Here is a 131,788-nt window from a genome sequence, read left to right as displayed (position 1 = left end):
GGACTGAAGGGTCCCAGGTTCAGTCCTGGTCAAGGGCACATGTCCAGGCTGTGGGCTCTATCCCCTGTGGGGGGCGTGCAGGAGGCAGCTGACCAGTGATTCTCTCTCATCATTGATGTTTCTACCCCTTTCTTCCTTCCTCTCTGAAATATTTTTTAAAAAGTAAAAGGCAGGAGACTTATCAGACTCCTTGGGAGTTCGAATATGGTTGTCTGGCACCTGCCTCTCATTTGCACTTGCACAAAGAGCTACTGGGCAGAATGCCAAGAAGGTCAAAAGGCCTATGGAGGCGTTCAAGTCCCCCATCCTCCTGGACGCCACACCCTGGAATGACGCACAAGAATCGTTTCTGGCAGCACTGTGTATCATGGCTCACCTGGATGAGTTTATTTGACAAGTCGTTGCCTGTGTAAGCAAGGTGAAGTCCTACTGGGTGAGGGTGGTCTATAAATCTAATGACCGTGTCCTTGAAAGGAGAGGGAGATTCAGAGACACGGACAAAGGCCACTGAAAGGGAGGCCTCTCTGAATGTGAGGTCAGAGGCTGTCAGACTGGAAGGAACCAGGGATGTAAAATTCTAGCTGTTTTGCAGGTGTGCTCAGTCCGTGCAGCGGAAACATGCTGGGCCCATAGCCCAGAGGTCGATGGGTCGAAACTGTCCCCTGCTGGGTTTTTCTCCCCAGGCTTTCCCAAGGCCCACGGAGACCCAGTCGAGGGAAGGAGACAGCGTGACCTCGTTCTGGGGGCTCCAACTGTGTTCAAAGTTCACAGAATAAAGGAAGATGCTCCCAGTCTCAAATGCCTGTTTGCTCACTGCTTGATGAATCAGAGAAACATGACCGGGATGACCATGGCCGTGGTCGGGCATATTCCTCCGCTGCTGGGCGGTCTGGTCCTTCAAACGGACAGAGTCCGGGTCCACTGTGAAGGGGGCGTCCGAGAAGAACCTGGAATAAAGGGCATCTCTGCGGGTGGAGGCAGACAGCGGGTTGATGTGACTTCACCTTGTCCTGGAGCAAGGACAACTGAGGAGAAAGTGTGCGACTGGGAGATGCTGGAAGAGGAGCAGAGAGAGGAGGGAGAGGATGGGAGGGGAGGAAGGAGACAGGGACGCGTCAGCAAATATTATCCAAAAAAAATCTTAGGGACGGAAAGAGTGAAGAAAAAGGCTGGTTTAATGCTTTAGAATAGACACATAAAATAGAGATTGTTTACAAAGATGAAATTTTATGAGGGAGAAAAATAAAATGTCTAAGCCCTTGGGTAAACTGATCAAGTTAATAATGGAAGAAGGCATGCAGCTGCTCTCAGCAACGGGGAGGAGAATGACGTGACTAGCAGACTTCAAACCTGGAAAAGAGGAGGCGGAATGGCAAGCTGCCGCAGCAGAGAGGCAGAATCCTCCCGGGAACTCCTAGGAAGACACCTACCAGGGTTAGTATTCCCTTAACACATTAGCCCACACTTGTGAATCATACAGTAGGGTTTGGGGACTGAATTTGTGCCCAGAATAAGTCAGAACCTCACCTCATTTTCGGTCCCTCTCCCGCACCGTCCTGGACCCCAGGAAGAGCCAGCCCAGCAGGACTGCATGGACTCTTTTTGGATGAGAAGCCAATAAAGGGCCTTCCCCGCCTTCGTGAATTGTGTGGTGGTTTCTTATGAACACCCAGTTTGGAGTCACACCTTGGGGACCTCAGCCCTGAGTCTTGGTTTTCACTGTAGATGGGCCACGATTTCCTGGACCTTCCTTTCTACGTGCTTGTGGAAGGGGCCGACTCCTTGGAGAGCAAACACGGCTTTCCTTAGGAGGGCTGCCAGCAGCACAGGGCTTTGGCTGCAGGAATCACGAAGGCATCACCAAAGCCCAGGCTCCCTTGGGGAAAGGAAACACCATTAGGCCTGTGGTCTAACTCCTTTTTAAAAGCAACGAGTCTTTCACTAACATCACGAAGAACCAGATTGGTGAGTTTTCCTTTCAGGGAGACACAGCTGGTTCTCATGTATGTAACACATTGAGATGCTTTCTCTTCCATCGTCAGCAGGATTCACACCTCTGCGGGGAGACCCCAATGGGTTCTAGTTCGTAGTTTTAACCACTCGGCCCAACGACACATAAGCTCTCCGGCTCATAAGCCTACGAAGCCACACCGAGCTTCATCTCTCTTCAAAAGAGGTCAGATATTCTACCAGAAAGTGCACCTGCTGTCAGTGTTCCTTACTCGGACGTCATGACGCGTTTCTTCCTTATAAGTACATTTTATTACCCCAGAGTGGAATCCTGCTCCTGCATCCTCACACATGCAGGAGTGCTGAGACTTCACGAAGTCACGGGCGGTGTCAGGATGGAAACCGAATTTGGTCATTTAGGTGGTGTTTTCCTTGGAGGAAAAAAAGAAAAATGACAGGTTCCACCGAGATTTGAACTCGGATCGCTGGATTCAGAGTCCAGAGTGCTAACCATTACACCATGGAACCTCACGTGCTCCGCCTTTTCCCATAATTGTCTATGATGAGTTAAGTAATTCTACTGACAGCATTATCTGTTGAAGTTCTTTGTCTACATCCACTCACGGCGCTCTTCAAAGAAAATTGACCTTTTATTTATCTTACGGTTTTGCTGAGTACCCGAACAATGAAGTCTACCCTCCCCCCATAAAGAACTGGGGACGTGGTGGTCCTAGTGCTTGCTTTCTTCAGTAAGAAAGAGTGAGTGCGCCTTTCTGAGCTCCAGCACCCCTGAGCGGTGAAGCGGGGGTGCTATGCTGATTATATGACTTAATGCTTGAGAACTTGGTGAAATTCGTATTTTAGTTCCTAACTAGACAAGTAAACTATGAACTTAGAGATTTCACATCTCTTATCTGCAACTCTGCTCGATTTCAGCCCTGAGCTGTTTTTCTCCACCTACTAGTAGATTACGTACCTGTCAGGCCCGTCTCCTGTGAGAAAACAGCATTCATGGGTCGATTTCTGGCAAACCCACGCAGGAAAACTTGCAGGAGTGTGTTTGAGAGAAAACGGGCGAACTGTGCTCGAAAAAGTCTGAGTTGTGGCACCTGCAGCGCTGGGGGAGGAGGTGACCGAGCCTTGGCACCTCAAGGGCATCCTGCTGACCTCATCGGAGGCCGGTGCCCCGGGCAAGCTCCCGCCGGCCCCGGAGCCGTCCTCACGGCTGTTGCGCAGAGACCTGCCCCTGGACCCAGTTACAGAACAAGTTTCCAGGGCAGGTTTTTCGGGGTCCAGGCGACCCAGCCCTGCAGAGTCCGCCCCCTTCGCCCAGGTCTCCGCTCCCGAGCGCACTCAGGACGCCCGGCGGCGCAGCTCTCAGCGCAAAGCCGCGCGTGGGAGTCTGTGCTGGTGGTTTCCCCGCGGGAGTGCAGGCATCTCTCCGGGCTGCGTAACGACTTTAACCCAGTGGGAGCGACCCTGCCCCTCAGCGAGGCGGCGCGGGGCCCCGGGCTGAACAAACACCCGTCCGCGCACTGCGCGGTGAGCCTCCGCCCTCGCCGCCCAGGCGCTCTGGGCGCTCGCCCGCTGAGGCCGCAGGACGGACTCTCCTGCTCGCCCCGAGGAGCAAACGCGCTAAAGAGACACGCCCCTCCTTCCGGGTGCCTCGCCGATTAAAAGGCGAACAGATAAACACAAGGACCTTGCAGAACGTCTACTCCATGCACAACCTCCCAATGCGCGCCTTCTAGGGACGGGGCCTTGCACCAGACTCTGGGTTGTGCTCACCCAACACAACTGCTTACGTCTGATCCCCGGCGCCCGGAGAAACGCCATCCTGCACCCCAGGAGCGCAGAGCGAGAACAGCCAAGGACCTCAGTTTAAAGGGAGGGTAGAAGCAGCTCTTGCAAAATTCAGAGATAAAACCTCCTCTTTAGTAAACAAGCTATCGTCTCAGGGGTGACAGCCGGCGTCCCTCTGGGAAGTCGCTTCTCGGTCTACAAAATGTTTATAAACCCGAAAAGCAGGAGGAAGGGATCGGGAAGAGGAGAAACCACCCGAAAAGCAGGAGGAAGGGATCGGGAAGAGGAGAAACCAGAACTGAAACAAGCCTAAGGACTCGCGGGGAGGAACACACTTCAAAGTCCCTATTGTGGGAAAAAGTAGTCAGAGAGCGCCTTCTGCGGACCGTTCGTTTAGCGAGTGGATAGAACCGCTGTGGAGGCTGAGGTGCTGGAGACGCGAAGGTAAAGGAGACACAGGCGCACTCCCTCTCCCTGAGCAGATTCGTGTCCACGGGGCAGGAAGTGCCTAAACACAGCCCTAAAACAAAACCCACCCGGGATGTTGGGGAAAACGCTTGCTTCGGGCCGTGTAGCCGCACGGATAAGATGGAAAGCTGAAACACGAATCGAAATGGACATTTCTGACCTGCACAAGAAGCGATGGTGCTACTCTGCAGAAAGAGCTGGTCCGTGACCTTCTAGACACAGAATGTACAATGTAGTGCAGCCTATGGGTCCGGGCTATAGAAAATGAAGTGGTTTGTTGGCGTGTGAACACAAAAAACCGCAAAGACCCTGCGGTGGGGCTGCCCTCAAAATGTGGGCGACCCCTGGCTGTGTGAGCTGCTGAGCCCCGCAGAGAAGCTGCTTGTACTAGTTGGAAAGAATGTGCCTGGGCCTCATGGCCTCGAATCGGCATTTTAGGCGTTTCTCAAAACAAGAAAACAAAGCTGGCAATTTCTTCCTTGTCCCTTTAATGGCCTGTGAAGGTATTGGGGTAGATTCCTAAGACCTGTGTGGGTGTGCCGCCCCCTGGCATATGGGATGGACTCTTTGCACCCTCTCATCCAAGACGAACCCAGATGTAGCAAACGATCCCGGGGAATCGAAGGCTCTGCCGCAGCCAAAGAATCCCCCACATTTGGGTTTCTTCCTTCTGTCATGTAGCCTGGTTGTAGTGATAATAAGAAACAATCACTCCGGTAAATCAGGGTAAAGCTGCCACAGGCACACGCTCTTTACATCCAGGCTGCTGAGTCATTAACCTTGATATTGTCTATTAGGAGGCAAAGTCGCACCCACGCCTGAAGCTGAGGTTCCAGTCAAACCAGTTGTCCTCGTCTCTCTCTTCTCCAAGTGGTTATATGATGTGGGCTCCTGACCATGCAGTTTGGAGAGACCCGAGTTAGACAGGTCTAGGCCAGGTCCAGTGGATTCAACCAGGTTCTATTTTAAGCCATTTTACATTCCCATCAATGTAAAATAAAGAATTAAAGCAACCACATGCAGTAAGAAAATTCAAGTAAATATGCCAGTATATGTTATGTTAAACATAAAGTTCCTAGAAATAACCTAGATTGGAGCACTCCGAACTGTGAAGATCTCAGCTCTACCCCACATTGGTCTATAGCAGTGGTTCTCAACCTTGGCTGCACATTAGAATCACCTGAGAATCTTTTTAAACTCCTGATTTCCGGGCCTCATCCTCTGGAAATTCTGTTTTTGTTACTAATGTTGTGGCCCCACCCGATAACAAAGAAACAGTGCATTTTTAGTAACAATACCATCAGGTGTCTTTTTTTGAAATTGATAAATTGACTAAAATATAATATTAAAGTGAAAAGGGCCAAAGTAGCCCAAATTATCTTTAAAAAGGAAAGCAAAATTAGAGGACCTACTTTACCAAACACTAAAGACATAAATGTAGTATAATTAAGACAATGGTCCATGGTCCACGGGCAGACAATGCCACTAAATAGAATGCAGACGGAGACCCCTACACTCTATGCCCTAACTTATGACCAAGGGAGCACTTCAGAAATAGTGAGAATGAATAGTCTTTGCATAAACTGTGAATATAATGGGCGGGGGAATGTTCAAATGAGTATAGCCAGGGGAGAAAATTAAATTGACCCCTTTGACATTATCCACAAAGCCACTTCCAGATAGTCTGTGGATCTGAATGTAGAAGTTAAACAAATAGAAAGATAGACAGATAAATAAATAAAACTTCTAGAAACAACACGGGAATATCTTCATGACCTCGAAGTAGGGAAATATTTTCTCGTATGTCTAAGGGTCTCCTTTCCATCTGGATCATCAAATCCTGCAGTCCTGAGAATTTTTCTTGCATTTTTAAAAATAAAATCCCCCTGTAGGTTTTCTCCTGTCTCCTTCTGGACCTGCCAGTCATCAGAAGACATTGAATCTCCTTTCTTTACGCTTCTTTTTTCCACCTTTGATGTGTCGAGGCTGTTGGGTAAGAGGGAGGAGAACTGTACTCTGTGGGGGCTGCTCTGAGCAGCAGCTTAGCATAAAGTAGGCTCCAGACGTAGTCGGCAGGATTCGAACCTGCGCGGGGAAACCCCAATGGATTTCTAGTCCATCGCCTTAACCACTCGGCCACGACTACAGGTGCACAGGCACAGGAGCCAGAAAGATGTTCTCAAATTGTGACGGGGATACGCTAGTGAGACGATAAGATTTCTGTGTTGACAAGTGTTAGCAAGTTGAGTAAATTCCTCAGGTGAATAAGGCGTGTGGGGGAGGTCACACGCTCCGACATTAGGGCCACTGGGCTGAGCGCACAGGTGCGCCCTGTACCGGTATCTTTGTTCCGAGCGAAGTTCAGGTCAGTTCATCACCAGCGCCTGACCCCTCGCGGGTGAACTGGGCTCTGCTGGGTGCTGGACTCTGCGAAGTGGAGCCGAATTCACTGAGCACCGAAGCGGAGTGAGGGTGGCCCTGGTTTCAGGCGGGGGCGGGGCCAACCCTTCTGCTAGGACTCGCAAGAGGCCAGGCCCTGGCTGAGCGGCACTGCGCTTTCTGGGCTCCAGGGAAGGACCTGCACCCTCGGATTCAAGTGCCCAAGGAGGAGGGAGGGAGAGATGACGCTGAAAACCGTGCCTGGATCCCCTACCCGCATCCCCAGGCACCTGGGCCCACACCGCGTGTATTCATCTGACTGCGTCTGGGAAAAAGCTTTCAAATGTCAACACGATTTCACTTTCCAGACGTGCTAAGAAGAAACTGGAAGGTATTGCCGGTCCGTGAGTTTCATTTCCTGTGAGACGCTAGCTGCTTTCTAAAAAAAAATAGATTGCCTGGTTTAATTCTGGGCTCATTTTCTCCAAATTTAACCACAGAGCACAATCCTCACTCCCCCTTTCACGTTTGTAACTCACTGGTTCTTTCCTCAGAATTCCCAGATGGTGAACAGAAATAATTCAGAACAATATGGTTAGATGTGGACGCCAGGTTCTAGGACGCAAAGATAGGCCCCATTTCATGACCAATAAACTGTTAATGGGTGAGAGGCCAGAGTTAGTGAACATGCTGCATCTTGAGAAAGCCGAGATAATTGCTTGTACTTAATACATTATATTTAACCAGAAGTAACAAAGTTTTGCAGGGGGAATCCTAATTAAAAATAAAACAATTTCCTTGTGTCTATATCCAGAAAAGATGAACTGTTCTCTGACTGATGAGGAGAAGAAATATTGTCATGGGAAGTCAGAGCCCATCACTCACCCTGTGATTCATAGATTCAGAGCATTTCTTATGTGCTTTTCCATTGGCAGTCTTGGGAAAATTCGAAACCATTTACTTTAAAAGATTTTCCAACCTATTTTAAATGTTTATTTTCTGCCTGTTCCTGTAAGAATATTTTTTTGGGCAGACCTCAATCATGAGAGCTCCAAAACATGTTTTTGTTTTTGTTTTTTAAAGTTGCAACTTTTTGTTATGAATATAAAAGACCATAAAATAGTTATTTACCAAAGTATGCATGCAAAGTAAATTTTAAGGTCAAATTAAGTGTCAGCAGATGAGGGGGTAGAGAAGCCTCATGGATTCTGCAAACCTCTAACTAGCATCAACTATCCAAGAACAAACCCAAGGCTCATGATTGTGAAAGGTGTTGGAAAAGACACCGAGTCAAGGAAAAGTTGTGGAGGAAAAGTTCAACATCAAAGTCCTTGAGTCTACATTTAGAGAATTAATTTCTCTTGTGCCAAGTAAAATAAATGTTTCTCTTTGATTAGAAAAACTTGGGTGATGACGACTCACACTGGGTGAAGGGCAAAGTGGAGAAAACAAACTGTTTTTGCAGACAGTCGGTTCAGAGCTCGTGTTTTGTCCTGCAAGTTTCACGATTATTTTCTTTTCTGGGTGCGACGTGGACTTGAGAGGCCGAGGCCGGAGACGTTCCGTTCAAGCACTGTCGTTCCACTCTGGGATGAGAGGTTTGCCGCCCTAGGGTGAGGGGTGTGGGGTGTGGGGTGAGGGGTGTGGGTGCCGGGTGAGGGGGGCTTCCTGTCCGCGTTATTACGCTCTGGGATGTGAGGGTTTCCGGCTGAGCCTAGGACTTTATAGTGAGACGGACTCTCGTTGACTTTTCCGGCCAGATAATTCTTGGTTGCAAAGGTTGACTGTCCTGTGCATTGTAGACCTTTTAGCAGCACCTCCTCGTCTTCCCACCGGATGCCAGCACTGGCCTAAGGTCAAATACGGGTGGTAATGGGAGGAGGGTAAGGTTTGCTGAGTATCTTACCAGGCCAAAACACCCTCCGGATTTGAATCAATCAGATAAATTGCGGTGAACAGAGCAAGAACAAAACATCTTGTCAGAGATGGGATTCGAACCGGGGGACTGGTTAATTGGATTCTTAAGGAAAATACCACGAGTGTTGCAAGGGGAATCTCGAAGAGCAAAATGTCCACGTGTCAGAAGTGGGATTCGAACCCACGCCTCCATGCGGAGACCAGAACCCCCAGGACCGGGAAGCAGAGCTTGAGTCTGGCGCCTTAGACCACTCGGCCATCCTGACACACCGGTGTGAAGGTCTCTAAATGCGAAATTATAGACTCGGACAGTCAACGGTCAACGCCCAGCTGCATCCTAGAAGAGGGTGGGGAATTATTTCTGGAATTTGTCCGACCTGGATGGACTCTGAACTCACCGAGAAACGGGAAGACAGGAGAGCAGCGTGTCGGTGAGGACCTGGATAATGTCAACAGTCCCAAGACGGGGTGTTGGGCCCAGAGGGGAGGGCTCCTCGCCTCCCCTCCCACAGCACCCCCAGCCCAGGCCCCTTGGCCCGACGCCACCTGTGACCCGGACTCCAGGGTCACTGTGGTCTTTGTAACCCAATCCTGGTCCGGCAGGTCCAGCTCGATGCTGCTCCAGGATCCGGGGAGACTCTCAGTGGATAACTGGGCGACCCCCTGATCTGGACGAGAGGGTCGTATCCCTTGTTCCCGACCCACCTAGACTGTGAGGTCCGACAGTCAAGGGTCCTTCAGAGGACCCTCCGACTTCAAACGGCCCCTGTACCTGGTGAACCGCGGCCGTTTTCTGGTGTCTTTGCCAGGGCTCCCGAGAGCAGAGCTGCTCTGTCTGGGCTCGACCAGGCGGGTGGAGAGGGAGGCGGGCCTGGTCCTCAGGCCGGACCCACCTCCCTCCTCCCTTCCCTCCCCCACCCCCAGCCCCGCTCCCGCCACTGCCCCGATCCTAGCCAAACCCTCACAACTGAGGGGGATGGCGAGACTCTCAGCGCAGGAATTTTTTGCCCACAGCCCAGAAAATCGGAAAGGGGCTGAGGGTAGAATGTCACATTTTCTACAAAGCACCAAAAACCTGAAGAATTGCACAAATGATCTACTTTAAGGAGTGAGAGGGGGCGGTAGCTGAGGCTTCATAGCTCAGGGGTTAGAGCACTGGTCTCGTAAACCAGGGGTCGTGAGTTCGAATCTCACTGGAGCCTGTGGGCCTTGGTTTTTGTGGGCAGTGTTTCCTTGAAATGAATTCTCTAACAAAAGTAGGACATTCTAAAGCTGACATTCTTCAAAACCTTGTCACAAAGCTGCTGTGTCATCTGAACCCAACGATACCTGACAACCCAGCACATTCACATTGTACAGCACCTTGTTTGAAATTTGACTGTAAATTGACACTGAAGATACTCACAGGCAACTCAGCTCCATCAAACTCAGCCAGAGCAGCGTCCTACTGCTGGCAATGTAGGGCTCTCGGTGTTTCCTGGAGTCTTCAGGGTTCTTTATGCTTCACGACCTCACCGACGCTGCTCCCTGCTCGAAATATACCCCCGTCCTTCTGGCGAAGTCAGCTCGTGTTTCACTTCACCCCCAGTCCAGGTAAGAACAGCATTTGTTCACCGATATGTTTTAGCCGATATTGCATGATATGCACCTTTTTCTTACTAAAATGACGCTTCATAGTAGGATCCAAACTTTTTTTATGACTGAATCACCACAAGCCAGTCGGAAGTCAAATATATGTGATGAGTATGTTTTTTTGAAAAATGAGTGAATGCTCCTGTCAGCACAGAACCGGCTCAGACTGGCCCTACCCTGTCTCTGACAAAACACTGAATATTTTTCAGAGACAGAACCAAACTGCAAGCCATGCAGCCAAAGGGTGTGCAGAGCAGAAAATAGTGCAAATTAAGCCCCTGTGCGACCAGAACCTGACCGCAGGAGGCGAAGGTGCGCTGTCCAGGAAGGCCTGGTGCTGAAACCCATTACACCTCGCGAGGAGCCCTGGATCGGAAAGGCAGGTATCAGCTTGTCTCCTTGACAGTCGATTTCAAAATAAAGCTGTCTTTCCAGAGCCAGGTGCCACAGACCGGCTGCTGTGCCCATCGGGCAGTGGACCTTGCTCGGTCACGCACATTTCCAGGCCTGCCTGCGCTCCACGGCAAGATGAGGCATCAGGAAGCTATTTAATCCGGGGTCATAAGAAAGCAACCTGGGAAACTAGAGCCGTCTCTGTAATGTTTACTGTGTTACTGTCTATAGTAGTTGCAGCGCATCCACTGACGTTCAGGAGTGTGATTTTAACTCCTATTGATAAAAAGCTGCCAATTCCAGGGTCTTGTGTTCAGTGATGTTAAAAAAATAAATAAATAAAAAGCAACACAGGATTTCCAGTTCCTCAGGTAAGGAGCTTGGAAATAGCCTGTCCATCCTGGACAATAGTCAAAAAGCTGAACAGACTGAAAACATAATCCACTGTTGAAGCCATAAGAGAGGGGAGTCGCAGGGAAGCCCCGGCCCCCAGCCTGGAGACAGGGGGGCACGGTAGTCCTGGGCTTGCCCAAGCCGAGACCCCAGGCTCAGTTAGTCCCTTCGCCATACGGGTCTGCTCGCGGACAGGAGTTGCTCCGTAAACCAGGAGGCGCATGTCTCACGTGTGTGTGGTTGGGTAGCGGCAGAGTCCCCAGGTCAGAAACAAACAAGAGAGCAAACCAACGCACACACGAAACTGACCTTCATGATGAGAGGCCCAGGGAGGAAGCGAGGACGTTGGGGAGGCATTTTGTCCAGAGGCAGACTCTCCGCCTGAGCCTCTAGAGGAGCCCAGACAGGTGGAGGGGGTGCGTGTGCGGGGTGGAGGGCACCGCCTTTCTCTGTGCGGTAAGGCGCGAGGGGTCACTGCTCTGGCCGTTTTCCCGCAGGAGATGCCGGTCCGCCTGGCTCTGACTTCGAAGGCGGTTTTCCCGGGGGCTCGGGAGGATTCGGGGCTCCGGAGGACTTGGGCGCTGGGAGCGCGGCAGGGCAGGGCGGCCCGGAGGCGAGGGCGGCGCGCTCCGTCTCTCGCTCCGGATCCCGGGGGAAGGTTGCCTCTGGCAGGTTTAGAGGAAGGATCTTCCGGGAGAGCCGACAGCGCCGCGGCCCAAACGTGTTGTATCCGCCGAGCCGGCCCGGCCCGCGGGGAGAAGGTGCAGGTGCAGGTGCCTGTGCGGGGCCGCGGGCGGTGAGCGTCCCGCTCCGGTCCCGGAGAACGAGGATCTGCGTGTCTCCGCGGCTCCGTAGAGCGCGCGCGGGTCGCGCGGGGAAAGCATGCTCCAGTGGCGCAATCGGTTAGCGCGCGGTACTTATACGGCGGTATATGTGCGGGTGATGCCGAGGTTGTGAGTTCGAGCCTCACCTGGAGCATGTTTTCTTCCCTCTGCGGTGTCAGGAACTCGTCTCGTTCTTATGCGTTTTTCCCCTTCTCTCCAAAGGAAAAAGCTAAAAAGCGGTTTTTCTATTTTCCAGGGTGAGACCGCCGACAGCCACCGGGTTAAGGAGCATTTCTCGTCGTTTTCAAACAGGAAGAAATCAAAACAGAGGCGGACAATGAAAAGGATGCCCGCGATCCAGCTTCTCCAGCGGCAGACCTCAAGCGGTTGGGCAGGCCAGCCTGCCTCCCGGGCTCCCCTTGTTTTCTTTAAACGATTCCTTGGCTCTTTGGGGCCTGAGCAAGGAAGCGGGGGGACTGGACCTTGCTCTCTGGGGTCGCGGGGTGCAGGGCCACGCGGAAGCTGCCCCCAGGTGTGCTGGCTTCGAGGCCTCCGGGCGGCAGGGAGGATGCTGGGCGCCACCTGGGAAGTGTGAGCCAGCTCTGGGCGCGCTCCGCAGCCAGCTTCCCATCAACCAGCCTGGGAAACACCGGGCATAGGCAGCAGGCGGGCGTTTCTCCCGAATCTCATCAGAAAAGAAAGAAATGGCCTTGTCTGAGAACTCTGTGTGTCTGAAGTAGTCAGTGTTGTTCTGTCCTCACCCAGCCCCTCCCGGGTCTAATCCTGTCTCGTGTATTTCCCCCCACTTTGTCCCCTGATTTCCTCTCCTCTAAGGAGATGTACATTCTTTGTATTATTTACTTTGATTACATCATCTCTCTGACGCTACCTTTACTGGGCTACACGTTATATTTCCCGGAACAAGGCCGAAAAAATCTGACTTTTTCTGATATGTGGCTTCCAAAAGGGAACCTAAGATTAAAAAGACTATTTAAAAGTAATTGACAAGAAAAGCAGGTGCAGGCCAAGCCGAAATAGCTCAGTTGGGAGAGCGTTAGACTGAAGATCTAAAGGTCCCTGGTTCGATCCCGGGTTTCGGCAGAGTTATTGCTCCTTTTCGAGAGAGCTGATGAACGTTCACAATTTAACTGTGTGAACGTGGAATACTGGCTTAAAAGTCATATTTCAATAGTATGGGGTTGAAGGTATAGAAGAAAATCCCTTTATTTTAGAGCGTAAACTTCTTTTTAGTGTTTTCATTTCATGGAAAGACAAGGGTGCCACCGTGTGGCCGGTTCGCTCAGTAGGTTAGAGCGCGGGGCAATAACGCCAAGGTCGCGGGGTTTGAGCCCCTTAAGGGCCAGGAGCCCATTTTATTCTCTTCCAGTTTGAGCCAACACCCAAAGATCACTACAGTTAAGAACTGGAAGTTCAGACCTTCTCCCTCTAATTCTGTTTCTTTGTTATGGGGTGGGTCCACAACATTAGTAACAAAGAAACAGAATTTCGGAGGATGAGGCCCAGAAATCAGGATTTTAAAAAGATTCCCAGGTGATTCTACTGTGCAGCCACGGTTGAGAACCACTGCTCTAATGAACATGAAGGCCGTTATTTTTTTAATAAAATTAAAAAGTAATAGAATAGCGTTAGGAAGGGTTTATTGAAGAAAACTGAACGAGTAGAATGGGAACGAGGCGAGTGAGAGAGAAGGGGAAATTAAGAGGTAGGAGAAGTTTCACTAGTCAACTGACCTTTGATAGAGGAGCGGAGGCAATTCAATATGGAAAGAATAGTTCTTTCAACAACTGATATGGGACAACTAGACATCCACAAGCTAAAAAATAAAAAACTATATAAAAAATAGTATACATACAGGCCTTACATATTGCAGTTTTTTACAAAGCTAAATGTAGTCTCACCATGTACTTCAATAATTTCATGCTTTGGTATTTGCCCAAATGAAATGAAAACTACGTCTACTCAAAACCCTGCACCTGGATGTTTACAGAAGCTTTATTCATCATTGTCAAAATTTGGAACCAATCAAGATGTCCTTCAACAGGTGAATGAATAAGTGAACTGTGGTACATCCAGACAATAAAAGATTATTTAGCACTAAAAAGAAATGCGTTATCAAGCCGTAAAAGAACATGGAAGAGCCTTCTATTCATATTCCTACGTGAAAGAAGCCCCTCTGAAAAGTCTACAACGATTTGACATTAAGAAACATGCAGAGACAGTGAAAAGGTCGCTGGTTGCCAGGGTTGGGGCGGTGCATAGATGAACAGATGGAGCACAGGGTTTTTAGGGCAGTGACACTACTGTGTGCACTGTAACGGCGGATACGTGACATGACGCATTTGTCTAAATCCATAACCCTGTGTGACACAGTGCACTCTACTGTGGACTTTCGGTAGTAATAATGCACCAATATTGGTTCATCCTTGTAAAAATGTATCACACTATGTGGAGAGCGGCTACAGTGTTTGGGCAGGTTCAGGCCTCGGACTAATGAGAGGGCACGGTCCTCTTGTGGCAAAGCCACGTGCAGGTCCCAGCTTGGAGGGCACAGCCCTCCCAGCACAGTTATAGCCAAAGGCTGTGGTTGTGAGCTTGCCCTGATGGTCTGAACCTGTGGTCCCAGGTGGCTGAGTGATATGGGCTGCAGGAGGTGCAGCAAGTGCTGCCAAAACAAAGGTTGATAGAGTTCAGGTGCATGTAATTGAGTAGATTGGAAACCAGCGAGAACGTTGTAAACATCTTGACCATGCCCTGACTTTGCCTCGTGGAATCTGGCTATAAAACAAATTTTATAATATAAAAAAAGCACCATCAGAGAGCAGCGTCCCACCGGGCCCCAGCTGTATTCTCTTGTCTGTCTTCTTTAATCCTTCACCGCCCCCTCTCAGGTGCACCCCTGATGGTGCTGAGCGGAGCACAACACCAATACAAGATGTTAATAATCGGAGAGATTCTGAAGTGGGGGAAAGGGAGTGTATGGGAACTCTGCACTTGTTTATGTAAATCTAAAAATACTCTAAAAGTAAAGCTTATTTCAAAAAGTAAACAGTGTTTCTAAGGTGGAACGGCTTTAATGTATTTTTATTGATTTCAGAGAAGAAGGGGGAGAGAGAAAATCATTGATTGGCTGCCTCCTGCATGCCCCCTACTGGGTATAGAGCCCGAAACCCGGGCATGTGCCCTGACTAGGAATCCAACTGTGACCTCCTAATTCATAGGTCAATGCTCAACCACTGAGCACACTGGCCAGGTGGAACAATTTTAAATCAAGGACATGATTAAAAGAGATTGTACCAGTGGTTAAATTATACCGTTTTTGTAGATAATGAACTGAATTGTCACCACAGTGCCAAAGCATTAATGGGGGTGGGGTGGGGGCTTTTGAAGGAGGTTCAGGGGTAGATTTAGAGCAGGGGTCCTCAAACTTTTTAAACAGGGGGCCAGTTCACTGTCCCCCAGACTGTTGGAGGGCCGGACTATAGTTTTAAAAAAAGCTATGAACAAATTCCTATGCACACCGCACATATCTTATTTTGAAGTAAAAAAACAAACCGGGAACAAATACAATATTTGTATTTGCATGTGGCCCGCGGGCCGTAGTTTGAGGACCCCTGATTTAGAGTTACTCATAATACCAAGGTTAAACAAAAGCTAGCAACAAAACAAAACTAAAAGAACACTCAAAGCAAGCATCAAAATCAAATGTTTACCATGCTGCCACAGACAGATGCCTGGGCAAATTTTATATTTTCAGGAAACAAGCAACAAATAATTTAATTTTTTCTGAAATGTGACATCCAAAAGGGTAATGAAGAAAATTTTTAAAAAGCACTTTTAAAGTTATTGACAAGAAGAGCATCATTAGGTTTAGCTGAAATAGCTCCGTTGGGAGCATGTTAGACTGGAGATCTAAAGGTCTCTGGTTCAATCCTTGGTTTTGGCAAGTGTTTAACTTTTAATATATTTTTTCAATTACATGTAGATTAAATATCATTTTGTACTAGTTTCAGGTGTCCAGCACAGTGGTTAGACCATCATATACTTTACAAAGTGACCCCCTGATATTTCCAGTACCTGCCTGGACCCATACATAGTTATTACAATATTATTGACTATATTCCATACTAGAGGCCCAGTGCACAAGAATTTGTGCACTTGTGGGGGGGGGGGTCCCTCAGCCTGGCCTGTGCTCTCTCGCAGTCTGGGACCCCTCAGGGGATGACCACCTGCTGGCTTAGGCCTGCTCCCCGGGGGATTGGGCCTAAGATGGCAATCAGACATCCCTCTGGCAGCCTGGCAGCCCTCGGGGGATGTCCACTTGCCAGTGGGGAGCAGACCTAAACTGCAGTCGGACATCCTTAGCGCTGCTGAGGAGGCAGGAGAGGCTCCCACCACCACCGCTGTACTGGCAGCTGTCAGCCTGGCTTGTGGCTGAGCAGAGCCCCTCCCATGTGAGAGTGCCCTGACCACCAGAGGGCAGCTTCTGCATTGAGCGTCTGCCCCCTGGTGGTCAGTGTGTGTCATAGTGATCACTCATTCCCAGTCCTGCTGTTAGGGTCAGTTTGCATATTACCCTTTTACTATATAGGATAGAGGCCTGGTGCACGGGTGGGGGCTGGCTGGTTGGCCCTGAAGGGTGTCCCGGATCAGGGTGGGGGTTCCGCTTGGGTACCTGGCCAGCCTGAATGAGGGGATGATGGCTGTTTGCAGCTGGTCACACCCCCTTCAGGGTGGGGGTCCCCACTGGGGTGCCTGGCCAGTCTGGGTGAGGGGCTGAGGGTTGTTTTCAGCTGGTGGGCAACTGAAGCTCCCAGCCTCTCCTTTTTTCTTTCTTTCTTTTTTTTTTTATTCTGGGATTTATTTACCTTCTATTGCTGTCACTGGTGCTGAGAGCCTGCTCCAGCTCTGAGGCCATTGCAGGCTGAAAGCAGGTATCTGGGGTTTGTTTAGGTTCTATAATTGCACCATTGTTGCATCCAGAGCTCAGAGCTGGGCTGCGGCAGGTGGGGAACCTTGGCTTCCTCCATCACTGGAGCAAGCAAGGCTCATGTTCACTTCAGCTGCCTGGCTGCCAGCTGCCACCTTGGCTGGCAGTTAATTTGCATATCTCGCTGATTAGCCAATGGGAAATGTTATGGTTAATTACCATGTTTCTCTATTATTAGATAGGATGTTGTACTTCACATCCCCATGACTATTTTGTAATTACCAATTTGTACTTCTTTTTTTTTTTAATATATTTTTTATTGATTTTTTTATTAGAGAGGAAGGGCGAGGGATAGTGAGTTAGAAACATCAATGATGAGAGAGAATCATCGATCAGCTGCCTCCTGCACATCTCCTACGGGGGATGTGCCTGCAACCCAGGTACATGCCCTTGACCAGAACCGAACCTGGGACCTTTCAGTCCGCAGGCTCATGCTCTACACAGGCCATGCTCTATCCACTGAGCCAAACCAGTTTCAGCACCAATTTGTACTTCTTAATCCCTTCACTTTTTTCACCCAGCCCCCTTCCTCCCTCCCCTGTGGCAAGCATCAGTCTGTTATCTGCATCTATGAGTCTGTTTCTATTTTGTTTGTTTATATTGTTCTTTAGATTTCACATATAAAGTAAAATCATATGGTCTTTGTCTTTCTCTGTCTGGCCTATTTCATTTAGCCTAATACCCTCTAGGTCCATCCATGCTGTCACAAATGTTGAGTTCATTCTTTATTATGATTGAGTAATATTCCATTGTATGTACCACAGCTTTTTAAAAAAATACATTTTATTGATTTTTTTACAGAAAGCCAGGAGAGGGATAGAGAGTTAGAAACATCAATGAGAGAGAAACATTGATCAGCTGCCTCCTGCACACCTCCCACTGGAAATGTGCCAGCAACCAAGGTACATGCCCTTGACCAGAACCGAACCTGGGACCTTTCAGTCCGCAGGCTCATGCTCTACACAGGCCATGCTCTATCCACTGAGCAAAACCAGTTAGGGCTGTACCACAACTTTTTTATCCACTGTCTATTGATGGGGACTTGATTGCTTCTATAGCTTGGCTCCTGTAAATAACACTGAAATAAGCATAGAGGTGCAGCCTAGCCAGTTTGGCTCAGTGGACAGAGCTGTGACCGAAGGGTCCCAGGTTCGATTCTGCCTTATTTCCACCATCTGGTGAGTGATCATTGGATTCTGCGAGGTTGAGGAGGGTGAGTTAACCTCCCAGGAAGTCAATAAAGCTTGTCTTCATTCATTCTTTCTTTCTCTTTCTCTCTCTCTCTTTCTCTCTCTCTCTTCTTTCTTTCTTTCTTTCTTTCTTTCTTTCTTTCTTTCTTTCTTTCTTTCTTTCTTTCTTTCTTTCTTTCTTTCTTTCTTTCTTTCTTTCTTCCCTTCTTTCTAGGCTAATAGTCTTCTTTATGTAGAAGCTACATCAGCACTGCATCCTGTTTGGTTTCTGGGCGTGAACAGCTCTTATCATGCTTATCCATGACCTCTTGCTATGGTCCAGTGACCTTTTTAAAAAATTATTTCTTCATTTCTTCCTGTACTTTAGTTTTACAATAGAAAACCCTGGCAATGGAATTGAGGAGCAATCTCTCTGCACTTAACATACCTCGAAGAAGGGATAGAATGCAGAATATGGGAAAGATATTTTTCCTTTTTCTGACAATAGAATGTAGAAGGCAATGTGAGGACCAGTTACATAGTTGGTGATGTTCCATGCAAAACAAAAGTGTGGAGTCTCTTGTTAAAAAATTATTGATGATTTTAAGGTAATGACAGCAGAGCATTAAACAAAGACGAGGCTCCCCTGAGAACAGGAGGACCCCGTGCAACTGCCCGAGTTGCATGCCCAGGGAGCCAGCTTAGGCAGCACTGTATAGGGTGGTCACCCGCGTTAGTCCCTGGGCCCTGCTTCACTCTTGGATAATTAGATTATCCTCACTGGAACCATCAGTGTAGGTGGGGGTGGGAAGGGGGGGGTGAAGGGGAGGCTTCTGCCTTCGAAAATCCAAGTATTTTGGAGCTGTGGGCATTTCAAAATCTCAACTAAGCCATAGGGATACCATTTCATCCGAAGAGGCAGAATGGAGTGTAAAACCAGCAGGAAGCGTGAACTCAGTGAAGAGAACTTTCCAGCATAACTGGGGGTTCCTCAGCCGCCCACACTTACTCCAACACTGTCATTGATTCTGGAAAGAACTGACGGCTTCCCTTTGTCCTGCTCGTTTTCTACAGCCCAAGATCCTGGGTGTGTCTCATGGCAGAGAAAAGTGAAGAGGGGAGAGCTGTGTGTAAAGAAGCCGCACGCAGCCTTTGGTTTGGCTCCTGGATTATGCAGGGCCCTTTTCATGATCCCCACAAACCTACCCTCACTGGCTGCCGATCCCTCGGGGTACTTCATTGTCACAAAGCTTCTTCCCCATCTGTGAGGCTTAACTGTGACTAAACTCCTTTCCCTTGGGATGAGTTGTGATGGCACATTTCCTCCAGTGTTAAGTGCAGCAAATGTTGCTGGTCGCAGTTTCTGTGCTTGGTGGAACTGGGAAGCAATCTCTATGCACTTAACATATCTGGGACCTGGTCATCTGTCCCCAGAGGGCAATAACCACTCAGTCTGGCTACACACAAAACCATTGCGGTGGGAGGGACAGCATGGGATCCTGCACAAGAGAGTGGGGGGGGGGGGGGCACAAATGCTCAACTCTAGTTTTTCTCAAGCCTGCTCATTACTTTTTAAGATGTCCTCCCAAGATAATGCTCCCCATACCCATCCCCACAAATGATAGGCAAAGCACAGCAGGTTTTTCTTGGCAGGTGAGTGGCTCTGAAAAGAGCCTTTAGGACAGGAGTCAGGCCGCGTGCTCGCGCGTCTACTTGGAGCTGGTGTACTTGGTGACGGCCTTGGTGCCCTCGGACACGGCGTGCTTGGCCAGCTCGCCGGGCAGCAGCAGGCGCACGGCCGTCTGGATCTCGCGGGACGTGATGGTCGAGCGCTTGTTGTAATGCGCCAGGCGCGACGCCTCGCCCGCGATGCGCTCGAAGATGTCGTTGACGAACGAGTTCATGATGCCCATGGCCTTGGACGAGATGCCGGTGTCGGGGTGCACCTGCTTGAGCACCTTGTACACGTACACCGAGTAGCTCTCCTTGCGGCTGCGCTTGCGCTTCTTGCCGTCCTTCTTCTGCGCCTTGGTCACCGCCTTCTTGGAGCCCTTCTTCGGGGCGGGCGCGGACTTGGCGGGCTCGGGCATGGTCGGGAGGAACCGCCGAAGAAGCCGGGCAACAACGGGAAGAGCGAGCGCGAGGCTGCGAGTGTCCTCCGGTTCAGGCTCCTTCCAGGCGGCGGGGAGGAAAGGCGTGTCGGACTGGTGGTGAGTCCCGGAAACGTCACCGGGATGCTGTCCACTGACAACGGGTGTGTTTCAGAACCAGGATCCCATTGGTTGAAGGGAAAGGGCTGTAACTTGCCGCCAATGGCACAGACTCACGTTCGCGCCGCGGCGCGACTATAAAGAGGGCAGCTGCGGGCGACTCGGCTCAGATCAAGCTCTGAGCGGAGGTTTCCTGTCCATCATGTCGGGACGCGGCAAGCAGGGCGGCAAGGCGCGCGCCAAGGCCAAGACGCGGTCCTCGCGGGCCGGGCTGCAGTTCCCCGTGGGCCGCGTGCACCGGCTGCTCCGCAAGGGCAACTACGCCGAGCGCGTCGGGGCGGGCGCGCCCGTGTACCTGGCGGCGGTGCTGGAGTACCTGACGGCCGAGATCCTGGAGCTGGCGGGCAACGCGGCGCGCGACAACAAGAAGACGCGCATCATCCCGCGCCACCTGCAGCTGGCCATCCGCAACGACGAGGAGCTCAACAAGCTGCTGGGCAAGGTGACCATCGCGCAGGGCGGCGTGCTGCCCAACATCCAGGCCGTGCTGCTGCCCAAGAAGACCGAGAGCCACCACAAGGCCAAGGGCAAGTGAGGACCCTGCGTTCCTTTGGCAACAACGCCAACAACTGAACCAAAGGCTCTTTTCAGAGCCACCCACGCTTTCACTAAAGAGCTTGCAGTTGCCATGGAGGAGCAGCTACTTGAGAATGCTCCCTCCCACCCACCAGGGGGCGTCACTGTAGACACCCTGTAGACGGGAAAGGAGCTGCAGTGAACACAAAGCTAGCGACAGTGCGGCCACTAAGGGATAGAGACTCTGCACCCGGTAATGAACGCATGAAAGCTGCAGGCCCTCGGGCTCAGACCAGGACAAAACACGACCGGAACACGCCGGGTGGAAGGTGACTAAATGCAAATAGAGTTAGCGGCCCGCAGGGCGATGAAACCACTCCTGTCTCTTGTTGGTGTGGTTTTGCATCTTAATGGGACACATCTTCGCTAACGCCCACCTCCTAGCCTAGGGGGACCTAGAGGGTTAATAGGAAAGCAACGCTGCCCGCCCCGGGGTCGCGTCCCTTCCGCGGAGCTTCCCTGCCGGGGCCCGGCGTGACTGGCACCGTCATCTTTCTCTCCACTTACTCGTTTGAGGATGTGTTCTCTTAACCCCTTTTACACAAGTCTCACTTCAAATGGTTAAACGTAGTGGGATGCTGCCTACGAACGTGGTAGGGAAAGGCCAATGTCAATCGAGCTATAATATCAAATGTGAAATGGAGTTCAACAGACATTTAGAAAAGGCCTACAGAACATTTTAAAATCTCTGAGTTTAAATAGAGAAATGAAGAAACTGACGGGAAATCCTCTTTCCTAAACCTGCATGAGACTGAAAAGTCCCTTGGCCAATCCCACGTAGCGCGCGCTTTTTTCAAAAAGATCAAAGGGAAGCCAGTTTCCGGCGTCAAAATTTAAAATTTTTATTCCGCGAACAAGATATTTACATGAAATTCTGCGGAGCAAAGACAGAGGACATTGTAAAGAAAATGCGTACAGACCGAGCGACGAGAAAGGGTAGGAAACAGCCTCTGCTGAAAGGGTGGCTGGGAGGAAGAAGTTAATTTCTGATCCAAACGCCCCGAGGCTCCGGGATCAAAAAGCGGACGCGGCTTCCAATCACGTCACTGCGGGCCTTGATGGGCAGGCGCCTCCTCCAATCACAGTGGCACTTGCCTTACATATACCGGTTGCGAGCCCGCGCTGCCGCCATTCCTGCAGCAGTTCTCTGCTTGTTTGTGTTGGAAATGGCTCGGACCAAGCAGACGGCGCGCAAGTCGACGGGCGGGAAGGCGCCCCGCAAGCAGCTGGCCACCAAGGCCGCCCGCAAGAGCGCGCCGGCCACGGGCGGCGTGAAGAAGCCGCACCGCTACCGGCCCGGCACCGTGGCCCTGCGCGAGATCCGCCGCTACCAGAAGTCCACGGAGCTGCTGATCCGCAAGCTGCCCTTCCAGCGCCTGGTGCGCGAGATCGCGCAGGACTTCAAGACCGACCTGCGCTTCCAGAGCTCGGCCGTCATGGCGCTGCAGGAGGCGTGCGAGGCCTACCTGGTGGGGCTGTTCGAGGACACCAACCTGTGCGCCATCCACGCCAAGCGCGTCACCATCATGCCCAAGGACATCCAGCTCGCGCGCCGCATCCGCGGCGAGAGGGCGTGAGCTCTTGGCGGGCGGCAACCTGGAACCCAAAGGCTCTTTTCAGAGCCACTTCCAGCATCACTGACAGTGGCTGTTGCACTCCTAGTTTATGCGTTAAAAACGCAAGCCCGGCGTACAGTTTATGGAAATAAGGTTCCCTCCAGAACTATGGGGGTCATTTTCCTCAGCCAATTGGGTGTCAAGGTTGGCATGGCCTCACGTTCAGTGTTTACAGTACAGTAGCTATTTAGGGAAACTAAATTGCTTAGCCAACTGTTGCTTCAAACACCTGCACTTTCAAAGGCACCTATGCGTCCGCGAAGATAAGTCGCCGCTTGGACCCTTGTTATCCGGGAGGAAAGAGCTAAAGTGACTATTTAAATACGAATAGAGTTAGCGGCCCGCAGGGCGATGAAACCACTCCTGTCTCTTGTTCGTGTGGTTTTGCATCTTAATGGCTCACATCTTCCCTAACGCCCACCTCCTAGCCTAGGGGGACGTAGTGGGTTGTTAATAGGAAAGCAACGCTGCCCGCCCCGGAGCTTCTCTGATTCTCTACAGAATCATAAGAATATTCATCAGAATGTTGTTTGTGATAGCAAAAAGGTATAGATAATTAAAGGCAATGAGTAAATAAATAGGAATTAAGCCTATCCTGTAACAAGGGGTTCAGCGCATAGATCTTTGCACCTCCCTTACCCACTTCTGATAGTCACAAATATGCTAATCAGGTCTGGGAGTCGAACCTGAAAATACCTCTCAGGGTCTGGACAGGCAATTTATGCCCCCTCTCTAGTTCTACTAGAAGTTTCTCTTCCAAAGGCCCTCAACTACTGGAGGATAAGGCCATGCAGGTTCCTTTCAACAAGTCTGGGAAGGAAAGGAGAAGATGGCATTCAGCCTCCAATGGCTGTAGGAAAACAAAGTTGAATTAGGGTTATTCTGGTTTTCACTTGCCAAAGTGGCCTAAAAGAGGGTTTGTAGGAATGACAGTTCTGTGTTAGAAACTTTGAGTGTAGTGGTTTATTATTCACTCTGAAGGAAAAGAATCTTATTTTAAAAATGGACACAGCTGAGTGGCTAGCAATTATAGGAATAACTTTTAAACATCACCTGTAATCAGATAATGCAAATTAAAACAACAATGCATAACACCCAGCAGATTATCAAAATCAGAAGTTAGGTTTGCCAAGCATGAGAGGTGCAGAAACTTACTTTTATGTGGTGGTTTACTGATGGTGGTCTATACAGACATTTAAAGAACCACCTAATTTAGTAAAACTGGGTGTACCCAGGCCTGTGCCCCAAGGAAATTCTCCTACAGAATCATAAGAATATTCATCAGAATGTTGTTTGTGATAGCAAAAAGGTATAGATAATTTAAGGCAATGAATAAATAAATAAAATACTCTAAATAAAATACTTGTTTCTAAGGTCAAGAAACAAGTACATAGGGTGGGGTGGGGAGGAGACATATGCAATACTTTCAACAATAAAGATTTATTTCTTTTAAAAAAAGGTGGGAAAATTCCTGGGCCAGTGGAATGGGGAAATAGATGAGATAAGCAAGGCCAAACAATTTAAACAGCTTACAGCTAGTGGATTGAAAGACTTATCTTCCCTAACTGCGGACACCTGAGAACAAATGCTTTCTATCTCTCCTCCCTAAGCGCAGAATGAAAAGCTTAAATTCCTCTGGTCAGGGAGATAGAGAACAGAGATCTTTTCTTCTTACTTTCCAGTAAGTTAAAAGCAGCCCCACCTTGGCTCACTTCTTTCTTATAAGGTGTTTATGGAACCAAAGCAGACTACCACCTCGGCTCTCCCCTGCTGCGTCTACAAAACTTTCCTTTGTTTCACTGTCCCCAGCTTTAATAAATGTACTTTAAAAGGAAAAAAAGAAAGAAAGAAAGAAAAAGAAAGGAAGAAAGAAAGAAAAGGAAAGAAGAAAAGAATGAAGTACATGGCAAAGAGAAGCCCTGAACTGTTATTCAGTTCATACCTGGACACCTGTGCTATGATCTCCAACCATTTACTTCCAAATTACCTGTAATAAACACCAAAGCCAAAGGTACTAAATCTGAGTACTTTTTACACACGGTTTGCAAAACACCAGCGGCTGAGTCCTTTCAGGCTGCTGTGGCAGAATTCCACAGACCCTGTGGCTTAAACAGCAGAAATTTAATCCTCACAGTTCTGGACGCTGACAAGTTCAAGAACAAGGCCCCGTCGGACTTACTGTCTGGCGAGAGCCGCTTCCTGGTCCAGGCGCAGCCGTCTTCTCCATTTGTCCCCTGAGATGGAAGAGGTGATGGGTGGCGGGGGTCCTCTGACAGGGGCTCAAACCCAGACAAGAGGGCTCTGAGTTCATGACCTAAGCAACTCCCCAAGGCCCCACCTACAAACATCAGCACATTAGAGATTAGGTTTCAACCTAGGAATTTTGATGAGACACCAACTTTGTCTATAGCAGAGAGTCTGATTTCAAAGGACAGAAGTGTAGGCACTATGTTCGCCACCCCTGTCCCTATTCTCGAGCCAGGGAGGTGGCACAGCAGGAGAGCCCTACACCCAGACTCTCTTCACCCTCATCCCTGTCCTGTCAACATCCAGCCCTGAAGATATTAGTAAGGGGAGGTACAGGAAAGAAAATCAGAGCTTCTGCGAGGTATTATTTGGTATATTTCAATCATGAAAACCAGTGAATTTTAACAGAAGCTTAAGAGGAACATGAAGACCATCAGCGGTCATATGTACGAAACATGGTAGGTTTTTATGTAAAACGAGGTATGAAAAGCTTTATAAATTGGAGGATACTTCTGGGTCCAGAGAGAGTTTCAGGAGAAAGGAGGGGGTACCTCTGGAAGTCAGTTTTAAAGCCATACGCAGACAAGAACATGGTACAGTGAGCCTCAGGAAAGGGTGTGTAAGATGCGGGGAGAATGAGGCCTGAGTTTGGGGGACAGTGGAATTTGGGTCTCCAAGTTTGTTTAATTGATATTTTAGCAATGGAGGCAGCAGAAGCTTAAGCAAGTGTAAGGATGAGAACAGAGATGGTGATGGCTCTCAGGTGTGAGCAAGAAGAAGGGACGCTCCAGGCGAGCATGCCTCATTGTTAAGATTCTGACCTGGACACTGTAGAACGGGAGGGAGATCTGAGGGCATAAGTTCGTGGAGTAGAAACCACCCCAAAGGGCTTCTGTGTGTGTGCTTACGTATGAATGAGTATGTGTTTTCAGGATAGAATAACTGAGGATTAAAATAGGACTCATCACTACTAAATCAAATAATGTTAAATGCAGAGCAAGAGAAAAGTAAAAGAGACACAGCACAACCTATCAGCCAATTCTAAAGCCTCAACCCAAACAAACAAAACAAAGTCAGGTGTCAAGGAAATAAACATGTGGCATAAGAAGTTGAGATATAACCACATTGAAAAGGATCGACTCCACTTGTACTAAACATTACAAAAGTGTCAGTTAGACCAGTGTGGGTCAATACGCAACCCTCAACATTGCAAAGGACAGTATAGCTCAGGTTTTCATCTGATTAAAGGGGAAATTAAAAGTCTGCCAAATTTCTCTCGGAAAAGAATGTTTCTTATTGTGTGAGGAAAAAAAGTTATTTATCAGAATTATTCAACAATAATTTATTGGGTAACTCATGTCAATCAGCATTATTATTTACTGAGAAAGACAAAAAGAAAGCATCCGAATCATACTTTTTTTAAATAAAATGAAATTCTTAAACTTTTTTTAAGGTAAGAAATCTGTGTCTCTTCCACAAAGGTGGAAGAAGAGAATGAACAAGTCTCTAGTTTAACAGAGAGAAGTACACCTTTGAGAAACATAGATGTGAATGTTAATATCATTTCCGGAGCAAAGCACTGCTACTGCGATTAAGTTACAGATCTTTCAGAGTGTGTCACCTTCACCAGACAGAGGAGCCCTGGCATATTTCCTCCTGTTTCCAGAAACAAACAGGAGTCCTCCCTCATCCTCGGGGAATGTGTTTCTAGACCCCTCAGGGCCTGCTAATCGACTCTCTCAAGAAAAAAAGCAGACCTTCCTCAAACAACTTTAGAAAATGAGTGTTTCTAACCAAGATGAAGTCACCCCACCCCACTCCCACCCCCACCTGATAGCCGCGCTGGACAGGATGTGTAGCAGGTGAGGCAAAGGACAGAGAAGCAAAGGTGATAAGTGAGGAGCCCACCGAGAAGTTCCCTGTAATCAGGGCCATTACTGTCACAGCCACTGACTCAGTCCAGATGACATAGAAAGCATTTGCACACCAGGCTTCCCCAGTGGCCAGAGGACAGCACTCACTGCTCTTGAGAAGGGTCACTCAGACCCAGCAGCCATAGGCATGAGGGCCGTGGATGCCGAGGTGACAAAATAAAGACAACAACAGGCAAACAAACCCACCCCCAAACAACAGCAAAGCCAGACCCAGACAAAAGCATGGTCGTTGGGAGGGGCAAGCACAGAACTGTTAGAAGAGCAGTTGGACTGAGGAGTTTTTTGTTTTAAATATTTTTATTGATTTCAGAGAGGAAGGAAGAGGGAGAGAGAGAAACATCCATGATGAGAGAGGATCATTGATCGGCTGCCTCCTGCGCGCCCCTCACTGGGGGTCAAGGCCACAGCCCAAGCGTGTGCCCTGACGGGAATTGAATCTGAGACCTTCAGTTCACAGGCTGACGCTCTATCCACTGAACACACTGGCCAGGGCAAGGAGTGATTAATGAGGTTTTAAAACATTTATCTTTGAAGAATTTGTCTTTCTCTATCTGACTTATTTCACTTAACATAATTTCCTCTAGGTCCATCCATTTGTCGCAAAAGACAAGCTTGCATTCCTTTTTATGGATCAGCGATAGTATATACATCACATCTTTATCCACTCGTCTACTGATGGACTTTTATGTTGGTTCAATAATTTGGCAATTGTAAACAGTGCTGCGACGAACATAAAAGGATGCATATATCTTTTTGATTATTGGTTTGCATTTCTTTGTATAAATACTCAGAAGTGGGATTGCTGGGTCATATGCTGGTTCTATTTTAAATTTTTTGAGGGACCTCCATACCTTTTCCCATAGTGGCTGCATCAATTTGCAATCCCACTAACTGTGCACAGGGCTCCCTTCCCCTCACATTTGCTCTTTGGTGATTTATTGATAATATCCACTCTGGCAGGTGCCAGGTGACCTCATTGTGGTTTTAATTTCTTTCTGATAGTGTTATTGGTGTATAAAAATGCAACTTATTTCTGAATTCTGAGTTCTGACGCGTTACTGAGTTCATTTATTAGTTCTAAAAGTATTTTTGGTGGAAACATTAGGGGTCTGTATATAGTATTATGTCATGTGCGAATAATGAATTTTACTTCTTACTTTCCAAGGTGGATGCCTTCTATTTCTTGTTTGATATACTATGTTGAATAAAAAAGGGTGAAATGGACATCCTTGTCTTGTTACTGGTATTGAAGACAAAGCTTTCAGCTTTCTATCCTTGCATATGATGTCAGCTGTGGTTTTTTCTAAACCAGGAGGTTTGATGAAGCGCCGCCCTTTTCATTTTCCGGAAAAAGAGCGCGGGGCGTGGCGGGGCGGAGCTTGCTCCCAAACAGGTCCGCTGCAGAAGTATATAAGCACAGCCCGCGAGGGAGCTGGGATTGCGTTCTTTCCAATTGCAGGCATGTCTGGTCGCGGCAAAGGCGGGAAGGGCCTGGGCAAGGGCGGCGCCAAGCGCCACCGCAAGGTGCTGCGCGACAACATCCAGGGCATCACCAAGCCCGCCATCCGGCGCCTGGCGCGGCGCGGCGGCGTCAAGCGCATCTCCGGGCTCATCTACGAGGAGACGCGCGGGGTGCTCAAGGTCTTCCTGGAGAACGTGATCCGCGACGCCGTCACCTACACGGAGCACGCCAAGCGCAAGACGGTCACGGCCATGGACGTGGTCTACGCGCTCAAGCGCCAGGGCCGCACCCTCTACGGCTTCGGCGGCTGAGGCCCCAAACCACTACCTTCGACAGCAAAACCAAAGGCCCTTTTCAGGGCCGCCCACCCCCTCTCGGAAGAGCTGCGCGCTGTCGTGCTTTGTGGCCGGAATGGGTCCGGCCGCTGGCACAGCTCCCAGAACAGGTCCTAAGGCTCTGGGTGTGCCTGGCTTCCTCGGACCCGTAACCCCTCCCCTCTCCCCTGTAAGATGCAGCACCGGCAGGAGGCAGTTTCCAGGGACGCGGTGCCCTGCAGGTGCCTCCAGGTTCCTTGTCCCGGGGGCAGGGCAGCGGCTAGAAGCTTCCACGTGTTCGTGCAAAGGAGCTCCCCAGGCTGCTGCCGCCGCCCACACGAAACCGGAGGGTTACACGGACACTGCTCGCAGGGGCGAGGGGAGAGGATTAACTAGAGGATTATGTGCATAACCCGTGGACGCAGACATTAGTGCGAAAGCAAAAGTCACAAAAAACACCTTAAAGCAAGAAAAGGGACATTGCCAAGAAAATGCTGGTGGTTAGTTTCTAGTCTTTCCTGCGCGAATTTCAGAAACGATCGGTAGAGGTGGTCTCCCCTGCCCGTCCTCCGCCCTGGCCCCAGGCGTCGGGCTGTGTCCTCACTCCTCCCCAAACGCGAGCCTCGGGTCCGGGCCCCTCCCTGAGCCGCCAGCGAGTCACATTCACTGGACGGAGTGTCGGCGCTGTGACGCGGCGCCCAACCCTCTCTGAGCCCCGAAGCCTCGCTCTGCACCTGAGAAGGAGGGGCTCCCTCCCGAGGCCACAGGCTCCGCTAGGGACGCGGTCTGCGCTTCGGGGGCACTCCGGTGCGGCGTTCTCCAAACCGCCGTTTCATGACGGAAAGGCCCTTCGGGACACCCCAAAATCTGCTTAACAGCTGTAGGTGTACCGGTTAACAATGCGGGTTTTTTCACTCCCTGGAGTCACATGTATGTTGATATATATATGCGATTTGATATGTATGCTATTTTGTTGACAACAAGCTTCAAAACTTCATGTGTCAAATTTTCTGAAGTTGTAAACATCATAGATATTTTTACCCTTAAAAATGTTGAATTTTGTGCCAAAAAAAAGCGATGGCACATGGACTTCCTGAGAAGCACTTCAACACATACAAAGAAGTGGACAATTGGGTCTCTGAATGGTTTGCCTCAAAACAAGAAAAGTCCTATTGGGACTGTCTCCACAAATTACCTAAAGGTGAGGGAAATGTGGAGCTAGCGATGGACATTACATTGAACAAAGCACTTTTGATGTTTCTCTTGAAATGATCATGTTCTCTTTGATTACAAAATCTGCATTATTAACCGGTAAATGTTCAATTTGCATTTTTAACTGGTAAAGGTGCAATCCGCATTATTAACCGCTGAGGGACTTGGATGGTGTAACTTGCCCCAAACAGTTTCAGTGCATTTGGGTACCCATGCCCAGCGTGCCCATCCCCGAGGCTGTGGCAGTCTCGGGTGACTCAAACCCACACCGCCGGTCCTGATACCTTCAGGAAAGCTAGTGTCCAGGACGGTAAATATCACCACCTTTACGGAGAAGCTGACCGGCGCTTGTGCTCTCAAGCTCTTGGAGCGACTACTAATCCCGCTCAGGGTGAAGACGGGCGACACAGTGACGAGAGGTTGAAACCACAGTTCCCCCGTTTAAATGATTTCCCTTTCATGCTCAGTTTTGACAAGAATCCCATTAGGACATCTTTTATTTAAACCAGTACAAGGAGCTTTCAGATTCTCAAGACCACATTTTCTTAAGAGTTTTTAATACATACTAGAGGCTTTTTAAAGGTCACTAAGATATTTTCTTTTACATCATCACAGACAGCGAACAGGCGGGAAAACGTTTCCTAAACTAAGAACTAAACCCGCGGGGAGGCAATGGGAGGAGCAGGTACCATCCAATCGGAGCGCGAGAGTCGCTATAAATATAGGGCGGCCGGCTCTCCCTCACTGGTAAGATCCTCAGCATGGCTCGCACCAAGCAGACGGCGCGCAAGTCGACGGGCGGGAAGGCGCCCCGCAAGCAGCTGGCCACCAAGGCCGCCCGCAAGAGCGCGCCGGCCACGGGCGGCGTGAAGAAGCCGCACCGCTACCGGCCCGGCACCGTGGCCCTGCGCGAGATCCGCCGCTACCAGAAGTCCACGGAGCTGCTGATCCGCAAGCTGCCCTTCCAGCGCCTGGTGCGCGAGATCGCGCAGGACTTCAAGACCGACCTGCGCTTCCAGAGCTCGGCCGTCATGGCGCTGCAGGAGGCGTGCGAGGCCTACCTGGTGGGGCTGTTCGAGGACACCAACCTGTGCGCCATCCACGCCAAGCGCGTCACCATCATGCCCAAGGACATCCAGCTCGCGCGCCGCATCCGCGGCGAGAGGGCGTGAGCTCCATCCCGCCCACTTGCCAAAACCCAAAGGCTCTTTTCAGAGCCCCTCAACTCTCATCAGTGAAGAGCTGTGGCGCCTAGAGGCTGCCTGGCAGCCTGTGGGAAAGTTCACTGGGTTTCTGAGCGCATTTCCCGTGTGACACGCGTCATGCACGCGATGGATGCCCTGCCGTCCAGCATCTGGCTGTGTCCCGTAAACTCAACCCCAGCCTCGTTTCCGTGTCTGGCACATGCCTGCTCCGTCTCAGCCATGAGAAGCATTTTGTGGCAAAGCACTTTTTGCAAAAGCTCAGCCATGTTATAAATTGGCTATAACAAACTTAGAGAGCTTTAGTTCAGCTTGCTGAGGTTTTTCTAATTTTGATGCGCCTTTAATTTTTTCAAAGATTTTTGGCCCCTGTCCTTAAGAGGTTGGTCCCTTTTACTTCTATGTCTTAAGGAATAACTAGTATCGCCCCAAGTGTTCTAAATGTGGCTGGTTTTTGTTTCAATGTCCTGTTGAGCTTTGTGCATGTGACCAGGGGGCTGATGGCTTGCAGGCTGCAGGCTGTCCTTTGGAAAATGAATTCGCAAGACGGCTGACACTTTTCTAGGCCTTTGATAAGTGTTTTAAATATGTCCTTGTCTGTGATTTTTTTTTCTTTTTTTTTTTTAGATAGGGCCACACTAGGCTATATCTGAGGTGGGATTTTTAAAGCTCTTTCTTGTGTGCACTCATGATTTTCTGGCTTGTAGGTTTGTTTGTTTTTAACAGAACTCGGCTCTTTATTTTGTACAATTTTCCAGCTTTTTAAAGTCTCCAGTGTGCTCTTCAGATATGTCTATCTTTTCCTCATTTTGCTGCTTGCCTTGTGGAGTGGGCATCTTCCCCCCAGGAGGTGGTAGGTTATATGGAAGCAATTGTTCTCCAGTGTCTTCAGCCAGGCCATGGGGGCCTTCCCTTCCTGTTTTTGGACTTGTATTTGCCCTTCCAGAGCGCCTTACACCCCAACTGTCAGCTTCCTGGAAACGAAGAGTCTCTGAATGCTTCAGAAACCATCCTGACCCATCGGGCCGAAGCCCCTTCCTGCAGAGCTCGGAGCTCCTGGACTGTCAGGTGTAGGGACCCCTGGTGCTGCCTGTTCTGAGCTTCAGAGATCGTCCTCTCTCCACACCTTCTCAGATTTCCCCATCATAATAGAACCAGGTGGTCTATGTTCAAACCTCAGAGCCACCAATTATTAGATATACAACCTTTGACAAGTTACCCATTCTCCTCTCTCCTCTCTCAGCCTGTGGAGTTATAAAATGTGCCAAATGAATGAAAATCTGTAGAGCATCCTTAGATGAGCTCCTGGGACTTAGTAAATGTTCGTTGTACATTAGCTGTTCTTGTTGTACCTCTCTCCTGCCCCTGAAGCATAGAGGCTTTTACACACACACGCACACCCCTGCCACAGATCTAAGAGTTTTGTGATCAAAACAGTGAAAAGTGTTTGGCTAGAACATTTTCTTGTTAAGATTTTTTAAAAATTCCCATTGTTCTGAAAGAGCCAGGCTTGCAACTACATTCCATGATCCATGTCTATGTGGATGAGTTCAAAGCACAACAAAAGGGCCAGAGAGTAGATATTTTAGATTTTGGTGGCCAAATGTGGTCATTGTCAATATTTTTTTCTAACATAAAAATCCAAACACCACTTTTAGCTTGAGGGCCTTACAAAAACAAGACACTGGCTGGATATGGCCATCGGCGTCTATATAGTTTCACCTCCAGGGATGCTGACGGAAGTGTGCTGGCTATTTTGGTACAGTGTTGCACAGGGAACACTAACTACTGTTTATTGTGTTAGAGGTCACAGTCATCATTTCATGTCCCTTATCATCCATGTAGGATGGTCATTCCCCATCCTACATGCCTCCAAGTAAACAGCAAACTTCATTCTCCATGCCCACCTCCTGCTCGTTGCCTCAGTTCCCGTGGGTGGTAATGTTTTCCTGAATTCTTCTGAGTTTAGGAAATCCCCAGTCCACCTTTCTCATAGTCAGTTGTCAATTACTTTTATGAAATACAGGTCTATGTTTGCTTAAACAGAATAATATCCACACAGATGTCTCCTGTCTCCTAACAGAAGAGCTGCAATTTGGACCAGAGTTTGAGAGCATTGAGAAAGCACCTTGAAAATGGACAAAGTCTCATTTGTGCTTTAGAAACTATTGAAGCCCTTGAATAAATTTTTTTTTGGCAAGTTCCAGAGTTTTTTCTAAAACATTATCTGGATAAACATTTTTTTTATCATTATTTTAATAGATTTGGGTAGTGACTAAAGAAAGAACACATCTCAATCAAAAACATGCCAAATTCAAGTTTGAATTTGAATCTATCTTTTGATTCTGAAGCCAAAGTAATTTATCTTTTTCCTGGTGCAATGAACTTTTCCAAGTTGCAAAATACCTGCCCCTAAAGACGCAGGCTCATGGAAACTCCTAGGACGCAGAATCGGGTTTCAGAGGAAGGGCTACCTGGTGACCAGGTGCCCTGACACCTGTGTTCCTTGCCAGTTAGAAACAAAGTTTCTATCCAGACCAAGGAACCTAGCGTCTTTCCGCTTGTAAAAATCAAAGGCCAAACTGAGGGACAAAGCTTTTAAAAAAGGCTCCCTTGTTCCTTAGTAGAAATTTGTTGCCACATACAACCAAGCAGCGCGATACTCTAAACCAGGTGGACTCCTATGCAAAATGGTAGCGATTTTAAAAAAATAACTTCATCCGTTGTTCGTGATGCAGAAAAACACGAGGAAGCGAGCCGGGAGGCTGTTTTCCGCCCTTGGAGCTTCAAAACGTCACATTCTGTATCCGAGTTTTGAACATTTAACCAGAATTTTGGGATTAAGAAACAGTTTGTAAATCCAACCGTTAAAGGCGGCCGCCCGAGGGCGGCGGATTGGGCGCCCCACCAATCACAGCACAGCATCGGCTTATATAAGTCCGGGCCCGAGCCCGCCGCCTCCAACCTCCCGCTTTGGTTTGGAGTCTTGCCTGCTCTCCCAGCTACTCTCAGCGCCATGTCGGAAACTGCTCCCGCGGAGGCCGCCGCCCCGGCGCCGGTGGAGAAGTCCCCCGCCAAGAAGAAGGCGGCCAAGAAGCCGGCGGGCGGGGCCGCCAAGCGCAAGGCGTCCGGGCCGCCCGTGTCCGAGCTCATCACCAAGGCGGTCGCCGCCTCCAAGGAGCGCAACGGGCTCTCGCTGGCCGCGCTGAAGAAGGCGCTGGCGGCCGCGGGCTACGACGTGGACAAGAACAACAGCCGCATCAAGCTGGGCCTCAAGAGCCTGGTGAGCAAGGGCACCCTGCTGCAGACCAAGGGCACCGGCGCCTCGGGGTCCTTCAAGCTCAACAAGAAGGCGGCCTCCGGGGAGGCCAAGCCCAAGGCCAAGAAGGCGGGCGTGGCCAAGCCCAGGAAGCCTGCGGGCTCCACCCCCAAGAAGCCCAGGAAAGCGACAGCTGCCAAGAAGTCCGGGAAGAAGACCCCCAAGAAGCCGAAGAAACCGGCGGCCACCGGCGCCAAGAAGGTGGCCAAGAGCCCCAAGAAGGGCAAGCCCGCCGCCAAGCCCAGGAAGGCCGCCAAGAGCCCGGCCAAGCCCAAGCCGGTGAAACCCAAGGCGCCCAAGGCCAAACCTGCCAAGCCCAAGAGCGCCAAACCCAAGTCTGCCAAGACTAAGAAGGCGGCTCCGAAAAAGAAGTAGGATGTTTGCCTCCTGAGAGGCCACCAAACCCAAAGGCTCTTTTCAGAGCCACCCAGAGGCCTCGAGAAACAGCTGGGCACTGCACTACTTAGGTCTGGAAGGTCTGAGGCTACTGCACTGTATCTTAGGTACACGCGGTTCTGTATGGGATACGATTCCCTCCCAGCATTGTTGCCCCTGCCCATCCCTCCGACTGTTTCCTAGCTCCCACGATTTGACCGCTTTTAGATTATCTTATAAGATGACATTCACATGCCTTCTGCTACAACACAAGCTCTTTAGTGAAAGCGTGGGTGGCTCTGAAAAGAGCCTTTGGTTTTGGATGTGGCGACTTGCTCCTCACTTGCCCTTGGCCTTGTGGTGGCTCTCGGTCTTCTTGGGCAGCAGCACGGCCTGGATGTTGGGCAGCACGCCGCCCTGCGCGATGGTCACCTTGCCCAGCAGCTTGTTGAGCTCCTCGTCGTTGCGGATGGCCAGCTGCAGGTGGCGCGGGATGATGCGCGTCTTCTTGTTGTCGCGCGCCGCGTTGCCCGCCAGCTCCAGGATCTCGGCCGTCAGGTACTCCAGCACCGCCGCCAGGTACACGGGCGCGCCCGCCCCGACGCGCTCGGCGTAGTTGCCCTTGCGGAGCAGCCGGTGCACGCGGCCCACGGGGAACTGCAGCCCGGCCCGCGAGGACCGCGTCTTGGCCTTGGCGCGCGCCTTGCCGCCCTGCTTGCCGCGGCCGGACATTCCGGCTACAAACTCCACCGCAAGGGGCTGCAAAAGCGAAACTGCGCGGGCGGCACTTTTTATAAACGTTTGTGGCGCGAAGAAGCAGGTGTGGCATTGGTTCAGGTTTCAGCTTCTAAACCAGTGAACGTGCAAGTTTGGGATTCTGGCGCTCTGATTGGGCAGAGCCAGGTTTTGAGCTTGCTCTCCGGAGCCAACAGACACAGGGCTCTGGTTTATCACCTTATTTGCATGCGAGCTTCTATATAAACAGGACACAGCGTGCTCCCCTCTTCTCTAGCCCACCATGTCTGCTGAGCTACCAGCGGTTCTCAACGTGTGGGTCGCGGACCCTTTGGCGGTCGAAAGACCCGATCACAGCGGTCACCTAAGACCATTATGCATATCAGATATTTCCATTAGGATTCAGAACATTAGCAACAAAAATAATTTTATGAGTGGGTCACAGCATGAGGAACTGTATTTAATGGGCCCGAAGGTTGAGAACCACTGTCAGCGCTGGCCCCGAAAAAGGGATTCAAGAGAAGGTGGTGAGCAAGGCGCAGAGGACAGATGGCAAGAAGAGCAAGGGCAGCCTTACATGATCCTGGAATGAGCGAAGGACACAGAAGTGCTCATTGGGTCAAGAATGTGGTTTAAGTGAGTTTTTTCTTGTGTGTTCACAATGATTCTATTGGAGAATATTTCAACCTTGCCCGTGAATGAGGTGCACGGGGAATGGAATTTAGCACCAGGAAACCCCCAAGCACCTACCAAATTTATCTTTGAGTCAAGTAATTATAAACGTTTCCCACTGCATTGACTCAAACACCGTGTGTGGTTCCGTAGTGAGTGCAGCGGTTGGCACATCTGCTTTACACGCAGAAGGCCCTGGTTCCATTCCATTGGGACCAGTGAAGCAGCCTTCTCTTCTCTCCCCCCTCCAAGGCAAACAGGGATCTCTTGTTTGCGATTCTGTCCCATTGAGTCTCAGATCCACTGACACCTAAGCCCAGGTTGTCACCAACAATTGTCCTGTGACTTCTGCTTCCAGACACAAGGGAATTGGAGAATGGTTTCAGGGAAACCTGAGGGCTGGAGTCACTAACCATCCCTTTTTTCTCTCTCTTAATTTCTATTGTTGAAAGTATTACATAGGTCCCCCTTTTTTCCTATTAACCTCTTCCAGCCGCTCCCGTCCCCGTCCCCCCAAGGGTTATGCATATATGCATGCAAGTTCATTGGTTGATGTCTTCCCGCCCACCCTCCCTGCCTTCCCTCTGAGGTTCAACAGTCTGTTCATGCTTCTGTGTCTCCAGGTCTATTTTGTTCATCAGTTTATTAGGTTCATTCGACTCCACATATGAGTGGGATCATGTGATACTTATCTTTCTCTGACTTATTTTGCTCAGCATATTACCCTTCACGTCCATTCTTGCTGTTATGGATAGTAAGAGTTTCCTTTTTCACAGCTGTGTAGTATTCCATTGTGTAGATGTACCATGTTTTTTAACCATTCATCTGCTGATGGGCACTTAGGCTGTTTCCAAGTCTTAACTGTTGTAAATTGTGCCGCTATGAACATAGGGCTGCTTATATCCTTTCTGAGGAGGGTTTCAGGTTTCTTAGGATCTAGTCCTAGAAGCGGGGTCTCTGCTCATAAACACACCTGGGAAATGCCCAGTTCAATCTTGTCACCCTCCTGCTTCCTGCAGAGCAGACTTGGTGATGCTCACTCAATGCCACACAATGTCATTGTGACCCTATAACAAGTGCTTGGCACCAAGTACTGCACTGTACCTGCCAGGCACCCTTTGCTCTGAGCAAACCAGGGAGTGTGGGCCTTCTTCACCTGCTCGCTCACCTGGCACTACAGGTTAGTTCTGCACCAGGTGCAGGACTCTGACCTTCTCACTAATGTTAGGTCTGGTCAAATAACTGAGTCAATACCCCTCCCCTGGGAACTGACCTTTAGGCCACTTCATTACGGATATCCCCTTTTGCTTAGGCCACATGCCACTTGTTAAGACTATTATCTCTCCCCTCCAGACCTTCCAAGGATCCAGACCTACACAGAGAACTCTGTGCCCAGAAAAAGCCCGCCAGAGTCCTTTAAAACCTCTGATGCCTGTCTTTGGGTGCTGGCACCATTGGGGGCTCAGCCTATCTGGTATCCAGATGACCTAATTCTATATAATAAAGAGGTTATATGCAAATTGACCCTCACTCCATCACACCGTCACAAGATGGCTGCACCCACAGCAGAGGCGGGGTTCCCGTAATGAGCCTTAACGAGTGATCAGCAGGGACCTGAGGCTGCATGGCGCTGGGCCAGGGCGGGGGACCTCAGGCTGCGTCCCCCGGCCAGTGGGGCTTGATGGGGGACCTGAGGCTGTGCCCCCCAACTGGTGGGGCTTGATGGGGGACCTGAGGCTGCGCCCCCTGCCTGGTGGGGGTTGATGGGGGGGCTGCCTGGGTCTGGATCTCGCAGAATTTCGAGGTGCACTCAGGTGGATGGGGACTTGACTCTGGGTCCTGCGGTGTGCCCCAGACTCTGATAGGAGGAAGATTTTCATATATATTTTACTAATTTTCTTTCATCTCTGACACTTCTATTATAAAGGGCAAATAGCAATATTAAAATATTTCCTCTAATGAATTCCCTTTTAATGTGTATGAAATTCGTGCACCAGGCCACTAGTAAATTTATAATTGTACCACTTTCAGCTTCGTGTGTTCCTCCTTCGGCGACCCTAACATATGTCTTTCCAGAAACTTTCCCAGTTTGTCACATTCCAGAACAACATTTACTACCTCCAAATTCATACAGCAGTGAATATTAAATTAAGGTTATTGTAATAAACTGTATTTATTATTAACTATATAAAATATATTTTATATATGTCATTACATATGTATATAACAGACATAGATATATAATTTATATCGAAACATAATAGTATTACTCTGTCATTTATGGTATGTTATTTTATTAAGGACTAGAGGCCCGTTGCACGAAGAGATTCATGCAACAGGCCTTCCCTTCTCCTGGCTGCAGGCACCAGTTCTCCTCCAGCACTCGGGACCCAGGCCTTCTCTCCAGCCCGAGCCTTCCGTCTTCACTCTGCCGCTTCATGCCTACGTATGCAAATTAACCGCCACCTTTGTTGGGTTAATTTGCATACTCTCCTGATTGGCTGGTGAGCATAGCAGAAGGGCGGTCAATCTACATGTTTGTCTATTATAGGTAAGATAGTTCAAACTTCAGTAATTTGAGTTCCACTTTCACAATATTTTTTTTTTCTGTATCTGGATATAATCTAAACTATTATTTACTTACGTTTTTTTCTTTAAATATACTCTTTATAAAACAGTATTTCAAAAGACAACTTTACATCACTACCTTACCTCTGACCATGAACAGAAAAGAAAATGACAATTGAAGAGTATTTTTTCTTTATTTCCATCACCACTTTGGATCAATATTTTTAAAAAATATTCAGCTCCAGGTACATGCTGTTTACTGTGGTGACACGGAGCTCGAGACAAGCTCTGGGTCATGAAGGTGAAAGAGGGCAGGGTGGGTGGGATCAGCAAATGCCAGTGGGGTACCCAGCTGACACTTTACCAGTTAGTTCATCAGAAAGATGGAAGGAGCAGAGAAGAGAGAATGATATTTGATTCTCAATTTCAATATTTTAACCACCAAAGTTCACATACTATTTACCATAATTTCCTGGGCTCCCCATGGCACTTTGTACAGATCTAGGAAAACGTTAGTTTAATTAATGTATTAAACTGAACCACTATTATATGCCTAACTCAGGAAATATAAAAATATATAACTCAAGAAGTTCACATTGTGGTAAAACATTTATAGTGATACTTTTATTTCTCAAACTTTTTTTAAAAAATACACTTTTATTGACTTCATAGAAGAAGGGAGAAAGAAATGGAAACATCAATGATAAGAGAGAGTCATTGATCAGCTGCCTCCTGTACGCCCTGGGGATTGAGCCCCAAACCAAGCATGTACCCTTGACCAGATTCAAATCTGGGACCCTTCAGTGCACAGGCCAACACTCTCTCCACTGAGCCAAACCAGCCAGGGCTATTTCTCAAACTTTTAAATCATTACTTAATCTGTGGAAAGAAAAAAAATCTATGTGATACATTTTTCATGGTATCTTTTATACATGTACCTTATCCAGGGATCAAGAACATGCTTGGAATCAGCGTTGTTACCGTAAGGAAACATTCAAACCTGTAAAAAAATTTTGTGTTTCTTTGAGCCAAACTGTCGACAATTGCCAGGAAGCAGAATCTCACCGCATTGAGACTATGCTCTGGAAAATGGTGGTTTTTCACCCATTTTTATACATTACAATCAAAGGAGGAAACATAAATGGGTTCATAAAATTCACTGGTGATAGATTAGGAAGGCACAGAAAGCAGTGCTGGAAAACCTCGGGATTCTTTTACACAATTAACATCATAACAATAACAATGAAGGAACCTGTGGTCATCCTGGTGCCCTGGGGCATTGGTTGTGCCCTGAGGATTCAGGAAGAAGGACGTTGGATGGGAAGGACAACAGACAGGCTTAGTTATGGTACAGACAGCTCCTGTCAGGGAAGAAGCCAGCCTGGGACTGCCCGCCATAAACTGCTTTCAGTGAGAGCGTTTCCCTTCAGACCGTCCTCTGTGGTGACTTCAGGTCTCTCGCCTTTGCAAGGCGCCACGCAGTCCTCCCCTGAGCTGGTCAGGCTAGCAGGTGACCCCTTTCGTCAGCAGTGTACGCCATCTTATAAAGTCCTAAAAAACTGGGGCCTTGTTATTGTCTCCATTTTGCTGAAGAATCACATGTTGGGGTCCAGCCCCAGCAGGTCCAGGGGTTCCCAAAGGTGTGGACGGAGTCAGCGCAAAAGGAATGACACGGAGACAGCGTTCAGGTGATCAGCATAGCCAGGTTCTCTCTTTATTCTCTCTTTACATCTGTATTTATACCATTTGATCCTATAAGCATGCCTCTATAGTCACATCATGGTATGTTTTTGGTCCTCCCTTAACCTCCTACAGTTCCTTGTTTCATGTCCATAGTTTCTTATCTGACCTTTGCCAAAAATCCTATCTCCATCTAGTTCGGTTGATTTTAATCCTATCCATTCTATTCCAAAGGTGTTATCTCCATTCCAAGGTCACTACTCTATTGTTCTGTTAAACTACAAGGAAGTAACTGAAGGAGATTATCCTAAGTAAAGATTATGTAGCTTAAGCGTGATTGTTCGTAGTTAAGGTGATTAATTACCCGCCTGGCACTCAGTTAGGGGGTTTTACTGATTTATTCCCTTCCTTAGTCCTGTTAATCCCTAAATCCAGGGAAAAATCCCCACCTGGGGAAACAACCTTTCTCAGGGAGGTGGGTCCTGGTTAAAACACATAGCACTAAGAGGGGGAACAAACATATGCCATATACACTAGGTCCCTTGAAACATATGCTGTGCAGATGTTTCTTCCCTGCAGTGACTGTGTCAAGCAGCAAGGGTGGACCGGCTTCCAGCAATCACAGGCTCACCCTGGCTGGCTGGGTGGCTCTTTTGGAGTGTTGTTTCTCTCTCTTCCTCCCTCCCTCCCTTTCTCTCTCTCTCTCTCTCTCTCTCTCTCTCTCTCTCTCTCTCTCTCTCTCTCCTCTCTCTCTCTCTCTCAAAAAAAAAAAAAAAAATCAATAAACATATCCTTGAGTGAAGATTAAAGAAAAAGAGAGAATCACAGGCTTGTTGAAGTATCCACAACACCCAGCTAGCAGGCATCAGTCTACTCAGGTGATAAAACTCAGGAAAAACTGTCCTTTAGAATCAGATTTCTCTCATCCGTTTCTATGCTTCAATCTCTTTCTCTCTGTTCTAGAAATTATTCTTTAGGTAAAAAATATTGACAAAAATTATTTGGAGCAAATCATGTGAATTATTGAAGCTGCCAGCTATAAATTCCAATGAAAACCAATAAAGTGACGTAAGTGCTGGTGTGTGAGGGCCCCGCTGTGTGAACCTTGTCTAGATGGGCCAAAATGCCCTCTGCATGTTCATCTCCTTCCTGCTGACTTTAGCCACCGTCCTCCATGGTCTTCTAGACATCGTCTTCGCTGCCCACAATTCCAGGTCACTCAAGCAGTCCCTGACACAAAACACACATTTATACGTTAGGTCTGATCAAATCATTGAATCGATACTCCCTCCCCTGCGAACTGACCTTTAGGCCACTTCACAATCGACGTTCCCTTTCGCTCAGGCCACAGTCCACTTGCTAAGACCTTTATTCTTCCCCTCCAGCCCTTCCTAGGATCCAGGGCCTCCCAGACAGTTTTCCGCCCAGAGGAAGCCGCCTAGAGTCCTATAAAACCTCTGACCCTCCATCCCCGGGTGCTGGCACCATTTTGGGACTCAGCCCGTCTGGTCTCCGTATGACCTAATCCACTTATCAGCCCGTACCACTTCGGCCTCCTGCGTTCTTCCTTCCGAGACTCTGACATATTCACATTCTCCAGGCCCGGGACGTTAGTGTTTAGGTATCTCAATGCCTCTAAATTCTGTTCCCATTTTCTCTCCTGGATATTATCTTCGGATTCCCTCATTCTACAAGACAAGACACTATCAGAATTGACTGTTTATTCTCTGCATCTGTGCACTAAAGGCCGAATCAAAGGCACCTGTGCTTTGAAAAGTAGTGATTTAAAAACCCCAAATGTATGGGGAACTTACTATCCACAAATATCTTGCGATGTGGAAGGAGAGAAGATACTTTTTTTTAAAAAGTATGATTTCTCTTATAACAGAATTGAGGGAAGGGTAGACACACATAAACAGTGGGGCCTTGACTTACGAGTTTAATTCGTTCCGAGACCGAGCTCGTTAACTCAAATTACTTTCTCAACTCAATGCAAAAAATTGGCTGAGAGACAGCTGGTATCTCAAAAAACTCGTTAGTCGGGACACTCGTAAGTCAAGGCCCCACTGTAGTTACAAAAGTACATAACAGTATAGACTAAATACACACACGTGCGTACAAACACATGCGTGGCCCTGCAGAGGGCTGCCATAGGTTCTATGAGAAGCTGAGTTAACAGCTGGAGAAGATGGGCTGCTGACTGAGCTAAAATCGTGCGTTTTCTGAATCTACATGTTCTTCCAGTGGCCTGTCGGTCTTTTTCTTCTACTCTCGAAGAGAAAGCCATACAGTCGAGAGATGTACCAGTAGGCGTGGGGTCCTCACAGGATTTCCTTATGATTACATAGATGATTCTTGGAACTTGTTTTATACAGCTTCTCTTTCTACCTCAGAGCTTTTCCTCATTCATTCCCTTGCCCTGCGTGGATCAGAGGTAGGCACTGCCTGCTATTTAAAAACATTTACTTATGGCCGAAACCGGTTTGGCTCAGTGGATAGAGCGTCGACCTGCGGACAGAAAGGTCCCAGGTTCGATTCCTGTCAAGGGCATGTACCTGGGTTGCAGGCACATCCCCAATAGGAGATGTGCAGGAGACAGCTGATCGGTGTTTCTAACTCTCTCTATCTCTCTCCCTTCCTCTCTGTAAGAAATCAATAAAATATATTAAAAAAAAAAATAAAAACATTTACTTATGAAACTACCTCTTAAAATTCTTTAAAAAAATTTTTTTAAAATCACACACATGTGCTTTAAGAGAAAGTTGGTCTTTCCCTAACCGGTTTGGCTCAGTGGATAGAGTGTCAGCCTGCGGACTCAAGGGTCCCAGGTTCGATTCCGGTCAAGGGCATGTACCTTGGTTGTGGGCACATTCCCAGTGGGGAGTGTGCAGGAGGCAGGTGAACGGTGTTTCTGACTCTCTATCCCTTTCCCTTCCGCTCTGTGAAGAATCAATAAAATACATTTTTTTAAAAAGAGAAATTTGGCTTTATTTTCAAGCTTTATAAAAAGGTACCACATATATATCAACCTTCTGAAATTTGTTTCTAAAATTCATTGAAGTGCTGTGTATTTCAATCCTTTTCTGTGCGATATGCTATCCCACTGTGTGAATGCACCCAAATAGACATATTGGCCATTAACATGTGGTTGCTTCTAGTATTTTGCCATTCAAAATAGCATTGCTCAGTTCTCACAGATCTCACTGCCAAGTGTGCAGAATACTCTCATGTAAACACCTGGGAGTGAACTGAATCACCAGGGGGCCCGTAATTGCATACAGGGCATTGTCAGAACGCTTCAGCAAATACATTCAGTGTGGAAGTCATTCCATGATGATCCTGGGAAAAGACCACACGTTTTAAACACCTATGCTGTCCCCAAGGGCTTACAATGGAGAGGTGGATTTTGACATGCTGGGTTGGGGGCAGGGAATGGCCCACTGCTCCCCTTCTTTTTTTTTTCTGCTCTACTTTCCAATCCTTAAAATTTTCTTCCTATTAGTAGAGAAAGAGTACATGCAAGTGAAGCAGAGAAAAAACATGGATTTGGTTTGACAGGAAGAGTAATTTCACTCAGAGAACTGAGGAAGTGGGTAAAATGGCGGTTCCTCTCACAAAGCCTCAAGGCCCACAGTTCTGCAATGAACCCTGCATCGTATTAAAGCAAGAATAGAATTGCACAGGGATGTCGTTCCTTCCAAACTTCCTGTACATCTGGATTGGCTGTTACTGCTGCCCTCTTTGACCTGACGGATGCGTGAGTATCTTCCTCCCTTTTGGCTTTCTAACTTCATACTTAGGAAACCAGCGCACAGGGGGAGCGCACGAGCGTCGTCCACCCGCCAAAGGGAAACAGACAGCCGGAACCTTCAGTGGGTGCGAAATGCCACGTTACCAAGGCACACACGGCAGGAATAGGACATTCAAACCTTACACAGAAGCCTGCAGCGGTTAACATGGTTGAGTGTGATTGGATTGTTTTACAATGAGCATTTTGTTTTTCTTTACTGCGCTTGTCTAAGAACCGGATACTTCTTGACATAAATCAATCTCAAAATGTAGAGGTGGCCTCAGCCTGTGCTGCATCGCAGTGAAAGTTCACAACTAGATCGCGGAAAAAAACCCCGCCAACTGCTTTACCGCGAATAACACTTACCCGGTATCAAGAGTGAGTCACAGTTCTTTTTAGAAGACTGAGCGGCTCTGAAAAGAGCCTTTGGGTCAGGAGTGAGGCCGCGTGCTCGCGCGTCTACTTGGAGCTGGTGTACTTGGTGACGGCCTTGGTGCCCTCGGACACGGCGTGCTTGGCCAGCTCGCCGGGCAGCAGCAGGCGCACGGCCGTCTGGATCTCGCGGGACGTGATGGTCGAGCGCTTGTTGTAATGCGCCAGGCGCGACGCCTCGCCCGCGATGCGCTCGAAGATGTCGTTGACGAACGAGTTCATGATGCCCATGGCCTTGGACGAGATGCCGGTGTCGGGGTGCACCTGCTTGAGCACCTTGTACACGTACACCGAGTAGCTCTCCTTGCGGCTGCGCTTGCGCTTCTTGCCGTCCTTCTTCTGCGCCTTGGTCACCGCCTTCTTGGAGCCCTTCTTCGGGGCGGGCGCGGACTTGGCGGGCTCGGGCATGGTCGGGAGCTCGGCGGAGGTGGTTGACGAGAGAAAAAGCGAGAGCCGAGCACGCTGTGTCCTATTTATATAGAACCTCGCATGCAAATAAGGTGATAAACCAGAGCCCTGTGTCTGTTGGCTCCGGAGAGCAAGCTCAAAACCTGGCTCTGCCCAATCAGAGCGCCAGAATCCCAAACTTGCACGTTCACTGGTTTAGAAGGAGCTGAAACCTGAACCAATGCCACACCTGCTTCTTCGCGCCACAAACGTTTATAAAAAGTGCCGCCCGCGCAGTTTCGCTTTTGCAGCCCCTTGCGGTGGAGTTTGTAGCCAGAATGTCCGGCCGCGGCAAGCAGGGCGGCAAGGCGCGCGCCAAGGCCAAGACGCGGTCCTCGCGGGCCGGGCTGCAGTTCCCCGTGGGCCGCGTGCACCGGCTGCTCCGCAAGGGCAACTACGCCGAGCGCGTCGGGGCGGGCGCGCCCGTGTACCTGGCGGCGGTGCTGGAGTACCTGACGGCCGAGATCCTGGAGCTGGCGGGCAACGCGGCGCGCGACAACAAGAAGACGCGCATCATCCCGCGCCACCTGCAGCTGGCCATCCGCAACGACGAGGAGCTCAACAAGCTGCTGGGCAAGGTGACCATCGCGCAGGGCGGCGTGCTGCCCAACATCCAGGCCGTGCTGCTGCCCAAGAAGACCGAGAGCCACCACAAGGCCACGTAAAGACCACGTTTGAAAACAAGTGAAAAAGGGCCTTTTCAGAGCCCCCCATGGTCACCGGAAGGCTAGCACGACGTAGTTGCATTTCCAATCACTCTCACCTCTCACCCATTCAGTGTAATTTCTTACCCAACACGAGGTGCCGTCCTTGCCTCAGCCTGGCCACATTTCAGAATTGGCTCTCGGCAGCTTTTGCAACCCAGACAAGTTGCCTTAATAGTTGTGCTCTTGACCGGCTAGAATTTCAACGCCATGCTGACTATCATCCCAAGATGTTCACCCAGGTCCATACTGGAAATTAGCTTAAGTGGCAGGTGTCAGCACATCCGAGCATCTCTTGAGGGGACATTAATAGGGGTGGTTTCCATAGACACCCATTGTGTGTCAGCAGGAAGGTGGCAAGTCTGGAACCTTTAATAAGTAATTGTCTTGAATTTGTAAAAGCACCTCACTAATTTATAAGACTACTGGGCCGTATATCTATTACCACAGGCATGCTAGATGTGCACATATAGTGCTAGGGGGCAGAAATACAATATTGGGGACCAGCTATAATTGTAAGAAATATTAACCCTGCTCTGTTAACCGTGATTGTTTTGTTCTGATTAAAGGCACAGTCTATCCTGGCTGGGGGTTGCACGTGGAACCTGGGAGCTCGCCTGGAAATGCAGCCTGTCCTCCCCATCAGGGAGCTGCCTGTTCTTATGGAAAGATTAACAACCTTGTTGCAGACCCCAGAACTGCCAGCCCTTTGAAGACCCCCAGCCTTTTTATACTTGGAGGCCTTTGCAAATCTCCAGCCTGCATTACCTGTACACTGCCCATTTGCCATACCCTTTTGTTTACTTCCCATGTAATCTTTGTCCTACCCAATATATGCAGCGGGCTTATGGTGGGGTGCAAAGCAGGTATTTGTGGGTGACCTGCTGCTCTCCCTGCTGTCGGCAGTATTGGAATAAATGCTCAGATATGATTCTGCCCTGTCTCTGCTGAACTGGCTGAAGCAGTGACAGGCAGCAAGGACCCATTGAGTTTCCGGTTACAATAGCAATGACCACTAGATGCTAAGAAGTGGATTCCAAGAGCAGTGATGGTGGACACCTACAGTTTGAAAAATACGAACCAACTTCTCTGAATAAAGCTGAGGCTGTTTTGAGAGTAGAGAGGTCAGACATTGTGGTGTGTTTCTCATGTCTATACCAGCATGGCGAAGTCCTGTTAGTCCTTGGAAAAGATTGGAACGTTTAGGCCACTTCCCTGTTTGCCATTTCAAGAAATGCAGGCCCAACGACTATTTCTTCTGTTTGTCGTTTTTGTAAATTATAATGCATTTATACTTTCAACAAATAATGTACTTCACCATTCGGTCCCACCAGTTAAGAATGTCAGTGAGACACTGCTTGTTCTAAAGGAGCTCAGTCTAAGGGGGAGGAACACTGAAGCACATGTAGCAGGAAAAGTAGACACGGGATACGAGGGGAACATAGGGAGGAGTCAGATCCGTAAGAAGCAACTCTGGGCCTAGGGCTAAAGGAATTAGAAATTGAAAGAAAGTACAGGAATTCCAGCACAGAATTAGCATCGCCAGACCCAGGGCTTGTGCTGTGTGCACACAACTGATTTGAAACTGGATATTGGCACTAAATTAAAGGTTAAAAGAGGTAGGAAAGAGCCAGGAGGGATCTGTAGGCGCTCCTTTTCTTTAAATACTTTTATTTACTAATGACTCCCAAATCCTTTTATTTTAATCTCTTCACATTTTGCACCCAGCCCCCACCATCAGTAAACCACCACGTTTCTCTACCTCTCCTGCAAAACTTGGCAAACCCAACTTCTGATTTTGATCATTTACTGGGTATTACGCAATATTTCAAGGTTTTAATTTGCATTATTTGATTACAGGTGATGTTTAACAGTTATTCGTATAATTGCTAGCCACTAAGCTGTATCCATTTTTAAAATAAGATTTTTTTTCCTTCAGAGTGAATAATAAACCACTACACTCAACGTTTCTAACACAGAGCTGTCATTCCTCCAAACCCTATTTTAGGCCACTTAGGCAAGTGAAAACCAGAATAACCCTAATTCAACTTTGTTTCCTACAGCCATTGGAGACTGAATGCCATCTTCTCCTTTCCTTCCCGGACTTGTTGAAAGGAACCTGCATGGCCTTATCCTCCAGTAGTTGAGGGCCTTTGGAAGAGAAACTTCTAGTAGAACTAGAGAGGGAGCATAAATTGCCTGTCCAAACCCTGAGAGGTATTTCCAGGTTCGACTCCCAGACCTGATTAGCATATTTGTGACTATCAGAAGTGGGTACGGGAGGTGCCAAGATCTATGCGCTGAACCCCTTGTTACGGGATGGGCTTAATTCCTTCCCTGTGGACAGGTTCCTTCACTTTAGCTCTTTCCTCGCGGATAACGAGGGTCCAAGCGGTGACTTGTCTTCGCGGACGCATAGGTGCCTTTGAAAGAGCTGGTGTTTAAAGCAACAGTTGGCTAAGCAACTTAGTTTCCCTAAATTAGCTACTGTACTGTAAACACTGAACGTGAGGCCTTGCCAATCTTGACACTCAATGGGCTGAGGAAAATGATACCCATAGTTCTGGAGGGGACGCCATTTCCATGAATTGTGCGCTGAACTTGCGTTTTTAACGCGTAAACTAGGAGTGCAACAGCCACTGTCAGTGATGCTGGAAGTGGCTCTGAAAAGAGCCTTTGGGTTCCAGGTTGCCGCCCGCCAAGAGCTCACGCCCTCTCGCCGCGGATGCGGCGCGCGAGCTGGATGTCCTTGGGCATGATGGTGACGCGCTTGGCGTGGATGGCGCACAGGTTGGTGTCCTCGAACAGCCCCACCAGGTAGGCCTCGCACGCCTCCTGCAGCGCCATGACGGCCGAGCTCTGGAAGCGCAGGTCGGTCTTGAAGTCCTGCGCGATCTCGCGCACCAGGCGCTGGAAGGGCAGCTTGCGGATCAGCAGCTCCGTGGACTTCTGGTAGCGGCGGATCTCGCGCAGGGCCACGGTGCCGGGCCGGTAGCGGTGCGGCTTCTTCACGCCGCCCGTGGCCGGCGCGCTCTTGCGGGCGGCCTTGGTGGCCAGCTGCTTGCGGGGCGCCTTCCCGCCCGTCGACTTGCGCGCCGTCTGCTTGGTCCGAGCCATTTCCAACACAAACAAGCAGAGAACTGCTGCAGGAATGGCGGCAGCGCCGGCTCGCAACCGGTATATATAAGGCAAGTGCCGCTGTGATTGGAGGAGGCGCCTGCCCATCAAGGCCCGCAGTGACGTGATTGGAAGCCGCGTCCGCTTTTTGATCCCGGAGCCTCGGGGCGTTTGGATCAGAAATTAACTTCTTCCTCCCAGCCACCCTTTCAGCAGAGGCTGTTTCCTACCCTTTCTCGTCGCTCGGTCTGTACGCATTTTCTTTACAATGTCCTCTGTCTTTGCTCCGCAGAATTTCATGTAAATATCTTGTTCGCGGAATAAAAATTTTAAATTTTGACGCCGGAAACTGGCTTCCCTTTGATCTTTTTGAAAAAAGCGCGCGCTACGTGGGATTGGCCAAGGGACTTTTCAGTCTCATGCAGGTTTAGGAAAGAGGATTTCCCGTCGGTTTCTTCATTTCTCTATTTAAACTCAGAGATTTTAAAATGTTCTGTAGGCCTTTTCTAAATGTCTGTTGAACTCCATTTCACATTTGATATTATAGCTCGGTTGACATTGGCCTTTCCCTACCACGTTCGTAGGCAGCATTCCACTACGTTTAACCATTTGAAGTGAGACTTGTGTAAAAGGGGTTAAGAGAACACATCCTCAAACGAGTAAGTGGAGAGAAAGATGACGGTGCCAGTCACGCTGGGCCCCGGCAGGGAAGCTCCGCGGAAGGGACGCGACCCCGGGGCGGGCAGCGTTGCTTTCCTATTAACCCTCTAGGTCCCCCTAGGCTAGGAGGTGGGCGTTAGCGAAGATGTGAGCCATTAAGATGCAAAACCACACCAACAAGAGACAGGAGTGGTTTCATCGCCCTGCGGGCCGCTAACTCTATTTGCATTTAGTCACCTTCCACCCGGCGTGTTCCGGTCGTGTTTTGTCCTGGTCTGAGCCCGAGGGCCTGCAGCTTTCATGCGTTCATTACCGGGTGCAGAGTCTCTATCCCTTAGTGGCCGCACTGTCGCTAGCTTTGTGTTCACTGCAGCTCCTTTCCCGTCTACAGGGTGTCTACAGTGACGCCCCCTGGTGGGTGGGAGGGAGCATTCTCAAGTAGCTGCTCCTCCATGGCAACCGCAAGCTCTTTAGTGAAAGCGTGGGTGGCTCTGAAAAGAGCCTTTGGTTTCGGATGTGGCGACTTGCTCCTCACTTGCCCTTGGCCTTGTGGTGGCTCTCGGTCTTCTTGGGCAGCAGCACGGCCTGGATGTTGGGCAGCACGCCGCCCTGCGCGATGGTCACCTTGCCCAGCAGCTTGTTGAGCTCCTCGTCGTTGCGGATGGCCAGCTGCAGGTGGCGCGGGATGATGCGCGTCTTCTTGTTGTCGCGCGCCGCGTTGCCCGCCAGCTCCAGGATCTCGGCCGTCAGGTACTCCAGCACCGCCGCCAGGTACACGGGCGCGCCCGCCCCGACGCGCTCGGCGTAGTTGCCCTTGCGGAGCAGCCGGTGCACGCGGCCCACGGGGAACTGCAGCCCGGCCCGCGAGGACCGCGTCTTGGCCTTGGCGCGCGCCTTGCCGCCCTGCTTGCCGCGTCCCGACATGATGGACAGGAAACCTCCGCTCAGACCTTGATCTGAGCCGAGTCTCCCGCAGCTGCCCTCTTTATAGTCGCGCCGGGGCGCGAACGTGAGTCTGTGCCATTGGCGGCAAGTTACAGCCCTTTCTCTTCAACCAATGGGATCCTGGTTCTGAAACACACCCGTTGTCAGTGGACAGCATCCCGGTGACGTTTCCGGGACTCACCACCAGTCCGACACGCCTGTCCTCCGCCACCAGCCCCGTCTCTGTCCCGAATGTGCTTTCATTTTTGTTTCACGCTGTGACTGACCACCGTCACTGCCCTTCGCCAGCACAGCCACGCTTTCCTGTTGGCGGCTCCGTGTTCCTTACAACAGCTGTTACCTGAGGAACGTTCAGGCCGGTAAAGAATGTGAGTTCATTTGAGCCAAACTGTCCACCATTGCCGAGAGCAGGATCTCAACGAATTAAGACAATGCACTGGAGAATGGTGGTTTTTCACCTATTTTTATAAGTTACCATCAGGTGGGTTACAGGAAATCCATTGGTGATAGATCTGGGAGGTGGGAGAAAGAAAAGTAGGGAAACCTCGGTGATTGGATAAAAAGTAAAATGATAGACATGTTTCCTTCACACACACACAGATGAGTACAGGATAGTTAACAGGCAACAATTAACAGATAACAACAAAGAGGGAATGGTCTCTGCTCTGGTGCCATTGGTTGCACCCTGAGGGTCGGGAAAAAGGGAAGTTGCAAGTTACCCTGACATGTCACAGGTATGTTATCTTAGATGCAAAAAGACAACATGCTCAGTAAAGATCAAAGTTGGTCTTTGTCAAGGAAGATACTGGCCTAGGACATGCCTACCTACTATAAACTGTTTTTTAATTAAAAGGTTTTCATTTCAGAACATCCTTTGTGGTTACTTTAGGTCTCTGAGTTTGCAAGGCTGTCAGGCAGGCCTTCCCGGAGTAGTCAGGTTAGCATGTGGCCCCTTTTCGTCCACACACCATTAGTATATATTTTAGCAATAACCAGGATGCCATGAAAATTGAGATAAGTATCAAACTGTTTATAGTATCGATGAAAACCAATCATTCATCACAAAACCACCAGGAGTATATACCCAGTGCTACCACATTCTTTGTCCCTTTGTCTTGTCCATCGTTGGTACCTGAATTATATGACTTTAAACGGCACTGCAACAGATAGGGAGCATATTTTGTGCAATATTGCCGGCTGGCTGGCTGCTGCAGCCCAATTGTCCTGTAAGTAAATGATCTGCAATAAATTCTGTGGAGTTGCCTGCTCTGATCTTGTGAAGATGCCTTCTCATTACAGTGGCCATTACACTCTTGCCCTTCATCAGACACCAGTGCTAATGAAAGGCAATGGCTCTGGCTGAGGAGTATGGAACGGTGGGCAGGGGGCGGGTGGCGGGGTGGGGGGGGGGGATAAGGGGGGAGGTAAGCCAGTCGCAGTCCCGTTTTCCTGCTCCCAGCCTCATCAGCAGGCACTCGGTCTCTGCCGGAGGGACATGCCCGCACAAGGAGTTTCTGGGCCTCTGGGGTGGGTGGGTGAATTCTGAAGCTTGGAGATCTCTAAGGTCACACCAAACCTCCAAATGAAGTCTGTAATGGGAGGCTGATACTTTGAGGAATCCTGGCTGCCACGATGCCCTGTCATTCGCCACACTGTCTTATCTTCCCAGTCTTTGCTCCTCGACTAAAAGTTATCCCGAAGTCCCTTCCCACAGAAATGATCTTCGCATGGGTCACCTGTAGCAATTGCTAACGATGTGACATATGACATAGCTTTGATTCAATCTTGAGAAATGCAGTGCAGTAAGTCCTCCTTATCCCAGAGGTATTATAATTGCCAATTCAGCAGAGACGGGGCTGAATCCTATATGAGCATTTATTCCAATATTTCCGGCAGTGTGGAAGAGCAACAGGACATCCACAAAAATCTGCTCTCCCCCCCACCCCCCTCCTCCCATAAGCCAGCTCTCTATATTGGGCAGAAGAACAAAGATGACATGGGAACGTAGGAATTACAGGCATGGGGATGTGGGCACGGGATACTCATTGCAGGTTACAAGCCATGAGGGCTGGTGGAGGGGGGCGGGGGCGGGAGGAGGTCACAGAGGGCAGGCACCTCCAGGTGCCCCAGGACCAGATCACAGGCAATAAACTCGGGTTGTAAAGAGCAGGTGCCTCTGGGACTAGATGGTCTCAGCCACAGGCTGCCAATCTTTCCATAATGATAGGCAGCTCTCGGGACAGGAGGATGGCCTGCATGCCGCTGTGAGCGCCCATGTTCCAGGGCGTACACTCCCAGGGAAATGAAAATGTGCCTTCTGTAATCAGAAAAGAACAATCATGGTTAAAGAGTATGATTACTGGTAATATTTCTTAGCTAGTGTCTAATATTCTATTTCTGCCCCTAATAGTGGCAAGACCTCCATCAGATGCCTGAAACCATGGATAGCACCAAACCTTACACGTGCCGGTTTTTTCCTATACACACATGTAATGAAGTTTAACTTATAAATTAGGCAAGTGAGAGATTAGCAACAATAATACTGAAACAGAACAATTATAACAACATACTACAAAGAACGGTGTGTGAATGCTGTCACTCGTTTCAGGGCGTCCCTTCCCGTAGGCTCAGGGCTTTCAGGTGCAAAACACGGGGCCGATCAGAGCAGTTTCCGGCCCGTGCCTTCCTGCACACGGATGCCACTTTCCGCTTCGCTGAGCACTGACCACACCCTGTGGCTGTAACTTTTGCCGTTTGAGGTGCAACAGCAAAGTAGCACAACTTTCTTTTTCTTCACAATTTTACAGACAGAAGATTTATTCTTTTTATATATATATATTTTTTTTTTTATTGAGTTTTTACAGAGAGGAAGGGAGAGAGCTAGAGAGTTAGAAACATCGATGAGAGAGAAACATTGATCAGCCGCCTCCTGCACATCTCCCACTGGGGATGTGCCCGCAACCCAGGTACATGCCCTTGACCGGAACCGAACCTGGGACCCTTCAGTCCACAGGCCGACGCTTTATCCACTGAGCCAAACCGGTTTCGGCAAGAAGATTTATTCTTACTGTCGATCTTAGCAACTTCAGCATACAATTTTTGCCCCCTTTCCTTATTAAGTCAAGAACTTTCACCTTTCCACTCAAAGGAAGCACTTTACAGCATCTGTTGGACATATCTGAATTGCCAGCATCACTACTCTTTCTATTTGGAGCCATTGTTAAGTAAAAGAAGAGTTCTTAAACACATGCTCTGTGATACTGGTAGCCTAGATGGTTACAAGTTAACAGTTGAAGAATACTTTAATTTTATGTGTGAAAAATACTTTAATTTTATGTGTGCTTTTGTCTTTAACTATAAAGGAGGTTTATATTTAATATGTTCTAATGTTAAACAGTGGATCAATTCTGTGTTGTCATTTTTGTACTCTTCTGTGGGTTTTTTTTTTTTTAATTAAAGGAAAAAGGTGAAGACTAATGCCGTATCCTGGTGTTGGATGTGTTAGAAATTGCAGTTTCTAACATACAGTATTTACCAAATCACCAGCGACTAAGATGTGTCAGCCCGTGTTCTAGATGTTATAGTAACCACAGTGTGAAAACAGACAAAATCTCTGTTCTTGTAAACTTACATCCTTTCAGGGGAGAAAATACTAAATATTCATTTAGTATTCAAATAAAATATACAATCTACTACACCGTGGTAAGTGCTGAGGAGCAAAGATTTGAGATTGTTGGGAGATTTGTGATGTCAAATATTCCCAACTCCCTTTAACGGAATCTCTGAAATGGAAAATATCTATATCTATCTATCTAAGATATATATATATTCCTTTCAAACTCTAAACTGACATTCTTGTTTACAGTATGGTGGTAGGCAGAGATGGACATCCCTCAGCTGATGGGTTAGTGTTCTCTGCTCTCAGAGAGGGTACATATGACATTTCCTCAATTAGAACCTTTTCATTGTGTTATTTATTTTGCATGTGAAAGAAAATTCAAGTTAATAATCCAGTAAGTCCAGTCTACAAATACATGGATTTGAAAGCAAAACATCAAAATAAAAGTATAAACTTTTAAGAAAGAAGCTTTATGTCATGTAGAAAAACGTGTGGTGTATTTTATTTATTTTTTGTCTCAGAGGTTCCCTGCAGTTACCCAGGATTCCGTCAGCTAGACACACCTCCGCAGGCGTGGGGGGCAGGCGTGGGGGGCGGGGGAGGAGAAGACATCCCCAGGGAAGGTTGTATAGGATGACTCTCCAAATGCCGCCTCCGACAGTTTTGGAAAAGTAACTAGCAGAGGATGGTTTCGATCCATCGACCTCTGGGTTATGGGCCCAGCACGCTTCCGCTGCGCCACTCTGCTCCATGCGGGGCAGCTGCTGAATTAAAACCATTCCTTCATTCTACTTCCCTTTAAAAGTTTGTACATTAAAAATGATTTTTCTTCAAAGACTTTTTATTGATTTTAGTCCGTCTTAGAACAGAACAATGAGTCCGGAATACATTGAGTCCCAATATTCTGAGGGCAAAAACTTCGATGTTTCTGTGAGGAAAGAGCTGGTTTCCAGCCCGCCCCTCGCCTAGCACGAACAACTCCAGTCCTTTAGTCAGGATGTGCAAGGAGGCCAAAATTCGAGTGTGGAAAGTCCCCGGCCTTCGAACTGGGTATTTCAACCTGATTGGAAGGATTAAAAAAAAAAAAAAAAAAAAAAAAAGTCCAAGTGCATTGGCCGGGAATCGAACCCGGGCCTCCCGCGTGGCAGGCGAGAATTCTACCACTGAACCACCAATGCCCACGTGCTGAAACCATTGCCTGGCGCCAAGAAGGTATTTTTTTCCTGCTATTTTGCCGAACTATTAGTTCATTTCCTTTAAAAAAAAAAAAAACATGTTTAGATGGCGTTTCGCTCTTATTGAGTAGGACCTAGCTTCGATTCCTTTCTCCTGGCAAAGAAGAGGTAGTGACTTTGGCGTGACGTTTCTTTACCAGTTCCCCTGCCAGGCCGGGAAGAAACATCTGCACTCGCTTTGGCATTGGAGTTCAGGTTGGGGCCACGGAGGGCTCACAGCTCCGGTAGTTCTGGGATTCGTGTTTGGAACAGCAGGAACAGCTCAAAATGGCCCCATTCTGGTCACACGACGCTGAGACAACAGAACAAAACTGCAAGTCATGAGGCGCTAAGAGGGGAGAACTTCTCGGCCTGCCCCCCGTGGAACCAAGACCCAGGGCCTGACCGGACCTTGAACCTGGAGCCCTTCAGAGGGGGATCCGCTGTCCAGGAAGACCTGGTGCTGACGCCCCCTTACTCCAACGTCCTCCAGTTAAACCTGCGGGCCTGGCTTCCACTTGCCTGTCTCCCCTGAACGTTCACACCCGCCCTGGACCCCGGACCCTGGGTGGGGTGGGCTGTTGAGCAAGAACTTCCCGCACACCTGCCTTAGTCTCTGAACATAAAGCGACTCTCATTCTCCACTGCAATTCTCGGTGTGCAGTGTTCGGCTCTGCCAATGCCGGGGGATGAACTCTTTGTTTGGTAACATAACCCCCCGCCCCTCCTCCCCGCCCCTGCCCCAGCACACACACTGTATTTGATTTTTTAAATCTTTATTGTTGAAAGTATTACATAGATCCTCCTTTTCCCCCATTAGCCTCTTCCAGGCCGTTCCCATCCTCCCCCCAGTCCCTCACCACCCATTGTCGGTGTCCCGGGGATATGCATATATGCACAAAAGTTCCTTAGTGGATCTCTTCCCATCCACCCTCCCCTGCCTTCCCTCTGAGGTCTAACAGTCTGTTCCGTGCTTCTATGGCTCTGGGTCTATTTTTGATCATCCGCTTATTTGTTCATTAGATTCCAATATGAGTGGGATCATGTGATACTTATCTTTCTCTGACCCGCTTATTCCACTCAGCATAATACTCTCCAGGTCCCTCCATGCTGTTGCAGATGGTAAGAGTTCTTTCTTTTTTATTGCTGGTAACATAATTCTTCATGTGGGCCTCACCACAACCTTGAAACACAAGTATTACTTCCATTTGTTTTTCAGACTAAAAAAAGTCACTAATGTTAAGTAACTTGACTTGGATCATTGGGTTCTAAGTAGTGAGCCCTGGTGCTTCTCTTTGGAATGACTAACTTCATTTCTCTTTTAGACTCTGGTTTCCCATTCAAACTATTCCTTTTTTCAGGGTTAACTTCTGAGTTTGTGTGTGTGTGTGATTGTATTTGTAGTTAACGCACGCGTTCAGGCCAGTCGTATGAACCAGCATTCGCTAGGTGATCAATTGATACATATACATATAGTGATTTGATCTTACATTGTAAACAGTTTTCTTTCAATTGGTGAGCCCCTGTAACTTCAAATCACAAAGTACTTACAAAAATCACACTTTCCGATAAATGGTATGATACTAAGGTAAGTTAAATGTTAATATGCACGTGTACATAACTGAATCCAGTCTAGAGAGTATGCACCTGGGAAAGACAGAACTGCTTCAATTTCATGTAGTTTGTTTTACACTGTTGCAGATTAGCTGCCAGGCAGTGCCGGAGAATTAATCAGCTGGGCACTCAGAGAAAATTCAGAAAAGTTGCCTTTATTGCAGATTGCACTAGTGCCATGACTCAGAGGAGTCAGTCTGCAAACCCTGAGTGATGAATATGGAGGAAGCTTTCCCTTTATGCCCTTTGGTTTCTTTGTCCCCCAAATATGGCAGGCTTCCGGACCTTTCACGGGCTTTGGGAAAAGCCCCGTGTTGGGATGGGGGACGTGAGATTACACCCAAAGACCTGGCCTGGCTCCAGTGCTGATAAGCCCTCTGGGGGTTGTGTGTGGCTCCTGGTCTATGGCCTCTGTAAAATGGGATATTCTGGGAAACAGGTTCTGCAAGACAGGACAGGCATCAAAGGAGTTAATTATCGGCCAGCAAGAGTGTATGTTAGAAGGCAGCTTCCTGGCACAGACTCAGATTGCTAGCCCCCCACCACCACCAAAAAAAAAATGCCTTATTTTCCCTTCATTATTCCGTACACAGGGAAAAACATACATCACATCAACATGTTTTCTTTTTTCTCTGAACCTAACTTTGTGATGCTGTTAATTGGCTTTTTACATATTTTGATTCCATTAAGGTATTTTTACATAAATCCTGAATATTTTTTTTAGACCCTGAAAATGGATACATCAAACACTGAATCAAGCTCTGGAAGCTCATTGCCAACACGTGTGTGCTGAGGAATGCGTTGGAAATTGAGGGATCCAGATTAAGAAGCCCTGTTGTCCGATGTAATAATCCACCGACATATGATCGTAACAGCCGCGACTTAAAAAAAAAAAAAAAAAAAAAAAAGGCAGGTCACTAGCACAGATTCACATGTTGATGTGATGTATGTTTTTCCCTGTGTACGGTACAATGTAGGGGAAAATAAGACTTTTTTTGGTGGGGGGTTGGGGGGGGGCGGCTAGCAATCTGAATCTGTGCGAGGAAGCTGCCTCCTATTTTAATAAAATGTTATGGAGATGGTAGAATGGTAAACGAATAAGCTGCCATCGCCAGTATTAAAAACAATATGGCAAAGTCCATTCTTTATCAGTATAAGAAGAATGGTTGTTGATATAAAAAAAACGTGGAGGTAAGAGCATTAGCAAGTTAAAACACCTTGATATTAAACGAAATCGAGCAGATAATTGAAGAAAATCCGTGCATAACCTTAAAAGGAATCATGACAGGATTCTCGAATCTGAACACGTGGAACCATTATAAGGGAAATTATAAGTAAATAAGTATTTCTGACGTTAAAAAGTGTTTTGTTTATTACTATATACATGCAATAAAATATTTAATTTTAACAACAACTTTGCATAAGATTTATTTTTGTTACAAAGCTTTTGAAATTATTTTAGTGGAAAAATTTGCTTTGCAAAGGGTGAATTGAATTTCATTTGCAAAAGGTGAATTTGCTTTGCAAAGGGTGAATTTGAAGTGAAAACCTGTAGAGAACATGCTTTCGAAATGCACTTCTTTCTGCCTTGTTCCCCAGGACTGTAGCACAGTGAAGTGATCTGAAGGAGCACCGGCATCCTACTGTTTTTTTGTTTTGTTTTTGGCTTCCTTACAAACCAAAACCTGCTCCTTTATTCTAGTGACAGCTAAAGTCATCTGTCAGTCAGATACACAGTAACTTTCTTGAGATAATCGTAATAATTTTACACCAAATTTGGCAAATTGAAATAAGATTATTTTAACATTTTGGACTCTTTTGCTTTTGTACTAATTTTAAAAGTCAATTCTTCATTTTCTTACCCTCCTCTTGACACATCTGTCTTAAATAGAAACTATTCAAGTTAAACTTTATTATTATGGAACTTAAAATTGCAGAGGAAACTCATCTGAGTAAGTAAAATGGTGAAGGACTGTGATCAGCCCTCTCTGCCCTGTCGGCCCCAAGCAGGGGGCAGAGGACACGGGTCCCAGAGGAGACCACACAAGCAGGTCCTCCCACGTACCCCATCGATTCCGGGCTCTTCTGAAGGCAAAGAGTGAGGTGGCCACTTTCTGAGCCTTAATGCTCAGTACTGACTCCTGGTCTTGATGAGACCCAGTGAGAAGGGCTCCTCTCTCTCTCTCTCTCTCTCTCTCTCTCCCTGGGGTTGGGTGACTTTTCTGAAGTGGAGAATGCTTTCCTATAAAGACAAAAAAGAAAGAAGTAAAACTATTGCCAGAGCTCAATCCCAATGGAACTAACAGTCAGTGTTGTGTTAAGAGTCTTTCTCCCCTCGTGTTTACATTTATCCTCACAAAGAACTCCGCTTCCAGGAAAACTACATGGGTTATTTTATGCATGTGTCTCTTATGAACCCATAGAAATGAAAGATTTTTTTAGCCTTTGACACTTCATTTTTAATATATATATATATATATATATATTTTACTGATTTCATAGAGGAAGAGAGAGAAACATCAATGATGAGAGAGAATCATTGATCAGCTGCCTCCTGCATGCCCCTTACTGGGGATTGCACACCCCACACTGGGGATTGCACACCCCACACTGGGGATTGCACACCCCATACTGGGGATTGCACACCCCACACTGGGGATTGCACACCCCACACTGGGGATTGCACACCCCACACTGGGGATTGCACACCCCATACTGGGGATTGCACACCCCACACTGAGGATTGCACACCCCACACTGGGGATTGCACACCCCATACTGGGGATTGCACACCTCACACTGGGGATGGAGCCCGCAACCCGGGTATGTGGCCTGACTGGGTATCAAGCTGTGATCTCCTAGTTCATAGGTTGATGCTCAACCACTGAGCCACGCTGGCCAGGCTCTTTATGACACTTCACACGTTTAATGACTGGGCAGTGTTTCTATGTCTGGGGGGAATTTGTTGTGTAATGTAAGTTATCCAGGGGCACAGTTTCATTCTGATAGTTTTGCATATTTTCCCAAGCAGTTACTAAGAAGTAATAGAGTTGCGATGCTTAGTAAAAGGGAATGTATTCCATCTCTCAGGTGATTAGGGCACAAAATAGGGTTCCACTGCTCTAGGAATGCTTCAGTAATCAAGTCAGGTTGTGGCATGTGTTCTCAACAAGAGTTCTAACAAGGCTTTGCACCTCAGAACGGACGCTTATCGGAAATTACAGGATTGTCCAAGTCCTCACTCCAGAGGCTGCAGCAGCGCCCCCCAGTGCAACGGACGCATGTGACACTATCTCGGGGATGGACCATCCAGTGATTACATAACTGTTGGCCAACACTCGCAACGAAGCCAGCATCCCAGCATTGTAGAGTGGAAATTATGTATACCAGTCTATGTTTAAGAAAAAACAAATATGTATATACAAACGGCCTGGGAGGGCAGACACCACACTAATGACAGTGAATGTTTCTGGGGTAGGAAACTGAGTCAGGGACAGGGACTTTCTTTAAATCTGCAACATTTTATTTCTTTAAAAATGGCTGGAAGTATGACCATAATGAATAACTATTAATTCTGAAGAGTGGAGTATATGTATACCTTTCCTACTAGTCTTGTAAGTTTGCATATGTTTAAAATATCTAACTCCCCCCCCCCCCCAATAAGCCACGGAGGCCAGAGTAACCCAGAACCCTCCTCGTGGGAGTTCAAAGTCCAGTGTTAACACTGAACAGCCCAGCTGCTGAGAGCCAATATTCAACATCCTCTCTGGTGACACAGATCAGAATTAGTATTTTACTCTTAAGGTTTTTCCAGTTCTGTAGATTCCACTTACCTTTTAATCCATGTTTTTGATAAGAACTCTATTGAGTTCAAAATCTCTCTCCAGCTTTCTCATAGAATGAGTGATATGTAATCACCATCTTTACTACTTGATCAAACCTACGTTAAAGGGCATGATAGGTCTAATGGCCCACAATTCAGCTCTAGTCTATGGTTAAAACAACAACATGGCTTCTCGGACCGCCCCCGCCTGGAGCGGGTCCTCTTCGTGGTCGTCCTCGCGTTGTACCTGCTGGCGCTTCTCGGCAACGTGACCATCATGGCGCTGTGGGCGCGGGACCCCCGGCTGCGCGCCCCCATGCACTCTTCCTGGCCAGCCTCTCCTTCCTGGGCCTGAGCTCACCCCCGGCCCCGTCCCGCAGACGCTCCGCCACCTGCGCGGCCCCGACAAGACCCTCAGCTCCCGGGGCAGCCCTTCTTCGTCCCGGCGCCGGGCGGCGTGGAGTGCGTCCTCCTGGCCGTCACGGCCTCCGACCGCCCGCGGCCGGGTGCCAGCCGCTGCGCTACGCCGTCCTCCTGCGCCCGCGCGGCTCCGGGAGCTGGCGGCCCGGCCTGGCTGAGCGGCCTCGGCACCTCTCTCGTCATGGCGCCGCAGACCCTGACGCTGCCCGCTGCGGGCGCCGGCGGGCGGACCACGTTCTCTGCGAGACGCCGGCCCTGATCGGCATGGCCTGCGTGGACACCATGGCCTGGAGGCGCTGGCGTTCGCGCTGGCCGTCTTCGTCATCCTGGCCCCGCTCGCCCTCCTCCTCGTCTCCTGCGGGCACATCGCGCGCGCCGTGCGCAGGACCCGGTCTGCGGCGGGAGGCAGAAAGCCTGGCACACCCGCAGCGCCCACCTGACCGTGGTCTCGCTCTTCTGCGGCGCCGTCATCTGCATGTACCTCCAGCCGGCCAACACGTCCTCCCCGGACCCGGGGAAGTTCCTGACTCTTTTCTACACCATCGCCACCCCCAGTGTGAACCCCTCATCTACACGCTGAGGATCAGAGATGTCAAGGAGGCCATGGAGAGGGTGCTCGGGAAGCGGGGTGCAGACACATAGTCGAAAGTGGCCCCGTGTGGGTTCTTTGCTGGCGAGCCTCCGTGCCTGCTGCTAGGCCGAGCGCATCACCTGCGACCACACACTGCTGGTTAGGAGCACATGACGGCTGAGAGGCACCTAATGGGACGGGAGGCAGTGGGCCAGCTGGGCGGAGACAAGGCAATGTTCCTAAGCTGACAATCACTTGCGTTCCTCTCGGGTCCCTCGACGTCAGCCTTCCTCGCTGGGAACGCTCCCATCCGGACCCAGCCGTGCGCTCTGCTTGCAGAAATGCCTGGTGCCGTGAATGCAGAGCCCGGCCTGCGGGGCCTATGCCAGCTGGTACTGGCCAGTCCTCACGGTATCTGAAAAGAAAGCACTTAGAAGCAGGGAAGTACTTATTCTCTCTAGAAAGTTCAGTTTTATTTTTTTAATAAGTGCCAAATGCCTCAAGAAGAGGCAAAACAAATTGTTCAATTATCTATCACTCAGTGCCCCCAACACCACAGCCCAGATCCCTCGTGTGGGTCATGCATACTTGGAATCATTTATGTAGCTGACTTTTATGATATGTATGTTTGACTTTCTGAGGCAATAGAGAATAAAGAAGAAAGGATGCCAGTCAATGAAGGAAAAATACCACATGATCTCACTCATTCATGGATAATAGAGACCATTATAAACTTTTGAACAATAATAGATACAGAGGCAGAGCTGCCTCAAACAGATTGTCAAACTGCAGCGGGAAGGCTGGGGAGGGTTGGGGGGCAGGAGGGAGGGGGGTAAGAGATCAACCAAAGGACTTGCATGCATGCATATGAGCATAACCAATGGACATAAGACACTGGGGGATAGGGGAGGCCAGGGGATTGTCAAGGGCGGGGGGAAAAAAGGACACATATGTAAAACCCTTTGTAAGACTGTAAGCAATAAAAAAATAAATAAATAAAATAAAAAAAAGAAAAGAAAAGAGCATGGAGACACACAAAAGCAGCAGCAGAAGAAGAAGAAGAAGAAGAAGAAGAAGAAGAAGAAGAAGAAGAAAGGATGCAAAGAAAGCCCATAAGGTATTTGCTTCAAATAAAAGGAAAACTTTCTTGCTTACAGTCAATACTTCATGCTTCATTTATGACAGAAGAAAACTAGGGGTTGTCTTAAAATTGTTGAGGATTGTTCATCTCTGCTCTACCACACACGACCGGATGATCTTGGACAGAGGCCGAGAAGAAGAAGATGGACTCTGGGGAGCTGCTGGAGCTCTATGATTGGGGGATGTTGGCTTCTTCACGTTCACATGAGTGACTGCAGCCCCTCCCCAGTCGTGACGGAAATTTAGGAGTATTGCCACCGTTATCGTTAGGAACAGGATAAAAGATGGACTTAGCAATTTCTCAGTTAAGCTCTCAAAAATTTTAAGAAAGTTCCGGTCAAACTGGAGTCCTCAGAAAAAACAACAAAAGCAAATACCTAATAAATTGTTCTCCAAATATATCATTTTCAGATATAATGTACATATTTTCCTATTCTGAGCAGTAATTCTTACACTTTGTTCAGATAGAATAGATCAGGGGTCCTCAACCTTTTTAAACAGGGGGCCAGTTCACTGTCCCTCAGACCATTGGAGGGCCGGACTATAGTTTAAAAAAAACTATGAACAAATTCCTATGCATACAGTGGCGGCAAAAACACCCAGCGGGCTGGATAAATGTTTTCGGCCGGTCGCATGTGGCCCGCGGGCCGTAGTTTGAGGACCCCTGGAATAGATTGTATTGTAGATTAGTTAGGGCTTGTGAGAATGGCTTTGTGGTTTAGTTCTGATTATAGAAAATATTTTGTTATTTCCCCCAAAATGCAGTTGAATCTTCCTATTTCATAAGCTCAGTAAGAGGTAGCCCGGAGCTGTGGTGATGTTTGTTAAGGGCCTGATGAAGGCAGCCAGTCTCCAGGATGTGGAGCCTCGTTGCTTAGCATGTCCCATCTCTTCTACTGAAAGGCAAGGTACAGCACGTATCCTACTGGCACAAAGAGATGCGGCACATTTCTAAATAAACAAAAATCCTCTTAGAAGTGATCTCTAGTAAACAATGGTTATCACAATTTTTAAAATCTCATCTGTATGTTCTTTAGATATTACTTTAGAATCAATAATATTATCTCCCCCTTGACCCCACAAGAGCTAAGTTGTATCGTACTTGTCTCTAAAAAACACAGAGCCCTTATGATAGGTTATAGGCAATAATGACTTTCAGAGTCAGATATTAAGGGTAAAATGGTCATTGTGTCCTTAAGGACATTATGATGGCCCAGCGTCACCTTCCACTTAATTTATAAAGTTTACTTAGTTTACTCACTTAGGCACAAAGTAGGAAAAATCAAATATATTCCAACCTTGCTGCCATTTCATGGGGATGACAGAATACCCTCCATAGTAAAAACAAACAAACAAACAAAACCCCAGAAGCATTCTGTTTTGTCCTGTATGCATACATTCTTCCTATCACTGACCCTTGCTTCATCCTTACAGACTGGCCTTTACATAGATGGAGGTTTAGGTAAAAACGAACATCAGGATTCCGCCTGCTGTGTACAATCACATATCTTTTAGCCATGGTGCTCAAACTTCCTCCAAGAGAAAGAAATATTACATATATGCTCACGTGTGATTTCATACTTCCTGTGATTGTAAATGAAGAGCTTTGAGAAGGGAGCTCAATCAATGCTTATTAAACTGATTATTAGCTCATTTTCCATCTTGTTGTCTTGATGGGTCATGTAAGACAACCTTAATCTATTGTATATCTTGTCTAGGTTCACGTTTGTTTTTCCTCCTCATCCACTCATTCAGCAAATACATATTGTGCCAGACACTGTTTTGGGTCCTGGAACAAAACACACAGAGAAAATATCCCCACAGCACTGAGTTTGCGTTTAGCGGGCAAGAGGAACAACAGGGCAATGGAAAAAGGAAACTCGTGATAGTATGTTCATAAGTGCTGTGAAGGTAAGCGTCACGGATAGGTGCTGGGAAGGTAAGCGTCATGGATAGGTGCTGGGAAGGTAAGCGTCATGGATAGGTGCTGGGAAGGTAAGCGTCATGGATAGGTGCTGGGAAGTAGGGAGGGCTGCGGATTTAAGTGCAGAAGAGCTTGGAAATATGTTCAAGCAAAGACCTGCTGGAGGTAAGGAGGCAGGTAGAGTGGATTTTCCGGGGAGGGGGGGGGGGTGCTCCCGGCAGAGGGAGCAGCCAGCACAATAGTTAGGTCCGGAAGGTGAGGAGGCACCAGAAAAGGATTGAACCGTGTCCACAGATTTGGAGGGAAATCAAGGGTTATACTGGCAGGAAAGAAAGAAAGTGTTTCCAGAAGGAATGAGTGATCAACTGTCTGAACGCTGCTAATAGTCCAGTGAGATTAGCACAGAAAACTGACCAGGAGATTCAGGAACATGGGTGTCATTCGCAAACCAGCAAAGAGAGGCGTCTGCACCTGAGAGGGTGAACTCCCAACTGGAGTGAACACAGGAAACAAGACGTAGATGGGTCTGAAATGGAGGCAGTGGATAAAATAAAACCTGTGTAGGAGTCTAACTATAAAGAGAAGCACTTCAAATTCACCCTTTTGCAAAGCAAATTGTTCCACTAAAATAATTTTAAAAGCTTTGTAACTAAAATAAATGTTATGCAAAGTTGTTAAAATTTTGTTGCATGTATATAGTAATAAACATAATATACTTTATTAACATCAGAAATACTTATTTACTTATAATCTCCCTTATAGTGGTTCTCCCATCACCGCTTGTGGCCAGTTCATGTACATATTCATAAAGTGATTGTGACAATCTACAGGAGTAATAGTTCGTACAGAATGATTAATAACATCTGTTAAACGTTCATGGTTTGAAGGATCTGCCCAAATATTTCCCACCTGTTATGAATTCCACACAGTCTAATTGTTGGTAATATGTGAAAATGAAATCAACAGAAGGAAAGGGAATGTGTTGGCCACTGAATTTTTGAGTTCTGACACCAATTCACCATGCACAGCCAATGAATGTTCAGTTATTGTTAAGCTGGTGTCGTAACTTTTGGTATCTTGCGGGCCAGAGTTAAGTACTAGAATGGACTGGTGGTGTTTTCAGGTGCTGTCTGTATATTTAATTTTACTGCCCTACAAAAGACCAAGGAAGCAAATATAATGTGTTAAGTACAGTAGAGAGGCAACTGTCAAAATTGTGTATATGCAGCATTATTAGTGATGTTTTTAATGTAATTTAAAAATTTGTGTAAGTACATCCTAGGTCATAAATTTCTATATGTGAATGCATTTTAGAGATTTTTCGAGATATATTTTATTACATGTGAGGTATATGGAGATCCAGTTTTGTAGAATTATGAGATATATATTTAAAATAATCTCTCTCCCTCTGTCTACACCACTTTCTTATTCTTTTCCTAAAAAAAATATGTTTTTATTGATTTAAGAGAGAAAGGAAGGGAGAGAGAGGGAAACGTTGATGAGTCAATTGGCTGCCTCATGCACACCCCCTGTTGGGGACCGAGCCAGCAACCTGGGCATGTGCCCTGACCCGGATTCCAGCCAGCAACCTCTTGGGGCGTGGGAACCGGCCAGGACACTTTCTTATTCTTCTTGATTGCTCTGTTTTTTCCTCATCCCCACTTTCTCTGACATAGACAATGTATATTCTTGTAGTACTTCTGAATTTTAATAAACTCACTCTGAAGCAGACCTTTTATACCTATGATTGATGCAAACACAAGGGCCATTATTTTATTTTTCATAGTAAATAGCAATGATATTACTTTTCTGTAATAATGTGGAGCTAAATTGGTACAAGATATGTCCATTTCAACCACTACGTCATCTATGCAAATAGTTGCATGTGAACCCCATGTCTTATGACATGATGTGTCCCTTTCACTTTTCTTGTAGATGCCTTTGAAGCGCTGAAGGCTTGGTGTTGAAATGTGTGCTAGCGGAGGCCGGGACAGCCACGGAAGTTCGGGGCTTCGCTGGCGAGGCCTCGCCGGGAGCCAGTCCGCTCTGGCTCGTGAATCCTGTGTCTTCACTCTGCTGGGAAACACCGTCGCCACAGGGTCCTTCCTGGGCCCACCCCGCCCGAATGTCCCTGCTCCTCTCCAGCTGCTTCCCAGACCCGCTCCACCGCCAGCGGAGTGAACAGGCCGGTCTGCCGCCTGTGGGGGCCGGGGGTCCAGCGGCGGCCTCTCCAAGGCGGGGCGGCGGAACACGTCCCCTCCGGGGCTGGGGCAGGGCCGCCGCACCGCCCCGCCGCTGGAGGCCTCTGACCCCCACCCCACCCGGGCCTGTGCCCCCCTGGCCTCTGCTTCACGGCTCACGGGTCTTGCTAACTCGTTATGGCAAAGAGCGCTCATCTTTTTGCCTTCCCTTGATCACGGCAGGGATTGCCAGCCATCTTCATCTCACAGAGATCACCTGTGGTTGCACCTCGTTCCTCCCGCAGGAAAATAGCGGCCGTCAGGGGCGTGACTCCCAGAGCCCCTGAGCCTGCGTTTGTGAAGTGGGGCCCCCCTGCTCCAGGCCCCCCCACACACACACCCGCCAGCTGCCCGGTTTTCTGACCCACGTTCGTGTACCCACACAATTACATCGATTACTCCGTTATTTCCTCAGACTCCCTGGACTTTATTTGGTAGAAAATAAATAACTTTGCCTCTTTCACAGAGTGACATTTAGTTAAAAAAACACACGTGTTTTTTTTTTTTTAAAAAAAAAAAAATCAAAGCAGCGAATCAGTTTGTAGAACTAAACTAAATCACAATTTGACTGATAAAATCTAGCACAGTTTCCACTAGGCATTTGCAAAGTAAACTTCGTGCTAATTCTGTGGGCTTGAGGAGGCATACAGGGGCAAACAGGGGGCGGGGGCTGGCAATCTGAGTCTGTGCCCGTGACCGTGTCCCAGGGCACAATCTGGTCAGCCTGTACTGAGGTCACTGCCCCTTCCTTAGGCAATAGTCTGCTTTCCGGGTGCTCCCAGGTCACTGCCCCTTCCTTAGGCAATAGTCTGCTTTCCGGGTGCTCCCAGGTCACTGCCCCTTCCTTAGCCAATAGTCTGCTTTCCGGGTGCTCCCAGGTCACTGCCCCTTCCTTAGCCAATAGTCTGCTTTCCGGGTGCTCCCAGTCTGCAGGGGCCACGGGCCAGGCATTTGGATGCAACCTCACTTCCCCATTCTGACTGACTCAGGAGGGGCTGTGAAACCACCACAAAAGCCCGTAGTTAGGAAACAGATAGGAAACAAAGACCTTCAGGAATGGATATAAGGAGTGATCTCACGGTGTAGGGGGGTCAGGCTTTGGGTCTTCGAATCCCCCGAGCCGGCAGTGCTGCTTTAAATAAAGGGTTTTCCTGAATCTCTGAGCACTCATGTGATTTCCGGTCGCCTGGTAAATTCTGCAGCAGGCTCAAATGGAACCTGCAAACACAGTACTATCAAAAGCATTTTTACACAAACTACTAGGTTTGTTTAAATTAAGCTAAGACAATGTCATGGAGCACATACGTTTGGGAGGAAGAGCAGGTATCACAGTACTTTGTTTTTTACTTTTAAATAGTTTGCAGTTCTTTACATTTACATAAAATTAATTAAATAACTAAGAAGAACATGCAGGATATCAATTCATCCCCCACCCCCTCTCGTTTTCTAAGTAAAAAGAAAGCAGAGTCTGTCCATCGGTTCATCGGATAATCGACCTATCTGCCCTGACAGTTAGGTTCCCAGGATGAGAAAGGATGGATGGAATTATAGTCGGATAAACTGAGGAATGAGAAATGCTTGGACCTATTGACAAAAGCAGTTTTTCTTAGGGCCGTTTCTGCTTTCTGGTAAAATTGAACAATGGCTACACCGACTCATGGATTCCCTTGGGTAACTGTGGGGAGTCTTAAGAGATTGTGGATGATGCAGTCAGTGAGTAATATTTACAGCTACGTGACAGAAGAGCAGTTTCCACCTTCTGCAGTTCTTTAGGGAGGTTGGAAGAACAAAACCGTAGAGATCTCATTAGAATGACGATTCGCAAGGAGCTCAGCTTGTCTTCTCCACGTCCACAGGGGAACTCGCCCAGAGAAGCTGGAGCTCATTAACCTGTTCTCTGCAGGTGTCCCGCGATGAAAAGTTCCTGAAGGGTTTCATTATCACTCATAAAGTGGAGCAATCTCCAGGGTTATCTGTCTCAGAGGAAGACCTTGATGAAGGGCTGATTGCCATGGGAGCGAGGGGGGTGGGCACCAGGCACTCAGCCTCAGAGACGCTCAACAGCCCTGGGTTCCCCCAGCAATATCCTCTGCACCATCAAGTCCCAACTTTCCAAACATCCCTGGAGCGCCAGCCCTCCCTTCAGGATGGCATTTTACCCAGCAGGGACCTCGCTGAGCATGGAGCAGAGCTGGTCTCTCCCAGGGCCACTAGTTTTTATTCTCCTGTGTTTGTTAGTGGCTCCTTGCTTCCACTCCATGATGTTTCCACTTCCCATCAGTATTGTGTTCACTGCCCTGCTGCTTGCAAAGTGTTCATACATAGGTAATCAATAGTTGTTGACGATATCAGTTAATGTATAGAGTACAGTAAGTAGGCTCTGGGAAGACTCGCTGCCTTTTTCAAAGGACATTTTGAAACAAAAATAGGGATAAGTAATTTTTGATGGAGTAAATTCTGAGAGCAAAAGTATGGACATCATATGGACAATGAAATGGTGACTATACCTAATTTCTTCTTCCTGTATCTCTACCATTAGTGAACATTTCGTAGTTTTTGACCACTATGCATATGTGGGTTAAAAATAAATAAAATGGGGAAATATAAATCTATCGAAACAGGTGATATATAATAAAATTGAAGACTCACATATACTGTTGTTGCAGAATTTACCAGGAGACTGAAAAATACACAGGAGTACCCGGAGATACAGGAAAAACCCATTTATTTCCAGATGTACTAGTACCGTGACTCAGGGGAGCCTGTTTCCAAATCCTGAGCAAGCCAATATGGAGGAAGCTTTCTCTTCATACCCCTTGGTTTCTTTGTCCCCCAAATATGGATCAGACTTCCAGACCTTTTGCAGGCTCTGCAAAAAGCCCCGTGTGTTTGGATGGGGGATTTGAGACACACCTTAAAGCCTGTGCTGAGAACCCCTCCAGGGGTTGTGTACGGTTCATGGTTTATGGCCTCTGGAAAATGTGAGTATTTAGGTAAATAGGTCTTGCAGGTCCAGATAAGTAAGGAAGAGGCAGTGACCTGATTATAGGCAACAGGAATGTGCACTAGGGATACTGGTTAACTAGGTACAGAGTCAGGCTGCTAGTAACCCCCCCCCCCCCAAAAAAAAGGTCTTATTTTCCTCATCTCTGTGTCTGATAAATTTCATGCATATGGAAACCCTCTCCCACATATACTCAAGAGATAACCAGAATGTTATGTCTGCTTTACCTGTAATAGCAGAGAACTGGAAGGCACCTGAATGGATATCAGTAAGAGCCCTGATTAGTGCCCTGTGGTCTGTTCATACAAAGGTATATAGTACAGTACAGAAAATGCCTAAATGGATAAATCTCAAATGACATAAAATGTGAAGAAAGTTTTGCATTGGTTGGAGTGATTTTGCAGGGAGTTGTGAGCCCTGTGAACAGTTTAAACTTTGCAACGATCGCAGTGGAGGGCTCGGGCAGAAGTGAGTCCCTGCTCTGGTTTAAACTGGGATGTGCCATTAACAGACTTACACTTTTGTGCCAGCCTTCTCACTGGCACGTGGGAATCAATGTGAGGGGAACAGGCTTGAGGCTAAGAGAGAAGTTAGGAAATCATTGTAGTAACTTGGGTGAGCCATGGCAATGGAAAGTAAAAACAAATTTAAAAAATATCGAGATACCGAGGAGGATAAACCCACGGAGTATGGATCCCACGCAAACAATGAGGAAAAGGACTGGCTCACGGGTGATGCTTAAACTTCTGACTTGACCACCTGAATCCTCTTCATAGTCCCAACTCCTAACATCCCTGTCAAGCAACAACTTTTATTTTTCCAGCTGACTTACTCTTTACCATCCAACCTCTCCCACCCATTGAGTTTGCCACTTTTTCTTACTCGCCTCAATCCTATCCTTCTTTTTCTCCTTAGCCAACATTTGCAATATCACAACTTGTCAACCCTGTACCGCTCCTAATGCAGCTGAATAAGACTGGAGAAAACTCAGTTTCATTTTAAATATACGCCCACATACCTCAAGGAAACTCTTAGTGTTGCCAGGCTATTGTATTATACTTCCTCAACCCTTCCCTTTCCACTTTCATGAATAACTATTTCACCTCTTCTTCTAGTTCCTAAGATCACCAATACCTCCTTGCTCACTCTCATTCTCAGCTGATAAACTTTATGCCCCAATTTACTGAGAAAACGGAAGCAATCATAAAACACTTAGGGAGTGCTTGTGATGTGCACGAAAGCCTGCTGTGCATTTTCACAAATTCCATATTATTTAATGTGTAGAAAGAAAATGATAGTAAGAGAGAATTAGGAAAAGCAGGATAGAATATTCCAGTTAACATGATAAACAAATACTAAGATAAATAGGCTGTGAATAGTTATCCTAATTAAAGAAATTAAATTGCAGCATGAAATTAAATAAATCCTTCTGACACTTTTAGTAGTTTGCATATTCCATTGCTTTAATATACTTGAAGTGTAATAAGATTGTGATTCCTAGGGGGAGGAGGGAATATTGAGATCCCTTCTTCTTATTTCACAGTGAAAAGAAGCATCAGAAAGAACAAACTCCTGCCCTGCCACTGCAGCTCAAGGGCTGAGCGTCAACCTATGAATCAGGAGGTCACGGTTCAATTCCCAGTCAGGGCAAATGCCCAGGTTACAGACTCCATCCCAAGTAGGGGATGTGCAGGGAATCAATTAATGATTCTCATCATTGATGTTTCTGTCTCCCTCTCCCTTCCTCTCTGAAATCAGTACAAATAGCCTATATAATAAAGAGGTAATATGCAAATTGACTCTCATGCCCTTGCACAAGATAGCGGGCCCCATGTGGTCAAAGATGGCTGCCACAAGATGGCCGGCAGGGGAGGGCAGTTGTGGGGGACCAGGCCTGCAGTGGAGCGCAGTTGTGGGTGATCAGGCCAGCAGGGGAGGGCAGTTGGGGGGGACCAGGCTTGCAGGGGAGGCAATTGGGGGTGACTGGGCCAGCAGGGGAGGGCAGTTGGGGGTGACTGGGCCAGCAGGGGAGGGCAGTTGGGGGCAACCAGGCCTGCAGGGGAGGGCATTTAGAGGCAACCAGGCCTGCAGGGGAGGGCAATTGGGGACGATTGGGCCAGCAGGAGAGCAGTTAGGCATCGATCAGGCTGGCAGGGGAGTGGTTAGGGGGTGATCAGGCTGGCAGGCAGAAGCAGTTAGGGGCAATCAGGCAGGCAGGCACGTGAGCGGTTGGGAGCCAGCAGTCCCGGATTTAGGCAAACCGGCATTCAGACATCCCTCGAGGGGTCCCAGATTGGAGAGGGTGCAGGCTGGGCTGAGGGACACTCCCCACCCCAGTGCATGAATTTTGTGCACCAGGCCTCTAGTATTAAAGAAAGAAAAGAAAGAACAAGCTGCCTTCCAAGTCCCTGACCGCCAGCCTCTGCGCTCACATCCTCTCGTTCTGTTGCTATGAACTCTTGCTGAACCGTCCCTCGTGGACTGAATACTTTTTCTTTTCAGCTCCTCCCTTTCTTGTTTCTTTTCTGCACTTTCATTTCACCGCTGGAGCATTCCCTTCCCTCCAGTCTATAAGCAAGTCCTTTCTCGTATGTCAAAGATCTTTGGATCTTCCATCCTCTACAGCAGTGGTTCTCAACCTTCCCAATACTGCGACCCTTTAATACAGTTCCTCATGTTGTGGGGACCCCCAACCATAAAACTATTTTCGTTGCTACTTCATAACTTTAATTTTGCTACTGTTATGAATCGTAATGTAAATATCTGATATGCAGGATGTATTTTCATTGTTACAAATTGAACATAATGAAAGCACAGTGATTAGTCACAAAAACAATATGTAATAATATATGTGTCTTCTGATGGTCTTAGGCAACCCCTGTGAAAGGGTCGTCCGACCCCCAAAGGGGTTGCGACCCACAGGTTGAGAACCGCTGACCTACAGGCTTTCCACTTCAAATTCAGCCTTTTGCAAATCAAATTCATCCTTTCGTAAAGCTAATTCATGCTTTTGCAAAGCAAACTTTTCTACTAAAATGACTTCAAAAGCTTTGTAACAAAAATAAATCATAAGCAAAGTTGCTAAAATGTTTTATTGCATGTATACTGGTATAGTAATAAATATAAAATACTTTTTAACGTCAGAAATACTTATTTACTTATAATGTCCCTTATAATGGTTCTCCTGTCGCTGCTTGTGGCAATTTCATATACATATTTATAAATTAGGATAATCTTCTGGAGTAACGGTCGCTACAGAATGATTAATAACATTTGTTAAACATTCATGGTTTGAAGGATCTGCCAAATATTTCTCGCGCAGAACTTAACCCTTGAAAAAACTCCTTCAGTGGGCCTCATCATTGGCGATATGCTGGCAGGAATAGCAGGGAATGCCTCGTCTCACCAATGAGATCACCGTACTTCCTGGGTTTGTGGAGGCTTACATTGTCCAAAACCAACCACACATCCTCCAAATTATCTTCATCCATTTTCCACAGTAATCTTCGGAGAAATTCGCAAAAAAATATTTGAAGTAACTGAGGATTTTGCAAAAGGGTGAATTTGCTTTGCAAAATGATGGATTTGAAGTGGAAAACCTATAAACACTAAGACACATTATCAAAGCAATGACAGATCAAAAAGATACAATGTAAAGCCAAAAGTAATGCAAGGAAAGGCAGGGGGTGGGAATGGATGGAGGGTCCGGAAAGTCCGGGAAGGCTTTGCAAAGGTCAAGTGCGCGCTGCGTCCACCACGTGGGGTTGGACTTCCCAGCCCGACCCAGGCGGAGGCCCTGCGGCTGCGCCAGGAGCGCCCGTCCACGACGCCGCCAAGCCGAGAGCAGACTCCGCCTCTTTCAAGCTCCGAGGATTTCAGGACCGGGGCCGAGATGCCTGGGAAATGGAGTCCGAGCGCCGAGGAGACCCGGAGGCTTCTGGGAATCGCAGTCCAAAGCTGGCGTGTCTTCCGCGCAGACTCAGAAGTGTCCGTAGACGGAAACGTGGACAGGTGGCGCGACGCTGTCCTTCCCCCGGAAGTGTCCGATCGGAACCAGTCCCGTGGGAGAGGTGAGTCCGGGCTTGGGGATCCGGGTGACCGGCCCTTTGTCTCCTGCAAATACACAGTCCCCGCATGTTCCCTCCCGAACTCGGAGGGTCCCGAGGGAAGGGGGAACTGGGTTCGGCGTCCAGAGGGCATTCGCACCCGCCCCTTTGGAGGGGAGCATGTGGTTTCCATAGTTACCAGCGCGCTAGCGTCTCCGGAGGGACGAGGGCGTGGCCAGGAGAGGCGGGCCGTCCTGCAGTCGGCGGGTTCCGGGGGCTCCCGGGCGCGGAGTGGCCCGGCCGTGGGGAGACCGCGGGGGTGGTGCCTGCTCCGGGTCCGCGGCTTTCGCCCGCAGCCGGCCCCGGGCGCCCGCTTCCCGCAGGAGTCGCCGCGGCCCTCGCGTCGGAAGTTCTCGCAGTTACTGCGAGTGAGCGAGTCCCGAGGGCGGGGCTGCGCGGCGCCACGCCGACTCGGCCCCCTCCGTCCCGGGCGGTCGGTCCCTCGTCTCCCGACGTCGCTCTGCCCGTCGGTTTCTCCCGGACGCGGGCTTCGCGGGGTCGCGCGGGATGTTTATGAGCCCGAAGCTAGTGAGACGTTTAAAGCGGCCGAGGGCCTGGCGTGCGGGCTGTTTCCCACGGTGCGAAGCGAGGAGACACCTGCCGGCGGCCTTTCCCCAGGAGATGCCGGGGGTGCAGCCGCCGCTCGGCCGGGGGGCTGGAGGGCGAGCCGGGCCCTCGGCCCCCGCGCTGAGTGACGACGCCCCGGAAGCGTCACCTCGTCCAGGGACCAGGCCGGGCCGGTCTCAGCCGCGCAGGTCTGACCCCTCCCATGTCCGTCCTCGGGTCCGGCGCGCAGACTTTCCCAGGTTCTGTGAGCCGGGACCTCGTCTCTGGGCTCGGGGTTGGCCCGGGCTGGTCTCCATCGCCCGTTCTGTGGTCTCGCCGTCCTTCCATTCCTGCCTCCTCTCCATGACGATCTCGTGACATGGGGTGGAAGTGTTTTTCCAAAGGATATGTCATTATCATCTTAAATGTAGGATTTTCAAAACACAAAGCTTCGGAAGCTTCCCTCATTTCCACTTTTATCCAATAAGCGAACAGATGTGGAACCCCTCCCCGCCCCCCCCCCCCCCCCCCCAGGAAATGGTGGCGGCCCGTGTCCACATGTCCACAGGCAGGCGTCGCTCCCGCCTCTCGGGGTCAGGGTATTGGGCCTCCATCGTACAGCGTGTTTAGTACTGAAGCTTTCAACACTCGCGGCGTCTCATGTTATTTAAGTGCTTTACATCCAGGTGTTTTATGTTATTTCTCTTCAACTGTTTTCAAATTTCTTGCAAACTCAAACGCTCCCCTTCAGTTCTTTATAGCCACACGTCAGAACCCAGATTCCCAGGCGCCCCTCACAGTAACCAAGTCAGCGCCCCGGAGCCCGGGAGCCGGGCCCAGGAATCTGCTGTGACAGAGCCCCACGTGGCAATCAGGCCGCCGCCCAGCTCTAAACGCAGACTTCTCGGAGCCCAGTGCTTCGGGGGTGTTAACATCCTACATAATAAAGCCCTAATGTGCAAACCGGCAGACCGACTGGTCGCTATGGCTCTCACTGACTACCAGGGCAGCTCAGCCCTCAGGCCCCGACTGGAGGTGGGGGGCGAGTGAGGGCCCTGATTGCCCCACCGGTCCCCCCACAGGTTGGCCCTGATTGCCGGCCAGGCCTAGGGACCCTACCCGTGCACAGATTTCGTGCACCGTGCCTCTCGTTGTTAATAAAGTGCTTGTCAGCGGTGCAGTCAGGAGCTACATTGGTGGAATGTTCAGTGGACAGACCTGAAACACTGATGTTTGCATTTCACTATTGTGCCCTCCAGGCTGCGCCTCTGATTTCCTGTCATTGCGGTTTTCAGTTCAGAAACCAGACGGACCATGCCCGCGTGCTCACAGGTCTTGAGGAAGTGATAGTCAATCACTAGACTCACAGAAGACAGATACGAAAGTTACGTTGCTGGCTTTTATTTTATTGGTGAGATGGTTGAACTTAGTGTCCAAGACCTGGACAGACTGTGGGACTAGGAAGGCAGACACGGACCTGATGGGAGGCCATTCTTCCCACGAGCTGTTCCTGGCTGCCCAGTGCCTAAGGGAGAAAGTCTGCTCCAGGCACCTGACGTCAGAGGCTTCCAGGGCAGGGCCTGTGCTCCTGTCATGTCCTTGGACAGACCTGTCCAACTTGCTTTCCCAGCTCTGTGTCCCTGCTGTTAACCACTTGGTCGGTTGCTTGTCATTTCCTGTCTCTCCCACATCCCCTCCAGGTGCCCCCCATTCTTCAGAAGCTTGTTTTCAGTGGCTTTCCCTGACCATTGCTGACTCCTGTGCCCTCTGCACCCCCAGAACCCCCTCTACCCCTGGACGTCAGTGAGGTCATGTCGCTGGAGGGCAGGGACAGGGACCCTCTTCTCAAACGGCCCCAATAGCTGCAGGTGGTCCTTTGTCACCCAATGAGAAGCACAGAACATTTTCCTATGTGGAATTGGCCATTTAAAAGCAATTTTCTGAAGCTCTTCTATTATTGTCTGTATAACTTAGAAATAATTTTTTAAAAAATATATCTTTATTGATCTCAGAGAGGAAGGGAGAGGGAGATAGAAACATCAATGATGAGAGAGAATCATTGATTGGAGTCTCCTGCACACCCCCTACTGGGGCTCGAGCCCACAACCTGGGCATGTGCCGTTGGCCGGAATCAAACCTAGGACCCTTCAGTCCGCAGGCTGACGCTCTATCCACTGAGCCAAACTGGCTAGGGCACATAGAAATAATTTAATTGCATGTGGCATGTTAACATTCAGTCTTGTGTTGTATTTATATTTAAATGCTCATTTAAATCACCTTGGTGGTGTGTGTGTTTTTTATGAGTTGACTGGAGGCAAACTTATGGAATATGCTAGGAGCAGGATTTCAAATGCTCCCTAAATTGTCTTGCTTGTAAGTTTGAATGTTAAACTGCGTTGAGGTAGGAATTATGTAGCAGTTGTATTCCCAACGCAGGCGTTTCAGTATTTCCACAGAGTAAACGCCCAGTACCTCTTTGTGTAATAGAAAATGACTAGTTCCATAATGTGGTCTTTCTAGACAATAATAGTAACTCTTTTTTACTCTCCAGGAGAGCTCTTGAAACTAAAAGACCCTTCACAAGGCAGAAGTGGGTTTTGTGATCATTCATTCTATCCCAAGATGATGACAGAATTCAAGAAAGCTGCAGCTCAGAATCCTCAGGAGGATGAAGGGCTTCTGAGAGTGAAGGTGGAGGAAGATTTTGTCTGGGGGCAGGACGCTGGCTCAGGGAGAAGTGATTTTCTCAAGCAGGAGCTGTGCCGGCAGCTGTTCAGGCATTTCAGCTACCATGACGCTCCTGGGCCCCGCCAGGCACTGCACCGGCTCCGTGAGCTCTGCGGGCTGTGGCTGCAGCCCGAGACGCACAGCAAGGAGCAGATGCTGGAGCTGCTGGTGCTGGAGCAGCTTCTGAGCATCCTGCCCGCGGAGCTGCAGGCCCTGGTGCGAGAGCAGCGCCCGCAGAGCGGGGAGGAGGTGGTGGCAGTGCTGGAAGACGAGAGAGGCAGCGGCGAAGCAGTGCTCCAGGTACAGGGACGCTGGGCGGCTAAGGCCTCCAGAACGGAGGGCGTCCCACAGTGGGAGAGCTGAGCTCCCAGTTCAGGATGCATTTATGTCTCCTTTGCTCTCTGTTTGGTTTATGCCATATCTCACTGTTGAGTCAGACTTGATTCTTCCTTCCCCAGTTTGTGTTCCTACAGGAGGTTCTCTTTGTTTGGGGAGATGTTTGATTCTAACAGGGACTCTCTCCTAAGTCCAGATGTACTTTGTTCTCAGGTTCCAGTCCCTGGACATGGACAGGAAATATTCAGGAGGAAGGTTGCATCTCCTGGACCAGCATTTACTGACCAGCTCCCGCCAGTGGACATCAAGGACCTTCAGGCTTCTTCAGAACCCTCTCTCCCACTGAACTTGGGTAAAGCTGTGTCCGTGGATGGAGGGATGGGGCTCTCCCTTCTTAGACTGTCCCAATAGCTGTGGGTGGTCCTTTTCTTTGCCAACCAGAAGTGGATGGATGGATGGACGGACGGATGCTTTCAGCTCTGTGTACGCACACTCCGGAGTCATTTACAACTTTACTTTTCTCACGCATCTGCATCCTCATCTGCTTTCTTTGGAGATGGTGCCTCCCCTTCTTCCTCTAAGCCTCAGCGTAGACGTGTATCCTAGATCCAGAGCCCCCCTGGGTCCCTCAGTCCCACTCGGAGTTCTTTGTTCCTACTTGTCTTCCCCTCCTGTTCCTGCTGGCGAAGCTCCTCTCCCCAGGCTTTTCTGTTTCATCTGCTCATCCTGGTGGGTGTCTCCTCTCTCTGCCACCCACTGCACACAGGGCCAGCTTGTACTGGCCCTGTTCTTCTGTGTGGTTCATGCCTCTCTTTTGAAAGGCCATGTTTTTGGAATGGCCAAATGAGGTACCAATTTGTAACTGTCTTGGGTGTATCTGAACAATTTATTTTCTTCCAGCTCAGCAAACCTCTTCTGTCATTATTGTCATTTTAGGTCATGAGAGTGAAAACAACGTGTCTCTGTCAAGTCTTGACGTTCATGAAAACACAGGCTCACAGAGAATTGTGTCAGGACCACCTCTGACATTTGCATCAGAGGAGTCTGCTCAGCCTTGGGACGTCTCCAAGTCTGCGGGCCAGGTAAAGCGGCAACAGGAAAACGGGCCTGGGGAGTCTCGGAGACCATCGTCTGCTCAGGACGGAGGTTTTAGCAAAATCCTCACCCACAAAAATATACTTTCAGGTGAAATAATAAGTCAGAATGGATGTGGCAGACGCATAAACCTGAACCCAAATGAGTTTACACACCACAGATCTTGTAAACACAGTACCTATGACCAAAGTCTGCAGTGGAATTCGGGTTTTATTATGCATCAAAAAATTCATGTTGGAGAAAAGACTCCCCAACGTGGAAAATCTCTCAAGCACTCAAACCTTATTAAACAGGCAGCAGTTTTCAGCGGAGAGAAAACCCATCAATGTAGTGAGTGTGGGAAAGCTTTCAGGCACAGCTCAAAGCTTACCAGACACCAGAAAACCCACACTGGAGAGAGACCCTATGAGTGCAACGAGTGTGGCAAAGGCTTTGGCGGGAGATCAGATCTCATTAGACACCAGAGAGTCCACTCTGGGGAGAGACCCTTTGAATGCAAAGAATGTGGAAGAGCCTTCAGCCTGAACTCACACCTCATCCTGCATCAGAGAATCCACACCAGAGAGAAACCCTGTGTGTGCAGTGAGTGTGGGAAAACCTTCAGGGTGAGCTCACACCTCATTCGACACCTGAGAGTGCACACTGGAGAGAAACCCTATGCGTGCAGCGAGTGCGGGAGAGCCTTCAGCCAGAGCTCGCACCTCAGCCAACATCGGAGAATTCACAAGAGGGAAAGCCTATTCACGTGAGGGACTTAAGTTCATCGGGAATGCTAAGGAAATAGCCGGCGTCTCTCCTCCCTCTGTCCTGAGTGTGTGGTCCTGCCTGTGGTCTGGCCTCTCTGCTTTCTCAAAGGCTCGGCTGCCAAGCCCGACATGGAGCAGAGCTGGGGGAAGCAAATAAATAGGTTAGCCCAGCGGTGGAGAGAGGGCAACAAAGGACCTTCTTAGAAAATAACCCTGATCACGGGGGGGGGGGGGGGGGGGGGGCCGGGAGAGAGTCGTCCTCAGCCCCACGTCGTGGTTCTGCACACGAAGGCGGCCGAGCGCAGAGCTGGAGGGTGTGTGGAAGGGGACTCGGCAGTGCTGGCCCTCCGACAGGTCGGGTGTGATCTGCATCAGGGTCCTGCCCGGAAGTACACCCAAGGCAAGAGGCTGGAGTCGGAGATTCCAACAGGAAGGAGGGGTGTGGAAGGAAATGAGGCAAGAGGCTGGAGTCGGAGATTCCAACAGGAAGGAGGGGTGTGGAAGGAAATGAGGCAAGAGGCTGGAGTCAGAGATTCCAACAGGAAGGAGGGGTGTGGCAGGAAATGAGGCAAGAGGCTGGAGTCAGAGATTCCAACAGGAAGGAGGGGTGTGGAAGGAAATGAGGCAAGAGGCTGGAGTCAGAGATTCCAACAGGAAGGAGGGGTGTGGAAGGAAATGAGGCAAGAGGTGGGGTCAGAGGTGAGCAATGTGTTCAAGTGGGAGGGAACCTAGATCTGGAGGCGACAGATGCAGTCCTGTAACGGGAACCCTCCTGCCACGTGTGCTGTGTGTTTGTGGACACCTTCCTGGGCTGAGAGGACAGAGACTGCAGTTCTGGGGCCTCTCGACTGGCCACGGACAAGTGAGGAGGGCAGAGGGAGTCGGTACCAACAACAAAGCCTCTGAAACTTTAAATCAGAACAGAAATGCGTCTATTCTAAATGCCTTGCCCGTGTTCCCATTTATCCTGTAATATCCTGGTGAATAGTAGAGTGGCTATTATCCTTATTTCATTGGAGAAATTTTTGAGTTACAAGGAGTTCAGTAACTTGTCAACAGTTACAAGATTATGAGGTAAAAAGGATTCAGCTGCTCATCTAGAGAAACGGTTAAGCCATTTCCCCAGGGCATCTGGCCGCCGCAGAGAAGGTTTATGACTGTTGGTCTAAAGGATCATCTCCATAGGAGGGTTTGACTTGGAAAAATTGCCATGTCCAGAGGACAAGACCTTCAAGCTTCTCTTGCTCATCCCCATGGCATCTTCTTGTTCCTGAATTCCTAGTGAAACTGCCAGAGCGTGCAGCCGTGCGGGCGGTCCGGTGCCTTCTCAGAGTTGAGCCACCTGGAACCTCTCCCACTCTCATCACATGCGTGGAGTTGATCTCCTTGGATTCTCAGATGCTGGGCGAGGCCAGTGCTTTCGATAGAAGCTTTCCTGCATTCTTCACTCTGGCGGGGAGTTTCAGGGGAGCAACAAAATTAGGTTTTCTCGCACTTACTACAGTGACACCGTTCTCCCGACCTGGGTTCTCCCGTGTCCTGAAAGCTGGGAGCGCTGAACATAGGCTTTCCCACAGTGTAGTTTCCCCTGTGCTTGATACGATTCGAATTCCAGGTGAGATTTTCCCAACATGTATCACCTGTTTGTCTGAGGCACCTGCACAGCTGCCTTCCCCGTCTGTCCCCGGTGAGTCATGTGCAGGTCTCACCTCAGAGGTGGTGGCTGTGCCCGGAAGGCCCCGAGCTGGGCTTGGTGCCGTTGTCCAGCCTGGAAATTCTTCATTGTATCTTTTGGTGGTTTTTATTAATGGTCACCCAAGGCTATCTTTCCCCATAGGTTTTTAGAAAGTGGAAGGGAAGGCGGAGGAGGGGGAGGGGGAGAAGGAGAGAGAGAGGCATCGAGAAGCATCCATGTGAGAGAGAAACATCGATTGGTTGCTTCCCGCACATGCCCTGACTGACTGGACTGGGGATTCAACCTGCAACCCAGGTGCATGCCCCTGACTGGGATTCGAACCTGAGGCCGATGCTCCGGCTGACGATGTGACCACCGAGAAGCACCAGCTAGGACTCCTGATTTTATCTTTAAACTTGTGCTTTGTGAGTGAGTTAAATAGGAGAGTGGGCCCTGTGCCTGAGCAGAGGACATATCTGTGTTTCTTTGCCCCCCTGTTGTATCGAGCATTTGTGTTCCCCATCAGCACAGATTTCAGTGGGCCCATGAGTCTTGGGAGTTCACTGAGGCTCAGAATATGAAGGGGAGCAGAGTAGGCCACCCCAAAACGGGCCACTTTGGCATGTGAATTATTTTGAGCTGAAGGAAATCGAGACCCAGCAGACTCAGGAAAAAGTTTAACCGCTCCCTTAACTACCTAAAATTTTTATTGTGGGCCTGTCCTAGAAAGAGAGCTATGAAGAGAGGTAACTTTTACCTGGGTGACCTTTATGTAGGACAGGGCAACCCTCAGAACCAAGCATCTGCCCTTATCTTCCTGCGAATCACCTTCCCCTGGAGCACAGGCCCCATCCGCCCCCCCATTCCTCAGCTCAGGGTGACAGACAAGCCTCAACTGCCTTTGGATCTTATCTTTGTTGGTGCTTTCGTATGTACAAAATTAAAAATGTTTTTCTCCTGTCAATCTGTCTTCTGTGAATTTGATTATTAGGCTAAAGAACCCAGAAGGGAAGAAGGAAATTTTTCCACTTCTACACACACACGGTAAGCGTGTTATGTCTGCTTCTAAGTCATAAGGTTGGCAAGTGGAAGCATCTAAGAAACAGGAACAACCAAGGAGCCCTACAATATTCTCTCTTATGTGCGTTACTTCCCTGTATTAGGCAACCACTTACTGACAATGACAACACAGAAGGAAAGGGAAGGAGAGCAGCCCTCTATCCCCTTTCCTGTCAGTCTTTGCCCATCAGGCAGAATGTGTGCCTGTCGAGAGTGAGGGTTCACCCTAGCCTGTTTGGCTCAGTGGATAGAGCGTCAGCCTGCGGAGCACATGCCTTGGTTGCAGGCTTGGTCCCCAGTGGGGGGGCATGCAGGAGGCAGCCAGTCAATGAGTCTCGTCATTGAAATTTCTATCTTTCCTCCCTTCCTCTCAAATAAAAATATATTTTTTTTAAAAAGAGCGAGTTAGGGTTCAATTTCTACAGCATGTCCACTGACTGAGTTTATGGGGCAAGCAAAAGTAGGTTTACAGTTCTAATACAAATAATACGATAATTAATACAAGAATAAACTTGCATGTGCACAACTGTAAACCTACTTTTGCCTACCCCGGTTTGGGAGCCTTAAGATATGAATTGTCCATAATTTTGGTGTTTCCACATACAAGTTAAATGTGCTTATATTTGCATTTAAACTGGCATTGCAAAATATAAAGGTGAACAGGAAAACTCATAGTGATCGTTTCAATTTTTCTTTACTTCAGATGACATTAAATAACAAAAACATGACGAATCAAGAGTCAGTATGTGGGGTGGGAAGCCTAATCCCTTTAACATGATGTTTTCCTGCTTTTTAAACAAGGTCCCACTTTCAGCATGAAGCCTGCAAATTATGTCGCTTGCAGTTGTTGATGTAGATTAAGTTCCTTAAATTTCTTATTTTCCGTACTACTTTTGTCTGCTGAAATAAACAAACTGCAAAGATATACACGGAAAAGGCCACAGTCAGCGCATGTCCGACCCGCCGCCCTCCCTGCGAATGGCAGCATGGCAGCCGCAGGCACGTGGAGCGGCGGGGACTAGGGCCAGTAGGGAGGTGAGGGGCAGGGCCAAGCGGATTCGCAGGTCCACTTCTGCCGGGCCGAGGCCGGTCCCAATTTAGGTGAGCACTTCTTGGGGACCGGTTTCATGAGTGCATTTTCTCGGGCAAAATATACATGAGCACTACCCCCGCCCCAACCCCGGACTAAATTCTTGGGTAAACTTCCGCCGGACCGGATTCTTGGATGCACTTCCTCCGAACCCAATATACGTGAACACTTCCGCCGGTGCGGAATCTTGGGTGCAATTCCTCCGAACCTAGTTTTTTTTTTTTTTTTTAAAGATATATTTTATTGATTCTTTACAGAGAGGAAGGGAGAGGGAAAGAGAGTTAGAAATATCGATGAGAGAGAAACATCGACCAGCTGCCTCCTACACACCCCCCACTGGGGATGTGCCTGCAACCAAGGTACATGCCATTGACCGGAATCGAGCCTGGGACCTTTCAGTCCGCAGGCCGATGCTCTATCCACTGAGCCAAACCAGTTTGGCAGTCCGAACCTAGTTTACGTGAGCACTTCCGCCGGACGGGATTCTTGGGTGCACTTCCTCCGGACCTAGTTTACGTGAGCACTTCCGCCGGACGGGATTCTTGGGTGCATTTCCTCCGGACCTAGTTTACGTGAGCACTTCCGCCGGACGGGATTCTTGGATACACTTCCGCCGGACTGCCGGACGGGATTCTTGGGTGCACTTCCTCCGGACCGAGTTTACGTGAACACTTCCGCCGGACGGGATTCTTGGATACACTTCCGCCGGACCGAGTTTATGTGAACACTTCCGCCGGACGGGATTCTTGAGTGCACTTCCGCCGGACTGCCGGACTGGATTCTTGGGTGCACTTCCTCCGGACCGAGTTTACGTGAACACTTCCGCCGGACGGGATTCTTGGGTGCACTTCCTCCGGACCGAGTTTACGTGAACACTTCCGCCGGACGGGATTCTTGGATACACTTCCGCCGGACTGCCGGACGGGATTCTTGGGTGCACTTCCGCCGGACCTACTTTATGTGACACTTAGCCGGACCCTAGTTACGTGAACACTTCCGTCGGGCCAGATTCTTTGTATGCACTTCCGCCGGACCCAAAGTACGTGAGCACTTCCTCCGGACCGGATTCTTGAATGTATTTCCTTCAGACGGGGTTTATAAGAGCACTTCCTCGTGATCGGGATAGTCAGTGTACTTTTTCCAGGTTAGGTTTAGGTTATGCTTTTGGGGGGCGGGTTTCAGGGGTTGCATTTCAGTTAGACTGGTTGGCATTCGCAGTTTCTCCTCATTGGGTTCGCTGACGCACTTTCTCGCGGGGCTGGCGTGGGGAGGGGCTGGTTAGTGTCCATCCCTCGCCTCAGTCGCACGGAAGAGCGGGGCGCCGTGTCCCGGGACTCCAGTTCGTCGGATGTGGGTGTCCCCTCCTTGTTCAGTCCGCGCTGTATGCGCTGCGCCAACTCCCGCACACTTTGCGGTCTGTTAGGTCCGTGTGGCTTACAGGAACAGACGGCCAAGTCTTCCTGAATCCGGGACTACTGGTGGTTCTGTTCGATGATGTGCCAGTTCGGTTTGCATTCCGGGTAAATGGGGAAGGTGTTATAGTCTGGTTAACTCACTATGTTTTATTATTTGGAAGATATAAACTAGTGGAAGGCAACATGTAGAAGCGGCTTCATGTTCTTTATCTTGACTTATTCCTAGGATCACACGTGAGCTGGGGCCCGTCCTCCTTGTGGAGCACTTGGTCCCCCGCTGTCCTCTGTTGTCAAGTGGCCTCGGTTGCGCGGTTTGTCCTTTCGTCTGCAGAGATAAGCTTTTAGATTAACTTTTTATCTCTCACTCTTTGTATTTGGAGCTGAGCATGAACTCACTACCATCCGACTAGAAGGACACTATTTTCCCAATCTTTTTTAGTAGTTAGAAATTGAGTGTATGTTCTGTGCTTTTTTGTAATAATGCATACATCTGCTTCTTATGCTGATGGGGGTTTAGTTCTGTTTGCGATGCTCTTTGGGTCCCATCTACAGGAGTCATTTGTTATTTGCTCGTGGCTCTAAAAGACTAGTTTTTGCATACATGTGTATCTTTGTGTAATTTGCTTTAATTTTCTGCACTCGGACATATGTAAGGTAGCTAAAACATAAATTGAAGTTTAAAGTGCCCTGAAGCCTTATACAACCAGTAAACATGAGGATTTTTAACCAGTGTGTCAAGCTGGTTTGGTGAGGAAATTATTGCAGGGCCTGTCCCTGAAGGAGCCCCAAGGAAAGCTCACCTCCTCTTTTTCTCTTATTTTGTTTTGTTAATCCCCACCGGAGGATGTTTTTCCATTGATTTTTGAGAGAGTAGAAGGGGGATATAGAGAGAGAAACATTGATGTGAGAGACACACCAATTGGTTGCCTCCAGAATGTACCTACAACTCAGGTATGTGCCCTTGACCAGGAAGTGAACCCAAGACCCTTTGGTGAGTGGCCCAATGCTCTAACCACTGAGTACACCGACAGAGCAAGCTCATCTCCTTTTGACAACCTTCCTTCTTGGCCTGGTCTTGGGTCTCTGCCCTTTACAGATAGCAGCCCAAGACCCTGGTGGCCTGTGATTGTGTCTTTCATGACACTCTCCAGTTCGAGTCCCTGACTCCTATGCCTAGGTAAGTTCTGACTGTGCTGTGCCCTCATTCTTCAGTCATCCCCCTGGCTGTCTTTTCCTTTTTTCTTTTATTTTAATGTCTCTAATTGACACAAAGCATACCACTTTTCCTTGTATTATTCCTACATGGTTACAAATTCTGCCCTTCACTCTTGGTCTTAAAATGAGATTCCTTCAGGGGACATATTCTTGAGTGGGGCAGTTTCACTTTTTTTTTTTTTTCAGAAACTACTGACCATTCAGGAAGTGGCCACATGTCTTACCCTAGGGTGTTGGGACTCTGCCCAGAGGACCCTCTAGGAAACACAGGCATAGGAATTCTGGGGTCAGGACAGATGGGAGTGTCAGGTCTGGTGAAGGATCTGCTCTGGGAAGTCGTCAGTGAACTACAGTGTAGCTTCAGGCTTGACAGGTTCCCAGTGTCACCTTTGCAAGAATAGTGATGTCCGTCTGTCCCCATGAGGTAGCAGCTGTTTTATGTTTCAAGCTTGGTCCTTACACTGTCATTTCCCTCTTCCCATAGTTCTGTTCTTCATTCCTCTCCACTCAATGTCTGCCCTTCCTGATGAGTCCATTCCCAGGTCTTTATTCTATTCGTTGCTACGCTTGGTCTTCAGGTCACTCTTTTTTTTTTTTTTTTTTAATACATTTCATTGATTTTTTACAGAGAGGAAGGGAGAGGGATAGAGAGCTGGAAAGATCGATGAGAGAGAAACATCGATCAGCTGCCTCCTGCACACCTCCCACTGGGGATGTGCCCGCAACCAAGGTACATGCCCTTGATGGGAATCGAACCTGGGACCCTTCAGTCCACAGGCCAACACTCTATCCACTGAGCCAAACTGGTCAGCGCTTCAGGTCACTCTTGTTCCTGACCTTTATGCACCCTTCTCTGGAATCACACCAGCCAGTCCTGTCATTTGCCATCTTCTAATTTTCTCTTCAAACATTGTCAAACCATTTTGTTGGAATATGTAAGCCATGTATTTCTAGTATGTGTATCCATATCTATATCTATATCTATATATAACCTATATGTATAAAAGGCTAATATGCAAAGTGTCCCCTTGGGAGCTCGATCGGGAGAATCGGGGTTGGATTGCTGCTTGTGACGTACACTCACCTCCAGGGGGTGGCACGGAACATGGCAGGCGACCAGCTGCAGCAGCGTGGTGCTGAGGGAGCTAGGGAAGGAGTAGGCAGGCAGGTGGGGAGGCAGGGGAACCTGATTGGCCCTGATCACTGGTCAGGCCTAGGGACCCTACCCATGCATGGGCCTCTAGTTATACTATAATGTAATGTAATATAATATAATCCTATCTAATAATAAACAAACATGGTAATTAACCGTACCTCTGATATGCTTCCCATTGGCTAATCAGGGCAATATGCAAATTAACCGCCAACAAAGATGGCGGCTAATTTGCATACTGCAGGCAGGGCAGGACAGCGCCATCCTGCCTGCCCCACTGCCATCCGGGCCTGCTATTGCGACCCTGGTGGCAGGCGGCCCGTATGGGAACAGACCCAGGGCTGGTGGCCGGACCGCAGCCCACAAACAGCCCTCCCTTGGGGATCCCCAGCTGACAGGTGCTAATGCACTGATCTGCCACTGGCCACGCCCACAAACGGCCCTCCCGGCTGACAGGTGCTAATGCACCGATCTGCCAAAACGCACACCCGGGCAGCCTTTGCCCTGCACGAACTATGCAGCCGGGAGAGGGGAGTGGGGCCGCTGGGAGCAGGGTGGGAACTTCCCGGGGTTTGCGTCAGGCAGCCCAGGGCAAAGTGCAAACTATCCCGGCTAGTAGCTGTTTGCTCATTCACTTACTCGCTCATTCATTCACTCATTCACTCACTCATTATTCACTCACTCAGCAAACCCTCTCAGGTCCCTGGCACAAGGCCAGGCACCGAAGTTGAAGCAGGATAAGACAGAGCTATGTCCTCAAGATGTTAGTACTTCAGGAGGGCGAAGCAGGCACATGAAGGAGGCAGTTGTATGCACAGATGCAGTGTACTAGGTTCTGTGAGGGCTGTAACTAACGCCGACTTTGTTCTCTTGATAAAATGTGGCCTCGGGAGCCAGGCTGCCCCAAGCCTGTAGGCCTGTGCCTAGGCCAGGAGTGGCCGGGGTCCTGGAACATGACAGAGGGTGCAGGTTGGGCTGAGGGATCTGGCCCCACCCCTCACCCTCACCCCCGAGTGCACAAATTTTTGTGCACCAGGCTACTAGTAGTATAATAATGTTCCTGTATATTTCAGTTACATTAGAATGCTATACTTTTTATTTCAGATGATAGGATCAGAAATAAGAAAGGAGAATTGATTTAAAAGCAAGATCTTACTGTAGATACGGAATCCCAAGAAAAGCTATCTGGCCCGACCAACGGAGAGGGTCCTGGATGTGGAGACACCCAAGAACTGGAAGGATGGACAGAAAGACATCAGAGAAGCACTTCAAGTGAGAGAAGGTATACGTGTGATGAACATGAGAAAAGATTCACTCGGAACTCAAGCCTCATTAGACAAAAGAGAATTCACACTGGAGAGAGACACTGTTCATGTAATGTCTGTGGCAATTTTAATGCAGAAGCTCACAACGTATTGACCGTCAGAGAATACGTAGCCTGTTTTATAGGTTAAAACTGTATCAGTGTGAGGAGTGCAGAAAGCCTTTATCACAATTCACACCTTGTTCAGCATCCATGGACCTGCACTGGTGAAATGCCTTTCCAGAATGGTGAGTGTGGCAAAGCTTTTCATGACAGCTCAGTCACATCCGACACCAGAGGACCTGCACAGGGAACAAGGCACACCAGAGCATCGACTGGGGGAAATGCTTCAGCCTGAGCTCAGGCCCTATGAGTGTGAGGAGGGTGGGAAGACCTCAGTTACAGCTCACATCTGGGACCCAGAAGAATCCACATGGGAGAGGAGCCCTGGTGACACAAGAGTGCGGAGCTACTCCTGGCACTCGTTCCGAGGACACCAAGATGCACGCTGGCGATGGTGTTGCCCTAACAGTGCTGAGCTCTCCACTCCCGGCCACTCATTCCAGAGTCATGTGAACACAGCTTCCAAGCAGCATGGGATGCTTTGCCCACTGAATACATCACCTGCTGAGCTGGGGCGCTGGATGGGCCCATTCGTGTTGTCAAACTCTTCTCAGAAGTCAGTTGCTCAGGAAATCTTAGTGTTTATATTCCTCTTCCCCTTCTCCCTATTTTCTGAACTACTTTGGAAAAAAAAAACGCCAACACCTCAATATTTGGTTAACTTGATCAAATACATTAACCTATCAATTATTTAAACTAAAAACATGGTGAAAGACAAAAACTATTTTGTTATACTGGAATGGATTATGCTTTGCAGGGCCGGAATGGGTCAAGGCTGGATGGATCGATCAACCTGCTGATCCACAGGGACCTTTCACGTCTTTATCCAGAGGTGGCAGACAAGCCCCACATAGTTTTTGTTTGTTAGTTTTTTGTAATTTAAAATAATAGCAACTCTTTAAGACTCTGCATATTTCACATAGAATCTGACTTTCCAGATTTTCTTATAGAAATACTGTGCACATTTTTGTCTGTTAATATTTGTATTCTATAAATGCCTATTTAAATCCTTAGCCAATTTTTCTATTGGCTAGTTTATATTTTTCTTTCTTTTTTGTAAGAGGTCTTTGCATATTAGAAAAATTAGCCCTGTGTTGTTTAGATGTGACATATTTTAGTCTGACTTTATAACTGGACAAGTGGAATGAGAAGTTAACTAGAAGAGGACGTTCTGCCAAGAAAAGACAGGAGCCTGCAAGCAGGCCACGTCAGAACAAAGTCTTGCAAACAAGACTTATTGTTCAGAGGCAGAACTTTCCTTGAGGTGATAAATAGTCCATGAGGGCATGGAAAGTTCAAGGGAGGGTGCACTGCTGCAGGTGGAAAGAGTCTCTGTATAACAGAGGAAATGAATAGTGTAATGTACAACTTAGCTCAGATGATCTCATCAGCATGCTTGTTAATCATTGTCACTTGCTGTACTCCCCAAATAAAGACCATGAGAGCTTTGGGGGCTTTGCTATTCGCCTGAGCGAGTGGTACCCCTCTGCTTCTCTAAACTCAATCCTGCACGCCAAGCTCATCTCAGCGTCACCGTTCACAAAGAACATCAGTAGACTATATTCTAACTTTTATTCTCTTCATTCAAAAATCCTAAATGTTTCAGTTACCAGTTCTATTTATCTTTTCCTTTATTGCTTTTCAGTTATGTTTTTAGGCTTTTATGTCATGCTTAGAAAGGTCCTCCCCACTGCAAGGTAGCAAGAGCCTCCTAGCCTCTCTCCCCACTTCTGCTGTCACAAGTTTATTTATTTTTAAGTTTTTTTATTAAGTTATTACATATGTGTCCTTACCCCATGTTACCCCCCAACACTCCCCCACACACACACTCATGCCCTCACCCCCCTGTTGTCTGTGTCCATTGGTTAGGCCTATATGCTTGCATATAAGTCCTTTGGTTGATCTCTCCCCTACAAGTTTATTTTTAACACAGCAATCGGAAAAACCTTTCCGTACCTAGGTCTGATCATGTTCTCCTCTGCTTAGAAATTCCAAATGGCTTCCCATCTTGGAGTAAAAAACAATTACCTTTGCACTCACCCACAGCCCTCATATCTCTCCCTCTTTGTACTCCCAGCACCCTGTGGTACTGCAGCTCCAGACACACACATCCTTCACGTTCCTACAATATTTCAGACACTCCACTCCAGGCCTTTGCACTTGCTGCTTTTCTCCCTGAAACATCTTCACCCCAAATGCCTCATGGCCCTCAGTCTTAGCTCAAGTGTCAGTGCCAGTGAGGTCGTCAGTGCCCATCCTGTGAAAACTGTAAACTCCGTATTTCCTTTACTTTCTCCTTAGTGCTGACATCCACCATCTAATAAACTATATTGTTCTCTTTATTGCCGGCCTCCCCATCTGTGTCTCACACACACACACACACACACACACACACACAAATTCCATGAAGGCAGGGCATTGTTTTGCTTTAACCTATAGTTCCAGCTTCCAGAACAGTGCCTTGCCTGGTAGGTGATTAATCAATAGTTGTGTAAGGAAGGTTAAGAGGGAGGGGAAAACACCTAAATATTACTTAACCCATCAGATTGGCAAAGATCAAAATATTTATAACGTTTTGACAAGTGTATAGGTAACCTCGTAGTGTGTTCTACGATTGGTAAGTTGGTACCAAAAGTGTAGATGCTGGTACTCTGTAAATCTATTTCTAGGAATGTATGCAATGGGTCTGCCCTTACACATGAGAAACATGTTCGCAGTAATTTACTGGAGCTGCGTCTGAATGAAAAAAAAGGAACAACCTGCATGAACATTAATGGAGTAATTATCAATAACTTGTGGCAATTGAATATTATGTAGTAGTTTGTGTTTTTTAAAGAGCAAGACCTAGGAAGTAATCTCCCCAATCAATCGGTAGGAGGCAAAAAGGTATAGAAATGCTGTCATTTGTGTAGAAGAAAGCGAGGGTGGTACATGTTATGGAAGACATGAGTGAAAACATGCTGGAGGACACTAATTCTTTTAAATTCTATTTTACATATTGAGCCATGTGGATGCATTCCTTACTTATATTGCGTTTTAAATAATTAAGCTGGAAAAATCTTGAGGGAGGAAAAGCTTTCCTCAAAGCTGTGCTCACTGGCCCCGAGCTCCCATCCGCCAAAGGACCGCAGCCGGGTCCTCCACGGGCGGGGCTGCCACCGAGACGGGCTTTCTAGAGCGGCCGGGAGCGCCGGGTGATCGTTAACCGCCTTTGCTCCCGCCGCCGGAGGACGCCCGGTCGGCCCGGCTCTGCCCGGAGCGAGCGGTGCGGGAGGTGGCGAGTCCCGCTCGTGGGTGGGGACGAGGGGCCGGCGCAGCCGCCAGCGGCCACCCCGCCCTTCTCCGCCGCGGCCTGGGGCCTGCACGACCGCCCCGCTGCTCCCGCCCCGCGCAGCGCCGACTGCGCTCCCGGCCGCGACCCCGCTCGCCTCCCCCCGGAGCACCGGGAGAATCGCCCGACGGGACCGGGTGGGGGCTTCGCGCTGAGTTAGTCCCGGAGCCGCGTCAGCCCCTGCGAGGCCTCTGCCTCCGTCAGTGCATTTGTGTTCCCAGCAGCTCGTTATTTCTGTGGCAACAACTCCTTTTCCGAGACGAGACTCCAAGGTTCTCCTGAATCAGCTCCAAATAGAGGGCGAATCTGAAGATCGGCCCGGAATGGCCACAGCCCCGGCCCCCGAGGGACAGCCGGGACCTGCGCTCGAGGCGGCGGAGGCGCGCGGCTGGGGCTGGGGCTGCGCCGCGCCGATGCCCACGCTGCGCGGGCGGGAGCGCTACCGGCGCCTCTTCCGGAAGCTCAGCTACCAGGACGCGCCGGGGCCCCGGGAAGCCCTGACCCGGCTCCGCGAGCTCTGCCGGCTGTGGCTGCGGCCGGAGCACCACACGAAGGAGCAGATGTTGGACCTGCTGGTGCTGGAGCAGTTCCTGAGCATCCTGCCCGGGGACCTGCGGGTGTGGGTGCAGGGGCACCATCCCGAGACCGGGGCGCAGGCGGTGGCTGTGCTGGAGGATCTGGAGAGGGAGCTCGATGAGCCTCCAGAGCCGGTGGCGAGGGAGCGGCCGGCAGAGGTCAGAGCAGCCAAGCAGAGGGCGTTGGAAAGAACACCCCGGGTTGTTTGATGTGTGATTCTAGGGAAGAACAGACTTGGGGAGGGCGCAGTAAGAGACACCAGACTGAATCTGTGTGGGTGTGGGAGGCTGGGGTCAGTGAGAAGCTACAGGAAGGCACGAGCGCATCAGAAGAAAACAATTTTCTAACGTTCGTAGCCACATGTAGGCTTGGCTACCTTGTAATGAAAAAAATACCACCTTTTCATTGGAGTACTCAACTTGGGGTTAGTAGATAGCAGGGGCATGGCAGAACAGCGTCATCAAACAAATATAATGTGAGCCACATTCAAGCAAAAAGTGAAACTGAGTGGTATATTTTATTCATCACAGAATATGTAGTCAAGATAATAGTGAACTGTTTTTTGTATTGTGTTCAAAATTTGGTGTTTATTATACACTTTGCAGATTTCAGTTCTTACTAGCCCTGTTTCAAGTGTTCTGTAAACACATTTTGCTCGTGGCTGTGACACCAGACAAGTGATAGGAGAAACACCCCATTGGGTGGGAGTTGGACTCGATGGCTTTTAAGGTGCCTTCCATGTTGCAGGACTGAAAGCCCCGGGCTTCAGCAGGTCACTGTGAGAAGGCACACTGACTGTCACTCTGTGTCCAGACAGTAGAGATTGCCCCGAGAGTTCTCTTATTTTTTAGTCATTATTCCCATTTGCAGCTTAACAAGAATTTGTCCCTTTTTCTATATCCGTAGTCTTTGGCAGATGCTACTTTTGATCTCTTCTCTGAAGTTCTTTCAGTTCTTTCACAAAATTTACCTTACAAGTTCAACCATGCTTCATTGTTCCTAGGTCCTGGCCAAGTCAGAAATACAGGACACACTTCTGGACAAGTTGGCCCCCTTGGGACAGCCACATGAGTCCCTGGCTGTCCAGCTCTACCCTGAGAAGATCCAGCAGGAGCCCCAAAGGAATGGTAAGGAGCAGGTTTTCTGTGTGAGGGAGGAGGTGCCTCCTTAGTTAGAGGCGCTTTCTCACTGTCACCGCCTTTCCAGCTGTTCCTTCTGTGGGAGATTATATCCACCTTCCCACCCTTGCCCTATCCTGGGAAGAATTATACTTTATCTTTTCATTAGACTTAAAAGCTGTTATTTGCCCTAACAGATTGAGGATGAGACTTAAATATTCAGCCTAATACCTTATACTTTTATCTGATATCTAATGATTCAAGTTTTAAACTACCTTAAATTTCCATTTTGAGCAGGGGATTTTGTATGACACCCTGTATTAGTCTGCTAGGGCTGCCAGAATGGAATTCCACAGACTGGGAGCTTAGGCAACGGAAATGTGTTTTCTCACAGTTCTAGAAGCTGGAAGGTCCACGACCAAGGTGCCACCAGAGCTGTTTTGGGGTGAAGCCTCTCCTGTGTCCTCCCTCTTCTTAGACCTGTTGGGTCAGGGCCCCTTCCTTATGACCTCATTTATCCTTAATTGCCTGTTTAAAGGCCCTTTTTCAGAGAATTGTAAGTAGAGAAGTGGGTGACACAGAAATCACTGTCCATGATTTCATTTTTTAAAAATTACATAGAAAAAGATTGGAAGGATTACCTGTAAATGTAGACAAAGGTTATTTCTAGATAATGAAATCATAGATGACGTATTTTATAAAATCTGTAAGTGAAAAAACAGCAATAGCAGAGAGAAACGATGTTTATATCAGGGGGTTGGGGAGACCACTCTCAAATATAGAGGATGGTCAACTAGAGCAGGAATAAGGCTGGAGAGAGAAAAGGAGAAAATCCAGAGATATTTACTTATTGTAGAATTAACAGATCTGATTGGTTGTGGGGATAGGGTATCAGATAATGTTGTCAGTGACAGGAAAATCAGAAGGGGATGTATAGGCAGACCTTGTTTATTGCGCTTAGCTTTATTGCGTTTCACAGATGTGTTTTCCGTGAATGGAAGGCACAACCCCCCACCATCAAAAAGGTTACAACTTGCTTTATTGCGATCATGACTTTATGGTGGTAGTATGGAACCTAAAGTCAATATCTCTGATGTCTGCCTGTATCTATGTGAAGAGGAGCTGGTGTGAGTTCAGTTTTTATACATGTGAATTTTCTTTGCTTGTGAAACATCCAAGTGGATAAAACCCAGCAGGCAGTGCAGTTTAAAATGTTCTGTATCTGGGAGGAAGGTGTGGGAGGAGGTGGAGATGTGGGAGTCATCTTGGGTAGATGACAAGAAGACATGGGTGTAGGCAAGATTGACCAGGAAGAACATATAAAGAGAACCCCATGACTGGCCGGTGTGGCTCAGTGGTTGAGTGTTGACCTAGGAACCAGGAGGTCACAGTTCGATTCCCAGTCAGGGCACATGCCAGGTTATGGGCTTGACCCCCAATGAGGGGTGTGCAAGAGATAGTCGTTCAATTATTCTCTCTCATCTTTCATGTTTCTATCTCTCTGTCTTCCTCTCTGAAAATCAATAAGAATATATATATATATATATATATATATATATATATATATATATATATATACACACACACACACACACACACACGTAATTTTTTAATTAAAGCAAAAGAAACCCAGTTTGGGTGGAGGAGGAGGATTCTGCGAAGGACTATAGAAGACGTAAGAGAAGCAGAAAGGGGGTTTCACTGAAACCCAGGGAAGAGTCCACCAGACACAGTTGGTTTTCCTAACAGGACACAAGATAAGGACTAATAGATTCAACCCAGCACATGAACCGGGCTACCCACTGTCCCCTCCTGCCTTTTCCTTCCCTTTTGGTGGTTTCTACTCAACCCATTCCTCTTAGATCCCTATTAATTATCCTCAGAATGTCTATAGTCCCCATTTACATTCACCATTTACCACTCTGCCTTTGTACTGGTTTGCCCGGTAACCCCTTGATCTCTTCCTAATCTGTTCCCAGGCGTCATGTCTTGCTGCTGTCTTCCTCCCAGGCCTCTCACTGTCTTCCCTGTTAGCATGTGTTTGGATGGTGCTAAAGACCTAATTTGTACATTGTGTGTGGCTTTCCATTTTCTCATAACACATTTGTAACATTTTGCATGTTCTGTCTTCCATAGGCTTTTGCTTCTCAAACCTAAAATAGGCCCTGTTTGTTATAGGTGATAAAACCAGAACTGAGACTGAAGAGTTGTTCCAAAAGGAAGATATTGCAAAGGACATGGAATTCCTTAGGAAGGCAAATAACAGACTGAACAAAGTCCTTCCTCAACATCTTGAATCCAAAAATGCAACTGAAAGTGAGGGCAGGTTAGAGAGGCGGCCGAGCGAAAGAAGACCCTGTAAGTGTGATGACTGTGGGAAGAGTTTTAGTTACAACTCAGCCCTTAGCAAGCACAGGAGAACTCACACTGGAGAAAAACCCTATAAATGTAACGAATGTGGGAAAGCCTTCAATCAACGCTCACATCTCATCGGCCATCACAGAGTGCATACTGGAGTGAAACCCTATAAATGTGAAGAATGTGGAAAAGATTTTAGTGGACGCTCAGGTCTTATTCAGCATCAGAGAATCCACACAGGTGAAAAACCCTATGAATGCTATGAGTGTGGGAGGCCTTTTCGGGTAAGTTCAGCCCTTATTCGACATCAAAGAGTTCATGCAGCAAAAGAGCTCTACTAATTAATAAGGGGTCAGTAACAACAGCTCCTTAGCCGTCCAGACCTAATTAGGGACCTTATCAATATCCTGAATGTAGGCAAAGCTTCCATCATCAAAAATTTCTCTGGTATCACAGAACCTGAATAAAATTTGCTTTTATTTCTAAAGTAGTTCAGTTTCTTACTTCAGAGCCCTGGCTGGTGTGGCTCCGTTGGGCGTTGACCCATGCACCAAAAGGTTGCTTGTTTAATTCCCCGTCAGGGCAAATGCCCAGGTTGCAGGCTTGATCCCTAGTAGGGGGCTATGTAAGCGGTAGCTGATTAATGTTTCACTTTCACATCAATATTTCCCTCCCTTTCTCACTCTCCCTTCTTCTCTCTAAAAAAACAAAAATTAAAGTGTTTTCTTTTTTAAAGTTACTTCAGAAAGCCTTGACCATAAACAGCAGTGCTTATTCTAGTCCAAGATAACTGTTTCCTCGTTGAAAGACGGTGAATTCCAACTCTCAACCCTTTTTTTATTAACCATTCAGTGTATGACTTGAGGCAAAGGCATTCCAGTTCTCTGCCTTCATTCACAACATCAGTGAATTGCTGATGGTGGGACAGGCCCTCCAGATATGTATTAAGTTGAAATAGATGAAAATTGCTTCTGAAATTAAGAACTAAGCCCTGGCTGTTGTGACTTGGTTGGTTGGGCGTCTTGTATTGAAAGGTCACAGATTTTATCCCTGGTCTGGGTGCATGAAAGACAGCAATGTTTCTCTCTCTCCCTCTTCCTCTCTAAAGTCAATGAAAACTATCTTTTTTTTTTAAAATCCTCACCAGAGGATATTTTTTGTATTGATTTCTAGAGAGAGTGGAAGGGAAGCAGGAGGGGGAAAGAAAGAGAGAAACATGGATGTGAGAGACATGTCAATTGGTGCCTCCCGCACATGCCTCTCTGTGGGCTGGGGAACCTGCAACCAAGGTATGAGCCTTTGACCTGGAATCCAACCGTCAACAGTAGCCACTGAGAAAAACCAGCCAAGGTAATGAAAACTTTTTAAAATATATTTTAATTGATATTAGAGAGGAAGGGAGAGGGAGAGAGAGATAGAAACATCATGATGACACATAATCATGGATCGGCTGCCTCCTGCACAACGCCCCACCCCCCCTCCCCCAACTGGGGATTGAGCCCACAACCCAGACATGTGCCATGTCCAGTAATCAAATTGGGACCTTCTGGTTCATAGGCTGATGCTCAACCACCCAGCCATGCCAGCCAGGTGAAAACATTAAGACAATACTATTTTTTTCACATCATTTTTGATATACTGGCCTAAATATTTAATGCTTTTTTATCTTCAACTAGGAGTTATACTCATTTTGTTCAAAATTTTTCTTTAGCACTGATAGAAAGGAGGCAACTGAAAAGCCAGCAGACTAAAGAAGACCAAATGGGAAGGAAAGCAGAGTTAGGAGTAGGAGGTGCCAGTACAGGGGGATAATGAGTGTATCAGGGATCCTTAACTTCAGATAAGTCACTTCTCTTCTGAGTCCCCATTCACTGTAAACCAGCAATTTTCAACCAGTGTGCTGCAGGAATTTTTAAAACATGCAATACCTGACTATATAGTCAGGGGCATTGACCTCTTTTCCCTTGATTGTTAAATAAAAAAATGACAGCAGCCAACACAATAGCCATCCAGTATGAGTTAACCAATGTTATACCCCTTTTTATTGTCAGATCAGCAAAAATATAGAAATATTGGTGTGCCACAGAGTTTTAGTACTTAGTTTATGTGTGCCATGAGATGGAAAAGGTTGAAAATTGCTGCTGTAAACTGAGGCAGAGGTTGGTCCAATGTAGCCAGTATCCACAAGTGGCCATTTACATCTAAACACACATAGGATGGGAAGTTCAGTTTGTGGTGACATGACCACATGTCCGTGCTCTTAGTCACATGTGGCGAGCAGCTACTGTATTGCACAACACAGGTGTAGACCATTTTTATTGCTGCAAAAAGTTGTCAAGGCATTGCTGTCTCAATCAAACACAGGTAAGGTACCTTCTGGCTTTGATATTGTGTGATTCTGAGTTCAAGGAAGTAGCAAAAGAGACACCTGAGGAGGCTGCAATAGCAGCAGGAAATAAAATGGAAACACCCCAGAAGAAAACAGTTTAGTAATAATGCTACCTTTTCAGCCTTAAAAAAAAATGGGTGTATTCTCATGGAAGGAAAATGATGATTAAAGTAAATATAATCTAACTAGAGGCCAGGTGCACGACTTCGTGTACCAGTGGGGTACCTCGGCCTGGCCTGTGGGATCAGGTTGAAACTAGCTCTCCAACATCACCTGAGGGGACCCGGGTTGCGAGAGGGTGCAGGCCAGGCCGAGGGACCCCACTAATGCACGATTGGGTCCGGGGAGGGACCAGGGAGGGCTCCAGGGTGTGTCCGACCCGTCTTGCTCAATCCGGGTGGGCTGGTGGTCAGTGCACGTCCTAGCGAGTGATTGAGTGGCCTTAGCATATCTTTAGCATTTTACACTTTGATTGGTTGAACAAATGACCAGACACTTAGCATATTAGGCTTTTATTATATAGGATAATTTGAACTAAGGTGACCCTGCGACGATTAACAGGAATTCCTCAAAGACTAGATATGTATTTGAAGAGAATACCCAACTACAGGGGCATCTAAACGGCACCACCCGAGACCCGCTATCAGCGCCATGGGTACCTTCCCTCCAGGTGCGGCCTCTCGGCTCCGTGGCCCGGAGACCCTGCGACGCGCAGGCGCGGGAGGAGCCCGGGGCGCCGACCATAGAGCTTTCAGTCCTCCCGGATTCCTAGAGGTGCCGGAAGTGTGTGGACGAGCTGCGCATTGACTGCTGGTGTCCCCCAGCTGGTGTGGAAGTTGGGGGCCGGAGGTCCCGGTCGGGTTCGGCTCTCGCCCCCTTTCCTACCCGTTCTTCCCCCTGGTCCGTCCGCCATCCGCAGTCTCCCTTCCCCGCCTTGGGCCGCGCCCAGTCCTCGCGGTAAGTACCGTTCGCCCCGGGCCCGAAGGGCGCTTTGTGTCCAGACCGCCCGCTGCTGGGAACGCCTGAGGTTCCGAGCGGGGCCGGACCGAGGTGTCGCCCGGACTACGGGGATCGCCACCGGCCGTATACGCGTCCCCAAACTTCTTGCGGGGGAACCTTTCATGAGGGTTCTTTTCTTCATCGCTCATGGATTAGTGGTGTTCTTTGCAGTCCAGTTGATTTGTACTAAAATAGGAAAAGGCTCCCACATTGTCTTTTTACAGCTGTTTCCACCAAGTGAATTACTTTTACACAGCAATGTTGCATTCCGTCACAATAAAATTCTCATTTTTTAAAAAGACTTATTTTGCTTAGGGAAGGCCCAATTATCTATGGCAACCTAATTTTGCTATTACGTTATTCAGCTCTTTGTAGAGAATTCAGAAAGTGGTGGTGGCGCCTGGATAATTGTACATTAAGAAACATTTCTGACATCGGCGGGGCAGTGCAGAGCTCAGCCTGATTCGGAATTATCCCGTTTAATAGAAAAACTCACGGAAGCAGGTGCCCCTTTACAACCCGGGTATCTCCTGAGCAGTTGCCGCCACTGCCTCCAAACACAGCCCAGATTTCTGTCCTTTGGTTAATTATGCGTATTGTGCAGCAATTACAGCTTTAACAAAGGCAAACATCCTTTGAATTTCTGACGTGTTTAAGTGAAAAACGTGGGTGCCAAAGCATTCAGCCTGTGTGGTCTGAGATAAGCCAAAGTAGCAGAGTGTTTGCTTCGCCTACCTTTTCTTAGTCATATAAACCTGTAAAATATTTTTTCTTGTTTTATTTTTCAGTTCCCAAACATCCTAAATTAGACTTAGTCTGAAAGAAGAAAACGTTTCTTCCTCACCTATTGAACAATTAATGCTCTTACAAACTGAGTTGTGCCTTCAGTAGTTTCCAGGGTTATAGAGTTTGAAGCCAGAAGAAGCCTTACAGATTGACTCTTCTAATTTTTAAATCAATAAAGTGACTGGGTATTGTTAAAAGGAGATGTAGGAAGCAGTCTTTATCCACAGGGTGCTTACCAGCTTAATAAATAAAGGTGTGCATACACTGATATGTCTTAACCGGGAAGTGGATAAACAAACATGTATTAGAATAAACCACTGATAACACACAACGACATCGATGATCTCAAATGTATTATGCTGAGTGAAAGATGCCAGGCTCCAAAGGCTTCCTGCTGTATGACTTTATTTATAAAAAATTCTGGCCCTGACTGATGTGACTCAGTGGATAGAGCATTGGCCTGCAGACTGAAGGGCCCCAGGTTTGATTCCAGTCAAGGGCATGTGTTGGGGTCCAGCCCCAGCAGGTCCAGGGGTTCCCAAAGGTGTGGACAGAGTCGGCGAAGAAGGAATGACACGGAGACAGCGTTCAGGTTCAGTTGATCAGCATAGCCAGGTTCTCTCTTTATTCTCCTGTTATATCTGTATTTATACCATTTGATTTTAATCCTGTCCATTTTATTCCAAAGGTTAGGGCGTTTGTTATCTCCATTCCAAGGTCACTACTCTATTGTTCTGTTAAGCTACAAGGAAGTAACTGAAGGAGATTATCCTAAGTAAAGATTATGTAGCTTAAGGGTGATTATTTGTAGTTAAAGTGATTAACTACCCACCTGGCACTTAGTTAAGGGGTTTTACTGATTCCCTTCCTTAGTCCTGTTAATTCCTAACTCCAGGGAAAAATCCCCAGCTGGGGAAACAATCTTTCTCGGAGAGGTAACCTTGGTTAAAACACATAGCGCTAAGAAGAGGAGCAAACATATTAAGAACAGTATGCCATATACGCCAGGTCCCTTGAAACATATGCTGTGCAGATGTCTCTTCCCTGCAGCGACTGTGTCAAGCAGCAAGGATGGACCGGTTCTGGCAAATTCCCCCCCTTTTTTTAAAAAATGATAGCGCGTGTAAATCAGCAGCCACCTCTTGGCTTGGGTTTTTTAAGACTTGGAAGACCTGTTTGTGACTTTGCCAACAGGTCAGTCTGAGGCTTAACCCTATATCGGCTCCCCATAGGCATGTACCTAGGTTGCAGGCACATCCCCAGTCAGGAGGCAGCTGATCGATGTTTCTCTCTCATTGATGTTTCTAGCTTTCTATCCCTCTCCCTCCCTCTCTGTAAAAAATCAATAAAATATTTTTTAAAAAATTAATTTAAAAAAATAAATAAAACATTCTGGTAGGTCAATAGTGTTGGGGACCTGACTTTGGGGTTGCAGGTGGTGACGGGGCATCCAGGTTCCTTGGAGATGCAGGACCAGGTGTTCTAAAGAGACAAAGGTTGAAAGAAGGTCCACACTAGAAGTTAGCCCTGAGATGGGAGGGAAGGTGGGAGCCCAGCCAGGGTAATGAGTGTCAGGAGGAAAAGGACAGTCCCTGTCAGTACCTTGAGCTACATTATTTGGAAACTAGTGGCCTGGTGCACGGATTCGTGCACATTGAAAGGAAATCAGGAGCCCACGCCTGAGTGCCCAGGGAGTTTCCACGTCCCCTTGAGCCACTGGGAAGTCATATGGGGAGTCTATTCTCCCTGCAGCTTCCTGAAAAAATATTTGCAAGTGTCCCTTCTGCGGCCAAGGTCATACCTTGCCGGCCTGGAGGTCTTTGGTGGGCGCCTTGGGCTGTGCTGGATGCTTTCCACCACTTGGAGCCAGATAAGAGACACTCTGACGTGAACAATATAAAGTTGGGGATCTTGGGGGGTGGGGGTGCTCTGTTGCCCACATCCCCACCCTTCGGATCCATCTCTCTCTGACTTTTACCCTGATTGTCAGTTGCCGCTTGTGGCCACTGTTGTGTTGCTGCCTTCCTCTGTAGCTCCAGGGCAGTCGGTAAGGGATGAGATTTGATCTCGATGCCCGAGACAGAGTTCCAGGAACCCGGTGGCGATATCAGGCTCGTCCTGGTTACTCCAAGTGTCCGCGCTTTAACGCTTCAACCGTTCTCTGGAGAGTGTAACTGCAAGCTTATGGTTACAAGGTATGTAGCAGTGCGCTAAGTGGCAAGCGGCCGAGCAAGAGCCTGAGCCGGGTCTGGGCGCCATGCTGCTCCCACTCACGCCAGCCCCACTGCGCCTGCTGCTGCAGCTCAGTAGCACTGCTGCAGAGGCCGGAGAGGCTCCCTGAGCCTGGCTTCTGGCTGAGCAGTGCTCCCACTGTAGAAGCATACTGACCACCGGGGGCGGTCCTTGTGTGGAGCGTCTGCCCCCCTGTGGTAAGTGTGCATCATAGTGACTGGTCAACCATTCGTTCCCATCATTCTGGTCATTTGTTCTTAATGGTCACTTAGGCTTTTATATAAATAGATTAGTCTCATCTGTTGAGAAAGGGGGACAGGTTGAGACCTGAAGTGTGTAGAAATAGTACAACTAGTGTGCAAATGCTGAAAGAATTTGTCAGTCACTCTGAGGGCCAAAACTTCTATTAGATGCAGTCAATCAGGTTTCCTGACCTTGTTTACCCATGTTCCACATCCCCAATGAGAGAGAACAGAAAGAAGGGATTATTCCCTACATGAGTGGGCATGACAGAAGGCTATGGAGGTAAGGCAATCCTTCTGCAAGAGTGCAGAGGGTCCCTTACACAACTGAGCTGTGATGTCCATGGCATGGTAGGGAGCTTGTTAAGATGTCTTAGTAAATCACTGTGACTTTTGACTTCCCCTAACACTTGCATTTTCTGTTTGTAAAGAAGTCCTTTAAAGAAGAGCCTCTCAGAAGGTCCTTCTCTTAAGAAGATAAAGAAGGTGGTGGAAGCAAGTCTCCTCATCTTTCCCGGCCCTACATGGCTGCAGAATCAAGAAAGTCTTTAGCCCCATCTCCATCCAACCAGGCCCCTGAAGAGGACCTTGTAATTGTCAAGGTTGAGGAGGATCATGGTTGGGACCAGGAATCCAGTCCACATGAACACAACCCTCCTGGCCAAGAGCTGTTCCGCCTGCGATTCAGGAAGCTGTGCTACCAGGAGACACAAGGACCCCGAGAAGCTCTGATCCAACTCCGGGCACTTTGCCATCAGTGGCTGAGGCCAGATTTGAACAGCAAGGAGCAGATTCTGGAGCTGCTGGTGCTGGAGCAGTTCCTGAGCATCCTGCCCACGGAGCTGCAGGCCCTGGTGAAGGAACATCAGCTGGAGAGTGGGGAGGAGGTGGTAACCCTATTGGAGGATCTGGAGAGGCAGATTGACATCCTAGGACGGCCAGTAAGTGGCAAACAGTGTGCGTGTGCTGTGCCTGGGCATCCTGGAGACTGGGTGGAGGGGCAGTGGCACCACAGTGCGAGCAGAAATGCTAGGCATGCATTCCTGCTGTTGGAGGATGAGAGCAGTCATAGTGTGGCATGGCTTATATTTACAGAATTAATTTTTTTAAGGTATAAATCCATTTTTATCCTTATCACATCCCTACACTGCATTGTTGCTCCTATTTGCAAGGTGCATAGATAGCTTACATTACTTTTTCAGGGGCACCCAAACATTAAAGGTAGATCTGAGACCAGAACTGAGATTTCTTAATTCCTCATCAGAAGGTTTTTCCTACTGAATAGCTCTGCTTTGCTCCTGATGATCATTCTTCCCTGGCCTTGGGAGTGCAAAGTACGTGTTGGGCACAGGGAGGGCGTCAGCAGATGTTTTCCTTGGGTTTCTGTGCAAATCAATGTGTTTGTACTCTCTGCTGCTGGAGGAAATCAGTGAGGTCTGCTGCTTCCTTGTCGAGCACGTGTCCTGAAAATGTACTTTATCCCTCTTCACCTCGTTTCTCAGAGGGATTCCTTATAACGCAACTGCTCATTGTGTCCAGGTCCTGGCTCGTGCACATGGTCACAGGGTCCTCTGGGAGGAGGTGGTGCACTCGGAGCCCGCACTAAAGCCTCCAGACGCGACGCTCCAGCCTCCAGCAACCCGGCACATAGCTCCCGGGCTCCACGGGCCCCGAGACAGAGGTGAGGAGCCAGGTTTCCCTGATAAGGAGGGTGTAGGAGGGAACCCCATCTTGTTTCTGGGGAACCACTCTTTACAGACCATTCATAGTTGTGGTGTCAGTGTTTATCTAGGCTTCACATAACAGACGGTCAATTCCAAGGCTGAACTCACGAGCAAATTAAAGAATTTGGCAACTTCTATGTATTCATACATTGCTGTTACCCCAGTGTATTGCCAAAAAAAGTTTTTGAGGTTTATTGGTATCATCATGCCACTTTATTTGTAAATATTTCAGTATGTATTTCCTCAAACAATCAGATGTATCACTGATACAACACTCATCTCATCCACAGCTCACATTCCTATTTTGCCTGTGGTTCCAATAGTGTTCGTCCAGAGGCCAGTCCAAGACAACACTTTAGTTATCCAGCTTTCTGTCTATCTGGCAGGAACACTCAGAAGTGAGGTTGTGTCCTCAGGGACACAGCAGCAATTTGTCCTGTTATTGCTGATGGTAATTCTGGTGACTTGGTTGAGGTTATTTTTGCTGGGTTACTATTGTTCTTTTTGTAATTATAAGTAACTTGTGGGGAGATACGCTTGAGTCTGTGTAAGGAGCCTTGTCCTCATTACAGTATTTTTGCTAAAATACTACTTTGAATAGTAATTGATGCTTCTTGACTGAATCAGTGATTAAAAAGCAAGTTACAAAATGATAACTTTCTGTTACTCCTTCTACGTTGATTTGTTTCTTATAATGGAGAGTGTTCCCTTCTCCCTATTCCAATTTTATTTATCAGTATGGACTCAAAAATTCTATTCTTTCCCATGAATATGTTGTTACTACCATTATTTTGATGCTTAAATTGTCTCAGATTTGCCAGAGGAGGCCCCTTCAGTCTGGCTCCTATATCTGTTTGGCATTTCCCTTCGTTGTTTGAGAACTTACTTCCTTACGGAACAGCACATCCCAGTCCTCGCTCAGACCTGCCCTGCGTGTTATGGTTTTACATGTGTGGCTTATAGAAGTTTGTTCTATAAAATTGGCTTTTTAATATTTCTGGAGAAGAAACATAGAAGCAGTTTCATTTACCAATATAATTCTTGTGTGATGTGCTGAGGCCTGCTGCTGGTTTTATGCTGTGCTGTCTGGTATCTGGCAGCAGATACTGGCAGTTGTGTAGACATTTGTGAAAATCACAGTAAATAGAGGTTGCCAAAGATTGGGACATAAAGGGATCCTGTGACCAGCACAAAGATAGAGTGTAGCTTTGGTCAGAGGAGAAATTATGCAGCATTCCTTTAGGAAGCCATGCAGGGTGTATGTTTTATGTGCAGCGTCAGGCTGAGAGGGACATCAAAGTATGGATGTTTTATGGACAACCAGCGGTCTAGAGCCAGAGCCAACCTATCAGCATTTCATAGTAATATCTGTGGCATGCATTTTGGCTTAAATACAGATAGTTTTATAATGAGTTACTGCTGACTCCCGCAAGCACAACATAAAGCTGGCCTCATTCATGGCTTCTTTCTCCTCCTCAGCTGTATCTGCTTCTCATAGTCCCACCCCTTCCCAGAAAGGAAGTCCTGGAGACCAGATGGCTGCGTCACTTCTAACAGCAGGGTTCCAGGTGAGTCGTGCTCCTTCTCACTGAAGCCCCATCGCTGTCCTTGGACATGGTCATGGCCTATAGCCTGTGTGTGGACTGCCTGTAGCAGAGCTCACCCAAGAACTTGCCCAACATCCTTTTGAATAGAGGCAGATTGATATTTGACTTGTTACGTCTTCTTCCCAGCTGATCAGTACATTCCCAGCTCTTGACCCTGTCTAATGCTGGTGGGTCACTGGCACCTTGGGTTTGAGCTGTGGAACAATCCAGTCCTCAAATGGGAGTTTATTTTGTTTCAGACTTTGGAGAAGATTGAAGACATGGCCGTGTCCCTGATTCGAGAGGAGTGGCTTCTTAATCCGTCACAGAAGGATCTGAAGGGAGATGACAGGCAAGAGACTTACAGAAGCATGTTCTCCCTGGGTGAGTGGTGCTCTGGTTATTTTAATCATAGTTAAGGTTTTTTGTTGGTTCATTTGTCTGTTTGGCTTGTTTTTGATGTATACTTACATTGTGAGCTTTCTGAAAGGCAGTTGATTGTAAATTCAGGATTCAACATAAAAATACAATATTGAGACTTCTTGAGGTCTAAAGTGGAACCAGGACTCGAATCCAGGACTGACTTAGCTTGCTCTTTTAGTACTGTCTGAGTTCACTTTTTTCTTCTGCCCCCAGTTCCCATAGGATATTTACATAGATTTCTCTCACTTAGGCCTCTTGTGCTCCTTCATTTTTATGACTGTTGGGGGATTTTTTCCATTTTTGTCCCACTCATTAGATCTTCTAGTTGTTCCATATTCCTTCCCACTTCCTGACTTCCACTTCTCCTCAGCTTTCCCTTCCCTGCTTTAGTCCCCTTTCCAATAACTTCTCTTTTTCATGGCACTTCTTCCCCAGTTAGCCGGTGGTACTTGGGTTTGACTTGCTCCTATCTCTTCATGTTTGAAGGCATTTTGGAGACAGATGTAAGCTTTGCAATTTGTGTAGCTGTTCCATATTTATTTTCCTTTTCTCCTATCTTTGATTCCTTTCCCCTAACAAAGAATAGGAAGTGACATTTGCTTGATGACTTATTACATTTTTGTTTCAGGTGGTGAAACCAGGAATGAGAACAAGGAATTAGCTTCAAAACAGGTAATATCTACCGGAGCCCAACTACATGGAGAGACAGCTGCAAAATGCAATGGTGATATTATCGGGGGTCTTGAGCGTGGAGAAGCCCAAGACCTTCTGGGCAGATTAGAGAGGCAGCGGGGGAATCCCACCCAGGAGAGACGACATAAATGTGATGAATGTGGAAAGAGCTTTGCTCAGAGCTCAGGCCTTGTTCGCCACTGGAGAATCCACACTGGGGAGAAACCCTATCAGTGTAATGTGTGTGGGAAAGCCTTCAGTTACAGGTCAGCCCTTCTTTCCCATCAGGATATCCACAACAAAGTAAAACGCTATCACTGTAAGGAGTGTGGCAAAGCCTTCAGTCAAAACACAGGCCTGATCCTGCACCAGAGAATCCACACTGGGGAAAAGCCATATCAGTGCAACCAGTGTGGGAAGGCGTTCAGTCAGAGTGCGGGCCTCATTCTGCACCAGAGAATCCACAGTGGGGAGAGACCCTATGAATGTAATGAGTGCGGGAAAGCCTTCAGTCATAGCTCACATCTCATTGGACATCAGAGAATCCACACTGGGGAGAAGCCCTATGAGTGTGATGAGTGTGGGAAAACCTTCAGGCGGAGCTCACATCTTATTGGCCATCAGAGAAGCCACACTGGGGAAAAACCCTACAAATGCAATGAGTGTGGGAGGGCCTTTAGTCAGAAGTCAGGCCTTATTGAGCATCAGAGAATCCACACTGGAGAAAGACCCTACAAATGCAAAGAGTGTGGGAAAGCTTTCAATGGGAACACTGGCCTCATTCAGCATCTGAGAATTCATACAGGGGAGAAGCCCTACCAATGTAGTGAGTGTGGGAAAGCTTTTATTCAGAGGTCCAGTCTCATTCGACATCAGAGAATCCACACTGCAGAAAAATCGGAGACCATAGGAGTTTAGGGGAAAACTTGAGTCATAGTTTGGGCATTAAACAGTAAAGGAACCACATGCTGGTGAGAGGTCTTTCAGTGTAGTAAAAAGGCAGAAAGTTTGTCGTCATTGTGACCTGAGGCAGGGTCGGAATCTATAGCGGGGGCAGTTAGAATAGCTCTTGAGTAGTTTTGGCCCAGTGCCTCAATGCAGGTGGATTAGCTTGACTGTTCTGGGAGGTGTCTGATGGCCCAGCGTACCCCTTAGAAGCTTAAAGAGTGAGTTGCTTGTGGCTTGAGGCACCTAACACCAAACTTTGTCTTCTGTGTGAGTAGCTGTAGATTCAAGTCAGGCTGCTCCTGGCTCCTCTGCTTCCTCCCACCTCTGTGACCCCCTTTTTGGTTAGTCACCCGGAGGGGCATGTGTGTGCTCTTCTTCCTAGGAAGCTTGCTGTAGAGTGCGCAGCGGCCTCTGTGAGACTTAGATGTGCATTTAGCTTTCTAGGAATCTAGTTCTAGGTAAAATTTTTATAGACAGGTTTTCAAGCTTAGGTGTGCATTTTTTTGTAATGTTCTTGGTGATCAGTGAAATTCATATTCCCACTCATACTCAGAATGCTATATTTTTAACAGTACTCCAGCATTTTTCTCCATATGTCACCTTCACTGACTCCACTCAGTCACTGAACACCAGAAGTGTCCTCCACCCCAAGCCCCAGGCCCTGAGTCAGTCAAGGAAGTGCTGCATTAGTGATGGTTGTGGGACTGTGCACAGGAAGGTGAGTGCAGACAGTCCAACTGCTCTTGAGCTTGGATGGTTGCCCCTTGTGGTGACATCTGGCTCTCCTTTCCAGCTCCCCACTGCACGCTGTGGTAGACGGGTGCTTTACACCATTCTAGTTACGGTGTCACATGGGAGAAGGTGCACTCATCCCTCTAGCCCGTCTCAGTGCTGCTCTCACAGGTTCCTGACTAGGGGAACCTTGTTACCACCCTGGACCCCCTTTGGTGGCCAGCACCTCACACACCTCTTGCCATTAGCTTATATTTCACAGTTGTGATCTCTCAAGTACCTCGCTTCACAGTTGCTCGTTTTTCTTAATTTGGGTGCACACTCCATCTGTAATCCAGCAAAGACCACGGTAAAGTCATCGTCACCAGGACAACATTTCATCTTGGAGGCTAATTTAAAGTATCATCATAGTTCACACATCCACACGGGCTGTCTTTCAGTTGTGTGGTTGTAACTGTTTTAGTAGTGTTATCACTGCAATAAGCATTCCTTCAGGTATTCTCGTTAGATAAACCACATGGGAAAACTCTTTATTACTCTTGAGTCATATCTCGTTTTTTACTTTGATTACTGAGATGTCCTCAGAGTCACCATTTGATAATGTCATGCCTTTTTTAGTTTTTATCCTTGATCTGTATTTCTACTGTACTGTGGAACTTACCTTGTATCTCAGAAATTCTCTTCTCCTTTGGCTTGTGGGACACTTTTTGGCCATTTTTCTCCAATTTCTAGCTTTTCTCTATTTTTCTCCTCCCCACTGAACATATTCACTAGCTTTTCTGCCCTCACTCTAGTTTATCCATTTTGATTGTCGGTAACCATACTTCCCACTGTCTCCCAACACAACTTGATCTCTGAAAACAGAACTCCTCACTCTTTGTCCCCAAATACCATTTTCCGTTTATATAGGCACCATTACTTAATTTCTTTATCCTGATTAGACTCACTATCCTTTGTTTTCTTTTTTTCTATTAATCCTCACCCAAGGATATTTTTCCATTGATTTTTATAGAGTGTGGCAGGGAGGAGGAGAGACAGAGAGAGAAAAACATCAGTGTGAAAGAAACAGATCAATTGGTCGCCTTCCACATGAACCCCGAGGATTGAGCCTGCAACCAAGGCATGTGCCTTTGACCGAAATCAAACCCAGCAGCCCGCAATCTGTGGGCTGATGCTCTGTTTACTGATCCAAACCGGCTAGGGCTATGTTTCTTATCACAATCTTGTAGGTGTCTTGTTCTGGTCTCCATTCTACATGTCCAAAATCTTGTTAAGTTGTTCCAGTTCTAACTTTTCTCCTGAGGCTGCACAATTACAGATGGACATTTATGGTGACATTAATAAGTTCATCTACAGCATAAAATTTGTAAAACCTTCCATTTCTGACATTTTCTCATAGGAGTTTTTTCAGATCTGTATTATCTGGGGCCCAGTTTATTGCAATTCTTTCTTTCTAGTGTCCCTGCTCTTCAAGATCTACATCTTTTTTTTAAAATATATTTTATTGATTTTTTTACAGAGAGGAAGGGAGAGAGAGAGTTAGAAACATCGATCAGCTGCCTCCTGCACATCTCCTACCGGGGATGTGCCCGCAACCCAGGTACATGCCCTTGACCGGAATCGAACCTGGGACCTTTCAGTCCGCAAGCCGACGCTCTATCCACTGAGCCAAACCAGTTTCGGCAAGATCTGCATCTTGTAGGCATCCAAGATGATTCATTTTCATTGTCTTATTTTCACTCAAGAACACCCAGCTCATAATTCTCATCAAAGCAGTGATGTTCCAAGTTCGCCATTACCTGCCTTCTATGCTCTGTCTGTAGCAGCCTCCTTCTCCAACATGTCCCCTCACAGCATCACAGTCACACTTCCTGTGACCTTCACTGTTGTCTTACAGGCCCTTGACTGTGCCTCTGTGCCTTTCTGATGCTGTTCCCTTTCCTTAGATTGCTCTTTGGCCCCAGCTCATGTTCATAACCCCCTTCAAAGTCTGGTTTCCTTTATATCTTCTGAGTGAGCCCTCCCTGACTGACTTCACCCACACTAAGACTCCCTATTCAGCGCTGCCTCAGCACTGATCTTTTCAGTTTATACTGTGGCCCATGCACTTACTAATAATAGGTAGGTTTGTAATCATTTTTCAGCACTCTGTATTGTAGTTTCACATTTGTATTTATTTCCAAAATTAAATTGTAAGCTCCTTGAGGGCAGGAATAGTAATGTTACATTTGTATTTCTGCACCCCTATTGCCTAATATGGTGCTGAGCACACAGTAGGCATTTAATAAATGCTTGTCCAATTGTGTGTGTAATTTATTGTATTACCTAAAGAAATTTTTACACTGTCTTCAAGGATGTATATCTCTTCTTATTACTTTGGGAACAGACCTATTTCCATAGTCCATCATTAATTACCTATACTCAAGACTAAAGCCAAAAATTCCAATTTTAAGAAGCATATGTGAAAAGTTGAAATATAAACTCCCCATTTGTTTGGAAGACTTATTTCTTTATCAAGAAAGAAAATATCAAACATTAAAGATCACTGTGTTTTGCAAAAATGCTTGATAACACGCTTTTCGGTCGTGTCAGTCATTGGTTCTCAACTGGAGAAATTGGGCATTTTCAGAGACATTGTTGGTGGACGGCTGGAATGCATCTGGTGTCTAGTGGGTAGAGGATGGAGATGCAGCTAAACATCTTGTGTGCACAGGACACAAAAATCCCATTGAGCTCTAGCTGGTTTGGCTCAGTGGGTAGAGCGTCAGCCTGCAGACTGAAGTGTCCCGGGTTTGATTCTGGTCAAGGGCACATGCCTGGGTTGTGGGCTCGGTCAGATGTGCAGGAGGCAGCCAATCAATGATTCCCTCTCATCATTGATGTTTCTCTCTCTTCCTCTCTGAAATCAACAAAAATATATTTTTTAAAAATCCCATTGAGAAACTATGCCTACATATATTTAATGTATATTAATGTATAAAATATTAGCATTGTAAGTAGAAAAATTAGCTATGCCAAGCTTTTACACCAATCCTAAGTATGTATATATTTTGTAATTTGTAAGAGTATAAAAGAAAAAGGCCCTAATGTTTGGCATTCACGCAAGGTACATGCCAGGGTGATGAGAAACTTTAAATTGTCGCTGTTGTAAGGTTGCTGTTAGCATCAGACATATTTCCATCATTACAGCAAGTGGGAGGTGTTGCAGGAGTACAAGTCTAGTTCTAGCATCTGCTCCTTGCTGTGCACCTGGGGCCGTAGCCACAGCTGACAGAGCTCGCGGAGCTGGCTTGGCGGGGAGGGGGGGGGGGGGGGTTCAGTCTCCGGTTTGAGGAAACCACAGAGGCGCTGACGGAACTGCTCCAGAGCCAGGTGGTCCTCCTCCTCCACCTTCACCGCCAGAGTCCCCAAGGCTCACGTGGCGCGTCCAGAGCACCACTCTCCCCCACCCCCACTTTCTCAGGCTGCACAAGGACCTCCCTGCACCTGGAGTTGTTCCGCAGAAGATCCCTGGAAGGGGGAGGTTGCTGTCAGCCCGTCCAATAGTAAGGACACCCCTGGGCGCAGCTGCAGGGGTTTCTCCAGGAAGCCATGTGGAATCCCAAGGATGCGCTGCTGAAGATGGTGGGAAACTGAGGGAGGCCCGAGTGGGAATCGCCTCCCCGGGCTCTCCAGGGAGCACCTCTCGGTGGCTTTTCCTTTAGCAACCATGTCCTTAACTTCCACTCTGGGGACAAAGTAGGGGAAGAGAAAGAATGACAGGCTCTGTGTCATGAGAAATACTCTGCACAGATTCCACAGGGACGTAAGTGCTCAGAGACAAGGTTGACTCAGGAGGTGACATTAAATTGACAGCAATTTAGAAGTAGAAACAGAATGTCCTTGGAGCTCTGGGCAGGAGGACCTGAGAAACGTCGCCAGGCACTGGCTTATGGAGAATGAGGCAGTCCCTCCTCCCTGTCCCGCAGCGGCCATTCTCTTTCCTCCCTTCACGGCCAAACTGCTTGAAAAGCAGCACTCATCCCTGACCTTAGTCCTCACCCTCACTTTCTTCTCATCATTAACACATTGTAGGCAGCAAAGCCATTGAGATTGCTCCTTTCACAGTAACTACACACACACACACACACACACACACACACTCTCTCCATGACTCCTCACAGGCAACAGACTTAAAGGCTTTCCACTTCCAGAAATGGTCTACTCCCCGACCACAAGGACCTATTCTCTTCTGCTTCCTTTCTTCTGGGTTCTTTTTATTTATATTTTTAAAATATATTTTATTGATTTTTTACAGAGAGGAAGGGAGAGAGATAGAGAGTTAGAAACATCGATGAGAGAGAAACATCGATCAGCTGCCTCCTGCACATCCCCCACTGGGGATATGCCCGCAACCCAGGTACATGCCCTTGACCGGAATCGAACCCGGGACCCTTCAGTCCGCAGGCCGACGCTCTATCCACTGAGCCAAACCGGTTTCGGCTTCTGGGTTCTTTTTAGAGCTCATTTGCAGTTTAGCATTGTGGTTATTTCCAAAGTCTCTCTCACCAAGTTACCTCTGCTCAAACACCTGCTTTTAATACATTCCGGTTGGATGATCTTGGTAAATTAGTTCATCTCTTTCTTTCTGATTTTCTCAATCTATAGTAAATGGGAATAGTAATCCTATAGAAGAGATAATATGCTAATTAGACTGAACAGCAGAACAACTGTCCAGACGACCTTTCAGATGACTGTCCGGATGACCTTCTAGACGAATCCGGGGCTGTGAGGTCCAAACCCCTTGCACGAATTTCATGCATCAGGCCTCTAGTTCTATATAATAAAAGCCTAATGTGCAAATCAACCAAACAGCGGAACAACCAGTCGCTATGATATACACTGACCACCAGGGGGCAGATGGTCAATGCAGGAGCTGCCCCCTGATGGGCAGTGCGCTCCCACTGGGGGAGCACCACTCAGGCAGAAGTTGGGTTCACGGCTGGTGAGCACAGCAATGGTGGTGGAAACCTCTCCCGCCTCTGCTGCAGGCAGGCGGTAAGGAGCGAGGTGTCCTGGACTGTGATAGCCCCAGACTGTGAGAGGGATATCTGACTGCTGGCTAGGGCCCAGTGGGGAGTCGTGCAGAAGTTAGCTGATCGATGGTTCTCTCTCATCATTGATGTTTCTCTCTCCCCCTCTCCCTTTCTCTCTTAAATCAATAAAAAGATATTTTTTTAAATGTAGATATATATATATATATATATATATATATATATATATATATATACACACACACACACACACACACACACACACACACACCACACACACATATTTTTCCCTCTGGCTCTATTTTTGTTCATCAGCTTATGTTGTTCATTATATTCCACAATTGAGTGAGATCATGTGATATTTATCTTTCTCTGACTGGCTTATTTCACTTAGCATAATGGTCTCCAGGCCCATCCATGCTGTTGCAAATGGTAATAGTTCCCTCTTTTTTTATTTTTATTTTTTTACAGCAGTGTTGTATTCCATTGTGTAGATGTTCCATAGTTTTTTAATCCACTCATCTGGTGATGGGCACTGAAGCTGTTTCCAAATCTTAGCTATTGTAAACTGTGCTGCTATGAACATAGGGGTGCATATATTCTTTCTGACTGGTGTTTCTGGTTTCTTGGGATATAGTCCTAGAAGTGGGATTACTGGGTCAAATGGGAGTTCTGCTTTTAACTTTTTGAAGAAATTCCATACTGTTCTCCATAGTAGCTGCACCAGTCTGCATTCCCACCTGCAGTGTACGAGGGTTCCCTTTTCTCCCTGTTGATTTTTTTTTATGATAGCCATCTTACAAGTGTGAGATGGTACGTCATTGTTGTTTTGATTAGCATCTCTGGGATCATTAGTAACTTTGAGTATGTTTTCATAGGTCTCTTGGCCTTCTGTATGTCCTCTTTTGAAAAGTGTCTATTTAGGTCCTTTGTCCATTTTTTAAAAAAATTGTATTGTTTATTTTTGTTTTGTTAAGTTGTATGAGTTCCCTGTAAATTTTGAAGATGAAACCCTTATCAGAGATAACATTGTCAAATATGTTCTCCCATGCAGTGGGCTTTCTTGTTGTTTTGTTGGGATGGTTTCTTTTGCTGTGCAGAAGGTTTTTATTTTAATGCAGTCCCATTTGCCAGGTACCTGCTCCTGATTGGGGATTGAATCCGAGACCCTTTTTGTGCATGGTGTGTTCTAACCACTGAGTCACACTGGCCAGGGCCTTAAGTGAGGGGTGTGTGTGTTTGTGTGTGTATGTTAATGAAAAGTGCTTAGAACAGTGCCTGGTTTATAAGCTTGGCTTCCCCTAAAATGGAAGGAAGCTCTGAGATTCCTTTGAACTAGATGGGACTAGATTGTAAGCCAGATGTGGCTGCAGTTATTTTTCTGGACTGAGTTTTCAGTACGTCCCATTTCCACCCCATGGAATGCAAGGCTGATAACGTTTTAAGTGGAAAAGTACCATTCCTATGTTCTGACAGCTTTCCCATCACGTTCCAAGTCTGTCAACTAACCAAGTAGATAACATTAACTGTAGAGAATCAAGAGCACAGTAATCTGTGTGCATTCTAATGCCCAGAAACATGATCTTGTATGAAATGTTTGTCATTGCAGAGAGTGAACAAAGTGTGTGGGGAAAGTGGTCCCAAAACAACACTTTTTTTGAAAAAAAAAAAAATTAACTAGATAATGAGACATACACAAGACTGAGCTGAATACCTCCTTGTTTCATGGTAGAAAAGAATTTAAGAATAAAAAAAAATCATGACTTTGACCCTCACTTGGCAAAGATGCTGAGCTCAAACTTTGATTCCAAAAGAAGTTTTCTTCCAGGGGGAACCTCGGAGCTGGGCGTCTGCAATGAACGTGCTTTCCCGGGACGGACGGCGGGCTGCTCTCGGGGGTGAGGCAGAGGAGCTGGGCGGGAGGCCCTCGGTCCAGGTCCAGGGCTGAGATCCGGGCCGTGAGAGGGAGGCGGAGGCAGGACACGGAGGGAAAGGCCGGCGTGTGGCAGCGGAGGGCTCGGCTCGGTGGTGCCAACTCCTCTCCTTTCGTCACCACGGGCTCCGCTCCGGTCGGGGACCGTCAACCCCGAACGCGGGCCCTCCCTGCCCTTTACCTCTCGGGACACAACCCTCCCGACGCCTCGGCCCAGACCAGCGCCTCTCGGCCCCGGTGCTCGGGTTGGGGCTTCGCCTGGCGACCGACGGAAGCGGAAGCAACGCGAAACGGACGGTGATGCGCGTGCGCAACCGGGCACGGAGCCGCCATATTTCCCGCGCGGAGGGTCTGCGTTGACCAGTCGGTTACCCGGACAGCGCGGCCGATGGCGCTTGTGTCGCCGTCCAGCTCGTCGGAGGGCACCGCTGGCGCCCGGGGACGGCGACGCAGCCCCTCCAGGAGCAGACGCTCCGGCAGCCGCAGCGGGGAGGCCCTCAGGCCCTCGTGGGGTCCTGCGAGCACCCCTCCCCTCCGCCGCGGCCCCGGATGCCGACAGCTGCCCCCCGGGCTCCCCAACTGCGCCTTCCCGTCCTCTCCCTCCACCTACGGCGACGGACACCGCCACCATCCCCACCGCTATGCGAGCGGCAGCGGCCAGCGGTGGGCGAGTGACTGCGAGCTGCAGAGGGAGGAGGAGAAGGAGAAAGAGAAGGAGGAGAGCGCCCGGCAGAGGAGGCTGAGAGGGAGGGAGAGGATCGGGGCGGCGGGAGCCCCGGAGGTGTGGGGGCTGTCCCCCAAGTACCCCGAGCCGGATTCTGATGAACACACCCCGTTTGACAATGAAGAGGTAAACACTCAGAAGACCAACAGTTCAGATTCTATCTCTGAAGAAAAGAGGAAAAAGACCAGTCGTTCAAAAAACAAGAAAAGAAGAAAGAAAAAGTCCAAAAGGAAATCCAAGAAATATAATAGTGACAGTGCGTCAGACTCGGACACGAATCCCAGCTCTGATGGTGGGAAAAGGAGAGCCAAGAACAAAGAGAAGAGAAGGAAACACAGGAAAATGAAGACTAACAGAAACCTCACTGACTCTGGCTACAAGGATTCAGAAGGGGAGTTTCGAGAAGATACGCGGATGCATCACTCCAATATGGCAGATACCATGGATCTAATAGGTCCAGAAGCACCTATAATACTCACCTCGCAAGAAGAGAAACCTTTGAACTATGGCCACGCTCTGCTCCCAGGGGAAGGTGCAGCTATGGCCGAGTATGTAAAAGCTGGAAAGCGTATCCCACGAAGAGGTGAAATTGGGTTGACAAGTGAAGAGATTGCTTCCTTTGAGTGCTCAGGTTATGTTATGAGTGGTAGCAGGCATCGCAGAATGGAGGCTGTACGGCTGCGGAAAGAGAACCAGATCTATAGTGCAGATGAAAAGAGAGCCCTTGCATCCTTCAACCAAGAAGAGAGACGGAAGAGAGAGAATAACATTTTGGCCAGTTTTCGAGAGATGGTGTACAGAAAGACAAAAGGGAGAGATGACAAATAGAGACTTTTGTTCTACAGGACTTTGAACAACAATTTTATATAACCAAGTAGTATTAAAAGGCTTTATGGTGTTACTGTATCTATCTACTATGTTAGTAAGTCTTCCAAGGAAAAGCTGTTTTTTGAGATCTTAGCAATTTATCCTTTATGTTTAATGTAATAATTAATATATTCACATAGTTTTTAAAATATTGAACTACAGGAGAGTCAGTAAAATGCCTTTCACTCAAGTCCCTGATCCTCCTCCCCAAAGACATCTCTTTTGTGTCTTCTATATCTGCCCATGAGTTCTTTGTACATACAGGTATATTCAGTCTGGTTGCATTTAACCGACTGTTTAAAAGAAATAGAGATTTACTGGCATCTAATAAAAGTGCAGCAGGAGGATGGGTTTCCTGTGTGGCTGTAATGGGACTACAGCTTCTTTCCTCTTAATTCTTTATGGGTCATTATCCTCTTCAAGCTGGTTTTTCTCAAATAAGGTCTGCCAAAGCCCCTAAGTTAGGTTATGTGTTTCCTAGTCCACCAGTAAAGAAAGAACATTTTTGTCTTGCATTGAAAACAATCCTGAAGTTCAACCGAATTGGAATAGCTTTGGTCACATGCCCATCTGTGGGAAACTGTTTATTGCCTTCACTATCTGATAAGCATAGACAGAGAACCCCCCGAAGGCTGGGTGCCTTTGAAGCCCTCCCAAAGGTCGGAGCTAGGCGCCACCTCTGTTTGTCCAGACAGTGGTAGCTGAAACTACTCCCCCATTTATTATTATGTAAATCCTTGCTGATGGGCTAGTCTGCCTGTTGCAGGGGGTCACCTGCCTAGGGCTATGCTATGGGTGCATCCCAGATCAATAAAAGCTTGGTGAGGCCTGAGCACAGAGGAGAAGTCCTTCGGGACTTGCCGCCTGGTCCCCCAATATTGCAAAATTATCTCGTGTCTTTTTCTCTCATTTGCTGTGCGGCTCCTCTTTCAGATACCGAACCCTACTCCACGCGAGTCGTGGAAGGAAACACTCAACACCCATCCTCATTAAAAACGTTGCTGCCCATGGAAATAGTATGGCTTACTCCTGGATCCATAGGTGAGGTCACCTTATGGGTTACATGGGAAAAGAAGGATACTGGAATGAAAATCAGGGTAATATTGGGAATGGGAGATAGGCAACCAATAAATTCCCACATAAGTTTTGAAAGATTTATTAAAAGCAGAATAGAGAGTACATGTGCTGAATGCCAAATGTTGATGAAAAGGTTGGGCTTGACTGATAAGGCAGATATATGATTGAAGGGGGCAAAAGGGATTATCCATAAAAATAGATATGGAAGAGAAAAGATGAAGATCCAGAGTGCGTCAATCTTCCAAAGAGTAGATTAAGTGCCACCTAGAGTAGGAAGAGAAAGAAAAAAAAGAGAAGGTATAAAGCAGAGGCAGTTGGTAGAGCTCATGAAAAGGAGCCCAGTCCAGGAGGAAAAACCACATGGATAAGACAGCATTGAGATGCTGACTAGCACCATTGTTGTAGAAGACTTTAGAATGAGTTTCATTTCTGGTGTATGATAAGGTCATTGTTGTCATCCAGTGTCATTTGCCTAAACCCGGAGCTTTCATTTGGATAACCAACTTTGAAAAGCTCAAGAGACCCTTGTAAGCCTCATAGAGCTGAAGATGTGGTGGTGGTTTGGAATCTGTCAAGGCAGAGCTGTATGGAAGGGCAACACCTTTACCCCAGAGTTTGACATAATTGGCACTGGCCCACACTAGCTTTAGATTTTCCCCAAAGATATTTGGGGAACACTGCTGAAAGACACCTTGTTACATATGTATATCTCCATTCTTAGAAACAAACCATACTGCACTATACACATGGATCTACACCTGGCATTTTTCACTTAATGCATGTAGGAGATGTTTTATATTAATGTATGTAAATCAACCTCATTTTAAAAAATGATTTCAGGAGAAACTAAGATGGCGGCATAGGTAAACACCGGGAAATTGTCGCCTCCCACAACAATTGAAAAATACCGCAAAGGACAGAGCAGACATCATCCAGAACAACAGGAAGCCTGGCTGAGTGTAAATTCTACAACTAGAAGGAAAGAAAAGCACACTGAGAGCCAGAGGAGCTGCGGAGGTGAAGTGCAGAGGTACGGTGGCTGTGCGCGCGCGCAGAAAGGGGGTGGCACCTGAGGACGTGGCTGTTTTTTTTGAATCACAAGCTCCAGACTGCTCTGAACTCCGGTTCCGGGAAGTCTCTGGGGACCCAGGACTCATACGGGGAGAAGCTGGACTGTCGGGCAGCGGGCAAACTTGAGTGCGGCTTTCCCTCAGAGGTGCTTGCAGCAATTATCGGGTCACTGAGACGCGCCACTCCTTAGGAGAATCAGCCATAGCTGCTTTCTCCGCCCTTTGACTCCCTGAGACCCCGCCCCACCCAGGCTGCGGCAGAGGCTTTTGCATGTGAATGTACCTAACTGCAGCTGAGCCAGGCAGACCAGGAACTTCCAAGAGAAGGCCCAAGGCCCTGCAGCGGCTTGCATTGCTTCACAGCTGAGCCTCTTCGTGGCTCCTGCTGTGTGGCCTCAGGCAGAGGCTGAATTAGCACCTCCTTAGATCCAGGAGCCACTGTACCCGGTGGTCAGAGGGGGACCATCCAGATTGCAACTCCTCAGATCCATAAGGGACACACTCAGGGAGCAGACTCAGTGAGCACCAAAGCCCCACTGAAGCAAGTCTTGCCCCAGAAGGGTGTCTTCATCACAGAAGTTCTCCCACTTCAGACACAGCTGATTCTCACAGCCAATTGGCCTGGAGGTCAATTCCTCCCAGTGATCCTACAACAACCAAGGCACCAAGAGTGCACCAAGAGTGTCCACCTCAGGTAACTGGGGAGGCTGAGCCACTGGGCCCTACAGGACACCTGGCGCGCAGGGCCACTCTATCAACACAGGGAAGCAGCCAAAATGCGGAGACAAAGAAACAGGTCACAAATGGCAGAAATGGAGGAAAGCAAATGCCTGGATATAGAGTTCAAGGCCACGTTTATAAGGTTTTTCAAGAATTTTATGGAAACCGCCGATAAATTTAATGAATCCCTCAATAAGTATAGTGAGACCATGGAGGACATGAAAAAGGACCAACTAGAAATTAAGCATACACTGACTGAAATAAAGAATAATTTACAGAGATCCAACAGCAGACAAGAGGATCCCAAGAATCAAGTCAAAGATTTGAAATACAAAGAAACAAAAAATGCCCAACCGAAAAAGAAAAAAGAAAAGAGATTCCAAAAATATGAAGATAGTGTAAGGAACCTCTGGGACAACTTCAAGCGTACCAACATCAGAATTATAGGGGTACCAGAAGGAGAGAGAGGGCAAGATATTGAAAACCTTTTTGAAGAAATAATGACAGAAAACTTCCCCCACCTGGTGAAAGAAATGGACTTACAAGTCCAGGAAGCGCAGAGAACCCCAAACAAAAGGAATCCAAAGAGGACCACACCAAGACACATCATCATTAAAATGCCAAGAGCAAAAGACAAAGAGAGAATCTTAAAAGCAGCAAGAGAAAGACAGTCAGTTACCTACAAGGGAGTACCCATACGACTGTCAGCTGATTTCTCAACAGAAACCATGCAGGCCAGAAGAGAGTGGCAAGAAATATTCAAAGTGATGAATAGCAAGAACCTGCAACCAAGATTACTTTATCCAGCAAAGCTATCATTCAGAATAGAAGGTCAGATAAAGAGCTTCACGGATAAGAAAAAGCTAAAGGAGTTCATTACCACCAAACCAGCATTATATGAAATGCTGAAAGGTATTCTTTAAGAAGAGGTAGAAGAAAAAGGAACTCTTACCATTTGCCACAGCATGGATGGAACTGGAGAGCGGATAAATACCACAGGATCTCACTCATTTGTGGAATATAATGAACAACATAAACTGATGAACAAGGACTGATCCAGAGACGGAGAGGCATTGATTGGACTGTCAGGCCTTGGAGGGAAGGTAGGGGAGGGTAGGGGTAAGGGGGAAAGATCAACCAAAGGACTTATATGCAAGCATATAGGCCTAACCAATGGACACGGACAACGGGGGGGGGGGTGAGGGCATGAGCGGGGGGGGGGGGGGAGGGGTGGTAGAGGGTAACATGGGGACAAGGACACATATGTAATATCTTAATCAATAAAATATATTTAAAAAATGATTTCATAGTATTCTATTGTATGGAAGAACCATATTTTGTTGGGTATTTGTTTTCTATATTTTTGGATTACATGATACTTTAGCAAAAATCTTTGTGTATGTATGAGTGTGTTATTGGTAGTATATTCGTCTAGAAATAAACTTATTGGGTCAAAAAGAATTCTTTCCCAGGTCACACTGCTTGCAAGTGACAGGGCTGGATCTGCTCATTTACAGAAATAGATCTCCTTGTTCTCCTCAGCCTCCAGCTGTTCCTTCTCTCCTCTCTTCCATACACTAGGAGTTTTCCAGGGTTCCAGCCACAGCTGACTACTGCACTACCCTGAATTTGCCAGGCTTTCCCCAACATGTCTGTGCTCCACCTTTGCTCTGTATGAAAAATCTTTTCTCTATTTTCTTGTCAGCCCTAATTTAAATTTTTTTTAAGACCCAGAGGATGCGGAATCTTAGATTAAATTGTTGGGAAGGTGGGTAGGTGACAGGTAACCAACCAAAGACTATATATATATATATATATATATATATATATATATATATATCTCCCATGGACACAGACAATAGGGTGGTGAAGGCCTGGGGTGGGGGCAGGCTGGAGGGTGTCAAAGGGGGATAAATGGTGATATATGTAACACTTTGTACAATAAATAATATACTTATATAAAAACCCTGGGTGGTTTAACATCACGACCAATCTGGCGACCAAGTGGAAGGCAGTGGGTCCTGCAGGGGTTTTCTTGGCAACGGCTGCACCCTCCCCCCCGAGCTGTTTCCCAGAGCTGTTTCCTGTAAGGGCGGGGTTTGAGGCAGGAACCTGTCCTGGGAGTGTGGAGGCATACCTTTATAAAGTCTGCCACGCCAGCATGGCCAAGGGTGAACCTGAGTGGGGGCGGCTGAAAGGCTTAGAAAAGACAGACAAGAGAATGAAAGCCGGGTCTCGGTGGGATGCTGCTTCTCTGAGAGACAGCAACCACGCCCACAGCCATGCCTTTATTTTATAGCAAATGCTACGAGGCAAAGTAAGGGCATGACCAAGATGTTTACAACATTCGCCTGGGTTTCAATCCTACTCAACTACATGGACCTGAACTCTATCAAGCCTACATCACTCAGGCACGTGGGGCCACGTATTCGGAACATAGGTTCAAGCTTACAACTACAGCTGTTGGCTATAATTGTGCTGGGAGGGCCCTGCCCTCCAAGCTGGTACTTGCACGTGGCAATGAGAGGACTGTGCCGTCTCATCAGTCCAAGGCTTGAACCTGTCCAAAACACTGTAGCAGCTCCCCCCAATAAAGTTTTAATTCTGTTTCTTTATTACTGATGTTGTGGCCCCACCCCACAACAAAGAAACAATTTCCAGAGGATGAGACCCAGGAATTGGGATTTTAAAAAGCTTCCCACGTGGTTCTAATGTGCAGCCAAGGTTGGGAACCACTGCTATAGATAATATTAAAAATATATCTAAATGTGCAATTCTTTGTCCAAAAAAATGAGCATGTTCAAAATTAAATGAAGAAAATTTGGATATGCTCAATTGAGATTTTCACACATATTTGAGTGATGATTCCATTGATTCCACAGATGACGCTGAAAAGCAAATTTTCCCATGGAATTTCTTAATAGTATTACTCCTTCGGGAATGTCGTGTCATAAATTAAAATTGAAAGTGGGTGCAATCATCATGCTATTGAGAAATTTCAATAGTAAATGTGGTCTTTGTAATGGTACCAGATTTATTATCAAAAGATTACGACCTAACATTATCGAAGCTGAAGTATTAACAGGATCTGCAGAGGGAGAGGTTGTTCTGATTCCAAGAATTAATTTCTCCCCATCTGACACTGGCCTCCCATTTAAATTGATTCGACGACGGTTTCCCGTGATGCCAGCATTTGGGATGACTATTAATAAATCACATGGACAAACTCTAGACAAAGTAGGCATATTCCTACCTGAACCCATTTTTGCACATGGTCAGTTATATGTTGCTTTCTCTCGAGTTTGAAGAGCATGTGATGTTACCGTTAAAGTTCTAAGTACTTCATCACAAGGGAAATTAGTCAAGCACCCTGAAAGTGTTTCACTCTTAATGTGGTGTACAGGGAGATATTAGAATAAGTTTAATCACTTTATCAGTCATTGTTTGCATCACTGTTGTTTTCATATCATGTTTTTGTTGTTTTCATAGCATGTCTTTGTCATTTTTATATCATGCCTCTGTTGTTGTTATATCCTTTTGTTACTGTTTATTTATTGATAAATTTATTATTTTCATATACATTTTACTAATTTCCTTTCATCCCTCACACTTCTATTATAGAGAAAGACAAATAGCAATTTTAAAATATCTCCGCTAATTAATTCCCTTTTTAAAAAAGTATATTTTATTGATTTTTTACAGAGAGGAAGGGAGAGGGATAGAGAGTTAGAAACATTGATCACCTGCCTCTTGCACGCCCCCTACTGGGAATTGAGCCCACAACCCAGGCATGTGCCCTAGACTGGAATCAAACCCTGGACCCTTCAGCATACAGGTGCATTTGCTTCACAAAAGATGAATTTTCTTTTGAAATGGTGAATTTGAAGTGGAAAAGTTGAATTTGCTTTGCAAAAGATGAATTTAAAGTGGAAAAGATGAATTTGCTTTAGAAATGCTGAATCTGCTTTGCAAAAGATGAATTTTCCCCTAGCTGATTTGGCTCAGTGAATAGAGCGTCGGACTGCATACTGAAGTGTCCCAGGTTCGATTCCGGGCAAGGGAACATGCCTGGATTGCAGGCTTGATCCTCTGTTGTGGGCATGCAGGAGGCAGCCAATCCATGATTCTCTCTCATCATGGATGTTCCTATCTTTCTATCCCTCTCCGAAATCAATAAACACATATTTTAAAAAATACTTTAAAAATAAGATGGGGAGAACCAAGATGGCAGCATAGGTTAACGCCGGAGTTTGCTGCCTTGAACAACTACTGCAAAAGTGAAACTAAAAAACGGAACGGACATCACCCAGAACCACAGGAACGCTGGCTGAGTGGAAGTCCTACAACTAGGAGGAAAGAGAAACGCATACGGACACTCAGATGAGGCGCAGTGCTGAAGTCAAATTCTGAGGTGCGGAGTGCGCGGAGCAGGCTGGCGGCGGAGGGCGCGGTTGGCGTTTTCAATCGGGAGGGAGTCGCAGACTCTGAGCTCCAGATACAGGCGAGTCTTTAGGGACCCAGACTCAAACGGGAGAAGCGGGACTGTCTGGCTTCGGTCAGAGCGAGTGCAGCTTTCTCTCCGAGGTTTGCAGCAGGTGCTGGGACTCAGAGAGGCAGAGCCCCTGGGGACAGGACTGAGAGCCGCCATAACTGCTCTCTCCGGCCCACCCTGTTGATCCTGTGCAACCCGCCCCGCCCAAGCCCTGCACAGAGGCATTTGCCGGATAGCCTCAGGCAAAGGCCAGATTAGCACCTCCCTAGAGGACAGAAGTTCTCTCACTGCTGACACAGCTGATTCTCATAGCCACTTGGCCTGGAGGTCAAACCCTCCCTGGTATTAGCTACAACAATCAAGGTTTAACTATAAGACTGCGCACAAAGACCACTAGGGGGTGCACCAAGGAAGCATAACAAAATGCGGAGACAAAGAAACAGGACAAAATTGTCAATGGAAGATCTAGAGTTCAGAACCACACTTTTAAGGTCTCTCAAGAACTGTTTAGAAGCCGCCGATAAACTTAATGAGATCTACAAGAAAACTAATGAGACCCTCGATGTTATATTGGGGAACCACCTAGAAATTAAGCATACACGGACTGAAATAACGAATATTATACAGACTCCCGACAGCAGACCAGAGGAGCGCAAGAATCAAGTCAATGGCCAAAACCGGTTTGGCTCAGTGGCTAGAGCGTCGGCCTACGGACTGAGAGGTCCCGGGTTTGATTCCGGTCAAGGGCATGTACCTGGGTTGCGGGCATATCCCCAGTAGGAGATGTGCAGGAGGCAGCTGATCGATGATTCTCTCTCATCGATGTTTCTGGCTCTCTATCTCTCTCCCTTCCTCTCTGTAAAAAATCAATAAAATATATATATTTAAAAAAAAAAGAATCAAGTCAATGATTTGAAATGTGAGGAAGCAAAAAACACCCAACCGGAAAAGCAAAATGAAAAAAGAATCCAAAAATGCGAGGATAGTGTAAGGAGCCTCTGGGACAGCTTCAAGCGTACCAACATCAGAATTATAGGGGTGCCAGAAGATGAGAGAGAGCAAGATATTGAAAACCTATTTGAAGAAATAATGACAGAAAACTTCCCCCACCTGGTGAAAGAAATGGACTTACAGGTCCAAGAAGCGTGGAGAACCCCAAACAAAAGGAATCCAAAGAGGACCACACCAAGACACATCATCATTAAAATGCCAAGAGCAAAAGATAAAGGAGAGAATCTTAAAAACAGCAAGAGAAAGAAACTCGCCAAAACCGGTTTGGCTCAGTGGATAGAGCATCGGCCTGCGGACTGAAAGGTCCCAGGTTCGATTCCGGTCAAGGGCATGTACCTGGGTTGCGGGCATATCCCCAGTAGGAGATGTGCAGGAGGCAGCTGATCGATGTTTCTCTCTCATCGATGTTTCTCTCTCATCGATGTTTCTAACTCTCTATCTCTCTCTCCCTTCCACTCTGTAAAAAAAAAAAAAAAAAAAAATCAATAAAATATATTTAAAAAAAAAAAAAAGAGAGAGAGAAAGAAACTCAGTTACCTACAAGGGAATACCCATACGACTGTCAGCTGATTTCTCAACAGAAACTTTGCAGGCCAGAAGGGAGTGGCAAGAAATATTCAAAGTGATGAATACCAAGAACCTACAACCAAGATTACTTTATCCAGCAAAGCTATCATTCAGAACTGAAGGTCAGATAAAGAGCTTCACAGATAAGGAAAAGCTAAAGGAGTTCATCACCACCAAACCAGGATTATATGAAATGCTGAAAGGTATCCTTTAAGAAGAGGAAGAGGAAGAAAAAGGTAAAGATACAAATTATGAACAACAAATATGCATCTATCAACAAGTCAATCTAAGAATCAAGTGAATAAATAACCCGATGAACATAATGAACTGGTGATTATAATAGAATCAGGGACATAGAAAGGGAATGGACTGACCATTCTTGGGGGGGAAAGGGGTGTGGGAGATGCGGAAGAGACTGGACAAAAATCGTGCACCTATGGATGAGGACAGTGGGTGGGGAGTGAGGGCGGAGGGTGGGGCGGGAACTGGGAGGAACAAATTTAATAATCTCAACAATAAAGATTTAATTTAAAAAAAAAGTGATTTTGCTTTGCAAAAGGTGAATTTTGTCCGATTGAATTTCAGCAGCATGAAAATGAGTCACCCCTTCCAGGATCTTAGTAAATTCCAGTATTGCTTCATATTTTTTCAAGTTACTTCTGTGACATTAGGTTATTATTACTAAGTACTTTTTTCTCCTAGTACATTAGTTGTAAACACATTTTATTTCTGATGATAAGATTTTAGTTAATAGTTTTGTGTTGAAACACAGTGGATTCAAAACGTGTTCTTGTAACTCAAAGGGTTCTGCTTGATCCCCGTCTCTTTTATAATGAAAGATAAAATAAACTGTAGAAATGTGCTGAGACTAAGTAAGCATCCTGCTGTCAGGCAATTCCTGCGCAAAAATAATCCTCTGCTGCCCTCCTGTGGCCATTTAAAGAATAACAGGTTGTGCCTCTGACCATGGTGCTGAAATTCCAGCTAAGGTCCTGTGAACACAACCAAAAATTCTACCCACAAAAAGTAAAAAAGAAAGAAGAAAAGAAAGGAAAGAAAGAGAGAAAGAAGAAAGAAAGAAAGAAGAAAGAAAGAAAGAAGAAAGAAAGGAAGAAAGAAAGAGAAAGAAAGAAAGAAAAAGAAAGAAAGAAAGAAGAAAGAAAAAGAAAGGAAGAAAGAAAGAAGAAGGAAAAGAAAGAAAGAGAAAGAAAAACCCACAAAATCATCGAGGCTGTCCATGGCGGCAATCATTCCGTCCCTGGATGGACCGAAGTCACGGCTCTGGGGTACGCACCTCTTCCCACCCAGCTTTGCAAAGGGAGGCCCTGGAGACTGATGCATTGAGGTTCCCTTTAAGGTGACCCACCACCCTGCCTAATATGTTCCTTGATTCCTCTTTTAGCTAGAGAGTAGTGAGGGTATGTTTGCCAAGCCGATGCTCTAACCAGTGAGCCACACCAGCTACGTATTCTATTCACTTTTAAAAATCTAAATCGGAGTGTGGGTCAAGGGTCAGAGGTCAAGGCTGGGGGGCTGGGGCTGGGGTTTGGGGTTAGGGTTTTCGGGTGAGGATGAGTTTTAGGGGTCAAGGTCGGGGTCATGGCCAGGGTCAGAGGTGGAAAAGGTGAATTTTCTTTGGAAACGGAGAATTTGCCTGAATGTATTTCAGCAGCATCAAAATGAGTCGCCCTTTCCAAGATCCTAGTCAATTCCAGTATTGGTTCATATTTTTTCAAGTTACTGTAGTGACATTAGGTTATTAAGACTGAGTGCTTTTTTCTCCTAGTAAATTAGTTGTAAACACATTTTTTTCTGAATAAAAGATTGTAGTTAATACTTTGGTTAGGAAACACAGTGGGGTTTTTTATGTGCCTCAGGCATGAAATAGCTCTGGCCACCCACACAGGCCTCAAGCTAGGATGAAATAAGGACTGTACATCTGCTTTGACCCTGACTGATATAAGAGCAACACCACCAATGAGGTGTCTCCTTGCCCATTGCCAGTGGGTGAAACACAGTGGTTTTGAACCGTGTTCTTGTAACTCAAGGGGTTCTGCTTGAAAGATAAAATAATCCTGTAGAAACGTGCAAAGACCAAGCATCTCTGATTTTGTGATTTATCAGAATGTATTCATAGAGCAGACTTATGCTCTGGTTTTATAGTATAAACGCTTATATTTTTCCTTCAAGTAAGTTACTGATTATACTGTGCACGTCTATGAAATCTAGATATTTATTATGCTAGCAGCTAGCCCTTAAAGGACGCTGTCAGCCAATTCCTGCGCAAAAATAATCCTCTGGTGCCCTCGTGTGGCCATTCAAGGAATAACAACCTGTGCCTCTGTCCATGGTGCTGCAATTCCAGGCAAAGCCCTGTGAACACGACTAAAAATTCTACTCAGAAAAACACCCACCCACCAAATCATCGAAGCTGTCCAGGGCGGCAATCATTCTGTAGTCACGGCCCTGTGTTCTTCACCTCTCCCCGCCCCAGCTCTGCAAAGGGAGGTCCCTGTAGACTGCTGTACTGAGGTTCCCCTGATGTGACCCACCCAGCCTGCCTCATATGTTCGTTGGTGCCGTTTTTAACTAGAGTGGTGAGTGTATGCTTGGCAAGCAACTGCTCTAACTAGTGAACAACACCAGCTACAGATTCTATTCACTTTTAAAAATATAAATTTGAGCTTGGTCAAGGGTTAGAGTTCAAAGCTAGGGCTGGGGCTAGGGCTGGGTTTGGTGTTAGGGTTTTAGGGTGAGGGTTCATGGTCAGGGTTGGGGTTGGGGTCAGGGTCAGAAGTTGAAAAGGTGAATTTGCTGTGCAAATGGAGGATTGGCTTTGCAAAAGTTGAATCAGCTTTGCAAAAGGGGAATTTCCTCCGGAAAAGGTGTATTTGCTTTGGAAAAGGTGAATTTTAACTGTAAAAGGTGAATTTTAACTGTAAAAGGTGAATTTGCTAGCAAAAGATGAATTTGGGTTGCAAAATGTGCATTTGTTTGATAGTATTTCAGAAGCATCCAAATGAATCGTCCTTTTCAGGATTCTAGTAAATTCCAACATTGCTTCCTATTTTTTCAAGTTACTTTAGTGACATTAAGGTCATTATTCCTGAGTATTTTCTTCACCTAGTGAATTAGTTGTAAACACATTTTTTTCGGAATAAAAATTCTAGTTAATAGCTTGGTGCCTTAGCACAGTGGGTTTGAAACCTGTTCTTGTAACTTGATACCTATGCCTGTCTCTTTCAGAATGAAAGATGAAATAGTCCTGTAGAAATGTGCTAAGAACAAGGATTCCTTATTTTGCGATTTATGAGAATGTAATCCTAGAGCAGACTTATACTCTTGTTTTATAGGATAAACGTTTTTATTTCTCCTTCAAGTAAGTTACTGCTTATACTGTCCACGTCTATACATCTATGTACTTTTTACAGAAATCTCAAAGGATGCTGTTAGCCAATTCCTGGGCAAAAACGATCCTCTGCTTCCCTCTTGTGGCCACACAAGGAATAACACCTTGTGCTTCTGTCCGTGGTGCTGAAATCCCAGCTAATTCCCTGTAAACACGAGGAGAAATTATACCGGGCGGGGGGGGGGGGGGGGGGGGACCCACACACAAAATCATCGAGCCTGTACAGGGCTGCAATCATTCCGTCCCTGGATGGACTGAAGTCACGGGTCTGGCTTTTGCACCTCTTCCCGTCCCAGCCCCGGAAAGGGAGGCCTTGGCTGCTGCACTGACACGGTGAACTTAAGCCTTCACGCTGTCATTCCGAAACCTAGAACCCTGGAAGACGCCATTACTGAGTCCGTCCGTACCGCGGTGCCTCCGGGACCGAGGCGGCCCGTACGGGGCAGGTGGCTTTTACTGAGGCGGCCGGCAGGCTGCAGCGGCGTGTACTGAGGCAGCGAGTTGGCTGTAGGCCGCCGTCCGTGTGACGTGGAGTGCGCTTTGAGTGCGATATTCCGTACGGTGGCGACCGCCATTAGTGAGGCAGGAAGTCCGTACAGCGAGGGTGTCAAGTTCCGCGACACCAGGCGACCTCGCGAGAGTGCGCCGTTACGTACGCCGGAGTCCGCCATTACTGAGTCCTTCCGTACAGCGGTGCCTCCGGGACCGAGGCGGCCCGTACGGGGCAGATGGCGTTTTCTGAGGCAGCCGGCAGGCTGCAGCGGAGAATACTGAAGCAGCGAGTATGCTGCAGGCCGCCGCCCGTGTGCCCTGGAGCCCGCTATGAGTGCGGCATTCCGTCCGGTGGCGGCCGCCATTAGTGATGCAGGCCGGGCCGGAAGCCGCCATTGCTGCGGCCGGAAGTCCGTACAGCGAGAGTGCGTCGCTACGTGGGTGCAGCATACGTTGGAGTCCGCCTGTACGGAGTCCTTCCGTACGGCAGTGTGTCCGGGACCAAGGCGGCCCGCACGGGGCAGGTGGCGTTCACGGAGGCAGCCAACAGGCTGCAGGGGCGTATAATGAAGCAGCGAGTATGCTGCAGGCCGCCGCCCGTGTGCCCTGGAGCCCGGTATTAGTGCGGCATTCCGTCCGGTGGCGGCCGCCATTAGTGAGGCAGGCCTGGCCGGAAGCCGCCATTGCTGAGGCCGCAAGTCCATACAGCCAGGGTGTTAAGTACCGCGAGACCCGGCGACGTCGCGAGAGTGCGCCGCTAATTCGGTGCAGCATACATTGGAGTCCGCCTGTACGGAGTCCTTCCGTACAGCATTGTGTCCGGGACCGAGGCGGCCCGTACGGGGCAGGTGGCATTCACGGAGGCAGCCAACAGGCTGCAGCGGAGTATTCTGAAGCAGTGAGTACGCTGCAGGCCGCCGCCCGTGTGCCCTGGAGCCCGATATGAGTGCGGCATTCCGTCCTGTGGCGGCCGCCATTAGTGATGCAGGCCGGGCCGGAAGCCACCATTGCTGAGGCCGGAAGTCCGTACAGCGGGAGTGCGCCGCTACGTGGGTGCAGCATACGTTGGAGTCCGCCCGTACGGAGTCCTTCCGTACGGCAGTGTGTCCGGAACCGAGGGGGCCCGCACGGGGCAGGAGGCGTTCACGGAGGCAGCCAGCAGGCTGCAGCGGCGTATACTGAAGCAGCGAGTATGCTGCAGGCCGTCGCCCGTGTGCCCTGGAGCCCGGTATTAGTGCGGCATTCCGTCCGGTGGCGGTCGCCATTAGTGATGCAGGCCGTGCCGGAAGCCGCCATTGCTGAGGCCGGAAGTCCGTACAGCGAGGTTGTCAAGTACCGCGAGACCAGGCGACCTTGCGAGTGTACGCCGTTATGTAGGCCTGCGTACGCTAGAGTCTGCCATTCCTGAGGCAGGAAGTTTGTACATCGCGGTCATAAAGTCTCTGGAGTACAGGCGACCTCAGGGGAGTTTGCCGTTGTGGAGGCATTCATTGCCCTGTCGCTTGTACTGCCTGTCCTCCCTGAACGGTGCTGCGAGGATGGGACAGGTCACTTTTACTGAGGTCACTGGTTACTAGCTACCAGGTTCCTGGTTCCTGGTTCCTAGTTACCGGTGTCCTGGTTACCAGTGCACTAGGTTACGGATGACCACTTACTAGTTTCTAGGTCAGTAATGAGGAGGTACTGGTTTCCAGGTCAGTAGGTTCCAAAGGTTCCTAGTTGCCAGTTAGTAGGTTACCAGGTACTGATTTTCTAGGTATGAGCTACCAGGTTGCTTGATAGCATTGAGTAGGCTAATGGTTACAGGTTCGTCTGTTCCTGGTTACCAGTGTCCAGGTGACTGTTTCCCAGTTTTGGTTAAGTATTCTATGTCTGCACGTGCATCCTTATGACAGAAACCTTTCCA

The 131,788-nt window shown here is 47.9% G+C and overlaps 15 protein-coding genes, 2 long non-coding RNA genes and 1 pseudogene across 19 annotated transcripts; 13 read left to right on the top strand and 5 right to left on the bottom strand.

Moving 5' to 3' along the window:
- Window positions 1-19,645: 19,645 nt before the first annotated feature.
- On the bottom strand, window positions 19,646-20,026 carry LOC308534364 (histone H2B type 1-C/E/F/G/I; the record flags this gene model as incomplete). Its single annotated transcript, XM_081112850.1, has 1 exon — window positions 19,646-20,026. One exon carries the CDS (start codon window positions 20,024-20,026, stop codon window positions 19,646-19,648), a length of 381 nt encoding a protein of 126 aa, XP_080968976.1.
- A 322-nt stretch (window positions 20,027-20,348) lies between these two features.
- Window positions 20,349-20,741, top strand: LOC308534145 (histone H2A type 1; the record flags this gene model as incomplete). The annotated part of the gene is made up of 1 exon (XM_081112492.1): window positions 20,349-20,741. One exon carries the CDS (start codon window positions 20,349-20,351, stop codon window positions 20,739-20,741), a length of 393 nt encoding a protein of 130 aa, XP_080968618.1.
- A 1,207-nt stretch (window positions 20,742-21,948) lies between these two features.
- Window positions 21,949-22,359, top strand: LOC308533933 (histone H3.1; the record flags this gene model as incomplete). Its single annotated transcript, XM_081112166.1, has 1 exon — window positions 21,949-22,359. One exon carries the CDS (start codon window positions 21,949-21,951, stop codon window positions 22,357-22,359), a length of 411 nt encoding a protein of 136 aa, XP_080968292.1.
- Window positions 22,360-28,040: 5,681 nt separating this feature from the next.
- LOC308534409 (histone H4) lies at window positions 28,041-28,352 on the top strand (the record flags this gene model as incomplete). The annotated part of the gene is made up of 1 exon (XM_081112901.1): window positions 28,041-28,352. The coding sequence occupies one exon, from the start codon at window positions 28,041-28,043 to the stop codon at window positions 28,350-28,352; it is 312 nt and encodes a 103-aa protein (XP_080969027.1).
- A 1,976-nt stretch (window positions 28,353-30,328) lies between these two features.
- Window positions 30,329-30,739, top strand: LOC308533769 (histone H3.1; the record flags this gene model as incomplete). Its single annotated transcript, XM_081111881.1, has 1 exon — window positions 30,329-30,739. One exon carries the CDS (start codon window positions 30,329-30,331, stop codon window positions 30,737-30,739), a length of 411 nt encoding a protein of 136 aa, XP_080968007.1.
- Window positions 30,740-33,785: 3,046 nt separating this feature from the next.
- Window positions 33,786-34,463, top strand: H1-5 (H1.5 linker histone, cluster member; the record flags this gene model as incomplete). Its single annotated transcript, XM_081113308.1, has 1 exon — window positions 33,786-34,463. The coding sequence occupies one exon, from the start codon at window positions 33,786-33,788 to the stop codon at window positions 34,461-34,463; it is 678 nt and encodes a 225-aa protein (XP_080969434.1).
- A 339-nt stretch (window positions 34,464-34,802) lies between these two features.
- LOC308534594 (histone H2A type 1) lies at window positions 34,803-35,195 on the bottom strand (the record flags this gene model as incomplete). The annotated part of the gene is made up of 1 exon (XM_081113138.1): window positions 34,803-35,195. The coding sequence occupies one exon, from the start codon at window positions 35,193-35,195 to the stop codon at window positions 34,803-34,805; it is 393 nt and encodes a 130-aa protein (XP_080969264.1).
- Window positions 35,196-44,367: 9,172 nt separating this feature from the next.
- Window positions 44,368-44,748, bottom strand: LOC308534490 (histone H2B type 1-C/E/F/G/I; the record flags this gene model as incomplete). Its single annotated transcript, XM_081113006.1, has 1 exon — window positions 44,368-44,748. The coding sequence occupies one exon, from the start codon at window positions 44,746-44,748 to the stop codon at window positions 44,368-44,370; it is 381 nt and encodes a 126-aa protein (XP_080969132.1).
- Window positions 44,749-45,065: 317 nt separating this feature from the next.
- LOC308534672 (histone H2A type 1-H-like) lies at window positions 45,066-45,452 on the top strand (the record flags this gene model as incomplete). Its single annotated transcript, XM_081113240.1, has 1 exon — window positions 45,066-45,452. One exon carries the CDS (start codon window positions 45,066-45,068, stop codon window positions 45,450-45,452), a length of 387 nt encoding a protein of 128 aa, XP_080969366.1.
- Window positions 45,453-47,209: 1,757 nt separating this feature from the next.
- On the bottom strand, window positions 47,210-48,608 carry LOC308534386 (histone H3.1; the record flags this gene model as incomplete). Its single annotated transcript, XM_081112874.1, has 1 exon — window positions 47,210-48,608. The coding sequence occupies one exon, from the start codon at window positions 48,606-48,608 to the stop codon at window positions 48,198-48,200; it is 411 nt and encodes a 136-aa protein (XP_080969000.1). The 3' UTR covers window positions 47,210-48,197.
- A 1,191-nt stretch (window positions 48,609-49,799) lies between these two features.
- On the bottom strand, window positions 49,800-51,478 carry LOC308534363 (histone H2A type 1; the record flags this gene model as incomplete). Its single annotated transcript, XM_081112849.1, has 1 exon — window positions 49,800-51,478. The coding sequence occupies exon 1, from the start codon at window positions 50,190-50,192 to the stop codon at window positions 49,800-49,802; it is 393 nt and encodes a 130-aa protein (XP_080968975.1). The 5' UTR covers window positions 50,193-51,478.
- A 3,351-nt stretch (window positions 51,479-54,829) lies between these two features.
- On the top strand, window positions 54,830-61,545 carry LOC308534671 (putative olfactory receptor 2W6; annotated as a pseudogene). The gene is made up of 2 exons: window positions 54,830-54,882; window positions 60,643-61,545. The product of its transcript is annotated as a putative olfactory receptor 2W6 (transcript).
- Window positions 61,546-74,116: 12,571 nt separating this feature from the next.
- Window positions 74,117-81,977, top strand: ZNF165 (zinc finger protein 165). Its single transcript, XM_081111810.1, has 4 exons — window positions 74,117-74,643; window positions 76,986-77,461; window positions 77,711-77,849; window positions 78,434-81,977. Exons 2-4 carry the CDS (start codon window positions 77,057-77,059, stop codon window positions 79,339-79,341), a joined length of 1,452 nt encoding a protein of 483 aa, XP_080967936.1. The 5' UTR covers window positions 74,117-74,643; window positions 76,986-77,056; the 3' UTR covers window positions 79,342-81,977.
- A 2,537-nt stretch (window positions 81,978-84,514) lies between these two features.
- On the top strand, window positions 84,515-89,873 carry LOC308534568. Its single transcript, XR_013997202.1, has 3 exons — window positions 84,515-85,568; window positions 85,674-85,754; window positions 88,050-89,873. It is a non-coding gene; the product is annotated as an uncharacterized lncRNA (long non-coding RNA).
- Window positions 89,874-91,556: 1,683 nt separating this feature from the next.
- LOC308534547 (zinc finger and SCAN domain-containing protein 16-like) lies at window positions 91,557-96,454 on the top strand. Of its 2 annotated transcripts, none has more exons than XM_081113082.1 (3): window positions 91,557-92,436; window positions 93,282-93,405; window positions 95,575-96,454. In XM_081113082.1, exons 1-3 carry the CDS (start codon window positions 92,026-92,028, stop codon window positions 96,093-96,095), a joined length of 1,056 nt encoding a protein of 351 aa, XP_080969208.1. In that variant the 5' UTR covers window positions 91,557-92,025; the 3' UTR covers window positions 96,096-96,454. The 2 variants fall into 2 exon arrangements, with proteins under 2 accessions (XP_080969208.1, XP_080969209.1); XM_081113083.1 differs by having other exon boundaries at window positions 95,533-96,237.
- A 6,472-nt stretch (window positions 96,455-102,926) lies between these two features.
- On the top strand, window positions 102,927-104,727 carry LOC308534670 (zinc finger protein with KRAB and SCAN domains 8-like; the record flags this gene model as incomplete). The annotated part of the gene is made up of 3 exons (XM_081113239.1): window positions 102,927-103,343; window positions 103,942-104,083; window positions 104,699-104,727. 3 exons carry the CDS (start codon window positions 102,927-102,929, stop codon window positions 104,725-104,727), a joined length of 588 nt encoding a protein of 195 aa, XP_080969365.1.
- An 878-nt stretch (window positions 104,728-105,605) lies between these two features.
- On the top strand, window positions 105,606-120,976 carry LOC308533824. Its single transcript, XR_013997124.1, has 4 exons — window positions 105,606-105,694; window positions 105,973-106,096; window positions 106,764-106,807; window positions 118,962-120,976. It is a non-coding gene; the product is annotated as an uncharacterized lncRNA (long non-coding RNA).
- On the top strand, window positions 113,870-118,984 carry LOC308534488 (NKAP-like protein). Its single transcript, XM_081113005.1, has one exon. It carries the CDS (start codon window positions 115,842-115,844, stop codon window positions 117,003-117,005), a length of 1,164 nt encoding a protein of 387 aa, XP_080969131.1. The 5' UTR covers window positions 113,870-115,841; the 3' UTR covers window positions 117,006-118,984.
- Window positions 120,977-131,788: the final 10,812 nt, after the last annotated feature.

Source organism: Myotis nattereri, assembly GCF_964212035.1.
Source record: "Myotis nattereri genome assembly, chromosome: 18".
Lineage (NCBI taxonomy): Eukaryota > Metazoa > Chordata > Mammalia > Chiroptera > Vespertilionidae > Myotis > Myotis nattereri.
The sequence above is the reverse complement of the archived record's forward strand: the minus strand, read 5'-3'. Positions and strand labels throughout refer to the sequence as shown.

Bases quoted from the DNA above. Each gene is read 5' to 3' on its own strand.
- ZNF165 (XM_081111810.1), top strand. From the start codon at position 77,057: ATGATGACAGAATTCAAGAAAGCTGCAGCTCAGAATCCTCAGGAGGAT. The intron at 77,462-77,710 runs GTACAGGGACGC...CTTTGTTCTCAG, and splicing joins GCGGCGAAGCAGTGCTCCAG to GTTCCAGTCCCTGGACATGG. The intron at 77,850-78,433 runs GTAAAGCTGTGT...TTGTCATTTTAG, and splicing joins CTCTCTCCCACTGAACTTGG to GTCATGAGAGTGAAAACAAC.
- LOC308534488 (XM_081113005.1), top strand. From the start codon at position 115,842: ATGGCGCTTGTGTCGCCGTCCAGCTCGTCGGAGGGCACCGCTGGCGCC.
- LOC308534547 (XM_081113082.1), top strand. From the start codon at position 92,026: ATGGCCACAGCCCCGGCCCCCGAGGGACAGCCGGGACCTGCGCTCGAG. The intron at 92,437-93,281 runs GTCAGAGCAGCC...CATTGTTCCTAG, and splicing joins CGAGGGAGCGGCCGGCAGAG to GTCCTGGCCAAGTCAGAAAT. The intron at 93,406-95,574 runs GTAAGGAGCAGG...TGTTTGTTATAG, and splicing joins GCAGGAGCCCCAAAGGAATG to GTGATAAAACCAGAACTGAG.